General features: G+C 35.9%; 2 protein-coding genes across 3 annotated transcripts; both read right to left on the reverse strand.

Moving 5' to 3' along the window:
- Positions 1–1,506: 1,506 nt before the first annotated feature.
- F13B (coagulation factor XIII B chain) lies at positions 1,507–33,763 on the reverse strand. Its single transcript, XM_010358453.1, has 12 exons — positions 33,655–33,763; positions 29,340–29,540; positions 28,247–28,432; positions 27,369–27,545; positions 26,839–27,015; positions 23,806–23,985; positions 23,533–23,718; positions 22,238–22,420; positions 19,206–19,406; positions 16,778–16,960; positions 2,842–3,055; positions 1,507–1,735 (listed from the first exon to the last, which is right to left on the reverse strand). Exons 1-12 carry the CDS (start codon positions 33,716–33,718, stop codon positions 1,702–1,704), a joined length of 1,986 nt encoding a protein of 661 aa, XP_010356755.1. The 5' UTR covers positions 33,719–33,763; the 3' UTR covers positions 1,507–1,701.
- A 24,795-nt stretch (positions 33,764–58,558) lies between these two features.
- ASPM (abnormal spindle microtubule assembly) lies at positions 58,559–121,137 on the reverse strand. Of its 2 annotated transcripts, XM_010358451.2 has the most exons (28): positions 120,648–121,137; positions 118,522–118,665; positions 116,896–118,375; positions 114,328–114,432; positions 109,661–109,807; positions 107,937–108,182; positions 106,874–106,941; positions 104,811–104,952; positions 104,091–104,221; positions 103,400–103,575; positions 99,886–100,031; positions 99,710–99,795; positions 98,975–99,199; positions 96,921–97,128; positions 96,688–96,830; positions 96,443–96,571; positions 92,320–92,514; positions 74,979–79,733; positions 70,595–70,761; positions 68,684–68,780; positions 67,651–67,860; positions 66,473–66,622; positions 65,260–65,451; positions 64,610–64,802; positions 64,348–64,502; positions 62,709–62,885; positions 61,255–61,424; positions 58,559–58,862 (listed from the first exon to the last, which is right to left on the reverse strand). In XM_010358451.2, exons 1-28 carry the CDS (start codon positions 120,942–120,944, stop codon positions 58,760–58,762), a joined length of 10,437 nt encoding a protein of 3,478 aa, XP_010356753.2. In that variant the 5' UTR covers positions 120,945–121,137; the 3' UTR covers positions 58,559–58,759. The 2 variants fall into 2 exon arrangements, with proteins under 2 accessions (XP_010356753.2, XP_010356754.2); XM_010358452.2 differs by lacking the exon at positions 74,979–79,733.
- Positions 121,138–127,073: the final 5,936 nt, after the last annotated feature.

A 127,073-nucleotide genomic window follows, 5' to 3' on the forward strand; every position in this document is an offset into this window, starting at 1 on the left:
ATCTCTTTTACTAAGTAAGTAGGTCATTACTTTGCGTTCTTTGAAAAATAACAAGGAGAATTTTAATCATTTTGAATCCTGCACTACCCAGCATGCTCCATGGGATAGAGCAGGTGCTTAATAATGTTATTTAATTGATAGATTGATGAATTTATTTAAAAAGAATACTGCTTTTCTGTTGATATTTAATTTTAATTAAATTTCCATTTTTGTGGGATCCACTGTGGGAACCTACTACAGGAGATTAATTAAAATAATGACTATGAACTCAAGGACAGTTCTGAAATATACATGTTTAACATTGAATGAATTAATACTTTTTTAATCCACAGAGTTAGGTCAGCTGTGGCGTCATTTCCGAAAGAAGCTATTTCATACCCAGCAGTAGAGAATTGTCCTTTGGGCATTTGAGAATATCATTATAAGGAGAAACAGATCTTGAGTTAGAATAACTGAATAGTTTCTAGAAAGGAAAACTTGTTCTAATACCAACAACCAATCCTAATAGGGGTCCTAGTATCTGGGTACTACTGCTATTACATGTGCTTATGAATGAGCTGAAATAACAATTGGAAGTACAACTCTCACTTCAGATGAAAAAGTGACAATGCTGCTGTTTCATGTCTCTAATAGACCTTGATAATATTGACAGTCATTTTTTGATGCTTGTAGGATGCTCTTATTTCAGATTTTGTAATCCATATAATTCCAAAAATCATCTAATCTAAAAAAAAGACTTGAAAGTGTAAAATGTAAAAATGCCAAGAGTCCTGGGAGGCCGAGGCAGGTGGATCACCTGAGATGAGGAGTTTGAGACCAGCCTGGCCAACATGGTGAAACGTCAACTCTACTAAAAATACAAAAAAAAAAAAAAAAAGTGGCTGGGTGTGGTGGTACACACCTGTAATCCCAGCTACTCGGAAGGCTGAGGCAGGAGAATTGCTTGAATCCAGGAGGTGAAAGTTGCAGTGAGCCAAGATCATCCCATTGCACTCTAGTCTGGGCAACAGAACGAGACTCCATCTCAAAATAAATAAATAAATAAAATAAAATTCCAAGAGTCATTCTTTCTTTAACTGTGTCTTTTTAACAATATTTGAGCACATGTTCAAATATGGTAGTATACTACCTTATAAACAATTTGGTTATTAACCTGGTAGCAAATATTACAGTTAATTTTAAAAGTTTTTTTACATTTAGAAAGTCCGAAGGGCAGTCTCTTCTGCTTTTAATAAAGCAGATCCTCTAATACAGCATATAGTTTCTTATCTCTAGTGTGTTTGGCCCTTTAATATTGACATAAACTTTGAACTAAGGGTAACAAAAGCCTTAATATTAATAAAGATGATAATGAATGTGAATGTAAAATTTTTGCACATACAGTATATTGAAAGCAATGATATAGTCTAGTCAATGGGCATTAGGAAATGAAAATATTTTGATGTGTAGATTAATTTGTAACAGATGGAAGACATACAAAAGAGATTACGTTCTACATCAAATTATACAAACTAAAAATTAAACAACATTTATTGGTTTTTATTTATAAATAAAGAAATGTTCAGCACAAACAATTTAGATTCAAATATTTAAGCAAGGAAAAACTCAGAAGTTTTTAACTTAACATACTTCCTCAAAATTATGTTTTATAAAGAATTTCATGATATATTGAAATATGACTCCTCTTTCTGCCATTCAATTCTATGTTCTTAAGGGTTCTTGATAAGACAGAGTCCTTGAGGGGAAAAAGAGAGATTTTTGAAATAAGCATCAATTGTAGTCAAGTGTTTATTACAATCTTAGCCTTTCAATTTTTCATATAGTCATTGTTTTTATTAAGTACTACTAAGAACAAATTATCTTACTTAGTAAATAATACCACCAGTTCCCTTTTAAAAACTCAATATTATTTACTACACTACTCACCATTTTGTAAATATTTTTCTACATGTTTACCTTTTTTTTGAAAGTGAGAAATTCATACTGTACCAAAACATTTAAATAGCATATAAAATTTTTTCCACCCTGATTTTACCACAATTAGAAATAAAAATAAAAAATTTTCCCACTATTGTGTGTCTTTTACACATTTTTTTAATTAGAGCAGTCAAAGCATCTAAAAAGCTGGCTTTAGGTAATTCATATAGTTCATTGTTTGCAATTTTTAAAACAGGACCACATGCACTTTGCCACTACTTATATTTTTAATATTCTTAATTGAACAAAAAATATAATTTCCATTTTCTGTATATAGTGTCTTCAAAAACGGTTAAAATTCTGATCCTACAAAATGGTTTACATAATTTTATTATACTTTTTTTAACATTTCTCTAAGAAAATAGTTAAATTATTTCTTGTAAGTAGCAGAAGATGTATTTTTTAAATTGTAGTATGAGGAAACACTTTAGTACGTGATTTCCAAAAGTTACATAAAAATGTGGTTCTGAAAATAAACGCCATATTTTCCAAACTTTATTAGTAGTGCATGAAATTAGATTGAGAAGTAGGAGAAAGTGTGATTTTGTCCTTATCACAGAACATATAGGTTAATTTTTGCACATTTAAATATTACACATATAAATTGATTTATTTTTCCATTTGCCAAAGTGTCACAAATATCAAATGGCAAACGTTGCTTTCACTTCAGACAATTCAGAAGGCCTGTTGAATTCATTACCACTTCCAGTTGTTTGCTTAGTGTAAAAAAAATGAAGAAAATATTATTATTTTTTCTTTCCAGTTGCCATAAAGTAAGAGTGGTATAGAACATAACATTTCTGAAATGTTGAATAACAATCTGACCAAAAAAAAACATACCTATAGATGAAAGCCTCTTCTTACCTTTGTCTTGGAATACATCTTGGATATTTTAACTGCCCTCTGTCACACTGCATTCTAAGTATAGATCCGGTAATATATAATTCAGCTGGATAAGTATCTCCTCTACAAATGAACTCAACATATTCACCATGCAAAATATGTGGTCTATTGTCAAAATCCCATTTCAGAAGTAAATTATTCTTTTCCATTTCAGCAAAAGATAATGTGCATGGCTCTGGGAACAACAACAAGATAAAAAAAAAAAAAAAAAAAAAAAGAAAGAAAAAGAAGAAAACTATCTTGTTACATCTTGGTACGAACAGGAATCATTGTATTGTGTACTCATGAGGACCTTAAAATTCTCAGATATAAGAGTAGCAAGCCAGTTAATTAGAATTAATATTTGAGTCATAAAATACATTCAAATCTCACAGAAAACAGTGAGCCATTTCTCTCTGTGGTCCTGGATTTGGGGAAAAGGTATTTTCTGCCAGTTACTTAGTTTTATGTTATTAGCTTTTTCAAAGATAGCAAACAAACAAAAAGAGGTATTTTGGGGGAAGCACTGACAGTTACTAATGATCATTGATATCATGCTCTTTTCCCTTTTCATTCTTCAGAAAGTTCAAATAAAATTATCATGAGACAAATTATTAATTGCTGTATAAATAACATTTTATGGAAATATTGACATGAACTAGATTCTCAACACTGACCAAAGCTTTATAACCTCATGCCATCCAAAATGGTTAACAGTTACTTCTCTTTAAAATATCTAGTTAAGAAATATCAGGCCTGGATTAAGACATTTTAAATTCTAAGCATGGAAAGTAGAATTGTGTCCTTTCCCATGTATACTAAACAAAAGAGAACCTTAAAGTATGTATTAGGATACACACACACAAAAAAACTCTTTGATTTTTTTTCCCAGAATAAAAACATTAATATTTCTAAAACATCAAATATCAGATTATTTCAGAAAATGGGATTTCTTGTGTCCTTGTGTCCTTATTTGTCTCCTAGATGACCTAGCATTAAGGAATAACTTCTGAGACAGGTAAAAAGGTTCAGAGTTGATAATATGGCATATTAATCACATACTTGTAGTACATTAACAAACTTATTTAGTATGCCCTCTCTGATTGCCTGCAGGGGATACATTTCAAGAACCTCAATGCATGCTTGAAACTGCAGATAATGCCAAACCCTATTGTCATCCATTTGGAACACATTTTTGTTCATGTCTTCTGTCCACAAATTTAACTCCTCTTCCACCTCAACTAAGCATTTGTTATACACTGTAGCTTGTAACTTTTGCAGTCTGAGGTGCAACAACAAAACTAGCACGGATTTCTTTTTCTTTCTTTCTTTACACTTTCATAGATAGAAGACTCATTGTTTCCATGGATCTTAGCAACCTCAGCACACATTTATTTTTCTTTTCTTTTTAAGTTGAGAACTTCCACCTTTTCACTTAAAAGAAGCACTTTATCCTTCTTTTTAGCATACCTTGGGCAGGAAAGACGGAAAGGCATGAGATTTTATTATACTACTCATTGCAGAATTTAAAATGTATAAACTGTTTATTTCTGAAATTTTCAATTTAACGTTTTCAGACTGCAGTTTACAGCAGGTAACTGAAACCCCAGAAAGTGAAACCGCTGCTGAGAGTACTGTGTTCAGTTATTTTTTTCAGCAACTACTTATTAAATGCCTATGTGTCAAACGTTATGCCGGAAGTGCTACAGGCGCTAAAAATGAACAAGAATTACTACAGTCATTACAAAATAGTTGTGAAAATGAAGTCAAGTAGTGCCATAATTTAGGATGCCATTGTTCTACAAAACATGAGATTTAAATTAAAAGAAATTTAAAAGTTGATTCATGGACCTTTAACTTTCAGCTGTGGCAGAGTAGATCATACCAAACTCGGCTATGACACAGTAGATCATACCAAACTCGGCTACCACAGAGTAGATTATATCAAACCAGCACTTCTATTAAGAAACCAAAAATATGAAAAACAGGGAAACAAGCAAGCATTTCAAGGTATCAGAAAACCTCCAAGGAACTTAGTCAAGGAACTAAGGTTCTGGAAAAAATGTATTCAGCTGAGTTAAACATCTATGTGAGGCTGGGCGCGGTGGCTCACTCCTGTAATCCCAGCACTTTGGGAGGCCAAGGTGGGTGGATCATCTGAGGTCAGGAGTTTGAGACCAGCCTGGCCAACATGGCAAAACCCCGTCTCTACTGAAAATAAAATAAAATAAAATAAAATAAAATAAAATAAAATAAAACAAAATATACAATAAAATAAAATACAAATAAAATAAAATAAAATAAAATAAATCCAGGCATGGGGGCACTTGCCTGTAATCCCAGCTACTCAGGAAAGCTGAGGCAGAAGAATTGCTTGAACCTGGGAGGTGGAGGTTGCAGTGAGGTGGGATCGCGCCACTGCACTCCAGCCTGGGCGACAGAAGGAGAGTCTGTCAAAAAAATTCTATGTGCCATTTTTTCTCTTGAGGTGATCGTTGACTCTAAGTCTGAGAGATTAGGTGATAGAGAATGGCCAGGATAGGCATAGAACCAGCAGAACTTGTGAAAATCTCATCATAGAGTTGAAGACGGGAAAATGAGAATTTGGTAAACCAAGGCAGCAGGACTTGAAAAGGAAAGAACTTAGAAGGATAGAAGGTGTAGAGATATGAGCTTGAGGCTCTGCGCTAGCTTTTCTCTGAGGTACTGCTTATGCCTGACTTGTATAGAGTCATAGGATGAGAAACCAAGCAGAAAGTAAATACAAACTTACAGTGGGCATTTGGCAGTCTCCCAGTAATATCAGAGACATTCAAGGAGAAAAAGCTTTAATAAACACAACAAACAAACTCTCTGTGAAGAGCCCTGGAGAGTTACAGTCTGTGAGAAAAGGCAAACAGAGGTCTGAAAACAAATGTAGAGAAAGCTTTATTTCACATTGTATTGAAACCAACTGCCTCTACCCTAATCATCAGCCAGAGGATGAGATGAGTATTCTTTGGAGTAAGTTGACATCATCCAAACCTCCTAAAATTTTCCATATATAATATTTGAAATTCAATCAACTGTTAACAAAAATATCAAGAATTTGGGGCTAGAAAATAGTTCCAGATATTGGAGTTTGCAGATAAGCCTTAATAAAAAGTATGAATTATATGTTCAAGAAGTTGATGTTAAGATAGGATCTTTCATCAAATAACTCAAAGCTACAAAAAGAAAATATGAAATAGAAATGCAAAGATAATCGCTGAAATTGAGAACTCAAAAGATGAGTTTAAAGCAGATTGGATACATCTAAAGAGAGGATTATTAAACCAGAAGAAAATTGCGAAATTGAAACAAAGAAACGATACAACGAGAAAATTACCAAAAAAATTACTACTGTAAAACAAGAAGAAAATCAGAGAAAATATAGATTTAAAGAGACAATGGCATAGCAAAAAGATGTAATATATGTATCATGGAATCACAGCCAAGGAGTGGGAAATGTACACTTTAAAAGATATTAGCCAAACATTTCTAAAACCCATGAAGGCTATCAAGCACATCAAGATTCAAGGAATGCTACTAACTTGAAGAATAAAATGTACAAAGAAACCCACATCTAGACCAACATAAATAATTTGCTGAGATTAAAAACAAAGAGAAATGTTAAAAACAGCAGAGAAAAAAAAACGATACATTACATTCAAAAAGTATTATTAAGAATGGCATTTGATTATTTAACAAAAACTACAAAAACCAGAAAAGGATGAAATGACACCTTTTTTTTTTTTTTTTGAGATGGAGTCTTGCTTGTCGCCCAGGCTGGAGTGCAGTGCCGATTCTTGGCTCACCGCAAGCTCCGCCTCACAGGTTCATGCCATTTTCCTGCCTCAGCCTCCCGAGTAGCTGGGACTACAGGCGCCCACCACCATGCCCGCTAACTTTTTTTGTATTTTTAGTAGGGGCAGGGTTTCACCATGTTAGCCAGGATGGTTTTGATTTCCTGACCTCGTGATCTGCCCACCTCGGCCTCCCAAAGTGCTGGAATTACAGGCGTGAGCCACTGCACCCAGCCAAAATAACAGATTTTAAAGCACTGAAAGAAAATAAGGGCTAGGCTAGAATTCTATATCAGGCAAAAATATCCTTCAAAATTGAAGGAAAATAAAGACATTTGCAGACTTTAAAAAAACTGAAAAAATAATAAAGAAATAATAGTTTTCAAGCAAAAGTAAAATTATCCCAGTGAGAAACAGAGAAAAACAGGAAAAGATGAGGAGAAAATGCATTGATACATATATAGGTAAATCTAAAAGAAGATAGTTGGACAAAACAATAATGTCAATCATATTTTTTGGATTTAAAATACATGTAGAATTAAAATACATGATATAGTAATACAAAATGTTGGAAGAGTAAATAATTAGTGTTTTAAAGTCCTAGAGAAGTGATAAAAGTTCTAATATATATTGGATTGAATTAATAAAGATTATATGATATAATCTCTATGATAATGGTTAAGAAAAAATGACAGGAAAGTATAACTAACCAGCTAATAGAGGATGAACTAGTTTAACAAAAAATAGATTTATCCATAAGAAAGTAAAAATATTTTTAAAAAGAAAAAATAATAGAGAACAAGCTGGGCACCATGACTTATATCTGTAATCCAGCACTTTGGAAGGCCAAAGCGGGAGGATCACTTGAGCCCAGGAACTCAAGACCACTCTGGGCAACATAAAGTGACACCATCTCCACTAAAAATAAAAATAAAAAAAATAGCTGGGTGTGGTGGCGCATGCCCCGTCTCTACAAAAAAAAAAGAAAAATCTAAAAATTTGCTAGGTGTGGTCCCAACTACTAAAGAGGCTGAGGTGAGAGGTCATTTAAGCCCAAGGTCAGGGCACTCCAGCCTGGGCAACAAATGAGACCCTGTCTCTCTCTCTATATATCCATCTACCTATCTATCGATAGACCACCCTAGGCAACATAAGGAGATTTCATCTCCATAAAAAATGAAAATAAAAAAATAGCTTGATGTGGTGGCACACACCCTTCTCTATAAAAAAAATTATATATAAAATATATATACATTTCTAGATGTGTCTACATAGATACAGAGATATTGAGAGAGAGAGACAGAGACTGTTTCTCCTTTGTTGCCCAGGCTGGAGTTCCTTAGAAACAAATCTCTCTCTCTCTCTATATATATATATATGTGTGTGTGTGTGTGTGTGTGTGTGTGTGTGTGTGTGTGTGTGTGTATGTATATATATGCATATATGTATGTATGTGTGTGTGTATATCTACATATATATGGGTCGGTTCCAAGATGGCCGAATACGAACAGCTCCGGTCTGCAGCTCCCAGCAAGATAGACAAAGAATACGGGTGATTTCTGCATTTCCAACTGAGGTACCTGGTTCATCTCATTGGGACTGGCTAGACAGTGGGTGCACCCCACAGAGGGCGAACTGAAGCAGGATGGGGCATCGCTACACTTGGGAGCGCAAGGGGTCGGGGGATTTACCTTTCCTAGCCAAGGGAAGCCGTGACAGACTGCACCTGGAGAAACGGTACACTTCTGACCAAATACTGTGCTTTTCCCATGGTCTTAGCAATCGGAAGACCAGGAGATATCCTCCCTTGCCTGGCTTGGTGGGTCCCACACACACGGTGCCTTGCTCACTGCTAGTGCAGCAGTATGAGATCAACCTGCGATGCTGCAGCTTCACTGCGGGAAGTGGTATCTGCCATTGCTGTGGCTTGAGTAGCTCACAGTGGAAACAAAGCGGCCAGGAACCTCGAATTGGGCAGAGCCCACCACAGCTCAGCAAGGCCTACTGCCTCTCTAAATTCCACCTCTGGGGACAGGGCATGGCAAGACAAAAGGCAACAGAGAGCTTCTGCAGGCTTAAATGGTCCTCTCTGATAGGTCTGAAGAGAGCAGTGGCTCTCTCAGCATGGTGTTCAAGCTCTGAGAATGGACAGACTGCCTCCTCAAGCGGGTCCCTGACCTCCATGTAGCCTAACTGGGAGACACTTCCCAGTAGGGGCCAACAGATACCTCAAACAGGCAGGAGCCCCCCTGGGATGAAGCTTCCAGAGGAAGGATCTGGCAGCAATGTTTGCTGTTCTGCAGTCTCCACTGGTGATACCCAGGAAAACAGGATCTGGAGTAGACCTCCAGGAAACTCCAACAGACCTGCAGCTGAGGGGTCTGACTGTTAGCAGAAAAACTAACAGACAGACAGGAATAGCATCAACATCAACAAAAAGGGCATCCACAGCAAAATACCATCTGTAGGTCACCAACATCAAAGACCAAATGTAGATTAAAAACCACAAAGATGGGGAGAAACCAGAGCAGAAAAGATGAAAATTCCAAAATCCAGAAGGCCTCTTCTCCTCCAAAGGATTGCAGCTCCTTACCAGCATGGGAACAAAACTGGACAGAGAATGAGTTTGACGAGCTGACAGAAGTAGTCTTCAGAAGGTTGGTAATAACAAACTTCTCCGAGCTAAAGGAGCATGTTCTAACCCATCACAAGGAAACTAAAACCTTGAAAAAAGGTTAGATGAATGACGAGCTAGAATAAAAACTGTAGAGAAGACCTTAAATGACCTGATGGAGCTGAAAAACACAGCACGAGAACTTCATGACGCATGCACAAGCTTCAATAGTCAATTTGATCAAATGGAAGAAAAGGTATCAGTGATTGAAGATCAAATTAAGTAAGCGAGAAAACAAGATTAGAGAAAAAAGAGTGAAAAGAAATGAACAAAGCCTCCAAGAAATATGGGACTATGTGAAAAGACCAAATACATGTTTGATTTCTGTACTGGAAAGTGATGGAGAGAATGGAACAAGTTAGGAAACACTCTTCAGGATATTATCCAGGAAAACTTCCCTAACCTAGCAAGGTAGGCCAACATTCAAATTCAAGAAATACAGAGAATACCACAAAGATACTCCTCGACAAGAACAACTCCAAAACACATAATTGTCAGATTCACCAAGGTTGAAATGAAGAAAGAAATGTTAAGGGCAGCTGGAGAGAAAGGTTGGGTTACCCATATAGGGAAGCTCATCAAACTAACAGAAGATCTCTCGGCAGAAACTCTACAAGCCAAAAGAGAGTGGAAGCCAATACTCAACATTCTTAAAGAAAGAATTTTCAACCCAGAATCTCATATCCAGCCAAATTAAGCTTCGTAAGTGAAAGAGAAATAAAATCCTTTACAGACAAGCAAATGCTTAGAGATTTTGTCACCACTGGGCCTGCCTTACAAGAGCTCCTGAAGGAAGCATTAAACATGGAAAGGAATAACTGGTACTACTCATTGCAAAAACATGCCATATTGTAAAGACCATTGATGCTATGAAGAAATTGCATCAATTAACTCATAAAATAACCAGTTAACATCATAATGACAGGATCAAATTCACACATCATGATACTAACCTTAAATGTAAATGGGCTAAATGCCCCAATTAAAAGACACAGACTGGCAAATTGGATTGAGTCAAGACCCATCAGTGTGCTGTATTCTGGAGACCCATGTAATGTGCAAAGACATACATAGGCTCAAAATAAAGGGGTGGAGGAAGATCTAGCAAGCAAATGGAAAGCAAAAAAAAGCACAGCTTGCAATCCTAGTCTCTGATAAAACACGCTGTAAACCAGCAGGATCAAAAGAGACAAAGAAGGCCATTACATAATGCTAAAGGGATCAATTCAACAAGAAAGAGCTAACTATCCTAAATATATATGCACCCAATACAGGAACACCCAGATTCATAAACCAAGTCCTTAGAGACCTACAAAGAGACTTAGACATTCACTCAATAATAACGGGAGACTTTAACACCCCACTGTCAACATTAGGCAGATCAGTGAGACAGAAGGTTAGCAAGGATATCCAGGATTTGAACTCAGCTCTGGATCAAGTGGACCTAATAGACATCTACAGAATTCTACATCCCAAATCAACAGAATATACATTCTTCTTAGTACCACATCGCACTTATTCTAAAGTTGACCACATAATTAGAAGTAAAACACTCCTCAGCAAATGTAAAAGAACAGGAATCACAGCAAACTGTTTCTCAGACCACAGTGCAATCAAATTAGAACTCAGGATTAATAAACTCACTCAAAACTGCACAACTACATGGAAACTGAACAACCTGCTCCTGAATGACTACTGGGTAAATAACAAAATGAAGGCAGAAATAAAGATGTTCTTTGAAACCAATGAGAACAAGGACACATTTGTTCTCTGTGACACATTTAAAGCAGTGTGTAGAGGGAAATTTATAACACTAAATGCCCACAAGATAAAGCAGGAAAGATCTAAAATCAACACCCTAACATCACAACTAAAAGAACTAGAGAAGCAAGAGCGAACAAATTCAAAAGTTAGCAGAAGGCAAGAAATAACTAAGATCAGAGCAGAACTGAAGGAGACAGAGACACAAAAACCCTTCAAAAAATCAATGAATCCAGGAGTTGGTTTTTTGAAAAGATCAACAAAATTGATAGACCACTAGCAAGACTAATAAAGAAGAAAAGAGAGAAGAATCAAATAGACATAATAAAAAATGACAAAGGGGATATCACCACCAATCCCACAGAAATACAAACTACCATCAGAGAATACTATAAACACCTCTATGCAAATAAACTAGAAAATCTAGAAGAAATGGCTAAATTCCTGGACACATACACCCTCCCAACACTAAACCAGGAAGAAGTTGAATCTCGGAATAGACCAAAAACATGTTCTGAAATTGAAGCAATAATTAATAGCCCTCCAACCAAAAGAAGTCCAGGACCAGACGGACTCACAGTCGAAATCTACCAGGGGTACAAAGAGGAGATTGTACCATTCATTCTGAAATGATTCCAATCAACAGAAAAAGAGGGACTCCTCCCTAACTCACTTTATGAGGCCAACATCATCCCAATACTGAAGCCTGGCAGAGACATAGCAAAAACATAGAATTTTAGGCTGATATCCATGAAGAACATCAATGCAAAAATTCTCAATAAAATACTGGTGAACTGAATCCAGCAGCACGTAAAAAAGCATATCCACAATGATCAAGTCAGCTTCATCCCTGGGATGCAAGGCTGGTTCAACATATGCAAATCAATAAACATAATCCATCACATAAACAGAACCAATGAAAAAACCACATGATTACATCAATAGATGCAGAAAACGTCTTCGACAAAATTCAACAGCCTTCATGCTAAAAACTCTCAATAAACTAGATATTGATGGAATGTATCTCAAAATAATAAAAGCTATCTATGACAAACCAACAGACAATATCATACTGAATAGGCAAAAATTGGAAGCATTCCCTTTGAAAACTGGCACAAGACAAGGATGCGCTCTCTCACAACTCCTATTCAACACAGTGTTGGAAGTTCTGGCTAGGACAATCAGGCAAGAGAAAGAAATAAAGGGTATTCAATTAGGAAAAAAGGAAGTCAAACTATCTCTGTTTGCAGATGACATGACTGTATATTTAGAAAACCCCATTGTCTCAGCCCCGAATCTCCTTAAGCAGATAAGCACCTTCAGCAAAGTCTCAGGATACAAAATCAATGTGCAAAAATCACAAGCATTCCTATACACCAATAACAAGCAGAGAGCCAAATCATGAGTGAACTCCCATTCACAATTACTACAAAGAGAATAAAATACCTTGGAATCCAACTTGCAAAGGATGTGAAGGACCTCTTCAAGGATAACTACAAACCACTGCTCAACAAAATAGAAGAGGACAAGAACAAATGGAAGAGCATTCCATGCTCATGGATAGGAAGAATCAATGTCGTGGAAATGGCCACACTGCCCAAGGTAATTTATAGATTCAGTGCTATCTCCATCAACCTACCACTGACTTTCTTCACAGAATTGGAAAAAACTACTTTAAAGTTCATATGGAACCAAAAAAGAGCCCACATAGCCAAGACAATCCTAAGCAAAAAGAATAAAGGATGGAGGCATCATGCTACCTGACTTCAAAATATACTATAAGGCTACAGAAAACAAAACAGCATGGTACTGGTACCAAAACAGATATATAGACCAATGGAACAGAACGGAGACCTCAGAAATACCACCACTCATCTACAACCATCTGATCATTGACAAACCTGATAAAAACCTGCAATGGGGAAAGGATTCCCTATTTAATAAATGGTGCTGGGAAAACTGGCTAGCCATATGTAGAAAGCTGAAACTGGATCCCTTCCTTATACCTTATACAAAAATTAATTCAAGATGGAATAAAGACTTAAATGTTAGACCTAAAAACCATAAAAACCCTAGAAGAAAATCTAGACAATATCGTTCAGGACATAGACATGGGCAAAGACTTCATGACTAAAACATCAAAAGCAATGGTAACAAAAGCCAAAATTGACAAATGGAATCTAAATGAACTGAAGAGCTTCTGCACAGCAAAAGAATCTACCATCAGAGTGAGGAGGCAACCTACAGAATGGGAGAAAATTTTTGCAATCTAGCCATCTGACAAAGGGCTAATATCCAGAATCTACAAAGAACTTAAGCAAATTCACAAGAATAAAACAACCCCATCAAAAAGTAGGCAAAGGATATGAACAGACACTTCTTAAAAGAAGACATTTATGCAGCCAATAGACAAACGAAAAAATGCTCATCATCACTGGTAATCAGAGAAATGCTAATCAAAAGCACAATGAGATATCATATCATGCCAGTTACAATGGTGATCATTACAAAGTCAGGAAACAACAGATGCTGGAGAGGATGTGGAGAAATAGGAACACTTTTACACTGTTGGTGGGAGTATAAATTAGGTCAACCATTGTGGAAGACAGTGTGGCAATTCCTCAAGGATCTATAACTAGAAATACCATTTGACCCAGTGATCCCATTACTGGATATATTCCCAAAGGATTATAAATCATGCTACCATAAAGACACATGCACATATATGTTTATTGTGGAACTATTTACAATAGCAAAGACTTGGAACCAACCCAAGTGTCCATCAATGATAGACTGGATTAAGAAAATATGGCACATATACACAATGGAATGCTGTGCACCCATAAAAAGGAATGAGTTCATGTCCTTTGCAGGGACATAGATGAAGCTGGAAACCATCATTCTGAGAAAACTATCACAAGGACAGAAAACCAAACACTGCATGTTCTTGTTCATAGGCAGGAGTTGAACAACGAGAACACTTGGACACAAGGCAGGGAACATCACACACCAGGGCCTGTCGTGTAGTTGGGGGTTGGGGGAGGGATAGCAATAAGAGAAATACCTAATGTAAATGACAAGTTGATGGGTGCAGCAAACCAATATGGCACATGTATACCTATGTAACAAACCTGCACTTTGTGTGCATGTATCCTAGAACTTAAATTATAATAAAACACACACACATATATATGGAGAGAGAGAGAGATGACCAATAGGATATACATGGAGTATAGTAACATACACCTAGTATAGAAAGATGAGGTATAAACTGAAATATATTAGTAATTACATGAATACGTAAATGAACTAAATATTCCATTATAAAGAAAAATTATAAACTGCATAAATATATTTTAAAATAAGCTATATATTGCTTATAAGAGATGCACACTAAAAGTAAGAACCCAGAAGTTTGAAAGTTAAGGGATGGAAAAATGTGTACTATGTAAATGCTTGTCAAAAACCCTTTGGTGCAGCTAAAGGAAACTTCAAGTCCAAAAAAAAAAAGGCATTACTATATATGAAGGAGGTCTTTTAAAATTAGACTATGCCAGTACACCAAGATTTAGTGTCCCAATTTGTGTGTGTACCTAATGAAATAGCATCGAAATACAAAAGCAAAAATTGACAGAACTAAAATACGAAATGTTTTACAATGCCAAGTGAGACTTTAACATGCTTCTCTCAGTCATTGATAGAAAACAAACACACACAAATCAGTACAGCTTTGGATTAACTTAAACATAAAAAAAAAATTCAATCCAATTTGCATATATAAAGCAGTGAACCCAACAGTGACAAAGTTAACTTTTTTCAAGTACAAAAATAACATTTACCTAAAGCAAATATATGCTTGTTATAAAGCAAATATCAACAAATTTTAAAGTGTAGATATAATTCAAAATATGTCTTAATTGAATTAAACTAGAAATCAATAACCAAAAGAAAACTAGAAAATCCCCTAAATATTCAGAACTTTAAAAAGAAACTTCTAAATGATGCAGAGCACACAGAATGCATCAAAATGAATACTATAAAATTTTTGAGCTGAATGATAGTAAAACTCCAAGATATAAAAATGGGTTGGATGAAGTTAAAGTTGTACTCAGAGAGAAATTTCTATTTTTAAATTCATTTTTTTAGAAAAAATATAAATGCTGAAAATCAGTAATCTATGTATGCATCTAAACAAGCCAGAAAAAGAGTAACAAAAGAAATCCAAGAAAATAGAAGAAAGAAAATAATAAAGATAATAGCATAATTAATAAAATAGAAAGCAAAATTTGATCAATCAACAAATGCAAATGTTGGTTGTTTGAAAACACTAGTAAAATATGTAGACCCTTAGTAAAGCATATCAAGACAGATACATGTTAATAGAAGTAATAATAAAAGATACATCAATAAAAACATCAGAAAGAGGATAGGGAGATGTCATAACTACTTTATGTTACTGGATTTGACAATGTAGTTGTAATGAACAAATCAAGAAGCCACTCTCTACCAAAACTGATAGAAGAAGAAATAATTACTCTTCTTTGTTAAACAAATTGAAGCTGTCAATTTGCCTTTTCACAGAAAAACTCAAGTCTCAGATGGCTTCTCTGGTTAACTCTTAAAATTATTAAGGTAGAAATAACATCGATTCAGAAAACCAGAAAAGAGGGAACGCTTCCCAATCATGGGATGAGGTCAGCACAAACTTGATATCAACCAGAAAGGAAAACAACCGACCAGTCTTTCTCATGAAAATAGATGAGCAAAATATTGATAAATAAAAATATAACATATAATATGCATAATTTATCACAACCTTGTGGAATTTCTCACAGGAATACAATCATGCTTTAACATTCAAAAGAAGCAGTATAATTCATTAAATTACAGGGAAAAAACAACAGTAACGATCATGAAATTATTTCAACAGATATTGCTAAAATTAAACACTGAAGATTCTTTAAAAATATTTTTTGCAAAATAGAAAGAAAGGTTTCTATACTTTTAACTTGATTTTTTAAAAAGTATTTATAACAACACATAGAGGTGAAGTATTGAAAGTTTTACTTGTGAGAATGGGAAACAAATAAAGATATCCACTGCCTCTTCCATTCAACATTGTACTGAAGTCCTAGCCAGTGAAAGAACATAAGAGAGATAAATAAAAGCCAGAATTGGAAATAAAAAATATTTCCTTATTATTTACAGATATGCTATTTTATGCCTCTGAGGGCCTTAATAAATGTTGTTACTCTTACTAGGATGCCTTGCTAGTAAAACATTAACTTGCTTCATCTTTCCATATTGAGTTGCCCATTTCTTTATTTCCCCATTGTACTAATGTTTTCTATTATAGTACCAATCACAATGAATGATAATTGTTAATGTTTACTCACACCACTATGACTTATACAACTTATAGCCCCACACCAACCTGATGTGTGGTTTGCCTTTAATAAATATTTATTAGAATAAATTGAACTATAGTTATTTATGATCTAGAGGAAAGAATAGAAACCAGTGATGAAATAAGCACATGAATAAAATAACACAAATGTAGCAAATTTAGCATTATATTAGTGTTACGTTACCTCAAAAATGACAGCAAATTAAAAATATATAGTTTTACTTTGTTAGAGGCATATTTAGTAGTACATACCTAAACACAATGGTGGTGTAGTCCACGTTCCCTCTAAACAATAGGCCTCCCTAGATCCTTGTAGGAAATGGTGATCAAAACATCTGTATTCTACTGAAGAGCCATTTTCATAGGTGTCTACTATTGAACTGATAATGACTCCATGTTTAATAAGTGGAGGAGATGTGCACATTCCTTTAGATTCTGCAAAAATAAGTTTTAAAGTATACAATGAATTGCTATAATGAACATCAAGTACTTTGTAAGTGCTACAGAAATAAGTGGAGACATATAATATAAAAGCATTTGTTTTTTTTCAGAGACAGAGTCTTACTCTGTCGCCCAGGCTGGAGTGTGGTGGTGTGATCATGGCTCACTGCAACCTCGGCCTCCCAGGCTCAAGTGATGCTCCTGTCTTAGCTTCCCAACTAGTTGGGACTACAGGTGCATTTTTCTTGTGTAGAGACAGGGTCTTACTATGTTGCGCAGGCTGGTCTTGAATTCCTGGACTCAAGAAATCTGCCCATCTTGGCCTCCCAAAGTGCTGGGATTATAGGCATGAGCCACTGCACCTAGCCTTAAAGGCATTTTTTAGGCAGTTCTGAAACATTTTTAAAATACTGAAAATATTTTTGCAATAATATTATACTATACTATTTATTTTCATAATTAGAATCACATGTTATAGTATTTACATACATATTTAAAACTATCAGAGTATTAACAATCATTATTTTATTTCTCCCTAAGTCTATGGGATTTTTCTAGAAGCCATGCTTTCTGTATATATTATCTTCTTTTTCTTCCTTATTAAAAGTAATGGTTCCTATATCCAGGCAGTACTGAGACAATGGGTCCCCAGAAAGCCCTAAGTAGAGCAATGCTTTACAGTGTTTGTTGTTGAGTGTTCACAAGAAGGTGATTAATTCTCTGATAGTCTGGCAACATTTATAAAACCTCTTGATTTTTTGCCTTTAATTCCAATAAGTTATAAAATTGACTTATTGGAATTAAAAGATGTCAGCATGGCCATCCTATATTGGTATGTATGCTGATTGAAATTTGGAAGTTGGATCACTCCTCTCAACTTTATAGATTAGAAGATGATGGTGGTGAATTGCGGTCATAGGTATAAATTTTCTCTAAAGATCCGTGATGTTGAGCTTTTTCTCATATATTTATTTGCCACATAAATGTCTTCTTTTGAGAAGTGACTGTTCATATCCTTTGCCCACTTTTTGATGGGTTGTTTGTTTTTTTCTTGTAAATTTGTGTTAAGTTCCATGTATATTCTGGATCTTAGACCTTTGTCAGATGTATAGATTGCAAAAATCTTCTCCCATTCTGTAAGTTGCCTGTTCACTCTGAGGATAGTTAATTTTGCTATGCAGAAGCTCTTTAGTTTAATTAGATCTCATTTGCCAGTTCTGGCTCTCATTGCAATTGCTTTTGGCATTTTCATCATGAAGTCCATGCCTATGTCCTGAATGGTATTGCCTAGGTTTTCTTCTAGAGTTTTTATGGTTTTGGATTTTGCATTTAAATCTTTAATCCATCTTGAGTTAATTTTTGTATAAGGTATATCCACAATGAGATACCATCTCACACCAGTCAAAACGGCAATTATTAAAAAGTCAAGACACAATATATGCTGGTGAGGCTGGGGAGAAATAGGAATGCTTTTACACTGCTAGTGGGAATGTAAATTAGTTCAACCATTGTGGAAGACAGTGTGGTGATTCCTCAAGGATCTAGAACCAGAAATACAATTTGATGCAGCGATTCCATTACTGGATATGTACCCAAAAGAATATAAATCATTCTACTATAAAGACACATGCACACATATGTTTACTGCAGCACTATTTACAATATCAAAACATGTAACCAACTCAAATGCCCATCAATTGCAGACTGGATAAAGAAAATGTGGTACATATACACCATGGAATACTATGCAGCCATAAAAAGGAATGAGATCATGTCCTTTGCAGGGACATGGATGAAACTGGGAGCCATTATCCTCAGCAAACTAACACAGAAAGAGAAAATGAAAGACCATATGTTCTCACTCACAAGTAGGAGCTGAACAATGAGAACACATGGACATAGGGATGGGAACAACACACACTGGGTCCAGTCAGAGGGTGAGAGGTGAGGGGAGGGAGAACATAAGGACAAATAGCTAATGCATGTGGGGCTTAAAACCTAGATGACAGGTTGATAGGTACAGCAAACCACCATGGCACACGTATACCTATGTAACAAACCTGCACATTCTGCACTTGTATCCCAAAACTTAAAGTAAAATAAAAATAAAATAAAACAAAATTTAAAAGAATAATAATAATAATAAAAAGAAAAATAACAACAAAATATAAATAAATTTTCAACCCAGGTAGCAGATATTGATCAAGTAAGATACTTGCAGAGAACATTATTATTTTACCTTTTCTAGTACATAAAGGATATTTCACTTCTCCTCTGTTGCACTGCACAGATAATTCAGACAATGGGGTTAATGGAGATAAGTCATATCCCTGTTTACATACAAAATCTATTAAATCTCCATGTAAGACTTTCCCTTCGTATTTCCACTTCATCTCTATGTTATTTCTGTTCATGTAATCCACATTAACAGTACATGGCTCTGAAAAACAAAATGCGCTTTTAAATTCTTTACTTGTCTGACAAACATAAAAGTGATATTTTTAAAAACAAAAATTATGACAAGTATCAAAAGCAATATTTTATCATTGAAATCATAATTAAGGCTTCTCACACACATATATACATATAAGAAAATACATACTTTATTACCATCAAATGAATCTATACATTACTTATTGTCATAAACTAAAACCACTTAATTTAAAAAATCAAAAATACTGTTTAAGGGCATCAATCAGTTAGATTAATAATATTTTTCTTTCTACAATATAAAAACCTTAAACTACCATGTAGAAAATAATAGAAAACCTGCTAATGAATAAAACCAAGATTCCTGCCCTCATGGAACCTGCCTTCTAATTGGGAGAAACACCTACAATACATAATAAATATAATAAAGACATAAATTGTACAATTTGTGGCTGATATGGTTTGGCTGTGCGCCTATCCAAATCTCATCTTGAATTATAGCTCCCATAATTCCCACACGTCATAGGAGGAACCTGGTTGGAGGTAATTCAATCCTGGGGTGGGTCTTTCCCGTGCTGTTCTCATTACAGTGAATAAGTCTCATGAAATCTGATGGTTTTATAAAGGGGAGTTTCCCTGCACACAATCTCTTGCCTGCCTCCATGTACAACATGCCTAGCTTCTCCTTTGCCTTCCGTCATGATTATGAGGCCTCCCCAGCCATGTGGAACTGTGAATGCATTTAATTTCTTTCCTTTATAAATTATCCATCTCAGGTATGTCTTTAGTAGCAGCATGAGAACAGACTAACACAGTGACCATCTTTAAACTACAGCACAAGATAACTTGGATGAAAAAAAGAGTACTGGATGGGGAGGGGGTAACAAAAGAGCTAGGTGAAGAGAAGTTGCACTTTTCAGTAAGGTGATTAGGGTAGGCCTAAATAAGAAGTAATATTTGCACAAAAGCTTGAAGGAGACTGGGTGAACCTTGTCATTTTCTTATGAAAGAGTGTCCCAAGCAAAGGGAACAACCAGTGCAAAGGCCCTGAAGTGAGAGCATTCTTGGCTTGTTTGTGGAAGAGTAAGGAGACCAGAAAGAATGGAGTGATTAGAGCAGGGAAGGGAGTATGGAGAGGTTAGAGAGACTCTTAATGTCTGAGATAATAATTCCTATGGGGAAAATTCTATGCTTTATCATACCATTGTGAATTTGTACTGATAGCCTTTCCAGTTTCAATATATAAGAAAGATATACAAATCCCCTTTCTCTTGCCCTAGTAACAATGATTCATCTTCATTTGCTATTTCCTTTGATTCATTAGGACCAAACCTAACTCTCTTGAGGCGGTTGTTCCAGATATAGAATGATGTATTTCCTTTAATGTTGTTATTTCCTTATGAACTTGTTTCATCACTAGCTTTGCCATAAATAATTTAATCTGGTCTTTGTCCTTAGAGATTACTGTATCTCCACTCAATGTGATATCAACCAAATCATCAAAAACTTAATATCAAAAACATTTATTAAAATATGAGAGCAATAGAAAAATTCTACATGAATATGTTTCTGTATCTGAATTTGAATGGGAACAGCCTCCTAAGAATCACTTGAAAGGTAGAAACTACTAACAAAAGGTTGAAAGAGCTCAAAACTTAAAACAGACACTTATATATACTTAAAAATGCTACAAATAAAAAGAAATTAAAAATAATTGCAATAAACACGATTCTCAATTGGATACAATAATTTATATAGATATAGGTCTTATAACTATGAAAAATGGCTAACCTATGAATAATTAATTCACGAGAAAAACCTGTGGCCACTAGAAAGTTAAAAAATTCCAAATTAATTAATTCTTAAATAAATCAAATTAAAAAAATTGTGCTTGCCTGCTTAACAAAAAGTGTTAAGATTAAAATATTCAAAGTTAAGAAAGAGTAGGACAATTACTACTTTAATTCACTTATAGTAGGGTTAACAAATCAGAACAAACTTTCTGATAGACAATTTGGCAATTAATAGGAAAAGAATTAAAATTCCCAATCTCATGATAACTAGTTTTAATAAAAATAAATATGTTTAACATGTGCAAAGATTTACTTGAAACTATACTGTTTGGAATACAAAAATGTTGAACACTAAGCATCCATCAGTAAACTGGCTAAATTACATATGTGTATCTGCATTATGGAATACTATGCAGCCATTAAAGTATATATTGTAGAAGTATGACAAACCATGTTTATAATACATTTTGAGTGAAAAAATCTAAGATATATACCTCTGCATCATATCATAGCATTTTTGTGGAGTGTGTGTGTGTAAAACATTTAGAAGACCATTTATTATCTAAGTCATTAGCAAACACTTTATATAATCAACAAGATGTAACAAATGTGTCCATTTGGATGAGGATGCAGTGGTAAAAAGCTATTAGCAACATACTCTACCAAGGAAAGAATAGGATTAATTATTTTTCTCGAAATGACATTCTGAGGGCAATACAGGCAGGGATATTGAGGGCTACATACTAAAGAGAGAATTTCAGCTAGGAAAAAGACAACCCAAAAAGTAATTGGTAACAAAAATGTGAATATACTTAATGCCACTGAATTGTACACTTAAAATTGGCTAAAGTAAATTTTATGTTATGCATAATTTACCACAATAAAAAAATACACTAATATTTTAGGGACTTTCTACTTAAAGGACTGAGATTTTTCACACTTGTGAAAAAAATGATTTATACAAAATCATCATTTTCATGATATAAAACACTACAAGAAAATCACATAAAAGTACGAACATAAACATTCCATGTGCTCTCTTTCTTACCCAAGCAAACAGGTGGGGGTGACCATTTTCCTTGTTCACAGCGAGATATTTTTGATCCCCTCAGCAAGTAATATTCATTGCATCTATATTCCACTGAGGATCCTGCTGCATAGCTTGCCAGTAACCCATCGGCAACAGCCCCATTCATTACAACAGGAGGATGCTTACAATTCTCATTATTTTCTAAGAAAAGAGGTTGTTTTAAATTAATATGAGCTCAAAACAATATACTATAGTAACTCATACTGTAGTGTCTCAGTATTTGTATTATATAATTTAGGACAATTGTTTTATAAATTCCTTACAAATATGAAAAAAGTTTTTCAGCTCAAATATTTTTAAAATTTGCTAAGCAAGAGTTGACAGCAAATATGTTGCCTAAAAACAACTATACGTATTTTTTCTCTTTTCTCAATTGTGAAAGAATTATGATATAGACACATCTTAAATCTATAGAATGAGAAACTATTCTTCAACCTAAAGATTATGGTCAATTCTAAAATTCCTCTTTGGCATTAACCCATTTTTATTTTCTTCTTTCTCATTCCTTTTCATCTCAGGTCTCAATCGACCCACGGAGGAAATATCCATTTTTTCCCCTCTTTTTGGTATCTTTCTCTTACTCTGTAAATTTCTTTAGCATCCTTCATAGCTTTTGTCTTATTCAATAAATATCCTATATAAACATGTGTGTGAAGATCTTGCTGTGATCTGATTAAGAAATGAGAAAGATGACAGGAAGAGTAGCCCCCAGGACTGATAGTGTAGCCTGATGGTGCCCTTCAGTAAAATCAAAGACCAGGGATGTGTCTCAGAAGGGCATAAAGTTCAGAATGGCCAGATGCAAAATATCGGCAGCACTTACCCAAGGTCAAGAACAGAATACTCTACCCTAACTTTGTAGGACACATGGGGAGAAGAAGCAGATAATGCTTATGGCCCAGCCACTCAATCCACCATGCCCTTATTTACTTCTCTAATGAAGCACGTCATCATTTATGTGCTGTTATTTAGAACTTACAGGTCATGGCATGACATAGATCAGATAACTGTGCTTAGCACTAGTGTTCAAAAAGTTTTTTTTTTTTAGAATTCTTTACATTGACAAATTCTATAGATGGCTGCACACACACACACACGCACACACATGCAAAGCAGAAGAGTAGGTGCTGTAGCAATGCATTTCTAATTTGCCTAAGCAGTGGTCTCTTCCTAGGAATATGCAAATTAAAGTAACAGAATGGAAATTTTTACACCATAAGTTTAGCTACTGATGGCAAATACAGCATACATACCAACACATTCAGGAGCAATTGTCCATTTTCCATGATTACAAGTTACCTCATTCGATCCACGGAGAAGGTAGCCGCTTTTACATGCATATGTCACTTTATCCCCATTGTAATAAATCTTAGAGTGTAAATTTGCTGCACCATTTTCAATGAAGGGTGGTTCCTCACAGGCTACCCTCTCCTGTCCTTCTGAAAAGGTACAGTTGAAAGAGAACAGACCATTTAGCTACACATGCAGATTTCATTTTAGCAAAGCTTCTTCAAGGTGTTACTAACCAATGCATTTTGGAGGTTCTGTCCATTTTCCATTTTCACAACGTATTTCTTCTGACCCATGGATCACAAAATTAAGTTCACATTCTATATGAACTATTTCTCCATGACGATAAGTTGTTGAATGTGTTTGAATTTTGGAGTTTATGGGCAGAGGTGGAGGAGGACATCTGTTTCTTCTTCCTTATGGAAAAAAAGTCAGCACCTTTAGTCATATAATTACAAAAATAATAAAGATTAAATAAAAAGATCCATTGTGTCAAGCATCATAGAGAGTATGACAGACTGATTCTAGGAGCATTCCTTTGATTCCCACCTCCTGATGTTAACTTCCTTGTGTGATAACTCTTTCCATGAGTAGGACCTGTAACTTGCTTCTAGCCCACAAAATACAGCAAAGATCATGGATTAGTACGTGATTATGTACACATAATTATGTAACATCAGATTTTAACACCATTCTTGCCAAGAGACTCTCTCTCCTTGCTGGTTTTGAGGAAACAAGAAGCTACATCATGAGCTTCCAAAGCAGAAGGGTTGCAAGGCAAGGGCCAGCGGGCTGCCTTCAGTTAACAGCCACAAGAAACAGAGGCTCTCAGTTCAGCAGTGTGCAAAGCGCTGAATGCTGTCAATAACCACAGTGAGTTTGGAAGAAGTCTTGCCCAGTCAAGCCTCAGATGAGACTTCAGTCCAGCTAACATCTCAATTGCAGCTTTGTTAGCCATGGATGCAGGGATCTGGTTAAGCCACACCCAGACTCCCAACCTACACACAATGGGAAATAATATTTGTGTTGTTTTAAGCTGCTGAGTTTGTGGTGACATTGTTATGCACCAATAGAACACTAAAGTAGCAGGCATTTTACATTCATTACCTTCTTTAGTCCTAAAATAACTTTATTAAGTAGGCACTATTATTTCTCCCATGTTATAGACAAACTAAAACTTATTAAGTAAATGAATTAACAGCATGCAGCAGACCTGTTCTTGAACCCATGTCTGTTTAAATTAAAGTCTCCTACTCTAAAATACTGACCACACTACTTTCCTATTGCTGCTGTGATGAATTACAATTTAGTGGCTTAAAACAGCACAAATTTATCCTCTTACACTCCTGAAGGCCAGAAGTCCAGAGTCAGTTTCACTGGACTAAAATCGAGATATCAGAAGAGCTGCATTCCTGCTGGAGGCTTTGGAGGAGAATCAGCTACTTTGCCTTTTCTAACTTCTTGAAATTACCTGTATTCCTTGGCTCACAACCCCTTCCTCAAAACATTTCAACCTGTGGCTTCCTTTGTCACATCTCCTGCTTCCTCTTCTGTAGTCAATCTCCCTCTTCCTCCCTTTTATAAAAGCATTTCTGATTATATTTAGAGTCTGGATAGATAATTCCAGATAGTATTCCAACCTTAAGATTGTTAACCTCAAAGTGTCTTTTATCATGTAAGGTAACATTTAGTGGTTCCCAGTATTAGAATGTGGTTATATTTTGGGAGAAGAGAGATATAATTCAGCCCACAACACTGCCTATTGTATGCTTAATGACTATTTATCGGAGAAAATGGCTTGTTGTCATGCTTGCTAATTTGGAAGAGGAAAGGGGTATAAAAGGCCTTAAGTAGGTCTGCCATTTATTTTTGAAATAGCAATGTGGGAGGCCAAGGCAGGCTGATCACCTGAGGTCGGGAGTTCGAGACCAGCCTGACCAACATGGCAAAACCCTATCTCTACTAAAAACACAAAAAGATTAGCTGGATATGGTGGCTGACGCCTGTAGTCCCAGCTACTCAGGAGGCTGAGGCAGGAGAATCACTTGAACCTGAGAGGTGGAGGTTGCAGTGAGCTGAGATCGTACCACTGCACTCTAGCTTGGGAGACACAGCAAGACTCCATCTCAAAAATTAAAAAAAATTAAAAAAAATAAAGGAATAATATGCTTTAAAAAATTTGCTTAAAAAATCTTCTCTACTACTATACCAAGGATGTCAAGCACGAATGAAAAATTATAAAATATTTAAAGTTACCGTACAGTGCATTTAGGGAATTACGATACTTCTGGCAATCCCACTGCATACCCATGGTCAGAGCCCTCATTTGTTTCCCCTAGCACCTGTTCCAAATCTTCACCACTTTCTTCCAAGTTGTACATTCACATCTTTCACCTGCCTGTCAATAGACATTATATCCCATATTACAGAAAACAAAAAACTACTATCAAACCCTTTGCCTCACCCTATCCTCCCAATCCTCAAACTCCTATTTATCTCTTAAGACCCAATGTAAATATTAGCCATCACTTCTGTGAATGCTATTCCACAGCATACCAATCAGAATCCCTAATGTTTATTCCTGCACTTTGTACCTGAGTTGATTGTACCATTTGTCACATTATAGCAATTTTTTTCATATCTGTAATTTTTTTTTTCATATCTTCTGCTTGATAGGACCATCCTCACATTAAATTGTATGTGTGTTTAAATAACTATGGATGTCTTCTGACAGGTAATTGCATTACCCGTTTGGACACATCCAGTAATAGAAATGTGACCATAGATATGACATTTTTGGGCAGCATCTACTAGATGACCTCTTTTCCCATTTTCACTTCTGGGTATTAGTGTTCTGTTTTTTCTGCTTTCTACCTCACTATTTTAGAAATTAATTTTTACATCTGGAAATATGTGGCAAATAAAAAGAAAGCATCCTTGCAGAGCTGCCAGATTGGGGTAATTAGGTCTAATAATTCCCAATAAGAAAAGCTATTCATTATAATAAGGGATTTAAAATGTATAATATATATTTTTAAATAATAAATTTAAAAGATATAGTCACTTACAAACTAATACAAAACAAGATTTATTCAGGTGGAATATATTAAAGATTGCTGAAAATAGCACTGATTTAAAAGACAATATTTACTTTAAAAATAGAACTCAGGAAAAAAATTAGAAATGACCACAGAAATTTTGTCAGAGCTAATAGAGGGTAAAGCTGATAAAGACATGGCATTTTGTGAGTATTAAATTTAAAAATTTACCTTCGCATACAGGAGATTCTGGGTACCAACCAAAGTTATAGCATTGAATTAAATCAGATCCACTTAGATAATAATTTTCATGACAGAAAAACTGAATGACATCTCCTTCTTCATAGGTTTGCTTTACAGGATGAAAATAACCATTTTCAATTAATCTTAAAGAAGAGCACTTTAATTCTACAAATAAAAGAATGAATAAAATTACAAACAAATATTTTTTCTGCTACAACAAAATTCACTATTTACATGACATATCTAGAATAAAAATTAAATTTGCCAAAAAGCTTATGAATTCATTTTATATATTTGTTAAATATCATTAAGCTTATTCTAATTTAATCCTGTGAGCTAAAATGAATTTTTTCTACTTGGGAGCTTTCAATTACCAAAGACTACTATCAACATAATTAAAAATAAAGGCAAAAAAGGATGAAAAGATGAAACATAATTAGCATGACAACTTATATACACTTCTCTATGAGAAAAAGCTTTCAGAGTGAGAGTAGATTTTATTCCAAATGAGAACCTACTGGTACATTTTGGTGTGAGAGACCATCCGTATGTGAGACATTCTACCTCCTCTGTCTTCTTTCCTCCGGCTGTGTAGTAGCCAGTAGCACATTCATATTGTACTTTGTCTTTCACTTTGAATGTTTTCTGTGTTGTGGAATAATTTCCATTATATAATTCAGGAGCCAAACATGTTTCTAAAATTATAAAAATTATTTATTTCATAAATCTTTTTAATAACCTAGAATATAAAAAAAATCAAAATGTGTTTTAACAGATCTTAAGAATATATAGTAAAATCAACTGTTAGTAAAATTGAAAAATAGCCCCAATTTTTCTTTACCTCTATTCTCTTTTTTCATACACCTTGTGACCTAACCCTACCAGCTTTCTGTTCTTAAAATTCTGGTCTACAAGTGCTTGACCAAAGGCCAAAATTCAGCTGAAGGCTTGTGCAGCAGCAATTGTGAAAGTATGTGCTGCCTGTGCATTTTTATAATTTAAACAACTTACTAACAAAGTATACATATATTTAAATTATTGAACTATTTTTAAGTGTATCTGGCATTGGTTCACAACATAAAATAATGTACATGATCTTAAATTCTTCTGTAATAAAGGAAATAGTGACATATAAAGAAAGAGCTTATTTTATTTTATTCCATTCCAATTCCTTTTATTGGTGCAAAGTAAGAACTATTGGTGTAGGTGTGTTGCAGGGATTGAGAACATTTGGATTAAGGAATCACCTAGTACTTGAAAAAAGAAATATCAACTTCCTGCATTGCAGACATAATGAAAAATAAATTCTATTAAATAATAGATATCAATATAAGCTTCAATACATTCAATATAAGCTTGACAAGCTCTTATCTTCAGTTTTAGGAAATGATTCTACCGTGTTCTTTCCTACAGGTTGGTTGAGAAGACCATCCATCAGAGAGACATTGAACCACTTCTTCATCCTTCCCTCCAGTGGTTTTGTACCCTGAAGCGCAACCATAACGCATGTTCTCTTGAATTTTATACAATAACTTTGCATCAGAGATGTAACCATTACTCAGGTCAGGCTTAGTGCATTTTTCTATGGGAAAAAAAATTATTTGTTTAACTTAATGATGAAACTAAGCTTGTTTTTTACTAAATTGTAAAATTAAGCCAAAAGTATAATGTTATTATTAGCAATTTCATTTTGGAAATATCTGCATAATTTTTTTGAAATAATCTGAATGATTTTTGAAAATTAACACTGACTTTCTTTGTATTCAGTATTTTTAGTTCTTATAGTAATTTCTACCCCTACCACATCTACTTCTAGGTAGGTTTACTAGATATATCAACAGCAATAACCATATTCAACATCCTCTTTTAAATGAAACTGGCTCAACCAAAGCCCCTTACTCTGGATCACCTGCCCTAGCAGAAGATCACTGATAGTTTGATAATAGTGTAGCCTGACATAAAATAATGAAATGAGTCAATTAGATTACCTTCTCACAAATTTGAACTCAAACTTTCAATTCAAAATTGAAAAACACATTTTTCAATGGGTATCATGAGAAAAGTTGGCACACAAAGGAGAGATGAGTCTTACAAATGATAAAGCATTAGAGTAGCAATCTTGCCCTTCCAGAGGCCAGTGTTTCAAGCATTTTTCTAGCATCCTATGCTTAATTATCAAAATAAATTTCTTGTTACTTAAAGTAAACTACATCTCTTTGCCTTGCAATGTGATAAATAATTTCAGTTATTACCCTATTCCCTTCAACAGAGTATTATTAAAAACAGATAAAGAAAATAACATTTTCATGTAAAAGCGTTATTTACTGGATTTCAAATTACACCTTCATTTTGTAGAAAGACAGATTACTAGAGATTTTGTTCTTATCTACTAAAAGGTTTAACCGCTTTCTGTTTTTATTGGACCCCTATTTTTATATACGAATTTCTTTGAGTATTGCAACGTTGAGTGACACATCCAGCTGACTTACTGAAGCACCTTGGCTCTGGAGACCAGCCTTCTGTTGTACACGTGGTTCGCTCTTCTTGTCTTCCACTTTCGGTGGTATAACCAGCCAAGCAGAAAAATGACAATTTTTTGTCTACGCTCATTGGAAAGTAAAAGTTTTTAAAAGTATAGTAATATTGGGCAATTCTTCCATTTTCCACATGAGGAAAACCACAGGGTTTCTCTGAAATGAGTAAATGTCAAGCTGAAAATGGAAAAAGAAATCTAAAAACATAAATTTGTAATCAGGTGACAACACAAACTAAAAGTTTTTAGAGACACTTCAACTAGTACTTATTTTTCTTACTTAAATTTTCAAGGTACTTTTGTGATAATTCGAGCAGTCGTTTTATCATAACTGATCGGCAAATGACTTTAAACATCCAACAGTCAAGATAAAACTTAGCAGACCACTTTTTCAGAGAAGCTTTGCCTAACTTCATAGAACAGGACTTTCATTTTTCTTCCTAGAGACAGAGTCTTCCTCAGTTATCCAGACTTCAGTGCAGTGCTGAAATATAGCTCACTGCCACCAGGAGCTCCTGGGCTTAAGCAAACCTCCTCTCCTGCAGCTAGGATGGCAGGTACATGCCGCTACATCTGGCTAATTTTTATTTTATTTTTTTAGGAATGAGGGGTCTCACTATGTTGCTCATGCTGGTCTCAAACTCCTGGACTCAAAGAACCCTTCTGCGTGGCCTCCCAAAGCACTAGGATTACAACAGTTGAGCCACTCCACCCTGCCTGCACTTCCTAATAGATATGTATTGCAAGTCACATATGTAATTTAAAAATTTCTAATAGTCACATTCATAAAAATACTAAGAAACAGTTGAAGTTAATTTTAATAATAGGTTTTTATTTAACCTAATATATTGAAAATATTTTACAATATTTTACGTTCATTTTTTTCTTACTAACTCTTTAAAATCCACTATATATTTATACTTACAGAACATCTGATCTTGGACTAGTGACATTTTAAGTACTGTCTCCAATAGCTATATGTGGCTAATGGCCACTGTATTGGACAGTACAGTTCAGGAATAGATAAAATTTCTCCTTAACATATGCAAACTCATAAAAAATTTTGAAATAAATCAAATTTTTAAAGAAAAAAAGACAACCAATTAAAACAAAGAAAGACTTGAGCAAGAGCTTTGCAAAATAGGATATTTAAATGGTTAGAGACCTGGTACTTAGCATTACTAGTCATCAGGGAAATGCAAATGTAAACCACCATGAGATAGTACTGCATATCCAATAGAACTGCTGAAATGAAAAAGACAAGTTATCTCAATGATTGTGAAAAAGTGAAGAAACTGGAACTTGCATATTTCTACAACTGAAAGTATGAATCAGTCCAAACTCTGTGAGAGAACACTTTTGCAATATATATTGGGGTAAAACATGTACAAACCATATTACCTAATTAAAAAAGCATATATTTGTACACCAAAAGACATGTAAAAGAATGCTTATAGCAGCACTATTCATATAGTCCCAAACTGGGAACAATCTAAATGCCTATAAATAATAGAAAAGGTAAACACATTTTAGACTATGCATACAATGGAATATTATCCAAAACAGAAATGAACAAATGGTGAATCTCATAAACATAATATTGAGTGAAACAAGCCAATCACATATGAATTAATGTATACATTTGCATAACTTTTTAAAAGAAGACAAACTAATCCATGATAGTAGAAGTCAGAATGGTTACCTTTGGGGTTTAGTGCCTTAGAGGGATCATTTTTGTTTCTGGGGTGCTGTCACTGTTCTATATCTTGATCTGATGGTGTAAACTTTTATAAAAATATATATAAGTGTATCCTATGATCTTTGCATTTTTCTGGATATATTATACTCCAAATAAAACATATTTTAAAAATTTATCTTCATGTTGAAGATCTTAAAATCATAAAAACACTTAAAAGAAAGAAATACTTGAACAATCCTAGGAGCTGTGTTGGGAAGAAACATGGGCAGTCATGGATGGAAGAAGGCCTGGATCCAGTGTGATTACTCTAGCTTCAATGCCTTGGTTGATCACTGTATACCTTAATGCTACTGTGAGACATAAAAGAGTAGCAGTGCTAGCCTAGGTTTGAAGGAAATGGATGTGGAATGATGAGCAACAAAACTTCCGGCATCTGATGGAGCAGACAGAAAAACATGGGCAGGATGGTCCCCATTCCCTGAGAATTCTTCTCACCATTTTTCACACCCAAGCACCAAAGGAATTTACAATAAAAAGAGTTTTTCAAAATAGCAGTGCGATGGTGAATACACAAGGAATTTCCCTGGGGGGCACAGGTGCTTGTCAGGGAGGGGCAGCAAAATATTCTTTGCACAACAATCCTAGGTTGTGGCTTTAAAGACTCTGTCCTGTGACGTCTCCCTCCACCACCAGGATAGGCACATTACTTGTTAAGGTAGCTGGAATGCCTTGGAGAATATGAACTCCTGAGAAAAAATTAATGAGAAATGTAAGGAATATGCTAATCATATATAAACCAGGAAATCACAGACATCCGAACATATAAAAAAAGTATATGAAGAGATGGACACACTACTGATCAGAGAATGGTAAATAAATAAAAATGGGATATCACTTTATGAATAACCATATAGCAACCAGTATAAAAATGGACAATATGAGGTGTTGGTGAGGATGATGAGAAGCAACAATTTACATCCTCTCTCAGAGATGATATACTTCGAAACTGCCATTCTGCAAAAGTAATCTCTCACTACTCACAGAAATCTAGTACAAGAATAGACTCAAGAATCCTACCTGTGAGTGTATACAGACTGACGATATTCTCACAGAAAGATAAGTTGGTTACATCATAATATTCATTCTAGAGCTATTTGTGGTGGAGAGAGCTATAATAACATGTTAAAACACTGTAGTAGGTCCCAGGGGAAACAGACTTCAAGATTGGGAATAAGGGGACAATATGTGTAAGTAAAGCAAGAGTGAGATCTTTCATAGGCAAATAATAACTGCAAACCATGAAATGAGAAGTACAATTAATCCAATTCTTGCCCCTGAAGTGCACAATGGGAGTTGAGAGAAGCATGCAAAAATAAGATCATTGTCTCTGTCTTCAAGCTGCTTACTTTTTTGTTGCTGTGTAAAACAGCATTATAAACCTATAATAATTAGAAAATTGACTAGAATATTGCAATGTCTTTATGGTATGGATAACGGACAATTGTATCTGCTGGTATTTCCCTATTTAGACAGAAAAATAAAATCAAAAGAAATTCATGCAAAAATCATCCTATTATAGAATTAAAAGTATAAAATAAGATGAATTCTGTGGATTTCACTTTTATAATTTTAATTATAGATGTTTGGGTAGAAAATTTGTAGTAAACTATTCAACTAAAACACAATTAAAACTTATATATTTAATTTCAATGAATTCCCTAAGATGTTTATTTTAGAAAAGCTTTATTGCTGTAGCTTCCTTCTTTGTATGTTCACTCTTGCTAATGCTAAGTGACCTCCCTGGATTCTTCATCCTACGGCCTGATAATATTGATAATGTTCCTAAACAACATACCCATGTATACTGCCTTCCTTCCACTCTCACACTAATCTTACACACTGGGCAATCTGACTATAAAGCTTTCTAATAGGGAGTCCACAGGTGTTGGTTTGTTTGGAAAGTCCTGATTTACATGTGTTGTCCAAACAATTATTAATAGACCCCCTCTTTTACTCTCTAAGTGTTCCTCTTTGTACAAGCAATTATATGGTTCACCCACTAACCACTACTTAATGTCTCCAACCGATGAATAATTCATTGGGATAAAAACCAACGTCTCAAAAGTAGACAATATTTATGGCTGTTTCCTTTTCAAATTTCCCACATGAAACTCTCAGCTTATGAACAGAATTAAAATTGTACAAGTTTTGTCAGTATTAGGAATGGATTCTAGCATAAATTTAGAATTAAAGTTAACATGTGACTTCAAAATGGACATATTGTTAGCCTGAAAACCTTTTCGAAGTATTTAGATCCTTGTCTCCTATGCCCCCTAGAGATACAAAGATTTTTGTTTCGTTTTGTTTTTCTAACTTATGCTACTGTAAGAACACTTTACTAATTTTGCTCAAAGGAAAAGGTCTACATATTATAAAAGGCTATATTTATAAAATATATGTTATAAATTTGATATATGCAAATGAAAGAGTATACTAAAACTTGAGTTGTACAAATATTAGAATCTCCATTTATATGTTTTAGAGAATAAAGAATATTAAGAATTACTTTTACCTTCTGCATAGAGTTCTCCTGAGATTATCAATATGATGATAAAAGTCAGGTTTTTCAACCGCATCTTCAGTGGTGTGCTTCACAAAGATTTTAACAATTCTAAAGCACTAGGAACTTGTCATTAAGTACACAATACTTCTCTTGAGGAAAAAGTTAATAATTTATAACCTCTCTCTAAGTCTTTTTGTAACGAGTCTTATATTTCACTTAAAATATTTTGAAATAATGTTAAAATAACGCAACTATATTAATTGGCATTACTTATCATGCCAGAGTCCAGTAAGAGTATTATAACTGATTAGGGCAACAATAGCAACAGAATAAATAATTAACACAGGCTGCATAAAAAAACTAGGTAAATTTTCAACCTAAGTTCCCAATTGTCAATTCATAAAGTTCACTTGAGGCCATGAATCTTTACTAATATTGATCAGGTAAAAAGATGAACTTAGGAACATGAGATAATGGATACCTGATGTTGAAATATGTTGTTGCCTAGATTGCACTCCTTAAAGAGATATAGAACCATATTGTCTCAATGATAGAATAGTATTACTTATAATAGTAGTATTTGACATTTAGAGAGTTTCCACTTTGTGGCAGGTGGTGAGATCAGCACTATGCTACATCAACATCCATTCACGAGAAATGTTTAGAGCGTCCATGATATAGCAGGACATGTAACAGTTTTGAGGTATTTAACAGTGAAAAAACTGGATTAAAATTATTGCCCTCATGGAGTTTACATACTAATGAGTTTTAATTTAAAATACAAAATAGGAAAAAGTGGTGAATAGGAGGCAGGACTAACTTGTAGCTCCCACTTGGATGGACAGAGCAGGATGTGGAGACTCGCATCATGAACTTTTGCTCCAAGAACTACTGCAGGGATATACCAGGAAAGCCAAGAGAAACCACAGACCCTCTGAAGGAAGTAGGTTGCTCCTGCATGAAACAGAAGACAGCCCACATACTGTGAATGCCCAAACTGTGAAAAGTGTGAAAGTGGTATTGTCCACCACTGAACACATACCTTTAGGGAACCTAAAGGTCTAGATCACGGAAGAAGGATTTGACCTGGAGCTGAGACAATTTAGAGAGCTGAGTGAAATACAGGGGTGGAGGAAGCAGGGAGTAACATCCCGTGGTCTCTGTGAGTCTCCAGAGAACCATTTCTGACTTGACTCACAGGGGCTGCCAGAGGAACTGGGAAAAGACCACAGGGAGAAGGAAACCTCCAGCTGAACTTTGTAACAATTCCAACCAAACACAAAGTTTCCTGGCCAGAACTCGTGAAAAAGCGTGAATCTGGTGTGGGTGTGCAGACTTAACAGGTAGGGAGGCACAAAAGTCTGGCTTGCATTCTCAGCTGGGAGGCTGGTAGCCTGGGGCAAGTTCTCAATCCTGTTCCCCCACTGCCTGGAAACAAACTCGGTGCTTTTGGGAGGAACGCAGTAGAAGTGAGATTTGCTTGTTGGTTTGTGTGGGAGCTGGGTGGGGTGAGGTCTGTAACTGCCAGCTTTCCCCCACTTCCCTGACAACCTGCATGACACAGCAGAAGCAGCCATCATCCTCCTGGGAGGATAATGCCATTGACCTGGGAATCACACCCCCATTTCCCACAGAGCCACAACCGCCCCACCCAACACGAGTCTGAGCTCAGACATGCCTAACCCTGCCCCCGCCTGATGGTCCTTCCCTACTCACCCTGGTAGCTGAAGACAAAGGTCATATTCTCTTGGAAGTTCTAGTGTCCCACCCACCACCTCATCCTCCCTCCCTTATACTACCACTGCTGATGCTCTCTTGAAAGCACTACCTCCCAGCAGGAGGCCACCTAGCAGGAAACTAGTGCATTAAACAACCACAACTAAGAACCCTCACAGGGTTCATTTCACTCCCCTTCCACCTCTACTGGAACAGGTGCTGGTATCCATGACTGAGAGACCTAAAGACAGTTTACATCACAGGACTCCATGCAGACAACCCCCAGTACCAGCCCAGAGCCTGGTAGCCCTTCTGGTGGCTAGATCCAGAAAAGTAATAATAATCACTACAGTTTGGCTCTCAGGATGTCACATGCCTAGGAAAAGGGGGAGAATACTACATCAAGGGAGCACCCCGTGGAACAAAAGAATCTCAACAGCAGCCTTGAGCCCCAGATCTTCCCTCTGACATAGCCTACCCAAAAGAGAATAAACCAGGAAGATGATTTTGGTATTATGACAAAACAAGGTTCTGTATCACCTCCCAAAAATCACACTAGCTCATCAGCAATGGATCCAAACCAAGAAGAAATTCCTGAACTGCCAGAAAAAGAATTCAGGAGTTCAATTATTAAGTTAATCAAGAAGGCACCAGAGAAAGGTGAAATCCAACTTAAGGATATCAAAAAAATGATACAAGACATGAGCGGAGAAATCTTCAGTGAAATAGATAGCATAAATAAAAAACAATCACAACTTCAAGAAATAAAGAGCACACTTAGAGAAATGCAAAATGTACTGGAAAGTCTCAGCAATATAATAAAACAAGCAAAAGAAAGAACTTCAGAGCTTGAAGACAAGGTTTTCGAAGTAACCCAATCCAAAAAAGACAAAGAAAAAAAAATTAAGTGAACAAAGCCTCCAAGAAGTTTGGGATTATGTTAAATGACTAAACCTAAGAATAATTGGTGTTCCTGAGGAAGAAGAAAGATCTAAAATTTGGAAAACATATTTAGGGAAATAATTAAAAAACAAAACAAACAAACAAAAAATCTTCCCTGGCCTTGCTAGATATCTAGCCATCTGTATACAAGAAGCTCAAAGAACACTTGGGAAATTCATCATAAAAAGATCATTGCCGCAGGGCACAGTGACTCACTTCTGTAATCCCAGCACTTTGGGAGGCTGAGGCAGGTGGATCACGAGGTCAGAAGATCAAGGCCGTCTTGGCCAACATGGTGAAACCCCGTCTCAACTAAAATACAAAAAAAAAAAAAAAATTAGCCGAGGATGGTGGTGTATGCCTGTAATCCCAGCTACTTGGGAAGCTGAGGCAGGGGAATCGCTTGAACCCTGGAGGTGGAGGTTGTGGAGATCGTGCCACTGCACTCCAGGCTGGAAACAGAGCAAGACTCTGTTTCAAGAAAAAAAAAAAAAAAAAATTATAGCAGAATGTGGTCACTCATGCCTGTAATCCCAACACGTTAGGAGGCTGAGGTGGGGGGATCATGAGGTCAAGAGATCAAGACCATCCTGGCCAACATGATGAAACCCCGTCTTTACTAAAAATACAAAAATTAGCTGGACGTGGTGCTGTATCTGTAGTCCTAGCTGCTTGGGAGGCTGAGGCAGGAGAGTCACTTGAACCCAGGAGGTGGAGGTTGCAGTGAGCTGTGATCGCACCACTGCACTCCAGCCTGGCAACAGAGCGAGACATCATCTCAAAAAAAAAAAAAAAAAAAAAAAAAAAAAAAAAAAAAAAAAAGATCATCACCATCAGGTTATCTGAAGTCAAGAAAAAGGGATCTTAAGAACCGTGGCAAAAGCACCGGGTAACAAGTAAAAGTAAAACCTCTCAGATTCACAGCAGATTTCTAAGCAGAAATCCTATAAACTAGAAGGGATTGGGGACCTATCTTCAGCCTCCTTAAAAAAATAATTATCAGCTAAGAATTTTGTATCCAGAAAAGCTAAGCTTCATAAGTGAAGGAAAGATACAGCCTTTTTTAGACAAACAGATGCTGAGAGAATTTGCCACTACCAAGCCAGCAATACAAGAACTGCTGAAAGAAACTCTAAATCTTGAAACAAATCCTGGAAACACAACAAAACAGAACTTCATTAAGGCATGAATCTCACAGGACCTATAAAAAAAAATACAGTAAATAAATAAATAAATAAATACTTAAATAAATAAAATCAAGGTATTCAGGCAACAAATAGCATGATGAGTGGAATGGTACCTCACATCTCAATACTAATGTTGAATGTAAATGGCCTAAATGTTCCACTTAGAAGATACAGAATTGCAGAATGGATAAGAATCCACCAACCAACTATCTGCCGCCTTTAAAAGACTCACCTAACACATAAGGACTCACATAAACTTAAGGCAAAGGGGTGAAAAAAGATACTCCATGCAAATGGACACCAAAAGTGAGCAGAAGTAGCTATTCTTATATCAGACAAAGCAAACTTTAAAGCAACTGCAGTTAAGAAAGACAAAGAAGGATATTATATAATGATAAAAGGCCTTGTCCAATAGGAAAATATCAAAATCCTAATTATACATGCACCTAACACTGGAACTCCCAAATTTATAAAACAATTACTACTAGACCTAAGAAATTAGACAGACAGCAACACCATACTAGTGGGGACTTCAGTACTCCACTAGATATGTCACCAAGACAGAAAGTCAACAACAACAACAACAACAAAATGGATTCAAACTATACCCTGGGACAAATGGACTTAACAGATATATACAGAAGATTCTACCCAACAACCACAGAATATACATTGTATTCATCAGCACATGGAACTTTCTACAAGATAGACCATATGATAGGCAATAAAACAAACCTCAATAAATTAAAAAAAAATTATATCAAACACTGTCTCAGACCACAGTGGAATAAAGTGAAAACTAACTCCAAAAGGAATCTTAAAAACCATGCTAATACATGGAAACTAAATAACCTGTTCCTGAATGATAACTAGGCCAACAATGAAAGACAGAAATTAAAAAATTATTTGGACTGAATAACAATAGTGACACAACCTATCAAAACTTCTGGGATACAGTAAAGGCGGTGCCAAGAGGAAAGTCTGTTGTCCTAAAGGCCTACATCAAAAAGTCTGAAAGAGCACCAACAGATAATTTAAGGTCACACCTCAAGGAACTAGAGAAATAAGAACAAACCAAACCTAAGCCCAGCAGAAGAAAGGAAATAACCAAGATCAGAGCAGAACTAAATGAAATTGAAACAAAAAAAAACTTGTTTTAAATATGAATGAAACAAGAAGCTGGTTCTTTGAAAAGATAAATAAAATTGATAGACCATTAGATTAACCAAGAATAACCAAGAAAAGAAGGAATAAAATCCAAATAAGCTCAATTAGAAATGAAACAGGAGATACTACAACTGACACCACAGAAATACAAAAGATCATTCAAAGCTACTATGAACACTGTTACATGCATAAACTAGAAAACCTAGAAGAGATGAATAAATTCCTGGAAAAATACAACCCTCTTGGCTTAAATCAGGAAGTATTAGATACCCTGAACAGATCAATAACAAGCAGTGAGATTGAAGTGATAATAAAAAAAAAAAATTACCAACAAAAAAGTCCAGGGCCAGATGGATTCACAACAGAATTCTATGGGACACTCAAAGAAAAAATTGGTGCCAATCCTATTGACACCATTTCACAAGACAGAGAAAAAGGGAATCCTCTCTAATTCATTCTATGAAGCCAGGATCACCCTAACACCAAAACCAAGAAAGGACATAACCAAAAAAGAAAAATACGGACCAATATCCCTGGTGAACACAGAAATAAAAATCCTTAACAAAATACTAGCTAACTGAATCCAACAACATATCAAAAAGATAATTCACCATTATCAAATGGGTTTCATACCAGGGATGCAGGGATTGTTTAACATACCCAAGTCAGTAAATGTGATACACCACATAAACAGAGTTAAAAACAAAATCACATGATCATCTCAGTAAATACAGTAAAAGCATTTGACAAAATCCAGCATCCCTTTATAATTAAAATGCTTAGTGAAATTGGCATGCAAGGGGCATATCTCAATGTAATAAAAGCCATCTATGATGAACCCACAACCAACATAATACTGAATGGGGAAATGTCGAAAGCATTCCTTCTGAAAACTGGAACAAGATAAGGATGCCCACTCTCACCACTTTTCTTCAACATAGTGCTGGAAGTCCTAGCTAGAAAAATCAGACAAGAGAAAGAAATAAAGGGCAACAAAATCTGTAAAGAGGAAGTCAAACTGTCACTGTTTGCTGATGATATATTTGTATACCTAGAAAACCCTAAAGACTCCTCCAGAAAGTTCCTGGAACTGATGAAAGAATTCAGCAATGCTTCTGGATACAAAATTAATGTACACAAATCAGCAGCTCTCCTATACACCAACAGCAACCAAGCTGAGGATCAAATCAAGAACTCAACTCCTTTCACAATAGCTGCAAAAAAAAAAAAAAAAAAAAAAAAAAAAAAAAAAAAAAAAAAAATACTTAGGAATATACCTAACCAAAAAGGTGAAAGGCCTCTACAAGGAAAACTACAAAACACAGCTGAAAGAAATCATAGATGACACAAATGGAAACACATCCCATGCTCATGGATGGGTAGAATATATTGTGAAAATGACCATACTGCCAAAAGCAATTTACAAATTCAAGGCAATTTCCATCAAAATACCACCATCATTCTTCACAGAACTCGAAAAAGCAATCCTAAAATGTATATGAAACCAAAAAGAGAGCTTGCATACCCAAAGCAAGACTAAGCAAAAAGAACAAATTTGGAGGCATCACATTACCCAACTTCAAACTATACTATAAGGTCATAGGCACCAAAACAGCATGGTACTGGTATAAAAATAGGCACATAGACCAATGGAACAGGTAACGGAGAACCCAGAAATAAACCCAAATAGTTACAGCCAACTGATCTTCAACAAGGCAAACAAAAACATAAAGTGGGGAAAGGACCCCCTATTCAACAAATGGTGCTGGGATAATTGTCAAGCCATTTGTAGGAGAATAAAACTGGATACTCATCTCTCACCTTATACAAAAAAAATCAATTCAAGATGGATCAAGGATTTAAATCTAAGACCTGAAACTATAAAAATTCTAGAAGATAACATTGGAAAAATCGTTCTAGACATTGGCTTAGGCAAAGACTTCATGACCAAGAACCCAAAAGCAAATACAACAAAAACAAATAAACAGATGGGACTTAATTAAACTAAAGAGCTTCTGCATGGCAAAAGGAACAGTCAGCAGAATAAACAGGCAATCCTCAAATGGGAGAAAATCTTCACAATCTATGCATTTGACAAAGGACTAATATCTAGAATCTACAAAGAACTTAAACAAATTAGCAATTAAAAAAAAAAAAGTCCCATCAAAAAGTAGGCTAAGGACATAAATAGACAATTCTCAAAAGAACCACAATGCGATACCACCTTACTCCTTCAATGGCCATAATCAAAAAATAATAACAATAGATGTTGGTGTGGATTCAGTGAAAAGGGAACACTTCTACACTACTGATGGGAATGTAAACTGGTACAACCACTGTGGAAAACAGTGTGGAGATTCCTTAAAGAACTAAAAGTAGAACTACCATTTGATCCAGCAATCCAATTACTGGGTATCTACCCAGAGGAAAATAAATCTTTATACAAAAAAGATACTTGCACAAGCATGTTAATAGCATCACAATTCACAATTGCAAAAATATGGAACCAGCCCAAATGTCCATCAACATCAATCAATGAGTGGATTAAAAAAATTGTGGTATATATACAGAATGGAATACTACTCAGCCGTAAAATGAGTTAATGGCATTCACAGCAACATGAATGGAACCGGAGACTATTATTCTAAGTGAAGTAACTCAGAAATGGAAAGCCAAATATCATATGTTCTCACTCATAATTGGGAGCTAAGCTACGAGGATGCAAAGGCATAAGAATGATGCAATGGATTTTGGGGATTCTGGGGAAAGATGGAAGGGGGCTGAGGGATAAAAGACTACAAATTGGGTTCAATGTATACTGGTTGGGTGATGGGTGCACCAAAATCTCACAGATCACCGCTAAAGAACTTACTCATGTAACCAAATACCACCTGTTCCCCAACAACCTATGGAAACAAAAATAAAATAAAATAGAGTACAAAATAATTCTGCAAGGCAGAAGCTATTATTATTTCAATTTTGTAATTTGTATTAAAATATAATATATTAACAGAAAAGTGTACATATGTTAAGAATTCTCACAAATTTAAAACATTCATGAATCCAGAACCTAGAACAAAGAAGGAATATACCACCACTGCAAAATCCCCCTCCCAAGTTACTGCCTACATCTACTCCAGTGTTAAACATTATGTTGACTTCTAATAGCATAGATCAATCAGTAGTTTTATATTATATAAATGGAATCATATGGGAAATACATGTATATTTTTATGTCTGGTTCCTTTTGTGTAACATTTTGGTTCTGAGGTTCATCCATATTTGAGGGTATAGTAGATAGCACCTTTTCTAAATAGTATTACATTCTGTAAATATGCCATAAATTATCCATTCAACTATTTATGTAAATTTGTGTTACAATTTATAAAAATCATTGACATCTGCTTATTTTCAATTTTTTTTTTCACACAGAACCTCTACCTAGATGCTATCATTAACATTTTGCTATCGTTTTCTTATTAATTTTTAAATGCTTCAATTAACCTAATTTTTAAACAACAGGTCTCCAGAATGTATTCATTTTGCATAACTGAAACTTTGTAGCCTTTGACCAAAACCTCTTTATTTTCTCTGGCCTGCAGTACCCTAGCAACCACCATTTTACTCTCTATTTCCACTTGTTTGACTATTTTAAATTCCACATATAAATGAGAGTATAGAGTATTTGTCTTTCTGTGTCTGGTTATTTCACTCCACATATGCCCTTCAGGTCCATCCTTGTTGCTGTCAATGGCAGGATTTTCTTCTTTTTTCAAGGCTGTATAATATGTCATTGTATGCATATAAAGTTGACCCTTAAAAAATGTGGGGGTTAGGACTGCTGACTCTCTGCACAGTCAAAATTCTACATATAACTTTTGACTCCCCCAAAACTTGACCACTAATACCACTAATACAACTGAAAGCCTTACCAATAACATAAATAGATGATTAACACACATTTTTTGTTATATGTGTTATAGACCATATTCTTACAATAGAGTAAGCTAGAGGAAAGAAAATGTAACTAATACAATCATAAAAAGAGGAAATATATTTACTAAGTGAAAGTTGATCATCATAAAGGCCTTATCCTTGTCATCTTCATGTTGATAAAAGGAGGGGTTGTTCTTGGTGTCTCAGGAGTGGCAGAGGCAAAAGAGGTGGAAGAAATGGAAGTGCAAGCAGGAGAGGCAGGCAAACTTTGTGTAACTTTATGGAAATGCATTATAATGTCTGATGTTTTGTTTTAACATTTCTCTAAAAATGTTTCTACACAGTACCAATCTTTCTTTCACCATTTGCTTTAGTTTCTCTGCCCATATCATAGAAGGGTTCATGTCATAAAAGAAGACAAAAGTAGTCTTAAATAATCAGAATCTTTCTGCCAGATTGTGTAATGTAAATTTGTTTTCTGGCACTGCTTCTTTTATATCTTCTTCCTCATCATTTGGCACTGGTTCAGAAGCACTTTTCTCCATCAAGTCTTCTATTAATTTCTCTGCTGTGGTGTCCATTACCTCTTGAATTTCTACAAAATTCATATATTTAAGTCTTTCGCCCCTTACCTTTTGTTTTTTTCTTTTGCCATATCCACACTGTTCCTTGATTGGCTCCATTGTAAATCCTGTGAAGGCATGCACATCTAGACAGTTCTCTGCAGCAGGAATTTATTGTTTTATGATCGATGGCATTCAGAGCTGGTTATATAACAACAATGACATCTTCAGCAGTGTAATTCTTCCATATTTTTATGATGCTCTTTCTTTCGGGGTTCTCTATCTGCATGCTCTTCCAGAGCATTGACAACCTTTTCCGTATGGTAAGGTGGGTAATGAGCCTTAAAGGTCCTTATTACCCCTTGATCTAGAGGCCAAATTAGAGTTGTATTTGGGGAAAGAAGACGACTTCTACCTCTTCATTATTGAACTCATGGGGTTTTGCATGGCTAGGGTCATTGTCCAATATCAAAAGAACATTAATAGGCAGTTCCTTACTGGCAAGGTACTTCCTAGCTTCAGGGACAAAGCATCCATGGAGGCAATCCAGAAAAAGGGTTCTCATTGTTCAACCACGGTTCTCCTGTTGTACAACCAAGAGACTGGCAACAGGTGTTTCTCTTTTCCTTTCAAGGCTCAGGAGTTACCAACTTTATAGATAAGGGTAGTCCTGATCATAAACCCGACTGCATTTACACTAAATGGTACAGTTAGCATACCCCTCCCTGCCTTAAATCTTGGTACTTGCTTGTCTTCCTTACTAATTAATGTCCTTTGTGTCAGTTTTTTCTATTTAGACCATTTTTGTCTGCATTTAAAATGCATTCAGGCAGATATCCTTTTTTCTCAACGATTTTCTTAATGGCACCTGGGAGCTCATCTGCTGCTTCTAGGTTGGCAGAAGCTACTTCTGTTCTCTTGACATTTTTAAAACCAAAACTTTTTCTAAAATTATCAAATTATCTTTTGCTGTCGTTAAATATTTTCCAGCTTTAAATCCTTTACTTCCCTTTGGCTGTAAGTTGTCATATAACAACTTTTTTTTTTTTTTTTTTTTTTTTTTTACAAATTAGATTATAGCCTATAAGGCTGACTTTCCTTTAGCAATCATGCACCTACATAAAAGCTACATTCTCAATACAGAAAGATATTTTGCAAAAAGTGCAAGATTTTTGTGCCTGTTGGCATAGATGCAGTGATGGCTATCCAAATTTCCTTTTCTTTCTTTACAATGTTCCTTATCCTAGATTCATTTACCTTGAAATTGTGGGCAATTTCATCTGCAGACCTCAATCTGCAGTACATATCAAGCAATTCAACCTTTTCTTTCAATATCATGACTTTTATTTGCTTCTGGGGAGCCCTTGCAGTATCACTAGTAGCACTTGGTATGTGTTCCCTGTTGCTATTCAACGTTTACAGTATTGCACTAAATATAAATAAGAATACACAAAAACCACGAGAGATCCCTTTTTACTGCAATACACAATTTACTAGAGTGATGAACTGCTCACATGGAAATGATTAGCATCACATGACATTTTAAGCAGATACAACAGTGGAGCTCACTACATAATAACAGGAGGTGGCTATGAAATTATTGCAGAAGTACAGTATATACTACAATTAATTTTATGTGGTTATGATTTAATACTGCATACTTATGCTTATTTACATTTATCTCAACTGTGAATGGTCTCATGTATGGTCTGCAAGTGTTTGTGTGTGTACATTTTAATACATTTTGACTTTTTACAAAAGATTTGTGTATATTTTATGGTAGCATATAATAAAAGACTATTATCTACATATATTTATGCATGCATGGTATATCTAACTTTTTCTTAATGTTTTTAATGTTTCTAGGTTACACAGTTTACCTGCATGTTTTTTCAAATTGTCACAAATTTCCAAAAAGTTTTCCAACACGTGTATTGAAAAAAATTTGCATAGGAGTGCACTTACATGGTTCAAACCCATGTTATTAAAGAGTCAACTGTACTGCTTTTGAAAATTCATTCATCTATCGGTGAACACTTAAGTTGTTTCCATATCTTGACTATTGTAAATAATCCTGCAATGAACATTGGAGTACAGACACCTCTTTGAGGTACTGAGTTTAATTCCTTTAGACATATATTCAGAAGTGAGATTTCTTGATCAAATGGTAATTCTACTTTTCATTCTTTTTAGAAACCTCCACATTGTTTTCTATAGTAGCTGCACCTTTTTACATTTCCACTAACCGTGTATAAAAGTTTCCTTTTCTCCACTTCCTCATCAATAACAGGTCTGAGGTGACATGTCATTGTGGTTTTGATTTGCATTTCCCTAATGATTAGTGATGTTGAACACATTTTCATATATCTGTTGGCAATCTGTATGTCTTCTTTGCCCGTTTTATAATCAGGTAATTTATTTTCCTATTAAGTTGTAGGAGTTACTTATATATTTTGGATATTAATGATTTACATGTGTTCCCCAAAGTCAATATGTTGGAAATGTAACCTCCAACGTAAAGGTGTTGGGAAGTGGGACATTTAAGATATAATTAGGTCATGAGATTTCTACCCTCATGGAAGGATTAATGCTGTTTTCAAAGGGAATAGGTTAGTCATTGTGAGTGTGAGTCCCTAATAAAAGGATGAGTTTGGCCCCCTTGATGGTTAATATTAGATGATATGGTTTGCCTGTGTCCCCACTCAAATCTCATCTTGAATTTCTACATGTCATGGGAGGGACCCAGTGGGAGGTGATTGAATCATGGGGGCAGGTATTTCCTGTGCTGTTCTTGTGATATTGAATAAGCCTCATGAGATCTGATGGCTTTAAAAGGCAGAGTTTCCCTGAACAAGCTCTCTCGTTTTCCCTGCCATCCATATGAGACATGACTTGCTCCTCCTTGCCTTCTGCCATGATTGTGAGGCTTCCCCATCCATGTGGAACTGTAAGTCCATTTAACCCCTTTTCCTGCATAAATTACCCAGTCTTCAATATGTCTTTATCAGCAGCCTGAAAATTGAATAATACAGTAAGTTGATACCAGGAGTGGGGTACTACTGAAAAAATACTTGAAAATGTGGAAGCAACTTTGGAACTGGGTAAGAGGCAGAGGTTGGAACAGTCTGGAGGGCTCAGAGGACAGAAAAATGTGAGAAAGTATGGAACTTTCTAAAGACTTGTTGAATGGCTTTGCCCAAAATGCTGATAGTGATATGGACAATGAAATCCAGGATGGGGTGGTCTCAGATGGAGATGAGGAACTTGTTGGTAACTGGAGTAAATGTGACCCCTATTATGTTCTAGCAAAGAGACTGGTGGCATTTTGTCTCTACCCCAGATATTTGTGGAACTTTGACCTTGAGAGAGATGATTTAGGGTATCTGGTAGAAGAAATGTCTAAGCAGCAAGGCATTCAAGAGATGACTTGAGTGCTGTTAAAGGCATTCATTTTTGTAAGGGAAGCAGAGCACAAAAGTTAGGAAAATTTGCAGCCTGACAATGCAATAAAAAAGAAAATCCCATTTTCTGAGGAGAAATTTAAGCCAGCTGCAGAAATTTGCATAAGTAATGAGGAACCAAATGTCAATCTCCAAAACAATGGGGAAAATGTCTCCAGGACATGTTAGAGGTCTTCACAGTAGCCCCACCCATCACAGGCCTGGAGGATCAGGAGGAAAAAGTGGTTTCATGGGTTGGGGCCAGGGTCCTCATGCTGTGTGCAACCTAGGAACTTGCTGACCTGCATCCCAGCTGCTCAAGCCAAGGCTGAAAAGGGTCAACATAGAGCTCGGACCATGGCTTCAGAGGTTGCAAACCTCAAGCCTTGGCAACTTCCATGTGGTTTTGAGCCTGCCAGTGCAGAAAAGTCAAGAATTGGGGTTTGGGAACCTCTACCTAGATTTTAGAGGATGCGTCGGAATGCCTGGATGCTCAGGCAGAAGTTTGCTGGAGGGGCAGGGCCCTCGTGGTGAACCCCTGCTAGGGCAGTGCAGAAGGGAAATGTAGGGTCAGAGCCCCCACACAGAGTCCTTACTTGGGTACCACCTAGTGGAGCTGTGAGAAGAGGGTCACCAACCTCCGAAACACAGAATGGTAGACCCACCATCAGCTTACACCGTGCATTTGGAAAAGCTGTAGACATTCAATCCCAGCCCATGAAAGCAGCTGGAAGAGAGGCTGTTCCCTGAAAAGCCACAGGGGAAGAGCTGCCCAAGACCATGGGAACCTACCTCTTGCATCAGCATGACCTGATGTGAGACATGGATTCAAAAGAGATCATTTTAGAGCTTTAAGATTTGACTGCCTTTCTGGATTTCAGACTTGCATGGGGCCTGTAGCTCTTTGTTTTGGTCCATTTCTCCCATTTGGAATGGCTGTATTTACCTAATGCCTATACCCCCACTGCATCTAGGAAGTAACTAGCCTGCTTTTGATTTTCCAGGCTTATAGATGGAAGAAATTTGCCTTGTCTTGGATGAGACTTTTGACTGTGAACTTTTGAGTTAATGCCAAAATGGGTTAAGCCTTAGAGAATGATTGGGAAGGTATGATTGGTTTAGAAATATGAGGACATGACATTTGGTGTGGTCCAGAGACAGAATGATATGTTTTGGCTGTTTCCTCACCCAAATGTCATCTTGAATTTCCACGTGTTATGGGAGGGACCCAGTAAGAGGTAACTGAATCATGGAGGTAGGTTTTCCCTGTGCTGTTCTCATGATATTGAATAAGTCTCACAAGAGCTCATGGCTTTATAAGGTGGAGTTTCTCTGCACAAGCTCTTTTTGCCTGCTTCCAGCCACATAAGATGTGACTTGCTCCTCCTTGCCTTTTGCCATGATTGTGAGACTTCCCCAGCCACATGTAACTGTAAGTCCATTAAACCTTTTTTCCTGTATAAATTAACTAGTCTTGGGTATGTCTTTATCAGCAGTGTGAAAATGGACTAATACATTAGATATCAACTTGATTGCATTTAAAGATGCCTGGATAACTGGTAAAGGATTGTTTCTTGATGTGTCTGTGAGGGTGTTGCCAGAAGAGATTGACATTTGAGTCAGTGGACTGAGAGATAGAGACCTGAGATTGACATTTGAGTCAGTGGAGTGGGAGAGGGAGACCCATCCTCAATGTGGGTGGGCACCATCCAATCAGCTGCCAGCACAACTAGAACAAAGCAGGTGAAAGAAGGTGGAGAAAACTGGCTTGCTGAGTCTTCTGGCTTCCATCTTTCTCCCATGCTGAATGCTTTCTTCTGTACCTCCTGCCTTTGGACATCAGACTCCAGGTTCTTTGGCCTTTGGACTCTTGGAATTACACTGTGGTTTGCTGGGAGCTCTCAGGCCTTTGTTTACAGGCTCAAGGCTGAACTGTTGGCTTCCTTGCTTTTGAGACTTTTGGATTCGAATTGAGCCACTACTGGCTTCTTTCTTCCCCAGCTTGCAGACAGCTTATCCTAGGACTTCTCCATTTAATCATGTGAGCCAATTCTCCCTAATGAATTTCCTTTCATGTATACATATATACTATTAGTTCTGTCCCTCTGGAGAACCCTAATACAGATTTTGGTACCAGGAGTGGTTCTAGAGGAACAGAGTTTTAAGGATGGATTTCTTTAGTTGATTTTGGGGTTTCTGGAGATGGCTGTTAAATCTGATTAGATCCAAAAATGCTAAGGACTCTATTTCTAATAGTATGGAGAACATTGATAGTTTTTGATGTGAATTGTTTAGATTCAAAATAAATGTATTTGGTACTCCTTATTAATTGCTCCTGAGAAGCAAGGAGTTTAATGTCTCTATAAATTATACCTTTGACCATATGTGGAGAACCAAGGAATATAATGAAGTTAGTTGAGTACTCCTAAGTTCACGGAACAAAGTGATGAAAGAAAAAGATGAGCTCAGGGATTCTAACTCCCAGCTCCAGGAGTGAATACTTAGCCTCAATTTTTCTAAGATTGCCTTGGGTGAGGGCCTTATCTCCACATTTGTATCCAAAAATCAGACACAAACTCTTATCATGTGAGTGGCTAACCTGCAATGAAAGGCGCATGCTCAGCCCCACCAGGTGTCTACTGTTAAAGTGAGGGCATTGATCAGGAAAGAATGGGACCCTGTAACTTGGAAAGGAGATCTGTGAGATTACCCTGATGAAGCTGAGGGCACTAAGCTCCTAAATGCTAATGAACCTTTTTCACCAGAGGAAACAGCCTCCCCATCCCCAGTTGTGGCAACATCCCCTCCCTGACTCATGCTGCCATCAGCCTTTCCACCTTTGTCTGAGAAGATAAATCCTGTGATGCCTGAGGCAACAGCAAAGGCCTCTCCAGAGGCAGTTGCCAGGCAAGACAATGCTAATTCTGCTCAGGACCCACCCCTACTACCTCTCTTTGCATCTAGAGTTGTAACAAGACTAAAGTTTTGGAAGGCCCCTAAAGGTGAGGCTCAGAGTGTTACCCACAAGGAGGTGCACTACACTCCAAAAGAACTGCTTGAGTTTTCTCATTTATATAAGCAGAAATCCAGAGAACAGGTGTAGGAACGAATATAAAAAGTGTGGGATAATGGTGAAAGCACCATAAAGTTGGATCAGGCTGAATTTGTTGATACAGGCCCACTAAACAGAAATTCTGCATTTGATGTCACAGCTCAAGGAGTTAAAAGGAGTTCTAGTAGTTTATTTGCTTCTTTACCTGAAACATGGATCAAAAGATGGCCCACTGTGAGCTAGCTGGAAATGCCCTATCTCCCTTGTAGAGGGTTAATGTAGAGGAAGAGATCCAAAGGCTTAATGTACAGGAAGAGATCCAAAGGCTTAGAGAGACTGGAATGCTAAAGTAGATTTGTCACTTTAGACCTACTCACACCAACTAGGAGGGTTCAGAAGACATACTCTTCACCAATACCTTGTGAAATAGATTGTGAGGGAAGCATCAGCATCCTTGTAGAACTCTGTGATTACTCCTCTCTGTATGCTAGATCTTACTGTGAGAACTGTAGTCACTCAAATGGAAAACTTAAATATGATGGGAATAATTGGATCCCAAGGTGGCAGGGGCCAAGTGGTGGCATTCAACCATCACATCAAGGTGGATATAGTAGCCATAATGGACAGCAGAGGCAAAAATCAGACAGTCTATTCAAGTAGAGCTCTGGCATTGGCTAATTAATCATGGTGTTCGTAGAAGTGAAATTGAGAAGAAGCCTGCTACATTCTTAATTTGCATGAGCAGAAAATTTCTAGGTCAAGTGGACAAAAGACTAATTTGAATCACAAAAATAAAGAATCACGGCCCCTCCATCATTTTGCAGACTTGAGCCAGTTTACAGATGCAGAAGCCCTTGAATGAAGGGGAAGCCAGGTCCCCTTGAGGAAGGACTCCACTACACTGCCAACAATTTATGCTGTTAATTTTTTTCCCATCCCCCCTCAAGGAGACCTCTGGATTATTACCAGGGTGACTGTGCATTGAATAAAGGGGAATGATTAGACCTTTAAGGGACCACTGGACACTGGCTCTGAGCTGACATTGATTTCAGGGGACCAAAAACATCGTTGCAGCCCTCCAGTTATAGTAGGGGCTTATAGAAGTCAGGTAATTAATGGAGTTTTAGCTCAGATCTGACTTATAGTGAGTCCAGTGGGTTCCCAGACTCTTCCTGTGGTTATTTCTCCACTGCCAGAATGCATAATTGAAATAGACATACTTAGCAGCTGGCAGAACCCCCACACTGGCTCCCTAACTGGTAGGGTGAGGGCTATTATGGTGGAAAAGACAAAATGGAAGCCATTACAGTTGCCTCCACCTAGAAAAATAGCAAATCACAAACAGTATTTTATCTCTGGAGGGATTGCTGAGATTAGTGACACCATCAAGCACTTGAAAAACACAATGTGGGGGAGTTGATTCCCAACACATCCCTGTTCAATTTTCCTATTTGTCTGTGCAGAACTCAGATGGGTCTTGGAGAATGACAGCATATTATCATAAGTTTAACCACGTGGTGACTCCAAATTGCAACTGCCTTACCAGATATGGTTTCATTGCTTGAGCAAATTAACACATCTCCTCGTGCCTGGTATGCAGCCATTGATTTGGCAAATGCTTTTTTGTTTATTCCTATCCATAAGGCCCACCAGAAGCAATGTGCCTTCATCTGGCAAGGCCAACTATATACCTTCACTGTCCTACCTCAGGGGTATATCAACTCTCCAGCTTTGTGTCATAATCTTGTTTGCAGAGACCTTGATCACGTGTCCTTTCCACAAGACTAGTCTATTTCATTGATGACATTATGATGATTGCACCCAGTGAGCGAGAAGTAGCAACCACTCCAAACTTATTGGTGAGGGATTTGCATGCCAGGGAATGGGAAATAAATCTGACGAAAATTCAGGGAACTTCTACCTCAGTGAAATTTCTAAGGATCCAGTGGTGTGGACCTGTTGAGGTATTCCTTCTAAAGCAAAGGATAAGTTGTTGCCTTTGGCCCCTCCTGCAACCAAGAAAGAGGCACAATGCCTAGTGGACCTACTTGGATTTTGGAGGCAACACATTCCTCACTTGGGTGTGTTACTCTGGCCCATTTATCAAGTGACCCAAAAGGCTGACAGTTTTGAGTGGAATCCAGAACAGGAGAAGGCTCTACAACAGGTCCACGATGCTGTTCAAGCTTCTCTACCACTTGGGTCACATGACCCAGCAGATCCAATGGTGCTTGAGGTGTCAGTGGCAGATAGGGACATTGTTTGGAGCCTTTGGCAGGTCCCCACAGGTGAATCAGAGTGCAGGTCTCTAGGATTTTGGAGCAAGGCCCTGCCATCTTCTTCAGATAACTACTCTCCTTTTGAGGGACAGCTCATGGCCTTTTACTGGGCCTTGGTAGAAACTGAACATTTGACTATGGGTCACCAAGTTACCATGTGACCTGAAATGCCTATCATGAACTAGGTGCTTTCTGAGCCATTTAGCTATAAGATTGGGTATGCACAGCAGCACTGCATCATTGAATGGAAGTGGTATATGTGATTGGGTTTGAGTGGGTCCTGAAGGCATAAGTAAGTTACATGAGGAAGTGGCTCAAATATCTATGGTCCCCACTCCTGTCGCCTTGTTCTCTCTCTCCTACCCTGCACTGATGACCTCATGGGGAGTTCCCTATGATCAGTTGACAGAGGAGGAGAAGACTAGGGCCTGGTTTGTAGATGGTTCTATACAATACACAGGCATCACCTGAAAGTGGACAACTGCAGCACTATAGCCCCTTTCTAGTACATCCCTGAAGGACAGTGGTGAAGGGAAATCTTCCCAATGGGCAAAAGTTTGAGCCGTGTACCTGGTTGCGCACTTTGCTTGGAAGAAGAAATGGTTAGGTGTGTGATTATATACTGATTCAAGGCCTATAAGCCAATGGTTTGGCTGGATAGTCACAAACTTGGAAGGAATATAATTGGAAAATTGGTGATTAAAGAAATTTGGGGAAGGGATATGTGGATGGACCTTTCTGATGGTCAAAAACTGTGAAGATATTTGTGTTCCATGGGAATGCTCTCCAAAGAGTGACCTCAGCAGAGGAGAATTATAATAATTGAGTGAATAGGATAACCCGTTCTGTGGATACTAGTCGGGCTCTTTCCCCAGCCATCCATGTCACCACCCAATGGGCTCATAAACAAAGTGGCTATGGTGGCAGGGATGGAGGTTACAAATGGGCTCAGCAACATGGACTTCCACTCACCAAGGCTGACCCGGCTATGGCCATGGCTGAGTGCCAAATCTGCCAGCAGCAGAGACCAATACTGAGCCCTCAATATGATACCATTCCTTGGGTGATCAGATAGCTACTTGGTGGGAGGTTGATTATGTTGGACCTCTTCAGTCATGGAAAGAGTAGCTGTTTGTCCTCACTGGAATAGACACTCACTCCATCGTGAACACAATACCACCTGTGGACTCACAGAATGCCTTATCCACCGTTATGGTATTCTTCATAGCATTGCCTCTGACAACAGCACTCACTTCACAGCCAAAAAAGTGTTGACAGTGGGCTCATGCTCAGAATTCACTGACCTTACTGTGTTACTCATCATCTTGAAGCAGCTGGATTGATGGAATGGTGGAATGGCCTTTTGAAGTCATAATTACACCACCAACTCGGTGATAATACTTTGTAGTGCTTGGGCAAAGTTCTTTAGAAGGTTGCGTATGTTCTGAATCAGGGTCCAGTATATGGTACTGTTTCTCCCATAGCCAGGATTCACGGGTTCAAGAATTAAGGGGTTGGAGTGAAAGTGGCACTACTCATCATCACCCCTAGTGACCCACTAGTAAAATATTTGGTTCCTCTTTCCATGACATTATGTTCTACTGGCCTAGAGGTCCCTTATAGAGGGAGGAATGCTGCCACCAGAAGAAACAACGATTCCATTAAACTGGAAGTGATTATTGCCACCTGGCCACTTTGGGCTCCTTCTGCCTCTAAGTCAACAGGCTATGAAAGGAGTTACAGTGTTGGCTGGGGTGACTGACCTGGACTATCAAGATGAAATCAGACTACTACTTCACAGTGGAGGTAAGAAGGAGTATGTATCAAATACAGGCAATACCTTAGTGCATCTTTTAGTATTACCATGACCTGTGATTAAGGTCAATGGGAAACTATAACAACCCAATCCAGGCAGGACTATAAATGGCCCAGACTCTTCAAGAATAAAGGTTTGGGTCACTTTACCAGGTAAACAATCACAACCAGCCAAGGTGCTTGCTGAAAGCAAAGAGAATACAAAATGAGTAGTAGAAGAGGGTAGTTATCAATACCAGCTACAACCATGTGACCAGTTGCAGAAATGAAGACGGTCATTGTCATGAGTATTTATTTCCTCCTTATTTTGTTAAGAATATGTTTGAGCATGTATATACCTGTACTAAGAAAATATCTTTGTTTTATTTCCTTTTATCACGTAGCATAAGATTTATTGACTTCATATCAGCATTTAAGTGTTGTTAGCTTTATGTAATGGCATTTAGGTTAAGGATTAGTGTCCTTCCAGTTGTACAAATAATAGCTGTATTGTGGTATAACTATGACCTTATTATTATATTTATTTGGAGATTAAGTATGATTTTAGGAGATGTATATGGGTGCCAAGTTGACAAGGGGTGATGGTTAATATTAGGTGTCAACTTAATTGGACTGAAGGATGCCTAGATAGCTGGTATAGTTTCTGGTGTGTGTCTGTGAGGGTGTTGCCAGAGGAGACTGACATTTGAGTCAGTGGACTGGGAGAGGAAGAACCTCCTCAATGTGGGCAGACACCATCCAATTGGCTGCCAGCATAGCTAGAACAAAGAAGGAAGGTGGGACAAGCTGGTTTGCTGAGTCTTCTGGCTTTCATCATTCTCTCGTGCTGGATGCTTCCTTTTGTTCATCCTGCCCTTTGACATCAGACTCTGGGTTCATCAGCCTTTGGACCCTTGGGCTTATTCCAGTGGTTTGCTGGGGGTTCTCAGGCCTTCAGCCACAGACTGAAGGCTGCACTGACAGTGATATAGTTTGGTTCTGTGTCCCCACTAAAATCTCATGTCGAATTGTAATTCCCAATGTTGGGGAGGGACCTGGTGGGAGGTGATTAGATCATGGGGGTGGATTTCCTCCTTGCTGTTCTCATGACAGTGAGTTATCATGAGATCTGATGTGTAGCACTTCCCCCTTTGCTCTTTCTCCCCCTCTGACATGTGAAGGTATTGGCTTCCTCTTGGTCTTCTGGCATGATTGTAAGTTTCCTGAGGTCTCCCAGCCATGCTTTCTGTACAGTCTGTGAATCAAACTGTCATAATCAAACCTCCTTTATTCGTAAATTATCCAGTCTTAGTTTTTTATAGCAATGTGAGAAAAAAATGAATACAGTTGGCTTTCCTGCTGTTGAGGGTTTTGGATTCATACTGAGCCACTCTTGGCTTCTTTCTTCCCAGCTTGTAGATGGCCTATCATGGAACTTCACCTTGTGATCGTATGAGCCAATTCTTCCTTTATTTAATAAATTCCCTTTCACATATACATATACTCTATTAGTTCTGTCCCTCTGGAGAACCCTGACTAATACAGATATCCCTTGGTTCTCCACATACGGTCAAAGGTATTATATATAGAGTCACTAAACCCCTTGCCTCTCATGAGCGGTGATCAGGAATATCAAATGCATTTATTTTGCATAACTCTCCCAGCAGTTCACACCAAGGATTATCAGTGTTCTCCATACTATTAGAAGTAGAGTTCTTAGCAGTTTTTGGGGTCTAATCATATTAAGTAGCTAAGTTCAGAAACCCAGAAACCAACTAAAGATATCCTTCCTTAAAATTCTGTTCCTCTAGAACCATTCCTGATACCAAAATATGCATTAGTTGTTGTTGGATAATAAATTGTTTCCAATATTTTATTATTGCCCATGTTTCTGCAATGTCAATACTGCACATGCTCTTTTGCACATGTGACTATATATGATAAATCTCCAGAAGTGAAATGTGCATTTGTAATACAGATAGTGTATTATTTTTCTAATGAAATTATGCCTATTATGCCAATAATTCTTCTTCCAACAGCAGCATATGAGATAATGTTGGACCCATAGTACCAACCCATATCAACATTTATCAAATGCAGCAAAACAGTACTTAAATCTATAGCACTGACTGCCTGTATTAGAAAAGAAAAATATCTCAAATCAATAATATCAGCTTCCACTTCAAGATTTAGAAAGTGAAGAGCAAATGACACACCAAGTAAGCAGAACAAATGAATAATTTATTCTAAATGTCATACGAAAATGCAAAGGACCTAGAACAGTCAAAGCAACTTAGAAAGAGGACACCTTTGGATGATTTACACTAACTGATTTTAAGCCTTATTGTAAACCTATGATAATCAAGACAGCATTATATTTGCATAAAAATAAACAAAGACATCAATGGAAAAGAAGAGGCCAGAAATAGACAAATATATATATGGTCCACTGTTTTTTGACAAATGTGTAAATGCTATTCAGTGGAGAAATGATAGTCTTTTCAATAAATGGTGCTGGAGCAACTGGCTATCTATATGTAAAAAATTAAACTTTGGTTCACACCTTATGCTGTATACAAAAATCAACTTTAAATTGATTAATAAACTACACAACTAAAGTGATACGACTTCTAACAGAAAACATAGTAGAAAATCTTTATGACCTTGAATTAAGCAAAGAGGTTTTAGACACATGCATTGGGAGTTATACCTGATGTAAACAAAGAGTTGATGGGTGCTGACGAGTTCATGGGTGCAGCACACCAACATGGCACAAGTATACATATGTAACAAACCTGCACGTTATGCACATGTACCCTAGAACTTAAAGTATAATAATAATAAAAAAGTATAATCGATAAAAGAAAAAGATAAATTGGATTTCATCAAAATTTAAAACTTCTGTTGTACAAAAGGCACTATTAAAAGAATGAAAAGTAACAAATAGACTAGAACTATTTCTAAACTACATGTCTAATAAAGAACTCATATCTGGAATATTTTCTAAACTCTCAAAATAAGAAAACAACTTAATTTTTAAAATGGAGAAGACTTGAATAATTCAACTTTACCAAGGAGGACATATAGATAGCAAAAAATAAATAAATAAAAAATAAAAAAAAATAACAGATGCTCAACATAATTAGCATTAGGAAAATGCAAATTAAAACCACTATAAGATAACGTTACTCATCTATATATAGAAGGCACAAATAAAATAGGCAGGAAAAATGTTTGAGAAGCTAAGTTTATTAAATAAACTGATATGTAATTATGCAATCCAGAGTAAGGATTTACTAAAAAGGCAACTAGGATTGGGAAATGAAAATGAAAGTGGGGACTGATAGTTATACCACTTTTAATCTTTCACATTTTGTAACATTTCTTTTATCTTGCCTGTCCTAGGAGTGAAACTGCAGTTCAATGTACTAGTGAGGATGTTATCAATGCACAAGATGTAGTATGCATATCATTAAATTTGACAGTGTATATTTTTAAAGGAATTTCACAGCAGATTATAACTTCATCCCTTATAGTCAAATCTGAGCTGTGGATGCAGTCCCACTATAAGCAGCAAGAACAGCACTGTAATTCTTTATCTGTCAAATCTAACATACCTCCCTGGGAATGGGCAAAGGGGAAGCCCTGGTAGAACCGATGTTACTGTCTGCTGTAAGAGTAGTTAGTAGTACAGCTGAAACAAGGGAGTTAGGGTGTGAATTAAAAGTCCATTAGAAATTACTGGCCTGAGATTCAACGACAGAAAAATTGTTTTAATATCTGGAAGTCATCTTCTTACACGTGTAACTTCATCTAAATATTTCTTGTGCAACTATTAATTGATTATATCTATCTTAGAGGAAATTGGTGCCAATAACATGTTTACGCTGGTCAATTATGTCCTACCAGTATAATTTACCAAAGTGAATAATTACTTATTAGTGCTAAAATTCTGTTAAGTGAAAAAGAAAAATAAAACAATAAAAAAGTCAGCAAGTCAGCCAAAAAAGAAAACAAAACAATATTTGGAAAATACAGAGTCCCAAAAGCTCCCAAACCACATTATTGGAACAAAAAGAGAAAAAAAAAGAAAAAAAATTATCCAGAGTTAATTTCCACATACTGTTTAATGCACCAATATATTTAGATCTACCCTAACCAAATCATAAGCACATAATTTCACACAAATTAGGTTTAATTCTTAAATTGTTCTAATCAAGTTATACATTAAGTAGTTAAACAGTCTCTCAATTTCTAGCTACTCCTGATTTATTCTGAACAGTTAAACACTTTCATGGCATTCATACATGGGCAGACTTTGAGACTCTATCAGATTTCAGCCATGAGAATTAGACATCTGTGGCCCTGAAACCACAGATACTAGTAATAGTGACTCAAAGCTGTAGAAAAAAAATTACACTTCAATATTGAATCATTTTCAGGTCTGTGGTATATAACTACACAACACGATTCTATTATAAGCAATAGCATGTTCCTTCCACTTCAAATTATAACCCCCATCAGTTCAATGGTAAGAATTTTTGGTAAATACAGAGGTAGGTGTATTCTTTTTGTGAGCCTAGAAGGACTCACTTGCTTATCTGGATGCTTTAGCCAGTCAAGGATATGGATAAGGATGCTGTTGATATGAATTTGTGAGATTATTTTATCCTAGTCTCACTTCTTAGTGAGTAGACAGATCTTCAATTTCTAACATTTGTTTTATAAAAATTCCTCAACTTGCCTATAAAAAAGGTGTAACCAGGTATTATTTCCTTTTAGGAATATGATTACATTCCAACTACTATAATACTTTAAGATAATAGGAATAATATAATCATCTATGACGTATTAGTTTGTTATATGCATAAAGCTATAAATAATTAAAAAATGAAGAAGGTAATGAACAGATTATGCTTTTTTAAATACAAAGTCAGGTTTCAAAAGTTGTACAGAGAGCAAAAATCACTTTACATACTCATGATTGGCTTTAATATTTCTTTACACTATACATACTGAAAATGTTTACATTAGTAAACTAATAAGGAATGCCAAGTGTATCCATCACCATTTGAATGGCTTGCAGGGGATTTGTGATTTCTTCCATGTTATCTCTTCTCAAAACCCAATCTGGCTTAAGCCTGTTAAAAAAAAAAAAAAAAAAAAAAAAGTCTGGCATTAATAAAGTTCTTCTCTTATGAGTTACCTTCACCTTTTTCGTCTTAGCTAAATTGTAGCTACTCCTGAACACATCATTTCCCTTACAACCTGCTCAAAGAGGTGGGAGAACTTCATATTATTGTCCATCATTATTTCCAGACTATTTCTCTCCATCCTTTCTAAAAAAATAATGCTGGCTTCTTTGAAGCTTTTGCTATTTAGCTTGCCCACTGCCTTTTGGTCATCGGCCAAACCCTCACTGCCTTATTCCTTGTAAACCTGGTTCTTGGTCTCCTCTTAACTCCTGTCATCGTTCTCAGCAACAGCAACACCTATGTGACCATCAACCTAGTCCATTTTTGCCCCGCTTTCCTTGAATTCTACCTCAACCAATCCTTTTTAACATGATCACATACTAGACTTTGTCATCATCAGAAAGTGTGTGAACACGGAAATCTTAATTTGAGACTTCTGTTCTCCATCCACCATTTCTGATTCATCCATGTCATCTGCTCTAACACAGTCACTGAACCAGTTCTTCTACCCCACTGAGATCTCCACTTCATTTGGCCTCAACACATACCCAACTTCCACCGGAATGCTGTTCTTACTTTCCTGTGTATCTAGCTCAGGTGCATCAGTATTATCAAAACTTCTGCAAATGTCATTAACTGTTGTCTCCCTCCTACCAAACTAGTCTGAAAAATTCTACTTGGATTTCAAGTTGAGTCAAAATATCTGCCTTCTCCATTCCTATACAGCTGCATATTACTAAAAAAGTTTACACAACCAAGCTGACTTTATTTTTTGCCAATAATTGCAAATCTAAAATGAGCATTTGAAATTGCCAGCATGCTCTCTTTCTCTCCAAGATGACTATCTTGGTCCTTTCCTCTTTTCAAACTTCCACTCCATCCCCTCTGAGCTGCTTCTGAGTTGTTAAGTTTATAATCTCAAACTTATTGAGAAAATAGTATCAAACAGAGGGGAGTTCATGCATCTTCTCACATAATTCCCTACTATATGCATTTCCATCATCTTATTCTGTCCTGTTAAAAATCCAAAGATGTATCAATTGGTGAGTGAAAAAAGTGTGGTATGACCATACAATGGAATAGTACTAAGTGATAAAAAGGAATGAAATTCAAATCCATGCATAAACATGAACACATTTCAAAAGCATTATGCTAAGTAAAAGAATCCAGTCACAAAAAGCTATCTACTTTATGATTCCATATATGTGACAGCATAGAAATGGCAAAACTAAAGGTACAAAAACCAGATCGGTAGTTCCCAAAATCCAGGGAATAAAGAAATAGAACTGATAACAAAGGGGCATGAGGAAACTTTGTGTTATAGAATTATTTTGTATCTCAGTGGTGGTAGTTTCCTAACTGTATACAAAACCAATTGAATTGCATACATTTAAAGGATACATTTATATTGTCAGTAAATTTTACCTCAAAAAGCCTGACCTACATCAAAATTTTAAGAAAATCTATTCATATGTTAGAATGAGTTTTTAAAATATAATGAATATTAAATTCTACCAAGTCCTTAAAAAATATGTATAAATGGTCCCATTAATATATTTCAAGCAAATGAACTTCTTACGTTATACTGTGAAGTATGCATGCACAAAACTAATTTATAACTATATTATACAATTTATAATTACGAGTATAATTATAAAGCTAATGGCTGTGTAACCACTCAGGTCAAGAAATCGTGTGTTGTCAACAATGTAGGATTTGTACCTAGTATAGAAAATTGCTAAGTCTCAAGAAGGAATGAAGAAAGGAAGGGAGGGAGGGAGAGAAGGAGAAGGGGGAAGAAAAAAAGGAGGAGGTAGAAAGAAGGAAGGGAGGAAAAAAAACTAATTAAATGCCATGACAGTTCACCAAAATAAACTAAATCTTTTTCCCAATAAAATCTGAAAATGTCAATCTAAATTTCCAGAAGGAGAAATTTCAAGAATCAGGGTGATTATGGGAAGACTGGAGGTTGATATTTTGGCTAAGAAGGACTTTTGGCACTTCTTAAACAGTGTAGCTTGTCCTTCATGTAAAATGAAATAAATTAAATAAAATTAAACAAATAACAAAACTTATAAAAAGCTTCTTAGCCTTAGCTCTTAACTATTTAATACAAGAAGTTTGTTGAATAACTACTAAATATCCAAAGCTACAGTATAATGTTATTTCATTATTTACCAAGATTGCCTCTTTTAAATTTGCCAAACATCCCATTCTTATTCACATGTTGTTTCTCTATTGAAAAGCACATCTTGTTTGTGATAAGTGCTCAATAAATATTTGTTAAATGAATGAATGAACTGTGACACAAATTTATAGACTGCATTTAACTGCTTACCTTGAAACTATTCTGGTCCTTACAGGTGTTTCTGGGATAAAAGGAATGCTTATAGAAGAATTCTTCTTTTGCTTGTGAAGTATTCTTTCAGTATTCATTTTATGTTTATGAGCTGTAAGTTTGTAGAGACTGTAAATACGGTCAACAACTTTGGATCTACTGCGTACATCCTATAAAATAAAATGCAGTTACTAAAAAGTAATAAGAATTAAAATTTTATCCCTTTAAGACTAGCAAAATCAAATATAACAAATAAAAACTATGCAGTAAATCTTTTTTTTTTTGAGACCGAGTCTCGCTCTGTTGCCCAGGCTGGGGTACAGTGGCGCAATCTTGGCTCACTGCGCGATCTTGGCTCACCCGGGTTCATGCCATTCTCCTGCCTCAGCCTCCTGAGTAGCTGGGACTACAGGCACCCGCCACCACACCCAGCTAATTTTTTTTTGTATTTTTAGTAGCGATGGGGTTTCACTGTGTTAGCCAGGATGGTCTCAATCTCCTGACCTTGTGATCTGCCTGTCTTGGCCTCCCAAAGTGCTGGGATTACAGGCATGAGCCACTGCGCCCAGCCTGCAGTAAACTTTTAAGCTTTGAATAATCAAAGACACCTCATCAAGTTTGGCAGGTAGATTGATTTAAATTATGAGCTAATTTGTAAGGCAATTATAAAGAAGATAAATATCCAAAAGTTGCATAGTTAACTCCACACTGAACACAAGAAGGAATTATTATAGTCAACATAGGAATTATTACAGTCAATATACCTATCATATCCAGTTACCAAGTCTTGAAAAGTTTACCTCTGCAAAGTTTCCAAAGTCTTCTACTTATCTCTCAGCGACACAATCCTAAGACAAGCACAATCTCTTGCCTAGATCATTGCATATCAACACTTGCCACCTTCCTTAATAGTCTCCCTATATCCACACATGCTCTCCCAAATTCATTCTTCAATCAGAAGCCAGAGTGTTGTTAAAATTTAAATTGGAAAATATAATTCCCTTGCTTTACCCTGCAGTGGTTCCCACTTATCGGGATAAAGGCCACAGTCCAATCATGGCCTGTGATTTCCCCTATGTTAATTGTGATGTTTAAAAAGAATGACTCAGAGGTCTCATCGTAGAAAAGCTTGAAATACAATTATGGTTACAACAGGAGGATAAGAAGTTATACATATCTGGTTTTCTATCTTGCTAGGATACTTTTCTCTCTAGTAAATGGGAAATGGTTACTTATATGGCTGTAATAAATTTATTTTCAGAATTCAGTTTAATACGTCAGAAAGAAACAACTCATAGATACATCGTGAACTCATTTTATCAGTGCAACAAGCAGGTTTGAACACACATAAACCCCTATTTTAGAATGACAATTACTAAAGGAAAACTATAAAAGTCATAGACGTAAGACCACAGAAAAATAATCTTAAAGAAAGGCAACTGATTAATACTTACAGAGGCTCTATTTGTTGTCTTCAGTAAAATAGCCAACAAACAACAAGTTTTTGTAAAAATGCTTCCGCCTTTGTCTGCAACTTTATTACCAGGCTTTTCTCGGTATATCTGCAAAAGCTCCAATAGTGTATCTACACAATTTTCTACATCATAAACTGCTGAAGTAGTTTTCTCATACTTGAAGAGAACAGAATGAAATTAAAAGTTATAATAAACACACATATTTACAAACAACCCAACCAAAAAACAAAATACAAAAGTCCATACCTATAGTCAAATTTTTGGACCTCCTGCAGCAAGTGCAAAGGACTTTGTGAAATACCTCTGATAACATCATTTATAGATCTATCATATATGTGTATTCACATTTTAATCTTAATCTTCCCCCCAATTCTAAAGTTTCATATTTAAAAAAATCAAATTTAAAACCTCTGAAAACAAACATCTTGAAGTCAATAAAAGCAAACTTTTAAAGATAAGACCACTTTAGTAAGAATCTCTAAGGAAAAAGATAACTTATCTGTGATATTATTAATCATAGGTAAGATAATGATAAAGGCAGGATCTAATTAGTTACTCTATTACATACTCCTTGAGAGGAAGAAGAGCTTGCTCGAAAATAAAACAAAATAAATTTGATACTAATAAGTCTAGGATATATTTTCCATGCCTTGTTTTTCTAATTGTATTATTAGATTCATAGTGAAATTTGCATGGTAACAAATGATGATACTAAGATAAAAATAACAAAACAACATAGCTGACACTTTGTATGGCAAGTTTATGTATTCATGTGTATTAACTCAATCTTCACAATAACATTTTGAGTACTGTCACTATACTCATTTTATAGTTGGGGAAAGTAAAGTACAGAGAACCTAAGTAACCTATAATAAGCTAGTGGGCTGGGATTCAAACTCAAGCAGTTTGGCCTCGGATCTGTGTTCTTAACCACTACCTCTCAAAATAAAAATATTGGGTAAAGTGCTTTAAGTTGTCACTGAAAGGTTAAGTAGGAAAGAGAAATCTTTCAACCTTTGGTTGCATACCATATAGTTTGGAATAGTCCAAGGTCAAAAGACAAATTCTGATACACAGATCAACAATTACAGAGTAACTAAGTTATAGCAATAATTTTCTTTCTCATGCTTTGCTAGATATGATTATAATGTGGTGATACTATTTTGATATAATGCAGTAGATAACACTGCTACCTCTAAAGGCAGACAGAAATGAATCCAAATTCAATTCTACCATTTATCACACTACGGTTCTTAGGGGAGGAACTTAACTTCTATAATTATTATTATTTCTTCTCTATAAAATGGGAATAATAATATGAACTATTTTAGAGATTATTATGAGGATTAAACAATGCATGAAAAATACTAGCACGTAGTAAGTACTTAATAACTTTTAATCATCATTTTTAATATAAAGACTGAGGAAATAAAATAACACAAAAATTGGTACTTAAATCTACATTTATGTTAATAAACATTTTTTCACCCTAAGACTCTTGCACATAAATTAATTTTAACTTAGAGATTTAAGCCCTAGTGATGAATAAACACAAACTTAATTTGCAGGGCCTTATTTGTTGACCCGTGAATATCTCATTAATAAAATGAAAAACTACCTTAGATACATTAAGCAAGACTTGCACAGCATATCTGATGACTTCCATACAAGGAACACTACGATTACAACTTCGGATCAAAACAAATATTTTAGAAATTGCTCCACTCTGGGCCATGTTCTCACAACAAAGTGGAGACAATCTAGTAACTACCTCTGAAAGAAAAAAAAATAACATACAGGTAAATTTACAGCAACAAAATGAAGTTTTAGCTAATAATGTACTATTACAACATTTTTTAAACATGTGAATACGAACTAACCTAGGTGTTTTAAGGCCTCAAGAATGGCAGAAAGGTGCTTATATGTCAAAAGGTAATGAAGTGCAAGTGCAGTTCTTTTGTAGAGTTTGTTTTCTTCTCGAATCTCCCTATTAACAACTTGAAGACTTAGTCGTATAGCTTTAATTTTTGTACAATCATTTTTCTTCCTCCAAGAATAGCCTCTCCATAATGCCTTAAAGAGATAAAACCGAGTAATTTTAAGATTATAGCCAATGTTTTCTATTATATCTACATCTGTTTTCACAATGTAAACATTTTCAGTAAATTTATTTGACATGATCACATGCATTTCAATTAAAACCTCAAGTTCAAATAAACAGCAAAATCAATTTTCAAAAAAAGAAATACAGATATTCCTGTACGTAAACTGGGTAGCATTTATTGACCAAAGATGTCTAAATCTATTCAAAATGTTGAAATACTTTTTTACTTCTTGATTATAAACCTCCTCTAGAGCATTTGAAAATAAAGAGCTTAGCAATGAAATTATGGTAGTACAGCGCTTATGAGTTATTCTACTGGCTAATGTGTTAGCTTTTTAAAATGGTGACTGTTTTTATAGAGTTAGATATCATGTAGATGAATTGCAAATTAAAGTTCTGAACTAAAACTGTACAAGTTTCAATTACCTGCATTTTAATGATTCCACTAGTGAATTTTTCCTGCTTTTTACGGAGGACAAAATGGCGCACTGCTTTCTGTATTACTGATGCAGCCCTATTTCGCTGGCTCAGACATTCTTGACCTTCATGCTCAATCTTTTCGATGCTATAATATTTCTGAATAAATTTCTTTTGTTGTAATCTTGCTCGAAACCATCTCTGTTTAAAACATAGGCTTTTGTTTTTTCATTTCTACTTCAAGTTTTTTAAAAAATATATACAAATATACATTTATATATAAATGAAAGAAACAGAACAGTGTATCAAGAAATCTTTCAGCTTTCCCCAGAGGCATTACTTCCCCACTCTACTTGGTGCAAAAACCTTTCCAGTCCATGTTGGGTGCTTGTGTGTGTGTGCGCACTCATACGCACAGGAGTATAGTTAATCCTGGACAACACGTGTCTGTGCAGGCACACGCACGGGAGTACAGTTAACACTGGACAACACGTGTCTGTGCACGCACACGCACAGGAGTACATTCAATCCTGGACAACACGTGTCTGTGCACGCAGGGGTACAGGAGTATAGTTAATCCCGGACAACATTGTCTTCATTTTACAATTTATATAAATTCTACCAAACTGCATGTATTATTCTGCAATTTTTTTCACTAAATATTTTATATGTAAATATATGTTAATGTATATAAACAACTAGAATTCTTCTTCAAAATATGTAAAGAACTACTATAAATCACAATAAAAAAGAACATCCAATGGAAAAATGGGCTAAGTGTCTGAAAAAAAGATGTTAAAAAAAAGTACACAGACAAGAACTTGAATAACCAACATATAGAATATAATTTTAGAATCGCTAGCCATCAAGTAAATAAAAAAAAAAAAATGAGATGCTGTTTCCCATTCATTACAATGGCAAAAATCAGAAAGTCTTCCGATACTTTATGTTGACAAGCATGTAGAGAAACAGGGTACCCTCAAGACTTTGCTGGCAGAAATGTAAATGAGTACAATTACATCAGACAATAATTCACAACTTTATTACTGTGCCATAAAACATCAATCTATTTCTAACCCTCAAATCATTCTAACAGCTATATGGTAAAAGGCTAAATGTTGTACAACCTTAGCATAAAGCATTTGGAAATTGTTTATTACGTATCAAAAATTTCTAACAGAAAAATTATGTCCTATAGTTTTACTGCAAAGAAGAGGCAAACCTGAATACAGATGACTGAATTAACCTGCTTGTTAGCATTCTTCACAGCCAGGTAAAGTTTATAGGCTCTTTGAATTCTGAGAGCATTCAGGTGATAATATGCAGCTGCAGTGAAGTGAAGAAGTCGAATTTTGGTTCTCTGTTCTAAAATCTAAAGGTGAAAAAACAAAGCATATTCAAATATCTGCTTCCTAAGTTAATCAATGAGTGTTTATTTTTTGTATAACCTCAACATCAAATTATATAAACTAGCAAGAATAAACTAATTTTTAATCATTACAATTACTTATATTGTAATTCAAAGTAATTACAATATTTTACTATACAATATTTCCAACAGTGTAACTCATAATTCAGAGTATAGAAAGCAAAATTATATTTTGGGTACTTTACTAAATAACCACAGAATCTAATTCAACTAGACTGCCCTACAACAGTGAGTTAAGGTTTGCAATGTACTTTTAATTAGAGAAGGGTATAAATATTAAACTCAAAAAAATGTTACAGAATTCCAAGCAGAACTCTTGGAAATGGTGATATTAAATCAGAAAAAATTATGTGAATTAATATCTCTGCTATTAAATAGTACAGTGCAACTCCAGCATAAGACTCTGCAGAAGGAGCTTTCTACAGCTGCTGTTGGGCTTCAGACTTCCACTTGATGTTTAATGAACAAAATACAAACATTCCTCCTATTTAACTTCAAATCAAATTATTTTGTCTATGCCAGTACTTCACATATTGTAAGCTTAAATGTTATGACCTCCCTAAAAAGAATTCTCTCTTGCTAAAGATGTGGAAGCTCTCACAGGAATTCTGGTTGCAACACCTCAAAAGTTGCTTGGTGGTGGCAAAAAGCTACTAGAATAACATTTAACCTCTTTTGCATATGGAGCCTCTCATATTTTCAGTTCCTTTGTTAAGATTCATTACAAAGGAGAAATTTTATTTTGCGTCTTTGGTGGTGAACACCTGTGAGAAATAGTATGACTAGGATCACAGGAAAAAAATCTGATGGTCAGTGCTCTTGTCACTTACCTTTCTAGCAGCTGAATGAATTCAAGTTAATGGTCCTATTAGTTCTGAAATTATTCTCTAAAATCCAAAGTTTCTTAACACTATTTAACATCAAGTGCTTTCATTTTATAAGACTGAGATATGCTACTTGAAAATACTTACTCTTTTTCGTACTAGCCAACCACGCACCAGTGCTTGTAGGATAACTGTAGACTTTTTAAATTCAATATATTTTATCCTTTCACGCTTTCCAGCCTCCCTGGCTCGTATATATTTTTGTATGATCAAAGCAGCAGATTTCTGCCGAAGAAAGACCTGCCTTTCTTTATATCCTCTATAATGTGCTTGGATCAAACAAGCAGCTCGGTGTCTCTATAAAGAAAAATTGACAAGTAACATTAATAGGTAGAAATAAAAGGATTTCTAACCCACTAGAAGTTCTTTAATTTCTCAATGAGATGGCATAATTATGATTTATAGTTTAAGAATGTCATGTTTCATAGATATGAAATGGTGATGAAGCATTATTTCCAAACTCACATAGGTCTATAGCCAAAATGAAGGTGTAAGCCAAGGGTCAAGGGTCAAGAGATACTTGGTGCTCTTTCCCTCTCATCCTCTTGATACTTCTCATTGTGAGAGGAAAAAGGATTAACATTACAGCTCAAATACATTTAATAAAAATGCTAGCTACAATAGAAAGAGCACAGTGATCATAAATAGCTATGATAGAAGCTGTCTGTAGCTTGACAAAACATAGCATACCATCAGCACACCTTAGATTCCTCAATTACATAACAACCTGTGAGAATTACCAAAATGAGACACAGAGCCACAAAGTGAGCACATGGTGTTGGAAATATGGCACCAACAGACTTGCTCAACACAGGGTTGACACAAACCTTCAATTTATAAAAAATGCAATATCTGCAAAGCACCATAAGGTGAAGTACAATAAAACAAGGTATGCCTATACCTCATATATTTTTAAAAACTAGCAAATAGTATTTTTATGGGAGAATATAATTTTCAATTGACTGAAATAGATGTGTGTGAAATAAATGCATACTTAGGCCTTAAAAACACTTTTTTTCCCCAGTGAAAGATTTATTTGTAAGAATTAAAAAATACAAAACATTCTGTTTTCTATTTCCTAAAGTAGTTATTTGCAAGTGAATTAATTTTTAATACCTACTTTTATCATTAAGAAGTGTTCATGAGCTATTTTTGCAGAAAGTATAGCTCTCCATTTTCTCTGAATGATAACTGCTGATGCTCTCACATTCAAAAACCTAAAAATTAGTTATTAGAAAGCAATTTCAAATTATTTTAACTTATTCAATGAGTATTTATTGCCTCCCCCCTTTAAACTATTAGAAGAGAATAAAATATAAGAAAGGCAATGACAGAATAAAAAAGTGGGCAAGCATAATCCATAGCTAAGTTTGAACAATCAGAATTTACACACGCACACAAAAGAAGTTTTACAATTGGCAATATTCCAGTGGGTAAGAAATACGAAGTTGTACGATTCTAATACGGCACAGAATTTTGAACAGGATCACAAGAAAGTATGGTTACCCAGATCTAGCAAAAAACTAGATCAAGGGGGAATGGTAGAAATAGTGGTAAAATATAAGATTTGAGTTTGCATTGAAAGTGAGTCTTTGAGCAGATGGGAGGTGGTTAAGAAGAGAATGAGATTTACAAGCAGCATTAGGTACTTCCTTTCATTTGAAAGGAAAGATAGGTATCATCAAAATATCTAAGTAGAGATATTTTGTAAACAGAACTGGAGAAAAATTTTTAAAGATCTGAGCGCTAGAGATTAAATTTAACAGATCAACATAATGCTAAGAGATAAAATGTGAGAACGGACAGGTTTTCTACTCTATTCTTGATATTGTGTAAAAAATAGAATGACTAGCTTGTTTTTTGCCATGTTTCTTAGAAAATAAGACCAAATGCCATTGAGAAAAATTCAGCATCTGTTACAGGAAAATTAGATACTGGTCCTTAGTAGCTGATAGTAGCAACTGTATCTTTATATGCTTTTAAATTTTAATTTTTATGGCTATGTAATAGTTGTAAATATTTACGGGGTACATGTGATATTTTCATTCAAGCACACAGTGAGTAATGATCAAATCAGGGTAACTGGGATATCCGTCACCTCAAACATTTATCATTTCCCGGTATTAGGAAACTTCTAATTCTATTCCTCTAGTTATTTTGAAATATACAATAAATTATTGTTAACTATTGTGCTACTAAACAGTAAATCTTATTCCTTCTCACTGTATTTTTATATCCATTAACCAGCCTGTCTTTATCCACCCCTCCCTTCTCCCTATCCTAGCTTCTGGTAACCAACATTCTACTTCTGTCTTCATGCGATCAATTTTATATGTTAAGCCCTGCTTCTACCCATAGGCTTGATCCAGACATTCCTCTCACACTAGTGTGCTTTCCTACACCATCTTTAAAACCATCATTGATTCAATAATTCACAACTCTGGGAGCCGAAGAAAAATTCTTATACTATGAACTTAAAAAAAGATGATCGGGTAACAGCTTGTGAAAATGTGTGTGTAAGAAATGAGCTAGGAATAGGGAAATACAATTAGCATAGACAGGTTGGTAATTAGGGTCTTCATCATTAATGACAAAGAGTGTGAGGAATAATACAAAGTTCAAAAAAAAAAAAGAATGAGTAAGAAAAAAATTTTTGCCAGTAGTTAAGTCACCCAACAAAATGGACCAAAGCACTAATAAGAAAACCGAGTCTTAACTAAATGGTTTTATTAACTTCCTACCTCTCTGTCCTTACTCTAATCCTTATGAACCTGAATTAATCAAGTATATGTAAATATTTTTAGTAGATTAGTAATTGTATTAATTAAAGGCTATGCTCTATCTCAAAAAAGCAAGACAGTACAAGATATATTTTTTCCTTAATAAAGAAAATATCAACAAAACCAACCATATACATTAAACATAACAAATATTTAAAATAAAAATCAATAGGCAGTGTACTTTTATGTAAGGGCTTAGCTCTATCACACACAAATACTATTACATTCTCCACAGAACTATGATACATTACCATGTTCTCTCTAGTTTGGTATAGAAGCACCCTTGAATAATTTTAACAGCTTTTAATATAGCTAGATATTCCTTGTGTGCTCTCCAACACCTATACCAGGCTTGAATCTTGCAGGCAGCTTTCACTTTACATAAATATTTCTTGGCTCTATATCTCCTCCACATAGCCTATTAAATACATAAATATAACAAATATGTAATGAGATGCCTTTTTTTTTGTAAATAAGATAAATCAGTATAAAGACAGTTAAATAAGGTTAGTGCAGACAAAAATAAATTGCATAGTCCTATCATGACTCTATTAGACTCTGACACATAGTGAGTCCTCTGAGAACAGTGGTGCTTACTATAGTGAACACCTATTATGTGCTTTATCACACATACCTATGGCTGGCTGCCAGCCCAGCCTAACAAAACCCTAACCAGTATTTATAAATTGTAAGACACACATGTCTGAAAAGCCAGATGATGAATTATCCTCATCACCTCAATCCATTTGGAAGAACGAAAAGAAAATGAACACATTGTGACCTACTGCAGGTTCTGGGGAGAAAGAGGAATTCTTCCCAATCCATATTCACTTTGGGTTCTGTGTTCAGCCTGCAGGAGAATCCTGAGAGCTCCTGTGACAGGACTGTCAGACTTTGTGATTTTGACAACCTTCTGGCAGACTAAAGGTTTACATGACAGCGACAACTTATTGAACTAAGCACTAAGAAGATTAGTCCTTATAATCTAATTTAGAGATGAGGAAATCAAGGCCTAGAGAAATTGAGTAACTTGTTGATGTCACACGGGTTAACAAGTGGCAGAGTTGTCTTACTTGATATTTATAAATATCTTGTAAAATGGTTAAGATCTCTATTTTACAAAAAAGGAAAAAAACCCAAAATTGAAATTAAGAAGGACTTGTTAGCACACAGCTGTTAAGTGATAGAGTCAAGATCTGAACCCAAGTCTATTTGACTCCAACATTCCTACTGGAACAGGAATTAAAAGAAATTAAAGACTGTGTAAGCAAAAACTCAGTTGCATGTAAGAAAACCCAATTCCCCTAGTGGAAGACAAAGGGCTGGAGTCCTTTAAAATTAACTGTCTGTTTTTCTCTCTGTGGGTAGTAAGCCTTATCTCTCCCTTTCCCAGGCATTGTGAAGACTCTGTTTCTCTAGCTGTGCAGCTGCAAGGTCACTAGACAGATAATCTCAAGTCGTAAAACATGTTCCTTAAAAAGTAAGAAATAATGTAATGCATATCTTAAATGAATAACTGTCTTTGTTTCTCACTTCTGTAATACGCTTCCCCCTGCACAGATCTCCCCACGCCCCACGAAATGCTTAAAGGTAGCTTGACTCTGTTCGGGGCTCAGTCCTTTGGATGTTAATCCGACTGGGTCGGTGCACCTAAATAATTAAACAATTCCTCCTCAACCCCTTGGTCTCTCTGATTTCTTAATTATCCCACAGCACTACAACAAATACTACAGGCACAACTTATATTTAGATTAGGTTCTAAATTCAGTTGATAATGCAATAATTATATATGGTCAAAATTACTCTGAGATGTCCTTAACTCAATCAGAGTATATTGTATATGGTTTTTGTGTAAACCTGAATACATTATTTATGTATATCCCCAATACCTGCCACTCTAGTCTTAATCAGTGGTAGAAGAATGGTCTCAGAACTGTTTGTTTCAATTGGCTATTTAACTGTAACAGTAAAAGACTGGTTAATGGTAACACTGCATCATAAAACCTTCAGGAGGAAAGGAGAATGTTTTGTGGACCACTTTGGTGTTTTTGTTTTGCTTGTGGCAGTTTTAAGTTACTAGTTTTTAAAATCAGTACTTTTCAATGAAAACAACTTGACCAAAAATCTGTCACAGAATTTTGAGACTCATTAAAACAAAGTTTTAATGAGAAAATTATATATATGTATAGATATGTGTGTGTGTATATAAGCATATATATTTATAAATATACATACTTATAAATATATATACATACACACACATATTTAAACACTCACATCACACCTGAAGAACATTAAAATTTATGGACATTGACTAGAGAAGTCAACTTGTAGTTCAGCAGAAGACAGCTAAGAGATTATCAAGAAACCAAGGGTTGAGAGAAGAAACAGAGTGTGCTCAAATTCCAAATGCTACAGAGAAGTTCATATATATATTTTACATATATATTTACATATATATGTAAGTATTTAGTAACGTATACTATATCCCAGTGGCTCCCAAACTTCGCTGCTCATTAGAGTCACCCGGGAGCTCTGAAAAAATCCCACGCTTGTGTTGTTTCCCATACCAATTAGAATATCTAAAGGTAGGAGTATTTTTCAAAACTCCAGGTTATTCCAATGTGCAGTAAAGTTTTAGACCACTGGCATATGCTAAAAATTACACGTGTAAAAAACAATTTTATTATGTAATTATATAAGAGAAAAAATAAATTTTTATAAGATTGTTATTTTGGCTATTTAATCATTTCAAGTGAATAAAACCATAACTAACACATCCAGTGAACACCTTTCAATTGTGAACTTCTCAGTAGTGTTTGGAATTCGAGCTCTCCTTTCCTCTTTCAACCCTTGGTTTCTTGATACCATAATCTCTTAGCTGTCTTCTTTCCCTCTTAACACCTTGTTGTCTTCTCTTGTCAATGTCTGTGAATTTTGATGTTCTTCAGGGCTCAAGTCCCAGGCCCTCTTTGTTCACTCATTTTATGTATTGCTCCTTGGTGATCTCATGATTGCCAGAACTTTAATTATCAGCGTATGCCAATAATGTACAAATCAAATTCTAAAACTCACACTGCTCTCCTGAACTCCAGACAAACATAGTCAACTCTCTTACTAGATATTTCAAGGGGGTTACCTGCTAGGTACTTCAGACCTTAAGTATTCCAAGCTGAATTCATCATCAATCTCAAAACCTGCTCTTCCCTCTTTATTCCCTATGTCAGGGTGTGAGGGAGTAACTCTGCAGAGTTACTTAAGCCATCAACATGGCTGGTCTCCTTGTTTATGCTCTATATAATGCCAACTTAACAATCCCATTGTCACAAACCTACACTGAACTGTAACTCTCACCTGGCTTACTGCCTATCTTTCATTTGGTCTACCTACTTCTAATCTTACTCCTTTTCCAGTCCATCTTCCATATTCCTGCCAGAGTAATTTTTTTTTTTTTTTTTTAAATAAAAATGACTGTCGTCTTCTCCTGCTTAAACTCCTCTAGAATTTATTTTGTCTGGAGCATAAAGACTAAATTTTTTCTGTCTTAAAAATCTATCAACAATCTTACTCCCTCTATTGCCAACCTGGTCCCATATCACTTTTTATTGTTTCTAGTTTTTTTATTTTTCCATGTTATCTCTTGCAATTGGAATATTCTTCTATACATTTTACTTGCCTATTTCCAATTCATGCTTCAGTGTAACATTTCAACTTAAATGTTACTCACTCTGGGAAGTCTCTGATCATGGAGACTAGCTTGATTTCCCATTCTGTGTTTCCTGAAACATACACTTCTTATGTTGTATAATTATACTTTCTTGTTCAATTAAGTTCCTTGAGGACAGCAACTAAGTATATCTTACTCATTGTCTATTTATAACACCCACTACAGCATTTGGCACATTTCTAACACTTGAATTTCTTGAATTAAAACATTACTTCTAAACTTCATGGTATTCCAGCAAGATATGAACATATCACATCTGGGTTAAGCCCCGGGTTATTGCAGGTGAAGAGAAATAGCTGCAGTACTTAGATTCAGTTCCTGGATCTGCCTCTCTCTGTGCAACATTGGCCATATTACTTAACCTTTATCACTTCCTTCATATTTTAAAAGAGATAATACTGTACATTCCTCACACATTAGGCAAACAGATGAAACAAAATAATACAAAAGTGATTTGGAAGCCAAGGTACTAAACACTCAGAATAAAGTATGTCTAGTAGGCTAAGCAGCAAGCAGCTCTGGTTAATAGATTATCAGAAGAACAAAGTTACTCTATTTTGCCTATATTATGCCAAATAATATTTCATCTTAGCTTACATTTTTCACTTAAAGAAATAACTTTGCCAAAGAGGGCTCCCATTTTCTCAAAATTCTTCTAAGAGTGCTACAATTAACCCACAATGAAATGTACCACAGGGTGACCATGGCCAGAACAATCCCAGTTCTGTGCTGTCTTGGCTGACTTACTAGTTCCCTTTCCCACTTTCAAAAATGTTCCACTTTGGAAGATAAATGGTCACCTCAACTATTATTCTTTATGACCGGCTTAAGCTCATTTTATACATTCTAACAAATATTTGTCAAAACAAAGACTCACATTTTTATATTTAAATTAAATATAGAAATACCTGAATTTTTATGGCGCTATTTTTAATTTCCTGAAACTTCCGTTTCTGTATAAATCCTTTACTTCTAGCTTGAATAATGATAACACTGCTTCTGATCTGTAAATAAACTTGTCTTTGATGTTTTGCAGACAGAAATGCTCTGTAGTGATTTTGCAAAACCACTGCTGCTTTTCTATATAGTAAAAACTGTTTTCTGGTTTGCCACGTCCTAAAATAATGCTGTAAAGTGATAGCAGCTCTTTTCTGCTGAACAAATCTTCTCCGATACACAGCCATCTGAAGGAAGAACTGAATCCGTAGGGCAGTACATTTCTGTGTTTCCAGTTTTCTTGTGACCATTCTACGAAAAGCTTTTTGAATTGTTACTGCAGCCCTACTTTGAGAATGATACTCTGCTTCCTGTGAACAAGCAAGGCCAGAAGCTTTGTACCACTCCTGAATCGTAACACCTTCACTTTGAACAGCTTCATACTGAGTTTTACTTCTGTAACAGCAGAGTGCAGATTGGTTAACAATGGCTGCCATCTTTTCCTCTGATACGTTTTTCAATTTTTGTCTAACTTTCATGCCTCTAAAAGCAGCCTGAATAGTTCGTACAGATTTCTGAACTGCTAAAAAGCTTTTTCTTTCTGTTTTTACTCTAATATACAACCTATAATAATTCTGTATAACCACAATTGCAGTTTTCTTTTTTTGATAATCAACTTTGGCCCTGTGCATTCGATAGAATGACTGAATTAGTGTGGCAGCCCAGTGCATATTTTGGATATCCCTTTGTACTTTAAAGCCTCTGTAGTAAGACTGTATACAAATAACTGCTTGGGTACGCACTGCAGTTAGTTTTCTGTATCTTCTTTGAATAGAAACTACTGTTGCTCTAAGGTGGAGATAATGCTTCCTTATTTTAAAGGCTTTACAATGCTTCTGAATAATAATGGCAGCCTGGTGCTGTTCCTGAATCTGTTTTTGTATGTTCATGTCCTGAAAACTTGCCTGAACACAAGTCTCTTTCTTAAGTTCATTGTGTTGAAGCGCTTTCTGTTTCTTTTTATTTGCTCTATATTTTTCTTGTATGATTTTTGTAGCCCACTGAAGCTTTTGGTAGAAACAATACTGCCTATGCATTCTGTATGTGCTTTGTATTATGATAGCAGCTTTGTGTTTTTCCCTTAAATGTTGTCTTGCTTTCATTCCTTTATATGCAGCCTGAATAACCACAGCAGAATGCCATTGTCTGATATAATTTTCTTTTTGCAATTTTGCAGCTCTATGTGTTCGATAATGTTGCTGAATTAGAATTGAGGCCTGTTTCCAAGTCTGAAATGTAACATATGTTCTGTGCATCCTGAAAGTAGCCTGAATGAGAACTGCAGCCCTTTGCATTTCTTGCAACTTCTTCTTTACCATCAGTCTTCTGTAAGATGACTGTACTATAATAGCTGCCTTTCGTAACTGCAAGAATTGGTGCAATTTATGTTTGGCACAAATGGTGGCTCGATATTTCCTCTGAACAAAAATAGTAGCTTTTTTGAGGGAAATGAATCTTCTCCTCACCAGTAATGATCTAAACCTACTCTGAATAAGGGTTGCAGAGGAATGCATACTCTTCAGATGTCTTCTAGTTTTCATACCCCTGAATGCAGCCTGAAGGATCACAGCAGAATGTCTTTGTCTGAGATAATGCTGCCTCTGCAGTTTTGCAGCTCTGTTTGCTTGGTATTGCTGTTGGATCACAACAGAGGCCTGTTTCAAAGCCTGATATCTCATATGTACTCTGTGCATTCTGAAAGTAGCCTGGATGAAAGTAGCAGCCCTGTGCAACTCTCGCATCTTTTTCCTTATCATCCATCTTCTGTATGATGACTGGATTTTAATAACTGCATTTTGTACCCGAAGGAACTGTAAGTGATGCTTTGTACAAAGATGTGCCCGATATTTTCTCTGAATCCAAACAGCAGTTTTCTTAAGAGACAGGAATCTTCTTCTCATCATTAGAGTTCTAAATCTCCTCTGAATGAGGGTTGCGGCTACATGCATCATTTTTAAATGTCTTCTAGCTTTCTTTCCCCTAAAAATAGCCTGAATATATATTACAGAATGCCTCAGTTTGTTATACCTTTGAAATTGTATGTTTCTTTCCTTCACTGCCCGGTATCTTTGCTGTATTGTTTTTGTTATTTTCTTTAACTTATTAAAATATGTTTGCTGTTTGTATCTTCTATAGTTTGACTGAATGAGTGTTGCTGCAATCTGCATCTTTCTAAGAGTCCATCTAACTCTTACTCCTCTAAAACTTGCCTGAAGGATTTTAACAGCTTTCAAAATTGTCAGGTACTTTTCACGCTGCATTTTACCTTGATAATATGCTCTAAATCTTACTTGAATAACAATAGCTGCTTTTCTCATTGTATGGTAACTTATTCTTGACTGATGCATTTTAAACATGGCTTTAATAAAAGTGGCTGCCCTGTGCATGTGTTGAATGTGTCTTCTAACTCTAATACCTCTATAAACAGATTGGATTTTAATTGCTGTCTTCTTCAAATTAAGATACTCCTTATGCTGACGGTGTGTAATTTTAATACCTCGATACCATCTCTGAATTATAATAGCTGAAGCTCTATAGGTTGCATATTTCTTTTTGGTTTTGTAAGCTCTGTATTTAGACTGTATAGTGACTGCTGCTTTGTTGCAATCCTTTATTCTTTTTCTCACTTTCATACCACGATAAGCTGACTGTAAAGTTACTACAGCTGCTTTTGTTTTCAAATATAAGTGATGCTGTTCTCTTCCAATACTGTAAGCCTTATAATACTTTTGAATCAGAAGAGCAGCTTTTTTCATGATTTTCCACTTCTTTTGTTGCACATGCATTCTATAGTATGACTGTATGATGATAGCACATTTATGTTGCCTTTGAAGCTGTCTTCTCAGTGTTTTTCCCTTCCACATTGATTGAAGTATTAGTACCGCATGACGGAGTTCAATATACTCCATACGTTGCTTTCTTCCTGCAGTCCATGCTCTGAAATTTTGCTGGATGACTAATGCTGCTGTTTTAAACAATCTAAACTGCTTCTGGGCCTTGGCCATTCTAAAAGCAGACTGAATCTTCAAGGCAGCTTGATGTTCCCTTCTAATCTGTTTCCGAACCTTCCAGCCACGATAAGCAGACTGGAGGGAAACCACAGCTGCCTTTGTCTTCAAAAAATGTGTTCTTGTATCATGAAGGGTCTTGTACGCCCTGTACCATCTCTGAATCTTTATAATAGATTGAAGCACAGATTGATATTTTACCCTTTTATTATAGCCTCTAAAAGCAGACTGAATTTTAAGAGCAGCTATAGATTGTTGTTTGATTAGCTGACGTACTTTGTAACCTCTGTAAGCTGCTTGCAAGCAAGTAGCTGCTTTTTTGACTCGCAAGAAGTTCTTCCTCTGATTGACCTGTGCTTTGTATGCATGATAGTAATTCTGAATGACAATAATTGCTTTATACATTTTCAGGTAGTACTGCCGAGTCTTTCTCATTCTGAAATAAGACTGTAGTGAAATAACAGCTTTTCTTTGTAACCTCATCTGCTTTCGGACCAGGTATCCTCTAACAAAAGCTTGCAGTTTGATACAAGATTCCCGCATCTGCATATACTCTTCTCTCTTTTGTGTAGCTATTTTTTTGGAACGGTAACATTGCTGGATAAATAGTGCAGCTGCTCTTACATGCAAATATTGTTTACGTGTTTGTTTCATCTTAACAATTGACTGCAATTTTATTGTAGCATTTTTTAGACTCAAAAATTCCTTTTTAGAAACATAAGCACGATAATATGATTGAATCTTTATAACAGATGTGAGGATGTGAATATACATTTTCCTGGCTTGCATCCCTCTATATGCAGACTGTAGCACAATGACAGCGGAGCGTGTTTTCTGGTAAGATGCTAGAACTTTCCTGGCAAAAATGTAAGCTCGGAAATGAGTCTGAATTATAACAGCTGCTTTCTTCATCTTCTTATATTTCTTTAACTGTTGATGTTTTCTTATGTGTGCCTGCAATTTGATAATAGTCTTCTTAAGGTTTAAAAATCGAACTCTGTCTTGTCTCATTCTCCAGTATGACTGAATAACACAAGCAGCTCTAATTTGTCTACATAAATTATGAGCTTTCAGTCTCCTAAAAGCAGCTTGCAATTGAATGGCTGCAGCTCGTTTCTGCAAATAGTTGGTGCGCTCAATCTTTCCTTTCAGATATGCTTTGTAGTACTTCTGGATAGTTAGTATGGACTCTTTTTTTCTTTTATATAACTTTTGGGCTTGGAAACACCGAAATCTTTTCTGAATGACAATAACACAAGATCTGATATAAATATATTTCTGTAATTCTTTATGCATTCTATACCATGATTGTATGACAATAGCAGAATTTTCTTCTTTAGCTCGTTTCCTTAAATGCCATTCTCTAAAAGCTCTTTGCAATATTACTGTAGCTTTTACTTGTGATTGCATTTTACGTTGCTTCCATTTTCTGAACATAGATTGGATTATAAGAGATGATGATTTTAGCATTTCATATCTTTGTTGATCTTGTTTTCTTCTTAAATAAGCATGCCAATGCCTCTGAATTGTAACTGTAGCCCAAAGATATCGTTTATAAGATGTAACAGCAATTATCATTCTTATCCTAGATTGCAGGATGATTGAATAATATTTCAATTTCAGAAATCTTTTTCTAGTGGAATATCTCCTCCAATAACCCTGGAAAAGGTAAGAAAGGACACAAAGTTAAATAGGCATAGCTTCCTATATTTAACACTTTTGAAAATACTAATTTTTCTAACATTCTGCTTAAAAATAAATACGCTGAATTAGAAAACTAATTATTTTTTGAGAGATAGTTGTCCCCTTTGTTTTTAGTTTAGTTTTTACATTGAAATAGCTGTAGCCAATTCAGAAATCCATCCAAATCCTCATTATATTTATATACTGCATTTGTATTCCAGAGTCATAAGAAACATAAGCAAGTTTATGTTATATTAGAAGCAAAAGAGTCAAAATAAAACTATAGAAATATTCTTTGCTATCTATTGATTCTAAGTAATTTCCTATGAGTTTATTTCTGGGCCTTATATGGTGTCCTTATTTCAATGTTTCTAAGCTACCTTATGATGACTAGAAACTCTTTATGTGAAGGATCCTGCATCATCACATTACAGGCCTGATAATATAAATATAGGAGTTTAGGAATAAATGAACCAGATCACTCTCAGAGTCATTATTTTCATTAAGAATAAAATTACTTCCTTTTCCCAAATTTAGGAACTAGAAATACATGGCTTAAAAGTAGAATTCTAGCACGACTTGAGAAATGACAAAACTTTTGTCTTTTGAAAAGCCATGGTTACAATGGTTAACCCAACAATGTGTTGGCTCAACAAAAAGAGCTACAAACTCTCAAGCTAATTCCAGTTGCTGGTATCTAAAATGGTCCCAGGCTAATGGCAGTCAAGTTCTAGATGTTTTAGCAAGAAGACCATTCCTTTGTACAAATACTCCAAACATTGCTAAGATTGGGGTGGCATGGAGAGGTTGTTCTGTACTACATCTTACTTTTTCTCACATATAAGGAGAGTAATATAGGGACTGGGTACCTCACTCTCCTATAGCAGTATTGAGTTTACTTGCAGCTATGACTAGCCTAAGCATACCCATCCATGGGTGAGGAGACTTAAGGAAAACATGCACATCCCTTTTCCTGACCCTTTTCCTATATGTTTTATTGCCTTCTTTCTCTACTAAACATTACCTGAGGTTTTGTTTGTACTATTCAACCTGACAGGAAATGATTGTATACATATTGTTTCTCTTACCAAGAAGAGATGAACAACTAATTAAAATATTTATCCAACAGCAGTCAAACTTATTTGTACAAAAGTATTTTGAAAACAATGAACTCTACATAAAGTAGAGTTTTAAATTAGGGCAAAGTAAAGCAGTAATAGTACTCAGAAATGCAGATATGATTTTTCTTTTGAGCACCTACCCCCAACAGATATTTCTATGTAAAATCCTCAAAGTAAGAAATTGAAGAATGAGTGTGTACTGATTGTTTTATACTTCAATAATCACTTTTTCTAAATTACTATTACTACTCCATTACTGAAATGTTAATCAATGTTGATATAAAACATGGAAGATAAGATCATCTCCTCTCCTAACAGTTTTGCTTATTAAAATAACAATTTTTTCACCATTGTCATACAGTTCTTAAAAATAAATAGCTTTTACTAAGGAGCACATTACAAACAATTTTCTCACTTAATTCTCACAAAAATACAATAAGTTGGCATTCTTTCTTCACTTAAGGAAAGGAACACTAATGTTACAAAACTTTTTGTGAAGTCCCACAGCAAATAAAAATAATTGATATTAGGACCTAGATTATTACACCAAAATCAAGTGTTCTTTCTACTCTACCACAGATATCTGTCGTAGGTTGATTACATTAATAGCCCAATTCTTCATCTCTCCCAGTAACTATAACCTGAGCCATACTTTGTTTTTCCTCTTACAAAAGAGTTTCTCTGCTTCAGATATGGGCACAGTCATGGAAATAATGCAGTAGAGCAGCGTAACTCAATCTCCAGTTTTCTGGTCAGAGGATGAAACAAGACAGCCCTGAGGAACTAGAGGGTACTAGGGAGATGACAGAGACTGGGGACCTCAGGGAAGCAATCTGATGACGTTGTTTATGAATTTCTAGGTTCACCACCAAGCTGTGCACAATGTGGATCTCAACCACAGTAGGCTATAGTCTTTAAGAACAGAATAAGATACAGATCACAATCTAGCTCTCAGACTGACTTCTGGGTGTTACATAATGAAACTGATATGATACAAACATCACTGTTAAGGTTTTCAAAAAGGAACTGTCATTGAAGCTATGCCATGGAAGGCTGATGAGAACATATGGCCTGAACCCAATCGAGTGAACTAGCTGCTAAAACTAAAATATCAACATTCTCCATAGTATTTAAACAAAACATAGAGTCTCATAACATACAGAATTCATTAAAAATTATTTGACATACAACAGAAAAATTTCAACTCACACAGGAAAAGACAATCAATAGACGCCAGTGATGAGATGACAAAGATACTGGAATTGGAATTAACTGACAACGACTTTAGAGCAGATAAAGTAAAAATGCTACAAGTTGAAACTAATGGAAAGACATCAAAAATATGAGTAAGAAACAAGTGAGAATGGTAGAACTGAAAAGCACACTAACCAAAATGAAAATACACTGGTACGGTACAATAGCAGAATGGAGATGACAACCAAGATGGCAAATATCTCAGCTATGTGGGCCAATTCTGTTGCAACAAGTCAATTCTGCTATTATAGTACAAAAGCAGCTCCCAAACAACACATAAACAAATAGTTGTAGCCATATTCTAAAAAATTCTATTTATAAAAACACATGGTAGGCCAAATTTGGCCTGCAGATATGTCAACCTCTGACCATGATAGACCATATTGCGGGTCACAAATGAAACATTATCAAATAGGAAAGAATTGAAATCACAGTATGTGCTCTGGTCATAATGGAATTGAACAAAAAGTCACTAACAGAAAAATAATAGGAAAATCTCCAAACATTTAGAAAGTAAATAACATATTCTGAAATGTTTAATCATAGAAAAAGACTCAAGAGAAATTAAAAACTATTTGAACTGAATGAAAAAAACATGATATCAAAATTTGTAGTATGTGGCTAAACCTGTACTTAGAAGAAAATTTATACCATTAGTGGGTTACATTAAAAGTGGAAGGACTCAAATCAGTTACTCAAGATTATACTTAAAGAAACTGTAGAAAGAAAAGCAAAATTAATCAAAACAAGAAATAATAAAGACTGAGCAGAGACCAATGAAGCCAAAGGGTTGTCCACTGAAAAGATCAAGAGAGTTAAAACTCTAGCAAGACTGACAAAGAAGAAAAGAGAAGATACAAATTATCAACATCAGGAATAAAAAAGGGAATATCACTTCAGGCTACCCAGGCATCAAAAGGATATTAAAGACATACTTTGTATATACATATGGTAAATTCAACAACTTGGATGAAATGCACCAATTCTTTGAAAATTAGAAACTGCCAAAACCCATCAAAAATAAATAGTTCTATACAAATTTAAAAAACAGAATCTGGCCAGGTGTAGTAGTTCACACCTGTACTCCTAGCACTTTAGGAGGCCAAGGCGAGAGGATCACTTGAGCCCAGGAGTTCGAGACCAGTCTGGGCAATTTAGTGAGACCCTATCTCCACAAAAAATATAAAAATTAGTTGAGTGTGGTGGTACATGCCTGTAGTCTCAGCTACTTGGGAGGCTGAGGTGGGTTGATGGCTTGAGTCTAGGAGATTGAGGCTGCAGTAAGCGTGTTTGCACCACTGCGCTCTGGCCTGGGTGACAGAGCAAGACCCTGTCTCAAAAAAAAAAAAAAAAAGAAAAGAAAAGAAAATCCAGAGAAGAATAATGTTTGAGATGATGAATATGCTAATTGTCTTAATATGATCACTATACAGTATTTTTATCAAAACATCACTATGTGCTTTATGAATATGCACAATTATGTCAAGTAAAAGAAGAGGAAAAAAATAAAATAAAATAGAAACGTCCACTCTAAGATAGTATCACTAGTGAGTTTTTTAAAATGACTAAAGACAAAATAATACCAAATGTCAACAATCTCTTCCAGAAAACATAAAAGAACCCTGAAACTTCCCAACTCGTTACACAGATGCAAAACTCTTCAATAAAATACTAGCAAGTGGAATTAATAAAATATCAACGCATATAAAAAAATACATCACTAATATTTGAATTTTATCCTTAGAATATAAGTTCACCGTAAGATTAGAAACCCAATAAATGTTAATATATCCATTGAAGTAGAAAAAGTATTTAATGAAACCCAAATCTATACGTGATAAAACTCTCAGTAAGCTAAGAAACAGAGACTCCTTCAACCTGATAAAGGGCATCTACAAGAAAACTACAGCCTATATCATACTTAATGTGTGAACAAGGCAAACATATTGAATCTTACCACTCCTGTTTAGCATCATACTGGAATTCTTAGCCAATAAAATAAGTGGGGAAAATAAAAAATAAAAAGAGTATTTAGATTGGAAAGAAAGGCAGACAACATGACTGTCTATGTAGAAAATCTCAAATAATCTAAAACAAAAACAAACATAAAAACGTTATAGAAGTAAGTGAGTTTTTTTTTAAACAGGATTAATAGTTAACCCTGTTATATGTTAAAGGTTTAACACATAAAGATAAATGTTTATAAAAAATAAATGGGAACTGAAATTAAAAAGCAATATTATTTATAATAGCTCCAAAATAAATAAGATACTGAGGTATGAATCTAACAAAAAGCTGATGATGAACAACTCAAAGATCTAAATAAATGGAGATATATATCACCTTTATGAATCAGAATAATCAACATAGTAAAGTTATCAGGGCACCTCAAAATATCTGTAAATGTGATGCAATTTCAATCAAAATTTGGCAGTATTTTTTGAGGACATAGAAAAACTAACCTAAAACTTAAATGGAAAGACAAAGCAACTAGAAAATTCCAACTCATTTTGAAAAAAGAATAAAATTGGAAGAATCACAATATCCATTAAGGCTTACTACAAAGCTGCAGTAATCAAGAAACTGTGGTATTGGTGAAGGTATAGACACATGTACTAATGAAACAGAATACAGTCCAGACGATCAACACACATGTGACCAACTGATTAATGACAAAGGTACAAAGACATTTCAATGTGGAAAGAATAGTTTTTTACGACAAATAGTGTCGGAATAATTGGACATGTATATGTAAAAAAAGTGAACATTGACCTAACCCTTACCTTAGATGAGAACTAACACAAAATACATCATAGGTCAAAATTTAGAATGAAAAATTATAAAACTTTTAGAGTACTATGCTAAAAGCATAATCCATAAAAGAAGAAAAGTGATAATTGGATTCCATCAAAACGAAATACTTCTGCTGAACAAAAATCCCTGTTATGAGAATAAAAAGACAAATTGCAGATTGGGAGAAATCACGTGCAAATCACTAACAAAGAAGGAGGATTTACCTACTAGATATCCAGATTTCACCTACTGCCACAGTGTGAGGCTCAAAGATAGACAAATGGACCAACTGAATAGAAAGAAATACTAGAAACAGAATCACACATATAAGAATAGTTGATGTCTACTACACAAATAGAACAGGGTAGAGAACCCAGAAATAAAGTCACATATCTAAAACCACCTGATCTTTGATAGTTGACAATTACCAACAATGGGGAAAGGATATGCTATTCAATAAACAGTCAGTGCAGAAGATTAAAATTGGACCCTTTCCTTTCACCACATACAAAAAATTAACTGAAGATGGATTAAGGACTTAAATGTAAGACCCAAACCAATAAAAACCCTAGAAGAAAACCTAGGAAATGCCACTCCAGATATCAGCCTTGGGAAAGAATTTATAACAAAGTCCCCAAAAGCAATTGCAACAAAAACAATAATTGACAAATGGGACCTAATTAAAGAGCTTCTGCACAGCAAAATAAACTATCAACAGAATAAACAGACAACCTACAGAATGGAAGAAAATATTTGTGAACAATGTATCTAACAAAGGTCTAATATCCAGCATCTATAAGGAACTTAATTCAAAAAACAAATAACCCCACTAAAAAATGGGCAAAGGATATGGACCCCTCTCAAAGGAAGACACACATGCAGCCAACAAATCCATGAAAAAATGCCCATCATCACTAACCATCAAGAAAATGCAAATCAGAACCACAGAGAGATACCATCTCACCCATCAAGATGGCTGTTATTAAAAAGTCAAAAAACAGATGCTGGCAAGGTTACAGAGAAAAGAGAACACTTATATACTGATGGCAGAAATGGAAATTAGTTCAGCTACTGTGAAAATCAATTTGGAGATTTCTCAAAGAACTTAAAAGAGAACTTCCATTTGATCCAGCAAACCCACTACTGGGTATATACCCAAAGGAAAAGAAATCATTCTACCAAAAAGATACATGGATCCACATGTTCATCGCAGAACTATTCACAATAGCGAAGACTTGGAATCAACCAAGATGCCCATCAACAGTGGACTGGATAAAGAAAATGTGGTACATACATACTATGGAGACATACATGCGGCCAACAATCATATGAAAAAAGGTCAACATCACTGATGATTAGAGAAATGCAAATCAAAACCACGATAAGATACTATCTCACACCAATCATAATGGCTATTACTAAAAAGTGAAAAAGTCAGATGCTGGCGAGGTTGTAGAGAAAAAGGAATGCTTATACACTGTTGGTGGGAGTGTAAATTAGCTCAACCATTGTGGAAGACAGTGTGATTCCTCAAAGCCCTAAAAACAGAAATACTATTCAACCCAGCAATTCCATTAATGGGTATTTACCCAAAGGAATATAAATTTTTCAATCATAAAGAAGCATGCATGATGTTCACTGCAGCAATATTCACAATAGCAAAGACATGGAATCAACCTAACTGTCCATCAATGACAGACTGGATAAAGAAAATGTGGTACATACACAATCGTGGAATACTGTGCAGCCATAAGAAAGAATGAAATCATGCCCTTTGCAGGGACATGGATGGAGCTGGAGGTCATTATCCTTAGCAAACTAACATGGGAACAGAAAACCAAATACTGCACGTTCTCACTTATAAGTGGGAGCTAAACAATGAGAAAACATGGACACATAGAGGGAAACACACACTGGGGCCTATTGGAGGGTGAAGGGTGGGAGGAGGGAAAGGATCAGGAAAAATAATGAATGGGTACTAGGCTTAATACTTGGGTGACAAAATAATCTGTACAACAAACCCCCATGACACAAGTCTAACTATATAACTGTGAAAAAAAATAAATTGGACCCCCCAAATCACTAAGCTTAAAGAAAAACTCAAGCTGGAAACTGTTTAAGGCAAACTTGTCTCCCATTCTATTCAGCTATCCCTATGCTCACTGAGGTAAATGCATATCTGATGCCTCCTTTAGAAAGGCTAATCAGAAATTCGAAAGAATACAACTGTTTGTCTCTCACCTATCTGACCTGGAAGCCCTCTCCCTGTTTCGGATCTTCCTGCGTTTGTTTCAAGTTATCCTGACTTTCCAGACTAAACCAATGTACTGCTTACATATATTGATTGATGTCTCATGTCTCCCTAAAATGTGTAAAAGCAAGCTGTGCCCCGACTACCTTGGGCACATGTCAGGACTTCCTGATGCAGTGTAATGGGTACACATCCTCAACTTTGGCAAAGTAAACTTTCTAAATTAACTGAAATCTGACTCAAATTTTGGGGTTCATATAACAAACCTGTACATGTACACCTAAACCTAAAATAAAAGGTAATTTTCAAAAAAAAGGAAATGTAGCACATAAGCACCATGGAATACTATGCAGCCATAAAAAAAGAAAGAAAGAAAGAAAGAAATTATGTCCTTTGCAGTAATGTGCATGCAGCTGGAGGCCATTATCCTAAGAGAAGTAACACAGGAACAGAAAACCAAATATCACATATTCTCACTTATAAGTGGGAGCTAAACACTGAATACATATGGACACAAAGATGGGAAAAACAGACACTGGGACTGCTTGATGAGGGCAAGTCAGGCGGAAGTATGGGTTGGAAGACTATCAGGTACTGTGTTCAATACCTGGGTGACAGGATCATTTGTACACTAAGGCTTAGTGACATGCAATTTACCCATGTAACCTATCTGCTCACATATCCCCAGAATCTAAAATAGAAGTAGAAGAAACAAAAAAAGAATATATAATGTATACTGAAGGTACCATGGCAACAGGGCAAGAATGGTAATTTCAGTAAAACATGTTGAAACAACTGGATATCCATATATTTTTTAAATATCTTCTAAAACAAATCATCTAAAAATTAATTTTAGGTGAGATCAAAATGAGGAAAACAAAACATTCGTGCTTCTAGAGTATAATGTAGACATACATCTACAAGGCCTTAAGATAAAGAAGATCAAGAAACACTCCTTAAATAGTACACAAAAAACACTAACCATAAAAGAAAAACAAGAAATTTCATTAGTAAGATATAAAACAATAAGTTATAGCTTGGGAGAAGATACAACACACATATCAAATAGAGGCCTAATAACGATCATAGTATAAAGCTCTTTTATAAATTCACAAGAAGGCAAACAAACTAAAACAGTTTTAAAAGATGCTCAAAATAATACTTCACAAAAGATTTCCAAAATGGAAAAGTTGTTCAACATCGTTAATGAAGAAAAATCAAATTAAAATTACTCTGAATACTACTACATAATCACCAGAATGGCTAAAATTAAAAAGACAATTTCCAAATGTTCATGTAGACATGGAGTCATGTGAATGGTCATAAACACCTGGCGGGTTTAAATCTTTGCAAGTACTTTAAACAACTCTTGGGCAGTGTCTACTAAAGTTGAAATACATATAGGCATATCTCAAAGATAGAGCAGGTTCAGTTCCAGATCACCACAATAAAGCAAATATTACAATAAAGTGAGTCACACAAATTTTTTGGTTTCCCAATACATACTGAAGTCATCTTTACACTATACTGCAGTCTATTAAGTGTGCAAAAGCATGATGTCTAAAAAGCTACAATATACATACCTAAATTTTAAAATACTAAATTGCTAAAAAATGCTAAGAACCATGTGAGCCTTCAGCAAATTGTAATCTTTTTGCTAGTGGAGGGTCTTACCTTAATGTTGATGGTTGCTGACTGATCAGAATGGTAGTTGTTGAAGATGGCTTTGGCAATTTTTTTAAAAATAAGACAACAATGAAGTTTGCTGCATTGATTGACTTCTTATTCAGAAAAGACAGCTCCATAGCATGCAATGCCACTTATTAGCATTTTACCCAGAGTAGAGATTCTTTTAAAATTGGGGTCAATCCTCCCAAAGCCTGCTGCTGCTTTATCAACTAAATTTATATACTGTTTTAAATTTTACAAAAAGTAGATTTTTGTGTGTGTGTGTTAACGGTTAGGGTCTCACTGTGTCACCCAGGCTGGAGTGCAGTGGTGCAATTATGGCTCACTGCTGCCTTGAACTTCCAGGCTCAAGGGATCCTCCCACCTCAGCCTCCTGAGTGAGTAGCTGGGACTATGGGTGTGTGCCCCCACACTTGGCTAGTTATTTTATTTATTTTTTGAGACGGAGTCTCGCTCTGTCTCCCAGGCTGAAGTGCAATGATGTGATCTTGGCTCACTGCAACCCCCGCCTCTCAGGTTCAAGTGATTCTCCTGTCTCAGCCTCCCAAGTAGCTGGGATTACAGGCATGCACCCCCATGCCTGGCTAATTTCTGTATTTTTAGTGGAGACAGGATTTCTCCATGTTGGCCAGGCTGGTCTCAAACTCCTTACCTCACATGATCTGCCTGTCTCAGCCTCCCAAAGTGCTTGGGATTACAGGCATGAGCCATCATGCCCAGCTTATTTTTATTTTTAAATGGGGTCTCACTTTGTTGCCCAGGCTGATCTCGAACTCTTAGCCTCAAGCCATCCTCCCACCTTAGCCTCCCAAGTTGTTGAGATTATAGGAATGAGCTACCACATTTGGCTACCAGGAGTAGATCCCATTTCAAGAAACCACTGTTTGCTCATCTGTAAGAAGCAACTCCTCATCTGTTCAACTTATATCATGAGATTGCTGCAATTCAGCACACCTTCAGTCACCACTTCTAATTCTAGTTCTCTTGCTATTTCTACCACATCCACAATTACTTCCTCCAATGAAATCTTTAACCAATCAAAGTCACCCACGAAAGTTGGTTGGAATCAACTTGTTCCAAACTCCTGTTAATGTTGATATTTTGACCTCCTCCTATGAATCATGAATGTTTTTGATGGCATCTAAAATGATGAATCCTTTCCAGTAGGTTTTCAATTAACTTTACCCTGATCCATCAAAGGAATCACTATACATTGCAGCCATAGCCTTACAAAAATGTGTTTCTTAAATAATACGACTTAAAACTCAAATTAATTTTTATCCATGTACTGCAGAATAGATGTTGTGTTAGCAGGCATGAAAACAACATTCCTCTGCTTGTCCACGTCCATGACCAGGGGCACTGTCAATGAACAGTAATATTTTAAAAGAAATCTTCTTTTCTGTGTAGTAGGTCTCAACAATGGACTTAGAATATTCAGTAAACCCTGCTATAAACAAATGTACTGTCATCCAGACTTTGTTGTTCCATTTATAGTGTACAGTCAGAGTATATTTAGCATAATTCTTAAGGATCCTAGGATTTTCAGAAGGATAAATAAGCATTGGCTTCAACTTAAAGCCACCAGTTGCATTAGCCCCTAACAAGAGAGTAAATTTCTCCTTTGAATCTTTGAAGCTAGAAATTGATTTCCCCTTTCTAGAAGCAAAAGTCTTAGATGGCATCTTCTTTTAATAGAAGTCTGTTTTGTCTTCTGAAAACTTTTGTTTAGTGTAGCCACTTTTATTAATGATCTTAGCCAGATCCTCTGAATAACTTGCTGCAGCTTCTACATCAGCACTTGCTGCTTTACCTTGCACTTTTATGTTATGGGAACAGCTTATTTCCTTAAACCTCATGAACCATTCTCTACTAACTTCAAAATTTTTGCAGCTTCCTTACTTCTGTCAGCCTTTGTAGAACTGAGTTTGGGCCTTCTCTGGATTAGGCTTTGGCTTATGGGAATGTTGTGGCTGGTTTCATCTTCTATCTAGATCACTCACACTTCCTATCAAAGATCATTAATCTCAGATTACCATAATAGATGTAGTCCTAATGAAAAAGTTGGAAATATTGTGAGAATTACCAAAATACGACACAAACACAAAGTGAGCATATCCTGTTGGAAAAAGTGTTGACAGACTTACTTAACACAGGTTCCCACAAACCTTCAATTCGTAAAACACTCAATAGTTGCAAAGCACAATAATGCAAAGAGCAATAAAACAAGGTATGCCTATATGCCTTAAGAACAATTGTACTCCTAGTACAATTGAAGAGACTGAACACATTTCACACCAAAAGACATGTTCATAATACCTTTAATCATAATGGCTCAAAACTGGAAAGCCAAATGTTCATCAAAAATAGAGCAGATTAAGTATAGTGCAGAATACGAAATAAAAAAATTAAACCATGGCTATACTCAACAATGCTGATAAATCTCAAAAAATGTAATAATATCACATCAAAGAATTTATATGGTTTGAACTCATCTGTAACAATTCAAAAAGTAAGCAAAACTAAATTATTATGTTTAAAGAAAACACTTAGGAAAATGGTATGATTAGCATAATGGTTAGCTTGAGCTGGGATGGGAGAGTTAATTGAAAAATGCCTTTTGCTACACTGACAATATTCCATTTCTTGATCTAGGTGGTTTTACATTGGTATTCATTTTGTGAAAAATCATTAGGCTCTATATTTTTATTTGGGGTAATTTTCTATGTGTAATATTTTACATTTTAAAAAAAGGTTTAAAAAGACAACTGTTTAAGTCGGAGAACCCCTCATTTATCAATAATGGTAGCCAGACACAAAAACTTTCAAATTTATAAATCAGATACATTGACGGGGTGGTTTCAATGGCATTTATAGTCAATTTAAATAATGCACATCTCTCATGTTATTAAAATATAATTTAATATAAAAAATCTAATTTACATAGATGTAAAGACTATATTATCTAAACTCAATATTAAATATTTTTTCCTAAAAAGAAAAATAATATAGGTATTCTACAGAATAATTATAAGCACTATTTCTGTTACATGCCAACTAAGTGAATTAGAGAGAAAAATGTGTACAGTTGTCCCAAAGAGAAGTTTCCAGGACTCATAGCAAAGATAAAAAAGGACCTGGTTGGTTATGTGGATATATAAAGTAGAATGGTTGAGTATGCCAGCATGTCCCATAGAGTAGAAGATGCAACAAAGAAGACAGCAAGAGGTATGGAATTAGAATGTTTGCTTTTTCACAGCAAATGCATTTTAATTATGTTTCAGCCTTCTGCTGAGCACCATAACGAGCTTTCGGGTAGCAAATATTTGTTAAATTAAGTATTAGATAAAGAATCCTAAAATATAATCATTGAAAACTTCATCACATTTTGCCTTCTTACTTAAAAAAATCATGGAAAGTTTTTAAATTCAAAAATTAGTCCAGGATACTATACCTGAATAAGTGATGCTGCTTTATTTTGAACTTTTTCCAGCTTTTCCTTTTTTAATATTAATAATTTTCTCTGTGCTAAGACTCTTCGCCAGTATTTCTGAATGATGAGTGCCGCATTAACTCTTTTTCTCATTCTTTGTTTTGCTAGAAAATTGATTACAGCTGATTGAATAATTCTTGCAGCTTTATCTCTCTCCTAAAATAAAAAGTCAGCAAATGTAAATTAAACACTCGCTTAAGACCTTAAATTATTCTCTGTAAGATAATCATATGTTAAACACCAATCAAATTGATCCTGGAAATAAAACACCCCCACGCTTCTTGTGTTCATCTTTGGAGTACTGATAATTCCAGGCATGTCGAAAGGGCTGATAGGTGGGCTTGCAGATATGTTTGTATGATGAAACAAAGATTCCTAAGAAATAGTCTAAGATAAAGATCAGACATGTTTAATCTATCACAGATCCTCAGTAATCAAGATAAAGGCTATTTAAAGTGTAATGTGGTATGTTTCTCAGATTTGGGTCCACTAGATTCAGGATTGACTTTTAGGAAAGGGGTGGATTGTATGAAAAAAAATGTGTTAGAGAATTGTAACAATTTCAACAAAGCAAAACACTAAAGGGGAGAAACAAAATACCTCCTCCTGTAGCACAGAATATATTGTGGTCTTAGGCCATACAAACTCAAGAAAGAGTATAGTTTGGGTTATGAAAAGTGGTATCTGAGATGCCCAACACTTGTGGTCAAAGAGGAGCCTATTGCTCCCTAGTTATGTTAGAGAGCAATACCCCCCATATCTCATTTGTTACTTCTGATAATACATTGCTGTAAATAATAACATATTCTATGTCCAGCACCATTCTGAACACTTCATGAATACTCTATTTAAATCTCACAACCAACACCCTAAGAACAAATGAGCAAATACTACTCTTATGATCAGTAGAAAACTGAGGCAATGAGGTTAAGTAGCTTGTTAGCTTATTGGCATTACAGCCAGGATATGAACCAGGCAGTTTGGCTTTAAAGTAACTTTGCTATACTGTCTAACACTAGATTTCTCAATTTACTTCACTGGAATCGGAGACTAGAAAATGAACTATTTCCTCTGGTAGGAAGGAATAACTTATGGAAGAGATGTTTGGCAGCTATTTGTGTTGCTGTCTGGGACAGTCCACCATGCAAGGGTAGGCTCTACACAGAGATGAGCTATAATTCCAATTATTAATTAATAACAATCAGTGGATGGTATCTGTGCATGAAAATTATACAATAGGGGAAACAACTATGGAAATAATCAAATTGTTATTTTTACATATAAAAAAGGTGACCAATAGATTGAAACATAAATACTAAGGAATGGTAAGGGCTACATATTGGATCATTCCTCTGGGGAGAAAGAGTAGACAATTCTAAAATCAGGCTAGGGGAATTATGTGTTTAACAAGTTGATTAAGTCATCTAACACCATTGTCAATGCCCTTCTGAAACCTATGGCCTTTAGGGATGTAGAGGCTCAAGTTAAAAGCATACCCCATTAGAGTAAATAAATAAATACATAAATAAGTAAAATTTTCAAATGTTGCAGTTCAGATGTATATTGCATTTGAGTCAAAAGTTTTAAAGGTCAGGGCATTCACGGACAAAAAAGCTAAAGTAAATTGTAACTTATCTCAGTTTTTAGATCATCTCTATAGAACTAAATTACAACCTTACATGCCATTAGAGAAGTTAAAGACGGAAAGTAAATAAATTAGAAGAGGCAAATATATTACCAAATTTAGCAAGTATTTGAAAATTACATATACTGATGATAAAAGTTTCCATGCCTGTCATCATTGACCCTTTTTAATCAGACTGGTGTTGAGTCAGCCAGGTACCAGCTTATTTCTTTCATCTTGCCTCATATATATAGGGCCAAATTCTAGGACTTCTTTTGCTTTGGAGTTTATGGCTATTTGTTGACAGAAAGAACTGAGAGCTGTAATGTACCAGGGGATGCTTCAATAATTCATCAGGTAATTTTAGTTACTTGTCAAAGTTTCTTTGTCACTATAAAAGTTTCAGCCACTCCATTATTAATAGATTCATATGAATTATATCATAAAAGCAAAATATAAAACCTGAAAAATAGCTATCTCAAGTTAATATGTTTAGTAGCTTGTAATAACATAGGGAGCCTGCTGCTTAATGTTCTAAATAGAAAATGGAAAGATATAATTGGATGTGAGGTAATTGTATAAAAGAGGGAGTATGGTCACCAAGAGAAAGGAGAGAAGCAGTGGTCTGACTGGGTACAAGAAGTTTAACCATTAAGTATAGAAATTTCTCTTAATTTAGTCCTTCAAAAATCGGAAACTTCTACTATTTGCATTAAGGAAATAAACCAAGAAAAGGGATCTCACCAGCAAAAAGTTAGGAAAATTCTACAGTTAATATCAGACTAAGACCGGGTGCAGTGGCTCATGCATGTAATCCCAGCACTGTGGGAGACAGAGTCAGGCAGATCACTTAAGGCCAGGAGTTTGAGACCACTTAGGCAATGCAGTGAAATCCTGTCTCTACAAAAAAAACACAAAAATTAGCTGGGCGTGGTGGCATGCACCTATAATCCCAACTACTCAGGAGGCTGTGGCACAAGAATGGCTTGAACCCAAGAGGCAAAATCTGAAGTGAGCCAAGATCGCACTATTGCATTCCTGCCTGGGTGACAGAGTGAGACCTTGTCTCCAAAAGAAAAAAAAAATCTAATTGATATAAGGCTATCTTAAGCAGAAAATAAAAGCAGAATACATATATATCTATCTCTTGTAATACTAAAACTCTCATTTAATGCAATATACAATAGGTGAATCAAATAGCTTGAGGACTGGCCAGGGGAGACACTTTCCTGACCTCTTCCAATACCTGTGGAAGTATTGGAAGCTTCTAGGGGAACTGCTTTAAGAAAGTTTTCAGGAAGTTATTCTCCAAGTGATATGTAGGCAGGGAGGCAGATCCTGAGTTTAGGGGCACTATAGGGCACAGAGCATGTATAGTAGCAGAAAAGACCATTTGTGAGTATTAAGACCCTGCCTATTTCCCAAACTTTACTGTGAAGAGTTTGAGTAGGGGAAAAGAAAATTATTTCAATTAGTCTTATTTCCAAGTCTGGTGTGATATGAAAAAACATACATTGTGTTTAAAAGTTGTCAAAATTTAGTTGTTTTACACAGCTACCAAGAACTTTATCATAGATGCATTATATTTCAAAGTTGAGAAGGAATATTAGGTGGAATGTATTTCTGAAATATTTATGATAAATTTTACTAGGCATGGATGCTTATTTTATTTTATTTTTTTGGTTTTTCCAAATAAATAAATACAATATTAGTTAGTAGATGGAATAGGGAGATGAAAAGATTGAAATAGTTTGTTCAACTTGATCAAGGAGACCATGTATTAGATTATTAAAAATAAAAATTTTCTCAGAACTTATGAAAAAAATGTTTTACATTAATGAAATTTTTGTATTATTGGGGTCACAAAGGGAAACAACAAATAACATCTCTATTCTCATGCCCAGAACCTAACATTTTGAAAAATTAATAGCAGAAACGAAAATACCACTTTTAAAACTAATAAAGGATAAAGTAGAAGACAGCTTCATGGCAAACAAACTAAGCTTACTAGTTAAATCACAAAATCAGACACTTGATGCTCAGGCCCAGGCAGCACTAGTTGAGGTCAAGCTTCACACGGCACCGATTAAAAAATTAATGGAAAGCTCCTTCTCTCTAGAGGCAGGTTAGATTCCAACAGGAGGAAAGGAAGAACGGAGTCAAGCATCCCTATGTATTCCTCACAAATTTAAAAAGCAGATTAAGTTATTCCTCTTCCCTTCTTGGAACAGACTAAGTGAAGGGGTGGACAGAGACTGGAAGATATATCAAATGAAGAGAATATTAGCAATTAGGGAGAAATACTCATACCTCCCCAACCCAAAATACATATACACAATTCATTAAATTTATCTTAATAATGCCATACATCAGTAAAATGTAAAATCATATCAAAAATCAATCAACTGATATCTTAAAAAGTAGAATTCACACTACAGTGGTTTTATATTCTAGGAGTACCTGATGGCGTTTGAGATCTGTTTTTAGTTTATATTTTCTCCACGTTGTTTGTATGAGTCGAGCAGCTCTTATTTCTTTACGAAGATCCAAAAGCCTTGCACAAAGAAATGACAAATAGGTAATAACCACCTAAAAAAACCCACAGAAGATAAAAACAGAATATCAACAGAGAATATAGTACTTACTATCATCTTCAGAGACTTTTATTATTGAATTAATAATTAAGAAACTCTTCTTTTACTTACCTTTTCATCTGGAATTGTATTTGACATATCTGAATGATTAATCATAGCAGGTATTCCACCAAGGTCTCTAACTGCAGACCTAACCAAATGAAAATTTTTCTTTTCATTTTCTAGGAGCTCTTTGTATAGTTCTGAAGTATTTTCTATTATGCAGGAGGAAAGGAGAAATTAGACAGTCGTAGCTTCAAATCAGACATGGCAAAGAATTGGAAAAGTAACAAAAAGGGACTAACCATGATCAAATGCTTTAAGAGACATATCCAGAGAACTGTCATCAGATTCAGATGATGAATTTAATACCACTGAACCAGTTTGCGTACATTCCACAGTCTGAGTAGTACGTTGACATATAGCATCAAATGGCACATAGCAAGGATGGTAATGGTGGATCAGGTAACATAACACACGGCCGTCTGAGAAAGACACTGTAAAATTCTCCACCTGATTGAAAATGCCAGAAAAACAATTAACCACATTTAGAAAGTAATATAGACACAATGGTTTGCAGAATACCTGTGAATGGTAGAGGCAGGGACTGGAGTGACAAATCTACACGGCACGTAATGGCAAGGTTGACTGTTAACCTCTAAATTTTAAAAGCAAGGAATAAAATAGTGTCCCCTAGAACCTTATGTGAGATCATGGCACATCCAACACGTTGATTTCAGACTTCTTTTTTTTTTTTTTTTGAGACGGAGTCTTGCTCTGTCCTCCAGGCTGGAGTGCAGTGGCAGGATCTCGGCTCACTGCGAGCTCCGCCTCCCGGGTTCACGCCATTCTCCTGCCTCAGCCTCCCGAGTAGCTGGGACTACAGGCGCCCGCCACCTCGCCCGGGTAGTTTTTTGTATTTTTAGTAGAGACGGAGTTTCACCGTGTTAGCCAGGATGGTCTGGATCTCCTGACCTCGTGATCCGCCCGTCTCGGCCTCCCAAAGTGCTGGGATTACAGGCTTGAGCCACCGCGCCCGGCCTTGATTTCAGACTTCTAACCTCTGGAACTGTGAGAGAGTAAATTTCTACCTTAAGCCACCTAGTTTGTAGTAATTTGCTATGGTAGTCTTAGGAAACTACAACAACAAGCAATGAGAGTGGATTCTCATTATTTGTGAAAACTAAATTGTGAATACTGAACCATTGAACAGAGGAGAAATATAAGGTTAGTGTCCTGTGAGCCTCTGGTTATAATATGTTTATCAACCAATCCACACATAACCTTGTTTTACATGTGTTTCTGATCCAATAACACTAACTCATGGCCAACAGCATTATAATTCATGCCTGCATTAAAATTAGTTAGCGCATATATTTTCTGTATATGGCACATCACAGTCTTCTCCTAAGAACACTAGACAGGGCTTCATTACTACAGTTGAAGGCCATTTTAAACAGGGAACTCACCAACAAAAAGCACAAAAATGCAAAAAAGCACAATGCTAAACAGGTCCTGAAAAGGATGCTTTTTTACAGTATAAGAGCTGAAACAAAAAGACAGAGCACCACCTTGTTTGACATCAGCTAGCAATGAGTGCCTAGGCATTCACACACGTCAATGAATGACCACAAAATACTGCAACTACTAATTCTGGCATTAAAAAGAAATTTTAGCTAGTATGCAAATTCCAAATATGGAATTAATATTGATGATCAACTTTGTCTCTCTAGTATTCAGTTAAAACATAGAAGATTATCCATATGTTTAACAATTTTTCTACCAGTAACTTCTTGGTATAACCATATTGCAAGGTTTACCATATTGAGTTACACATACCCTGTATCACTGTTCCTGTCTTATATTTGTTACCAGATAGTTCATCCATGTGTTTAGGGGAATTTTTTTTTATATATTTACACTAAGAAGTATACTTCATACAGAAATATAGTGTCAACCTAACAAATGATTATAGAGAGACTCAAATTTTGTTCTCCTTCTTCTACCTAGTGGTAATTTCTTAGTTGTCCCTTTCTGCATGTGGGCTTATTTGAATTGACCTTTATAATAATGATATGATCCTTTTATGTGCCAGTTCTACACAAGCATCTTCTACTAAGACTTCCATCTAGGGCATATTTTTCTTTTCTTAGTGATAAAATTATCATGTATCATACAATTGGTGACAGATTAGATGAAATACGGTATATGATAATACATTCACTCATTTGAGGGAAAGTTTGCTTACAGTACAGATGAATTAAGAAAGTCAAGAAAAGACTTTATGCATTAAGTTTAAGTGACTTTCATCAAAATTTATTAAAATATATTGGATTAAAACAAAAACAAAGAAACTTACCTTTTTATTATAGAAGGCACAAACAGCATTTACCCAATCCATCAATAACTTTATGTTTTCACTGTATTGTTCGAAAGAACCACTATCCCTTTTGCCTTTTTTCTTATTAATAAGAGCATCATCAGAATGGCATGATAGTAGAGATATTGTTTTCTTTATACTCTTTGTGTGTTTTAGAAAGGCAATTTCTTCCTTTAATTGATCTAAGTTAAGGGAAATATCCACCTAAAACAAACACAAAAAAAGATAAATACCGTCATATTTTCCATATATTATTTTTAACCCAGAGAAATCAAAGTAATTGTCTTCTACTTAGAGAAACTGTAGAAGATTTTTTAAACCAGAAAGTTAAAAAAATCAAAGAAAATAAAGTGGCTGAAGTGGATATTTTAGTACAATACAGTCACTTTTTTTTCCCCCAAAGGCAAACACCATCTACACTGAAGTGATAACATGTTCAGTGGTTAAGAACATGGGATTTGGGACCACATGGGATTTATCAATGATGTAAACTGTAGTTTCAGTTTCCTCACCGGAGAGGTAGACATAACACCTACTTTGCAGGTGTGGTGAAGATTAGATTGAAATATATATATATAGCGTTTATCAGTTACTGGGACAAAATAAACCTTATTAAATGATGGTTGTTGTTATTCTTTATTCGATTCAAATTGTTTTTACAAATCAGTAATCAAAAATTGATAAGAAGTACAAGATGTACTAAATGTATAATACCTGAAAAGCAAATGCTATTTTCCAAAGCAACCTTAGAGTTTTTTCTCTGTGCCTATCCACAATATCCTTAGATAGAATTGTATTTCCTATAAAAGAAAAGGTTGTCCATTAGCATAATGTTCGCACATATCCATATTCAGTGAGAAGAATAAGTTTTAACTCTACTCAGTTTTTACCATGCTCATCACTTAATTCAATTCCTCGTGATTTAAGAACTTGAAGAACAATGTCAACATTATGCATCTTTTGAAGACGACTTATTGCCGGAATCCTGAGTTTCTTTGAGAGACTCCAGTTCTGTGTGAGAAGTTCCATGGTTCGCCTGGCAGTAATAAAATATTCAGATGAAATTATTATAAAAATATATATGAAAAAAATCATTCATTGAAATATAGTTATTTCCCACATAAACCCCAACAGTTACAGGGCTTTATGACCAGAAAGACTTCAAAAAACTATCTCAAAACTCTGTTGCCCCATAGTTGGCAAGTAGGTTCTTATTTTAAGTTTGGGATTGAAGTGTGTGAACAGATGATAAGAAAAGAAGACATACACAGATAAATGCACACATGAACAAAATAATAGGGCTCTACAGAGAAGAGAAAGAAGAAAGGAAAGGAAAGAGAGGAGAGGGATGTAGAGCAGAGAGGAAGCACATTTATTGGGATGTACTATATTCTACATGTCAAGCAAGTGCTTTATTTTCTTATTTCAGTTATCATGGTAAAGCCCACAATTAGTTATTGTTAGATGAAGAAACTAAGGCCCATAGAGCTTAAATTAATTGCCGATGGTCATAGAGCTGGTAATGGCAAAACTAATATGAGAACTAAAATCCCATTTTACTAGTTTCCACAGTAATTCCTTTATATATACATATATATTATATGTGTGTATATATATCATATGTGTATATATGTATATATAGATATATATTATATGTGTGTGTGTATGTATATACACATGCACACACACACCCACAAATATTTGAGTATCTACCTAACAAAGACAGAAAAAGCAAGCCCCAACTGATTTCTGTCTGCAACAAAAAGCTGGTAGAATTACTTACACAACCATAGTCTCTAAAGGCTAGAAAGAGACTTAAGATAATTCTAGGCCAACCATTCAATCAATTGTAGACCAACCCATCACCCACAGCATTAATAGAGTAACCATCCCAAAGCATTCTCAAGTGACTTCAAAGATCTATAAACAGTCATTTTTCTGACACTTAACAAAATAGAAATTTGGTTATGCAAGATCAATCTCTTAACTACTTAGAATTCCTAACCGACTAAATAACATTAACATCCAACAGTGCTAAATCCTCAGTAACTCCTGTAAAAGCATAAAAATGGGCTTTCTGGCCAGTCTCGGTGGCTCATGCCTTTAATCCCAGCACTTTGGGGGGCCAAGGTGGGTGGATCACCTAAGGTTAGGAGTTCAAGACCAGCCCGGCCAACATGGTGAAACTCCGTCTCCACTAAAAATACAAAAATTAAATAGGCATGGTGGTGCATGCCTACAGTCCCAGCTATTGGCAGGGCTGAGGCAGGAGAATTGCTTGAACACAGAGGCGGAGGCTGCAGTGAGCCAAAATCGTGCCACTGCACACCAGCCTGGGTGACACAGCAAGACTCTGTTTCAAAAAAAAAAAAAAAAGGAGGGGGCTTTCTTTGTGGAAAAATAGCACTGAACATTAAACTAATCCTTGTTCCTCATAGAAAGTGGACGAAGTATAAAAACAATTCCTATTGGCCAGAATATTGATGCGGTGGCTTGAATTTATTAAATAAATAAATTACCCAACTAAAAAAATAATATGTAAAATATTTTAAGCAAAATGATCTTAGCTCATATGGAACTGCTGAAGCGAGACAAAGCTGCAGTAAAGACTATTAACTTGTGAGAATACTGATCAGAAAGAAAAGAATGTTCATGGAAATTTAGCCTAAAAGAAGGCAAGGGACATGTAAATTGTTTTTCAAAAACCGAGGATTCATAAAAATCTAGAATCTCGTCCTCATAAATGTCAAAGAATTCCTCCATTCTGGCCAAGCGGTCCTCTGACCTCTGCTTGAACCTTCCAACACTGTGAACTGGTTTTTTGCTAAAGACATGTCTGAATATTGGCAAGTTTTTATACCAAACCCATACTCATCTTCCTGAAACTTTCATTGTTCATGCATAGTTATTTTGCTTGGCAATAAACAATTTAATCACCTTTTAGTATAAGACCTTTCTTCAAATATCTGAAAACATTTATGTCCCAGAGTTTTCTCTTCTGTTCTATTTCTCTGAATATTCACAGTTCTTTCAATTGGTCTCCATGAAACATGGATATAAGGTTTTTTTAGTTTATACTCTAAAGTTATCTCTAGTCAAAACAAAGAAATTAAAAAGTATATCCAAATAGCTACTTTCCTATCAGTTGAGTTTTTAGACAATATGAATTTTAACATGAAGACTGCCTGCAATTAATTTTAGCTACAATATAAGCAATTTAAAATCTGACGAAAATGTACCAAGGTCAGCTAAAGAGTTTGGTAAGTTTTATTGTAGAAGAGATATTTTATAAAGACCATTAAATCTGTGCTTCCCATACATCAACATTTAACTAGCTGTTTTGAGGCATAAGAACTTCCTAAACACACAGAGAAAAAACTTTCATTGCTTTAAAGAAATCTCTTGCCTTGCCCCCAAAAGTGCTTCCTCGATAAGGTTGTAACATATTTTGGAGAGGTTCTTAGAAATAAAATGAGTATCTCCAATCTGGATACCCTAAAGAGGCCAATCATGGCAAAAAGCTAATGGCCATTCCGTCTAAGCAAAACTGGCTATCCATTACACATACCAAAGCCAATTTTGAGCATTCCATTTGTTATTGAGGAAATATTGTGTAATTTGAAGTTGGATTTCATGAGTTTATGTCCCAATTACACTGTGGAAAACTTGGGCAATCTATTCTACCACTTCATCTTTTTCTCCTCATATGTAAAACAAGGTTCATACTACTAAAAGTGATCTCAAATGATATAAAACTCATGAAACCACTGTCAATAAAAAGTGTCATTTCGGCCGGGCGCAGTGGCTCACACCTGTAATCCCAGCACTTTGGGAGGCCGAGGCGGGCGGATCACGACGTCAGGAGATCGAGACCATCCTGGCTAACATGGTGAAACCCTGTCTCTAATAAAAACAAAAAAAAAAATACAAAAAATTAGCCGGGCATGGTAGCGGGCGCCTATAGTCCCAGCTACTCGGGGGGCTGAGGCAGGAGAATGGCGTGAACCCAGGAGGCGGAGCTTGCAGTGGGCGAAGACCGGGCCACTGCCCTCCAGCCTGGGTGACAGAGTGAGATTCCGTCTCAAAAAAAACAAAAAAATGTTATTTCAATGTTTGATATTTGAATTAGTGTAAAGGTCTTCCCAACTCCTATTCTGAGACATCAGTAATTATTATCCATGAGCCCTAGTCACATGACACCAGGAAAAAAAGTGTGGCTAGGAGACAAAGTTTCTGCACATAATATTGATGTACTATTTCCCTGAAAAAGAAATCTCCATTTTTTCAATACTAAATTTATTGTACTAAATGAAAGAGCAACATTGAATAATTACACAAAAAAGTGTTTTCCAGAAAATATTAGTCTATTCCATTAAGCAAAATAATTCTATTTCTTATACTTACACAAGGCGCACTCCACACTGCAAGTCTACAGCAAGATTTGTAATGGCAAAATCAAATTCATCAAATGGTGTCTGAACATGGTTAACAGGTAATCCCAGTAAGCCAAGGTGACGGGAAAGGTCACCTTCACCACTTAGGAAATCTCGTGAAAAAGCCAAAAGGATTTCTTTACTAGCCTATAAAGAAATAAGTTCCAGATATTACATTCCAATATGATAATTTTGCTTATAATAAAAACAAATCCTCCAAATCATTCTGTACATATAAAAATAAAATGGTATAAAAATAGTTTCATATTATACATTAATAATGCAAATTTCATATATTTCCAACTTAAGATCTTTCTAAAAGCTGCTCATAATAATACACTATAAAAACTAGCATTAATGTGATAATATACTACATCAAAATTAGGAAAGAAATTTTCTCAAAAATTAAATCTTCAGAAGCATAGTTTAATCCATTTTCAAGTCAAAATTAAGAGTAACGATGATGTGCTGGTGAAAGGTAATCCAATAAAAATCAGGGATGGTTAGAATTACTGATGGGACTCACTAGACAGGCATTCCTATTTTACTCCCCTGAGTATTATTCTTTAGAAAACTAATTTTTTCTAAAGAGAAAATATACCATAAAAGCAAAAGTCGTAAATGGGAAATATAAAATATAAAGCATAAAATGAAAAGCATACCTTGAATTCGGCATCTTTACAGAAGAGACAAGGATCATGATCAATGAGTTTGGAAATTTTAGCATAATCAAGAAAACAGACCAACAACAATAACTTTTTCAATGTAAACTTGGACAAAGCTCCTTCATGACCTTAAAGAAAGTACAAAAAAGCATAGCAAGTTCATCTAAGCAAGGTAGATTTCATCTTAAAATATGATGATCATAATAATAATGTGTTAGTAAAACAAAAAGTGGGGGGTAGCAAGCACAACTAAAACACTGTGCCTTTTTTAGTGCTTTATGTGTATAAATCCATTTAATCCTCCCAATAACTCTATGGGACAGGTATGCACCACTTAATATTTTCAATTCACAGATGAGGAAATAGGCACAGAGGCATCAAGAGATTTAGTTGGTCTTACTCAACATTTAATGAACACCTACTACATGCAGGCACCATCATGTGTTAGATATATAGCACCAAACTACAACAAACATGACCCTCATAGGACTTATAACCTACTGGGGGAAGAGGATGGGTAGAGACAACAAATAGAATTATAAATAGTGATGAAGGAATTGATGGGGAATGAGGGTGGATGAAGGGAGAGTACTAGAAACAGAGACTTATTTAGATTGGTTTCTTTGAGAAAGGAAAATGTAAACAGAAACAGAAAGAATGACAATAAGCCATTTATATATAGTGTGGAGAGAATGTAGGAGAGGCAGAGATATTTACCATCTCTATACAGATGAGGAACAGTGGGGTGTCTATACTCAGCTGCTATATCGGGATTCCAAAGTAAGCGATTCAGAATAAACATAGCCAACCCTGTGACATCACTGTTATCTTCCAAAGATATGAGTTCTCCATAAATTGTCTGAAAATAAATTAAAGCCAAAGTCAGAATTATGCTATCTCTAAGAAACAAAGGGATGTGACTGAGGAATGGCAGACCATAACCTGTGGAACTGGCAATGTTCTACTTTCTAAATGACATGGTTATTTGCTAAATAACTTCTTTAAACTATGCATACATGATTTATGTATTTCTTAGTGTATAATGGTGTACTTCGTAATGAAAAAATACAAAGCTCAGGGCTAAGATAAGTCTTAATCATCTGACAAGCAACATTCCGAATTTAATTTTTTCATTTAAGTTAAAGAACTATCAAATATAGGCATGTTGTTCAAATTTATCTATAACTGCCCCATTAAGTACATCATGAAGTTATAATGGAAACTGAAATACTCAAATTTTTATAATAGTTATCAAGGTAGAAAACATCTGCAAATCATCCAAGATAATCTGGAAAGTACAGGTCTATTTATAATCAATGATTTAAATATAAAATTAGTTTAACATTAGCATGCTTATTAACAATTTTTAAATCAATTAGAAAAAACTAAAAAAAATCAAATTCTGCAACCCTACATTGACAAAATATAAAGATTAAAGCATGGAAAAGTATTAATTATTATCTACCAAAACAGAGGAATTTATCTTTATTTACTTTTTTTGGCCTTTGAAATTTTCTTAAAATCCTCAAAGGTCATGTCCATTTATTTAAAGAATCCTAGGGTGTAGTAATAAGGTACCTGTAAAAAGATTATACATCTCCACCACCTGCCATAAACTTGCTGTGACTTGCAGGAGGTTAATACATTCCTAACTAGCTTGTGCTTAGCTAGATAATGTGCTTTGGTTAATGGAATGTGGGTGGAGATGATACAAATTACATCAAAGAGGTTTTAAAAAGCATTGCAAGGTTCTACACAAAGTGCTTGATTTTATTTTTGCCACAGAAAAGCAATGTCCCAAATATGGGGGGCTCTATTTCAATTGAGGTTCCAGAATTCTTTCACATGTGAAGTAGAGGTAATTGATATGTAACTTGCCAACTATTTAAAGGGAAAGGACACGAATTGAAATAAGAAATCCCAGCAATGACACCATAATGCTGTGTAACCACAGTAAGCTTATTATTTATTTCCTCTGGACCTCAATTTATTGGTATATAAAAGTCAGATTATTACAAAGATCCTGTTTGGTCCCAAAGACTCTTCTATTCCAAAACCTGGAATAAATTGAAATAGTAATGGGAGACCCTACATTAAGAAGGTAAGAAAGCTAGAAAAAATGTGAAAGCATACTAACAAAAGACTAAAGAATACAGATGCACAAAAGATATTTTTAATAAAAATGTCTTTAAACAGCCAATCATTAATAGTATCTTTCTAATTCAGTTGGTTTCAACATTCTAGATATTACAAAGCCAAGTACTATGTAAAGAATGCAAATCCTGATGACATTTTTATAAGTACTATTTCATCAGATTGGTATAGGTTCAATTCCTGACCAATTAATTGGCATAGGGCAAGTCACTTTAACATCTAAGCTTCTGCTTCGTTGGTGAAGTGGAAATAATAATACATAGTTCACTGAGTTTTAAGAAATTTAAATTAGAAAATGTATTCACAGCAGCCTTGTCTTTGCATTTGTAAATTTTCAAAAATGAGTTTACTATAGTTGTCATTACATCCAGCATCAAGTTATGTTTAAAGAGACTATACAGTAAAATGCTATATTACAATACGGTGTAATAATATATAATGGCATAGTCTATTTACCTAATAAGCATTTATTAATGGGTCTTACATTTTATACTAAAAGATGAATAAAGCTAACCTAATGACTTTAAACTTTTATAAGTAAAACCACATTTTAATAAAATGAGTCTATTCTACAAAAAGTGTATCACAAAAAAATATTGTGTTAGAAATCTGAAATGTATGCTTACCTCTAGACCAATTCGAAGCCACAAAGGATTGTAGGACAACAGCCAATTCAGGACTTTCTGACGTTCTCCTGAAATGCATGTCAAAGGCAAATAAGTTCAAATCGATAATCAAACAGATAAGAGATAAAACTTCATGGAGAGTATATCAGTGGGAAAAAAATAATTGCTTATATGAAATAAGTTAATTTACATAAAATACACTTCTAGTCTTAAATATACGTGATCATATTCAAGTATGTGGGATTTTTGGCAGCAAAGCTAAAGCATGTATACCTAGCTTTGAAATACAAAATATCTTGGGGACATCAGTATCTGGAAGAGATACCTGCATTCTTATGTTCATTGCAGCATTATCCACAATATCCAAGATATGGAATCAATCTAAGTGTCCATCAGTGAATAAGTGGATAAAGAAAATGTGGGGTATGTGTATGTGTGTGTATGTATATGTGAACATAAATATATGATAAATATATATATTTATATATAATGAAGTACTATTCAGCCTTAAAAATGAAAGAAATACTGTCACTTGTGATAACATGGATCAATCTGGAGGATATTATGCAAAGTGAAATAGCCTAAGCATAGAAAAACAAATACTGTATGATCTCATTTACATGTGAAATCTAAAAAAGTTGAACTCATAGAAGCACAGAGAATGGTGGTTGCCAGACAATGGGGTAGAGGGACTGGGGTGATGCTGTCAAAGGGGTGTAAAGTTTCAGTTATGCAGGATGAATAAATTCTGGAGATCTAATGTATACCATGATGACTATAGTTAATAACAGTGACTTGTATACTTGAAATTTGCTGAGAGTACTTCTTAAATGTTTTCACCACACATACACACAAGAAGGTAACTATGTGAGTAGGTATATTAATTGGCTTGATTGTTATAATCACTTAATAATATATACATATATCAACATCATGTTGTGTACCTTAAATATATGCCATTTTCACTTGTCAATTATATGTCAATAAAGCCGGGGGAAAAAAAACACAAAACCTCTTGAATGTTGTTAAAGAATTAATGTCAAGATTTCTGCAATCTTCTTACCCACATCTTTCCATAGGTGTCTATCTTTTCGAACAATTAACCGCCTAGCTTCAATTTCAATTTCAAGCTTTTTAATAGCTTTAACCATTTTTTCAGAAGTAAACAAACGACATGCTGCACGACGTAGTCTGTTTAACCTACACCGAGCAGTATAAGCTCTGAGAGACATTTCCTCTTTTGTCGGTGCTCTAGGAACACTTATTTTATGTTGATTCTCTACTCCCAAAAGAAGAGTAGCAGCATTTACTGGGTGAAAACAAAAGAAAGAATGTTTCTGGTTAAACAATATCTCTATATATTCTTAAATCCAGCAATAAAATGCAATTTCAGATGGTAAAAACAGAATCTATTCCTCACCCTCTCCAAGCTTACTCCTTAGGCCAGTCTATTATTGCAACCTGTTAGCTCTACCTGCAAAATGTATTCCAAGTCTAGCCACTTCTCACCGCCTCTACTATCACTGATTCAAACATGATTATCTCTAATCCAGACTACTGAATTAACCTCCTAACTGGTTTATCTGTTCCTGTCCTTTTTATAAATCGATAAAAGTCAAGTTTCTAAGGAATATAATTTTAAAAAAATCAATTGAATTTTGAAATGTAATTTAATCTTTTATAAAACACATTTTCTTTTAAGAAAATAACTAAAAATGGGGCTTTGCTTCCTTTTGGAAAAAAGTTTTTTTTTTTTTTTTAAGTGATCTCTAAGATCACTGCTTAGAGAGCATCTAATCCAAAAACGCTTTTAATGTAAAAATCCAGCCAGGTACAATTGCTCACACCTGTAATCCCAGCCCTTTGGGAAGCCAAGGAAGGTGAATTACTCGAGCCCAGGAGTTCAAGACCAACTCTGGCAACATAGCAAGAACTCTTCTATTTAAAAATAAAAAACTAGCCAGGCATGCTGGTGTGCACCTGTAGTCACAACTACTCAGGAGATTGAGGGAGCAAGATTGCTTGAGCCTGGGAAGCATAGGCCGCAGTGAGCTGTGATCACATTAATGCACTCCAGACTGAGTAAGGGAGTAAGACCTTGTCTCCAAATGCAAAAAAAGAAAAAAAATCCTATACACGTGCTTCTCTGACAAAAATAAATCAGTATCTGTCTGAACACCAGAACAATAGGAAAATCATCACTTTAAAAGTTAGCTGATATGATGGTTCAACAATTTAAACATTTATAAGAATTTTTCCTTATCTTGAACTAAAATTGATCCCTATAACTTCTATGCAGGAGCTGCACAAAGTTAAGTTTCCTTCTCTTTCACAAGAGAACACTTCAAATGTTTGACAGGCACATCTCTACCCGGTCCCTTTCCCAAGTTTTCTCTTTTCCAGAACAAACACTGAAATGTTCAAAAATTCCTCATATGAATTGGTGTTTAGTTTCCTCATAATCCTATAGCTTTCCAACATACTTCTTAAACTAAGGTATTTAACAGTGGGACAATATGCCCAAAGTGGGCAGGCCACACAGGACTGATTGCATTGACTGATGAGAAAGAATAGAGAACAAAAAGTATATTTCAGTACTTTTGGTAAAGAAAATCTACATATATAAATTTACGGAAGTAAAAATTCTTACCTACACAAGCATTTAGGCTAATGAACAGGGAATGATGCCATTAATTATAACTATGTATAATTAAAGAATGACAAAGTATGTTAAAAATTTTATCTGTTAAAAGTATTATTAAATTTAAACATTAATTTAATGTTTACCTTCAGAAATATTTGTTTTTACAGTGAAGTCATCAGGGGTTAATATAAAATTTAACCACCAAGTGAAGCCCTGTTCCTGCTTTTCCTTCCAGCGCTCATCATAAAACATGTTTTTTGCAGCAAATGGCATCGGGTGTCTGGGAATATCTAAGAATACAATTAGGTTACTGCATAAGAAAATTTCCTTTAACTTATTGTACAATATATAGCAAAAGCCACTTTTACTAGCAACACCATCATTAAAACACTGAACAATATTCGCTTTTCTACTACTTGCAGGAAAGAGCTGAAAGCATTTTGGGTATGAAATGTAATCATAGCAAAATGGGGAAAAGTAAAGCAATATTTCCTGGTTATTTAAAAATACTAAACCACCACAAGTCAACTGCATTACAGTCTGATAGAATACCTTTTTTATAATTGACGCATAATAGATGTACATATTTTTGAGGTACATGTGATAATATATTCATAGAATTTATACAAATCAGGTCAGTGTACTTGGGATATCCATCACCTTAAATATCTGTCTTTTTTGTTGTTGTTGTTGTTGCCTTTTTGCTAGAATGCTTTATTTTCCTTTGGGTCTTTACCAAGTAATGAGATTACTGGGTAAATGGTAGTCCTGGGCAGACTGCTTGAGGCCAGGAGTTTGTGACCAGCCTGGGCAACATGGCAAAACCCCATCTCTACCAAAAACACAAATAAACTAGCTGGGCATGGTGGCACATGCCTGTAGCCCCAGCTACCTGGGAGGCTGAGACGGGAGAATCACCCAAACCCAAGAGACGGAGGTCTCAGTGAGCTGAGATGACACCACTGCACTCAGCCCGGGTGACAGAGCAGGATTCTGTTCCAAAAAACAACAACAAAAAAGGCAATGTGAGAATCTTGAAAGCTCAGAGAGAAGAGCACCTCTCACAGACAAGGGATCTGGATAACATTAGCAGCTGATTTCTCAGCAGAAAACTTGAAGGCCAGTAGGCAGTGGATTATATATTTAAAATAATGAAGAAACCTGTCAATTGAGAAATCGATAGCTAGAAAACTTTTCCTTAAAAAATTAGGGAGAAATTAAGACATTTCCAGATTTTTTTTTAAAGCTGAAAAAATCCATTTATCTCTAAATTTGCCATACAAGAAGTGTTAAAGTCCTTCACGTTGAAATAAATGTGCTCTAGGCAGTAACTATATAAGTAAGCAAGCTATATGAACATATAAAGCTCTCTGGTAAAGGTAAATACATAAACAAAGGAAAAACAGTATTATTGTAATTTTGGTTTGTAACTCCGCTTTTTATTTTCTATAGGATTTAAAAGGCAAATGCAGTAAATGCAATTATAAATTTGTTAGGTGGTGTACAATGAATAAAGATATAATTTGTTGCATCAATAACCTAAAAAGAGTAGAGCTATATAGCAGTAGAATTTTGGTATGTCATTGAAGTTAAGTTGAAAGAAATTCAAATTAGAATGTTATAACTCTAGGATGTTATATGTAATTTTCATAGTAAACAAAAACAAAATACACATAGAATATACACAAAAGGAAACGAGAATAGAAACAAAACTTGTCACTACAAAAAAAATCAACTAAAGATAAAAGAAGTAAATAATTGAGAAAATGGCTGGCAAAAATCAGTAACTCTGACTTATTAAAATTTTCCATGCTATATAAATCTGGAAACTCTATTTCACATAAAACTGGAGCTGAAAGAGACAAATATTTACTTATAAAATTAAAAGTTATATGGGAATCAAACACTAATTTGTTTTAGAAAAAAATTATGAAGAGAATAAAAACATGCCTTATAGTATCATATAATATCATGTTTTATAGCTCTGGGAAAATAGAAAATAAAATGTTCTGTTAGCATGAATCCTTCTGTGTCCTAAAAAAACCCTATGGATCATACCATTATTACCTAAAAAGTCTATTCTCAAATGCCGCAGAGTGATAATTTTTATAAGGTAGATATTAGTTTTAGATATGGAATAATATTGGTGATTTCAATTTTAGTAACATTGGATTAAGATGAAAGAATGAGAAGATAAAGGTCTCTCAACAATATAACCCACAAACATGTTCAGAAGCAGTAAGTAAGTTACATTAATTATCTTTTGAAAGTCAATAATCTACATTTTTAATTTATGCTGCTGGGTCCATTTGTTCAACGAATAATTGCCGGTATGTGTCAGACATTGTTCTAGGCCTAGGAATGGATACATAAGTGAACAAAGCAAAGATTCTGGTTCTTGTAGAGTTTCCAGTAAAAGATCATTTAGTAAAATTTTTCTTCCCCCAAATTATAAAACCTGTAAGATGATTTAATAACATGTATAAAAGTCATTGTGGGTTGGGCATGGTGGCTCATACCAGGTGTGGTGACTCATAGCGCTCTGTCACTCATGCTAGAGTGCAGTGGCACAATCTCTGTTCACTGCAACCTCTGCCTCCTGGATACAAGCAACTCTCCCACCTCAGCCTTTTGAGTAGCAGGGACTACAGGTGCATGTCACCACGCCTGGCCAACTTCTGCATTATCAGTAGAGACGGGGTTTCACCATGCCGGCCGGGCTGGTTCCAAACTCCTGACCTCAAGTGATCCACCCACCTCGGTCTCCCAAAGTGCTGGGACCACAGGCGTGGGCCACCGCACCCGGCCTTATTTTCTACAACTTCGATAACTTTAGTGTATACCCCAAATCTGTAAGACATAATATTATCATTCAAATGCAACTCATGGCTCCTCATTGTACTCTGATTTTCTCTAGCTTTTGAATTCTTTATTCTAATATCAGTTTTAAGTATGACACAAAATCATGGGAGTTCTAATCAAAATCCAATCTTTTATCATAATAAAAACTATCAAGAAATTATTAGTAGAATTTAAAAAGAAAAATAGGCCTATTAATTAGATTTATGTAACATAATACTTTATGTCTATGAGTCCCCAACAAAGCCTCCAGCTTCTATTTAGATAAAAAATGTAAAAGTCACTACCGGATCCACAAGCAGGACTATGGTAAAGAAATTTCTCCGCCTAACCAGCTCCTTTTACATGATGTTACATGTTTGTTTTTACATTTTGGCAAATATTGATCGAATATCATCTTCGTGTTAGTCTACGTCCTAAGTGCCAGGATACAGAATCTGAAAAGATGGACACAGGACCTGTCTTCAGGGAGTTCACATCTTTTTCTTTATTTCTTGAGATGGAGTCCCTCCCTTGTCGCCCAGGCTGGAGTGCAATGGCCAGACCCCAGCTTACTGCAACCTCCACCTCCGGGGCCCAAGTGACTTTCCCGGCTTAGCCTCCCAAGCAGCTGGGACCACAGGCACTGGCCACTACGCCCAGCCAACTCTTGTATTCCCAGCAGGGACAAGGCTTCATCATCCTGGTCAGGCTGGTCTTGAATTCCTGACCTCAGGTGGTCTACCCGCCTCTGCCTCCCGAAGTGCTGGGATCACAAGCATGAGCCACCACACCTCGCTAGGAGTTCACACTTTAGTTGGGGAAAATATACAATAAGCAAGCCAATTTTTAAAATGAGAACTTCAGAGTTAAATGCTACAAATACAATCTCACAGGAAGTTGAGATGTAGAATGATAGGGCTCTCAAATAGAAAATTAAGAGAAACTCTTTTCTCTTACGATGTTTGTCTTTCTTTGTATTGGTGCTCAGCTAAGTCTGCAGTGCTTCAGAAGCAGCCTTCATTTTATAAAAATCTATTATTTCTCCTTCCAGTTGTTTTTTCTCTTCTTCGAGCTTCTTTATCTCCTCCTGTTGAATCGTTTTAAGATGCTCGAAATTGTCGTGCAGTTCTTTTTCAGCTTCTTTAAATGTTGCTTCTTTCTCCTTGACTCGCTGCATAAATCTGTTTCAATTCTTCTTCTTCCTTCTGACATTGATCATAGAAGTCTTGTCTTTTAGCTTCAAAGATGTCTTGAAAACTAAGTGGCTGGTTGTCTGGGCCCACATCTATAAAGCCCATTTTCTGCAGTTTTTGGTACCTATAACATTCATAGTGCTGAGTGTGGGTTTTTTTCTTTTAGATTTTTCCATATTGGTACAAAGAAGCATATCTAGGAGCTTAACGAAGTCACAGTGATTTTCATTTTCCACTTGGAAAACTCCCCAAGGGGAGTGAGGGTCTCTGACCATCCCTTTTCCAACTTTCACTTCATACATACTCCCTACCACAGCATCGGGTAACAACCCATGTTTTTGACCAGGCGCGATGGCTCTCGCCTGGGAGGCCGAGGGGGGCAAATCACGAGGTCAGGAGATCGTGACCATCCCGGCCAGCACGGTGAAACCCCGTCTCCACCAAAAATACAAAAAATTAGCCAGGCCTGGTGGCGGGCACCCGCAGCCCAAATATCCGTCTTTTCTTTATGCTAGAAACATCAGTTATTCTCTTCTAGCTATTTTGAAATATACAATAGATTACTGTAGTGACCCTACTGATCTATTGAACATTTGGTCTTTATTTCTTTTATCAAATAGAAAGTTGACAGAATATCCTGTCATTTTAATATACACTTTAACAATTCTTCCAGGCTTTTATTCAGCAACAAAAATCAATTCATTTCCACGTGAAATGCAATTAATGTTTCATTCAATATCATGTTTTCAGAGAGTTTAAGTACAATAAATACTTGCCTGTTTTTAATGGTTTTATGAAGGTCAAATTGGACTGTGCCACAGCGATCATGGGTTTTGTCCTTCTGTTTGTTTTAGAAATTGGAGTTTTAAATATTAATAAATCTAAAATAAATTAGAAAACAAAATTAGGAGCATTAAAATATAAATTCCCTAAATAGGTCAGTGATTTGAAAGTTAAAGTTTGGGGTCTTCACAATCATATTCATTTAGCAAATACTTAATAACCACTGTACTCCAGGCACTAATGCTATGAATTCGGTGGTTTATCAAACCAACATCCAGAAGTTATAGACCATAAACCACAATTTATTTTGTGTTTATAGAGGCTAAGTCTAGATTCAACGACAACTTATTGTGTCTGTATATTCCAGACTCTTTGCGAGGTGCTAAGAATATGCAGAATTGAAAAATATGGTCCCAGCCCTGAAGTAGTACTCAGTCTGGTAAAAAAAAAAAAAAAAAAAAAAAAAGTTTAAAAATGGTAGAAGACCCTTCCCAAATGGGAATCTACTTGAGTTAACTTATGAAATTAAAATTAGGCATGAGGAATGTGGCCTGTTGCCAGAACTGCAATAAGGATGAAGCAAAGAGTACATGTCGGAAATGACATACAAGAGGTTAGAAGAGGTAGGGAGGAGTTCAACAATGTTCAAAATAATAGTGGCAGCTAATAGTTAAATACTTTGTGCCAGGCACTATCATAATCTTTTTCTCACACAATTATGAGAACAAATTTATGAGAAGTGTACTATTATTACCACAATGTATATAATTAGGATACTGAGGCTTTGAGCAAATAAGTCACATGGTCTAAGGTCACATAAGCTAGTAAGTAGCAAAGATTTGAACAAAGGCAGTATAGTTACAGAATCTCCACTATCAATCACTTGGAAGCACCTACTATGCCAGTGAAGAATTTTAATCAAAGAAGTAAAAACCCTCATTTATATTTAAGAAAACAGTATGGACAATGGAATGAACAGGGTCAAGATTAGAAACAGAAAATTACAAAGCAGTTATTACAATGACCCAAGGTGGATATGGTGAGACAAATTAAAACAGTCAATGGAGACAAATCAGAGGAGAGTTATTTTAATAGTGGAAGCAACAACCCTTAATACCAACTTATTAGAAAAGTGATAGAGAATAACAGGCTGATTCTCAAATATGTAAAAACAAGATGGTTGATATAATGCCAGGTGGCTACCAAAGAAAATGCAATACAAATCACAGTAGCAAATAACCTATTGGAATAGCAGTTCACTCTTTCAAAAACAGGTTTCACAATAGCATATACTGCTACTATATATAAGCAAAGAGCTAATAAGAGCAGGGGTCAGCAAACTACATATATTCCCCATGCAAAATCCTCCTGACTGTTTTTGTATGTTCCAAGAGCTAAATACAGCTTTTACATTTGTAAAGAGTTAAAAAAAAAAATCAAAAGAATAACATTTCACAAAACAGAAAACTTACTTAAAATTTAAATTTCGGTGTTTATGAATACAAGTTTACTGAAACACAGTCATACTACAAGTTTACTGAAATACAGCCATACTCCTTGATTTGCACATTGTCTATGGTTGTTTTCCCACAAGGGGAGCAGAGTTGAGTAATTGCAATGCAGATCTATGTGGCCTGCAAAGCCTAAAATGTTTACTATCTGGACCAATAGAGGAACAGTTTGCTTACCCTTGTTTTAAAGGAATCTCAAACCTATATCAATTGTGAAAATAAGGCACATGACTAAATTGGAACATTTAAAAAGTAAATTTCTAAGGAGAAATTCCTCAATCTGAAACCTTACAGAAATTAGTCCCTCTCCCTGGAACCATTTTCTTCTTTAGGAAGTCTTTCTTGGAACCATCTCATACTTCCTTGCAATTTACACACAAACCGTCTGCTTTTGTGCTTCCATAATTCCCTTAGCATAGCATAATCACAGGAGTGAACACAACTTGAGAACAGGAATTATACCTTTCCTCCCTGTGTACACAGTGCCTAGAAAAATGCACATCACATAGTAGGTACCTTATCAGTCAAATAAATATATCTAGAAAAATTGCCTTCTCTGTTCCTTCAAATTTGTCAGAGGTAGAAAGAGCCACTCGTGGTGACTTACTTGCCTCTCACATAGGCTCATAAATCAGATACCCAATATGTACAATTCTAATTCTAGACAAGAGGCTCAACCAGGTGGCTGCCTCAAACAAACAGTAGGTGTGAGTGTCAACCCTTCAGTGGCTTATTTGTTCATTTATTCACTTATCCGTTAATTCAATTCATCTTTTATTGTACTTCTTGTAGGAGATTAAAATAGGTATGTTCCTTATTATCAAAGAATTTGTTATCTGATCAGAACGCATCTACAAGAAACAGCAAAGAAAAATAGTTATCAGGCAGATACAAGATGTCACATAAGCTGTATTCACATTTGCTAAGGAAATGTACCTAGCAAATAAGTAAAAAGTATAAGTTAATACAAGCTTATCAATAGCAGATTTACTAAACCAAAAGGAAGTATGCCCTTTACAGGTATACTTCAGATTTATAAACAAGACTCACCAGTTTTCTTCTTCAGGTTTAATTTCGCTCTGTTGCTAACACATTTTGAGATGGGTGTTATCACATTTTTTGTTTTCTTAACAGCTGAAGTTTTAGGCTCTGAGGGAGAAAAATGGATTCTTTTGATTTCTCGCACTTCTGTATGTTCTGTAACTGCAACTCTCACATTTGCATCTTCCATGCTTCCATCACTCTTTCTTTTCCGAGCAACTGAAGCTGTTGTCGAAGAGGGCATTATTTGGTTTTTATAACTCTTAGATTTACTTAATACTGGATCTATAACTGGAAGATAAGAATGAAAGTCTTCTTTTTCCTTTTGATTATTTATTACTTTTTCATGTTCACCCACTGCACTGTTGAGACATCTTTTTGCTTTTGGTTTATTAATCTCAGTTTGGTTTTCTCTAGTACATGTGGGTTTCCTTTTTGTAACAGTGGCAGAAAGTATTGGGCGTCTCTTAGGTTGTTTATTGTGGCTATGACTAGAAATATCCTGAACTGCAGAAAATTTAGGATTATTTTGTTTTATGAAACTGTAGTAATCTGACTTCATTTCTACTAGTTCTTCAAAAATAGCTTTGGGAGATTTTGAACCCTGACATTCAGGAATACATGGTGAAACTTCACTTTTGTTCCAGTCTTGAGGAGATTGTGGGACTTGAGAGTTTTCATTTGATAATGGTACTTTACATGTTTGCTGAGATGTACACATATATGCCATGTTATCTTTTAAAAATTGATTTGGGGATAAAATAAGATTAACTGACTCTGATTCTAGATCCTGATTTAGTCCATAATTATCTTTTATGAAAGAATCTGGACTTAAAATTTTCTGATAAATTTCATGTGCAGTTGTTGATTGTAAATGCACAGGCTTCGAATTATCTGTCATAAACATATCTGATGAAAGACATGTTACTAATTCTAGTTCATTATTAGCTCCATGACTATTATTTACAAAAGAATCTGGACTTAGAAAATTCATTTGGCTTTGTGTAACATTCAAAGTTGAAGAATAGTTGGGGGTAAGAATAAGTTTACTATTTTCTCCACTTTGACCACTAACATTCATGGAATTAAAAGAAGTTTCAGCTACAGCTTTCTCATTAAAAGAAACTTTTGAAACGTTGGCACTGTCTACATTTAATAGTTCCCTATTTTCTGATGCATGAAGAGATGAGTAGGTAGTAGATCGACGTACAGAAAGTGGCAAGCAAGTTGCACCATGGCATTCATTGAAAGCAGGGCTAATAGGTGATATGGGTATTTTATTTTCTTCAAGTGTTAAAGAATTGTTTTCTGTTGGGGGACCGCCTTCATTCATAGCCAAGTTTTCACAAGCTTGTAGTGGGCTCCTAACTCTGTTAACTTTTTGGGAAACACTAAATGTTTTATTAACATTTTGAATATTTGAAACCCTTCTGTTGTGACTTGTAGAGGCTGAAATTTTCTTCTTTTTAATGGTATCCCAAAGACTCCTCTGCAAAAATAAGGAAAATATACCAATTAAGTTTGTAGCTATTGAATATTACCTTTAAATAAGCAATATTACTTCAAGCCTGTTATCAAAATAAGTTTTACTTATTATTAAACATTTTCTTAATTACAGGATGGTTAAAACATTACCTTTTTCTTTTTCTGCTTTTCTGCGTTTCCTAGTAATATAGCTTGGTGTTTCAGAACATCATTTATAAGAAATGTCATAATCTCTCTTACTCTGCCTTCTTTGAATGGTGTCCAGTCAACAGAAATAACAATTTTCTCTTTAGGCTATAATCAAAACAATACATTATATAATTACAATAGTAATTACATAATAACCAAAACACCTTACATACAACTTACAATATAGTAGGGCTTAATAATTGTTAACCAACACTCTATACACTACACATTTAATAAATCAAATATATTTTTCCTACCCTATCTGCTCACTTAATTATAAGAAAAAAAGCCACTAAAAATAACAAGGTTCACAACAAAATAAATTATAAAATTTTAACTGTATTAAAGCAATAGAACAGAAAGTCCCTAAATCATTTTGAGTGGTTTCAAAAGATTTAATTGTACATTTCTAATTTTTAGATGTGTAGAGTACTTCTATTTCAAACAAAATGATCTTGCATTATGAAGACTTTATTTAAAACGAAATATAAAGATGATCAACTAAATTCCTTTTTCCCCACAAATTCCTCTAAGGTCCACATCATCAAACTGAGATTTCTTAAACAGTTATTATTGTTCCAGGCATAAGTGCAGGTATCCTATAAAACTCATTTAATGCTGACATCCCTAGGAAGCAGGTACTATGACTATGCACATTTTACAGATGAAGTAACTGATATCCAGAAAAGTCTGCCAAAGTCACACAGGTACCTATCAGAACCCAGGCAATCTAATGCCAGAGTTTGAACTTTAACATCTACACCCTACACCCTGGCAGGTAGATAGAATCTGCCAAATTTAAACACTGACATGACAAAACAAATTTTGTTTTTCAGGAGAAACAGACAAGTTTTTGTTTTAAAGGAGAAATAATATAACATCATAAACAACTGATTTAAAAAAATAAGAATGGTGCATTTTTATTCTATAAAATAGTTTATTCTAAAAATACCAACAAAATTTAGCTCCACATTATAACAAAAAAGAGTAAGTTGAGGTATGATGTGGATAGAAAAGAAATCTGTCTTTCCAAAGAAAGGAAAGCAGGCAGTGATTCATTAAACAGAGGGGCGGGGCGAGCAGGTTCTGAAGTGTAGATAGATGAACCATTGGTGACACACAAGTTAAGGGACCTCAGATTAGAATCTCTTTTTTCTGCCTAAAGAAGTGGTTATTAGCCTACTAGTTCAGACCTCCTCGGCTAACGGTTTTCACACTTTTGGAGGTTCTACTCAATGGAAAGGTCACAGCAGTCAAAATAAAAACACAAATTCTCCGGTCTTTGGTGAAGAGGATTGGAGCATTACTCTTGTAAATGCAATGAAGTAAAAGAAAGCTACAGGAGTTCTTGAAACAACATTTATAAAATTAAATTTAATGCGGCATTAAAATTACACTTACAGCAAAGAAAAAAAGGATTAAAATACTAAAGTGTGCACACACAGTACACATACATACTGAAAACAACTCTGAATAGGTTTTTTTGGTTTTATTGTAGGCATTTAGTCAAAACAAAGGCTCACTATTTCACCGGAAAAAAAAACCCAGTTACCTCGATTCTAAGGGTACAAATGGAAACTAAAATGCATATTAAGATGGCTGATAGAAAGTAATTCTAAAAAAGCTGCTTTAACCAACCAAGGTAGTCCTGTCAATCTTAAAAAACAGTGTTAAAAAAGCGCATTGTCTATAATTTAGAACTGCAAGAGCATTTCGCAACGTCTTAAGTCTAGTAAAAATGCTTGTCAATTTAACAGAGAAGTCTATGCAACTTGCTCCTAAAGATGCTAAGTGCGCGCGCGTTGATATGCTGTCACCGCCCAAGTTAGTGTCTATCCTAGCCTTCATTTAGATAATATATATATATATATATATATATATATATAATATTGATACATATATATACTCACACACATGTGTATGCGTCAAGGGCCCACCCACAGTTATTAAGTGAAAGGGAACTGACTTTATTATCTAAGGGTCTTTTCTGATTTCTTTTCCAAGCGTCAGCCCTCCTGAGGAGGGTGGCAGGAAAGATAGCGGAGAAGCAGAGCACCGGCCTGGGGCACGCTCCTCCTAAGACCTACCTGCAACACGAAACAGCGCTGCGACACGCTGAAGCCCAGGTCCGCGGCCGGGAAGTGGGAGATCTTCACTTCTGCCACCTCCTCGTTAGGGTTGTCTAGGGCCAGAGGCACCGTCCGTGAGTTTCCTAGGAGAACGTCCCCGAAGCAGAGGAAAGGAGACCTGCAGAAGTGGCTGAGAGACAGGACTGGCGGGGAAGACTCCTCCTCCTCGGTCGCGGGGACCCGCAGCCCCGCGGGCAGCCTCCGCTCGGTCGGGCTCACCTCCCAGCAGCCTCGCCCCACTCGCCGGTTCGCCATGGCAGCTTCGAGACTCTCCTGGATCTCCTTGCCCCGCTCCCACGAGGGTGCCCCGGAGCGGGGATCCGGGACTTACGCTGACCGCTTCCCCTCAGGGGCGGCTGTAAAGGTCGTGGGAGTGAATTCGGCCCTTTTTCTTTTCCACTAACCTACACCCTAAAAAACAGAAAACAAGCCCAACAAACTCGCAAGTTCAAAAGAGGAGCCAAACAAGTATGGCGTTTTGACTCTGTTTAAACTTCCCGCCTCCACCAATGAGGACCTCCGGGCACCGCCCACCTCATCACGAAGCCAGTCGGAGAGCAGCATCCCCTGGCCAATGAGACGGCGGCGCTTCATTTGAATGATTGCATCCGGCCGCCAATCGCTGTCTGCGGAGAAGGTGAGTCTCGTAGCGGAATCCTGGCCACCCTCTGAAACCCGGGGCTTAGAATTGAAATTTGCCTTTAGATTTTGGTTGTGCTGAAGGGAAGGGAGTCACAGCATTTCCACAGTACATGTAGTAATGATTGTCGTTTCCAGGAACAATCATAGATAAAACTTTTAAGTAGAGAAAAAGTGGTTTACGTCACTCCTCTCATATGCATACCCCGCCCAGAATTATATTAACTTTACTGTCGCGGTTTCCAGGGCTGAAGGGTAGAGATGTAAAGATAATTAGTTTGTGTGAACATGCTTATTTTAGTGACTGAACATAGCAGGGACTCAGTACATTTATATGCTGTTAATTACCTCGGGACGCTGGGAGCAAAACCAGGTAAACAAATGAAACCTGACATTCCCAGTAATTCATAAATGATCGTTTTGATTGGCAATGCCCTTCACAAATAACTTATTAGCTTTTATTTTAGTTGTAGGGATCTAATAATAATTATATCTTACATGTTAGGGATTTTTAAAATTATTTATTTATTTTGAGATGGAATCTCGGTCTGTCTCCCACGCTGGGGTGCATTAATGGGATCTTGGTTCACTGCAACCTCCGCCTCCCCGGTTCAAGCGATTCTCCTGCCTCCGCCTCCCAGGTAGCTGGAATTACAGGCATGCCTCACCATGACTGGCTAATTTCTGTGTTTTTGGTAGAAAGGGGATTTCGCCATATTGGCCAGGCTGGTCTCGAACTCCCGGCCTCAAGTAATCCAACTGCCTCCGCCTCCCAAAGTGCTGGGATTACAGGCCTGAGCGGCGCCCCACCCTATGCTTGGGATTTTAAAAAATCCTTTACCTATTTATCTCAACCTTCGCCTTAAACCTAAGGTATCTCTTAGGGCATAGGTACCATTATTTGTACCTTACAGGGTAGGAATATAGGTCATGCAGCTAAGTAGGAAGTGGCAGAACCCAGATAAGGTACCCAAGCCTGTAATCCCAGCAGTTTGGCCCTAGTCTTGCTCTCACCCACTACATTATATTGCCTCTAAAGGTAGTAGAAAACTTAAAATACAAAAATAATGTCTGGATGTATGTATGGTTACACAAAGCATGTAAAGAGAAGTCAGTGGAAAGTGAAAATAAGGAAGATGAGACATGAAATTATATTCAATGGTATCCAATTTCACCTGAACCTTATTATTGGACCTTAACAATATTTAAACGAAATTATTCCACTGGGCACGGTGGCTCAAGCCTGTAACCCAGCACTTTGGGAGGCTGAGGCAGGCTGATTCTTAAGGTCAGGAGTTTGAAAACAGCCTGGCCAACATGACGAAGTGCCATCTCCACTGAAAATTAAAAAATTAGCCAGGTGTGGTGGAGCACGCCTGTAATCCCAACTACTCAGGAGGCTGAGGCAGGAGAATGGCTTGAATCTGGGGCGGGGGATGGGGGCAAGGTTGCAGTGAGCGGAGATCGTGGCACTGAACTCTGGCTTGGGCAAGAGAGCAAGACCCTGTCTAAAAAATAAAAAAATAAAATAACAAAAAAAAAATAAAAAACTTTCCTAGAGGCTTAAAAAAAAAAAAAAAAAACCAAAACCTTGGAGCAGAGCGTCACAAGTCACTTCCAGTTCTCCTCAGCATCCACCTCCCACGACCTCTCCATTAGCTTGGGTTCCAAAAAATAAAACTTGGACAGAGGAGAGTGAAAGATATGCTGTGGGATGGAGGAAATAGCCTATACAGCAAAGGGTTACAAGATTTTGACAGTCTAAGGTGGAATGTAATGGTGTTAGAACAAGAGGACAAATCATAAAGAACAGTAAGGCCAAATTTATTCTAATGGGTGCGCTTTACCCATTTAAGTAATACAATGGCTGAAGTATCTGGGAATGGCTTTAATAGTTTAATAGGTTCACTCATTGAAAACTGAACTCAGTAGTGGTTTACAGTGGTTACAGTCAGGTGGCTCAAGGCCAGGCATGATAGCTCATGCCTGTAATCCCAGCACTTTGGGAGGCTGAGACAGGAAGATCGCTTGAGCCCAGGAGTTAAAAAGCAGCCTGGGCAACAAAGTGAGACATGGTCTTTATAAAAACAAAAACAAAACAGGCAGTTAGGTCGAAATGGTCAAACTACCTGGCATTCTGTAGACGGAGTCCAAAAGCTCAGGAAGATAGGAATATTGGAGAAAATCTACATGTGCAACCTACTTAGTCAAGTCACCTCTAAACATGTACACCCTCCACCCATTCTCCCTTTACCAAGGTGTTGATAAAACATTAATTAATAATAAGGACGTCCAGCATCCATGAAAAGATCTGAGTGACTATTTTTTACAGGCCAGAAATGATGATAGAGGATACAATAATGAAAATTGGTTCTCTGATCTCCATGTGAATTATAGAATCCACAAGTGGTCAAAGCTGATTGGCACTTAATAGACAAGGTGGTATAGCTCTTACCACAGTGTGCTAATGGCAGAATTGTAATTAGAGGCAGGGATCTGTGGCAATGGCCAGTTTCTCAAGGGCCCTATAAATAAGATGAGCTATATACTATGGTGCTGCCTAACATATATAGGCCACATATGCAAAGTAAAAAACCTAACTGAAGCCAATGTTGTGGCAATTATGCCTTTTACCCACTTTCCAAACTTAAGACAGTTCATACACCCAAAGCTCCTTGACTAAAAAGAACCTTGCAACATGAATACCATAAATCTTCTCTCAACAATTCCCCAGAGGGAACTGCAGTCATTTACCAACATGAATATGGACTGGGGACAGGAACTTGACCTCCTAAGGGTTATTAGATAATGAGATAATAGCTCTGCCTTTCTGCTGTACTCCAGAATCCTAAAATGTCACTGTGGACCACCAGATATAGTGGGAGCTTCTCAAGAACAGGTGACAGATGGCATCTAAGTCAGAATCTGTCTTACCAATTGTCCTTTGGATCCACCCATTTCCAGAATATAAAATAGGAATACTTACTGACCACATTCTCACACTGGTTCCTAGATCCAAGGAACGAGGGCAATTATTGGAGAAAGGACCAAGTGGAAGCCCCTGAAAATGCCCATTTCCCCACTCCTCCAATTCAGAGATTATTCTGAATACCTGAGAGATGCTGGGATAGTGATTTTGTCCATATACCCACTTTCTCTACTTATTTGGCCAGTGCAAAAGCCAGATGGGTTCTGGAAAATGATAGTAGATTATAACAATTATGTGATGATGCCAATTACTACACTACAGTTTCAGGTGTGTTATTTTTATACACAAAACAGCACACCTTTGTCAGCTGGTTTGCAGCTATAAATCAAGCAAAATGCATTCTTCTTGTTTTTCCCCATTCATCCAGTATTGAAAAATGGAAGCACTTTGTACTTAAGTAGTAGTACAATGCTGTAGCATTACTGTCCTGCCTCAGGGCTAGAAAAATATCCTACCTATACTGTAATATTGTTCAGAGGGACCTGGATCTTAGTTTCACACTGGTCCATTATATTGATGACATTTGCTAATTAAACCTGGTGAGCAAGAAGTACTTGTCAAGAATTGTGAGAGTCTGAGATTTTATCCCTCTTGCAAGCTAAAGCATTAGCATGCTAGTTTCATAAATGCCAGCAGAAAATATGATAGTTTTGGGTTAGAGACAAGACTTCATTATTCACAGAAAAAACAGTAGCTAGAGTGTCAGCATGTTCATTCACATTGATTCCCCCTGCTTCTTAAGTCTCATGGGACCATACAAAGGGCCCATGATGGATGCCTGCACACACAGTGGGTTGTATTACAGGAAAGGAAGAGTGAATTGGAGATTTGACTGTTTTTATAGTACTATGCCTGGGCAGGGAGGCATCCTATCATCCTTCAAGATTTATACAAACACAATCCTGAGAAATGGCCTACGTAAAAATTAATAAGGGCTTCATATTCTTAGCATAACCAGGAAGAATGTGTAGGCCTGCTCAGAGCCCATGGTAAGTTGCATCTCTCAACAGGAGCAAGCACTCTAGATGCCAATAATAATAAAATGTAACCCAGATGGGACAAAGTTTAGGGTCCTATCACATCTGTAAAGTTTTTAGGGATTCAATGGTCTGAGACATGTCAGGCTATCTCTTCTAAAATAAGAGGCAACTTGTACTTTGTATCATTTGGAAAACCTCTTTAGATTCTGGAGGCAATGCATGCATTATTAAGATACATCTCACCAAACCATTTACCTAGTAAACTCTAAGACTGACATTTTTGAGTGAGGCCTGGAACAAGTAAGATCTCTGCAGCAGGTCTGGGCTGCAATGGCCGAAAACACTCATTCCATGACAATCCGAGATGTGGAATAGAAGCTCTGGCAAGTTTCCAAAGAAGTATCATGGTACAAAATTCCAGGTTTGGAGAATAAGACTATGCCTTCCTCTGCAGAAAATCATCTATCATTTGAAAAGCAGATCCTAATTATGCTACGAGGTTATGGTAGAGACTGAATGCCTCATCAAAGGACTATAAGTGACTGTGATACAAACTGTTTACCTAATCCAGGGATCAGCAAACTATGGCCTAAAGGGCTGAATCTGACCCATTGGCTATTTTTTTTGTTGTCGTTGTAAATAAAGTTTTATTGGAGCAAGGCCACACCCATTTATTTACATATTGTCTATGACTGCCTTCACACTGCAATGGCAGAATAGCTGTGATAGAAAACATATAGCCTGTATAGCCTAAAATATTTAGTGTCTGGCCCTTTACAAAATATTTCCTAACCTGGGATCTAATCTAAAGGTCCATAAAACTTGATGTGAAAAGCAACATTGAGCTATCAAACAAAAGCAGAATCTACAAACCCAGGGCTAAGCAGGCCCCAAATACACAAGTTAAGTGCATTTTACTTGTGTATTTACACAAACAGGTGACTCAGATTTTAGTATCTTTTACTACTTTGCCACTTCTCTCTCTCAAACTACACAGAAAAAACTGGGTATTTCCTAATGATAATTTCACAAGAAAAAGGCCTGATTTGTGGATGAAGCTGTATGGTAGGTCAGAAATAAACAGACTTGCACTACAGCTTCTCCTTAAGGGTGGATGGAAATATTCTCAGTGAGAATTCTGGATGGTACGTCTGGTAGTCTACTTCATAAGGAAGAGAACATGGCCTAAGGTAAAGCTCTGTGCTGATTCATGGACAATGGCTGACAGTTTGGCCAGCTGATCAAACTTTTGGAGAAAACAAAATGGAAAATTGGTGACAGCTTGGTCTGGGGAGGAGAGTTATATAAAAGGGCCTCTCAAAATAGGTATAGAAAGTTAAATTTGTGTTCCATGTAAATGCTCATCAGAGAATATCCATGGCTGAGAAGGAGCTCAAAAATCAGGTAAAAAGGACAATCTATCCTGTGGAGGTCAGCTTCTTCCCCCAGGGATCCATTTGCTTGCACATTGAACCCATTTAGAAAGTGGCTATGGCAGCAGTGGTGGAGGCTAAGAATGGGCTCAAGGTGGTTTCCTTGGCCAAAGCTGATGTGATAAGCCCCTGTGGAGTGCCTAACCTGCTGAAAGAGGCTGATGCTGAACATCCAATCTAATTCTGTTCTCCAGTGGGACCAGCTAACTACCTGTGGCATGTTGTTACATTAAACCCTTTCTATTGTGGAAGGAGCAATATTTTGCCTCTCTGGGATAAACGTAATTTTCTGAGTATAGATTATTATACCTGCCCCCATTATCTATAGATTTATAGAAAGCTT

The sequence above is a fragment of the Rhinopithecus roxellana genome, chromosome 1 (assembly GCF_007565055.1).
Source record: "Rhinopithecus roxellana isolate Shanxi Qingling chromosome 1, ASM756505v1, whole genome shotgun sequence".
NCBI lineage: Eukaryota > Metazoa > Chordata > Mammalia > Primates > Cercopithecidae > Rhinopithecus > Rhinopithecus roxellana.

What these genes read in the sequence shown, in the direction of transcription:
- F13B (XM_010358453.1), bottom strand. Translation starts at nt 33,718, where the DNA reads ATGCGGTTGAAAAACCTGACTTTTATCATCATATTGATAATCTCAGGA. An exon ending in TCTCACACCAAAATGTACCA is followed by an intron (nt 27,016 to 27,368) that starts GTAGGTTCTCAT and finishes TTTTATTTGTAG; the next exon opens with AATTAAAGTGCTCTTCTTTA. An exon ending in TCCTTTATGTACTAGAAAAG is followed by an intron (nt 16,961 to 19,205) that starts GTAAAATAATAA and finishes TTATTTTTGCAG; the next exon opens with AATCTAAAGGAATGTGCACA.
- ASPM (XM_010358451.2), bottom strand. Translation starts at nt 120,944, where the DNA reads ATGGCGAACCGGCGAGTGGGGCGAGGCTGCTGGGAGGTGAGCCCGACC. An exon ending in AAAAGCAGAAAAAGAAAAAG is followed by an intron (nt 118,376 to 118,521) that starts GTAATGTTTTAA and finishes TTATTTTTGCAG; the next exon opens with AGGAGTCTTTGGGATACCAT. An exon ending in TCTTAAAGCATTTGATCATG is followed by an intron (nt 96,831 to 96,920) that starts GTTAGTCCCTTT and finishes CCTGCATAATAG; the next exon opens with AAAATACTTCAGAACTATAC.